The sequence below is a fragment of the Microchirus variegatus genome, assembly GCF_963457635.1.
Source record: "Microchirus variegatus genome assembly, chromosome: 22".
Lineage (NCBI taxonomy): Eukaryota > Metazoa > Chordata > Actinopteri > Pleuronectiformes > Soleidae > Microchirus > Microchirus variegatus.
In genome coordinates this window covers 13,093,096-13,237,274 of record NC_139823.1, presented here as the reverse complement: position 1 = coordinate 13,237,274, position 144,179 = coordinate 13,093,096, and the positions used below count along the sequence as shown (strand labels likewise).

At 40.2% G+C, this 144,179-nt stretch overlaps 5 protein-coding genes across 5 annotated transcripts in view; 3 read left to right on the top strand and 2 right to left on the bottom strand.

Annotated features, from left to right (window-relative positions):
- The window catches only part of pth2ra (parathyroid hormone 2 receptor a), a gene marked incomplete at both ends in the record, with an annotated part of 24,008 nt that extends 13,804 nt beyond the window's left edge, over positions 1–10,204 (bottom strand). Inside the window, 5 exons of the mRNA XM_083908299.1 lie at positions 4,950–5,133; positions 7,470–7,567; positions 8,696–8,817; positions 9,445–9,555; positions 10,099–10,204. Coding sequence (XP_083764425.1) covers positions 4,950–5,133; positions 7,470–7,567; positions 8,696–8,817; positions 9,445–9,555; positions 10,099–10,204 — 621 coding nt within the window. The remainder of the gene's footprint in view (positions 1–4,949; positions 5,134–7,469; positions 7,568–8,695; positions 8,818–9,444; positions 9,556–10,098) is intronic.
- Positions 10,205–28,103: 17,899 nt separating this feature from the next.
- Positions 28,104–43,314, bottom strand: mrasa (muscle RAS oncogene homolog a). Its single transcript, XM_083908294.1, has 6 exons — positions 43,234–43,314; positions 35,877–36,135; positions 35,059–35,212; positions 33,881–33,980; positions 32,602–32,681; positions 28,104–31,067 (listed from the first exon to the last, which is right to left on the bottom strand). The coding sequence occupies exons 2-6, from the start codon at positions 36,067–36,069 to the stop codon at positions 30,968–30,970; spliced, it is 627 nt and encodes a 208-aa protein (XP_083764420.1). The 5' UTR covers positions 36,070–36,135; positions 43,234–43,314; the 3' UTR covers positions 28,104–30,967.
- A 4,140-nt stretch (positions 43,315–47,454) lies between these two features.
- On the top strand, positions 47,455–49,483 carry tmem177 (transmembrane protein 177). The gene is made up of 4 exons (XM_083908810.1): positions 47,455–47,490; positions 47,905–47,952; positions 48,092–48,344; positions 48,664–49,483. Exons 3-4 carry the CDS (start codon positions 48,144–48,146, stop codon positions 49,393–49,395), a joined length of 933 nt encoding a protein of 310 aa, XP_083764936.1. The 5' UTR covers positions 47,455–47,490; positions 47,905–47,952; positions 48,092–48,143; the 3' UTR covers positions 49,396–49,483.
- Positions 49,484–51,764: 2,281 nt separating this feature from the next.
- Positions 51,765–111,053, top strand: ptpn4a (protein tyrosine phosphatase non-receptor type 4a; the record flags this gene model as incomplete). The annotated part of the gene is given in 27 exon segments (XM_083908895.1): positions 51,765–51,890; positions 72,457–72,611; positions 80,937–81,044; positions 82,087–82,129; positions 83,704–83,782; positions 85,082–85,126; positions 86,415–86,467; positions 90,729–90,849; positions 91,661–91,748; positions 92,878–92,966; positions 95,209–95,272; positions 95,948–96,120; positions 97,319–97,388; positions 97,785–97,918; positions 98,620–98,781; positions 100,848–101,007; positions 103,232–103,315; positions 103,469–103,525; positions 103,811–103,967; positions 105,122–105,288; positions 106,100–106,190; positions 106,300–106,361; positions 107,174–107,320; positions 108,065–108,193; positions 109,324–109,472; positions 110,384–110,519; positions 110,637–111,053. Coding segments are annotated over 26 exon segments (3,123 nt in total). The 5' UTR covers positions 51,765–51,890; positions 72,457–72,473.
- A 4,566-nt stretch (positions 111,054–115,619) lies between these two features.
- On the top strand, positions 115,620–141,477 carry epb41l5 (erythrocyte membrane protein band 4.1 like 5). The gene is made up of 26 exons (XM_083908284.1): positions 115,620–115,731; positions 117,085–117,299; positions 121,569–121,673; positions 122,650–122,692; positions 122,886–122,964; positions 123,207–123,251; positions 123,632–123,684; positions 124,934–125,054; positions 125,191–125,278; positions 125,500–125,588; positions 125,711–125,780; positions 127,103–127,272; positions 127,965–128,071; positions 128,222–128,240; positions 128,765–128,810; positions 129,090–129,208; positions 134,633–134,787; positions 135,118–135,215; positions 135,340–135,474; positions 136,443–136,510; positions 137,270–137,362; positions 138,151–138,232; positions 138,500–138,580; positions 139,208–139,270; positions 139,376–139,515; positions 140,576–141,477. Exons 2-26 carry the CDS (start codon positions 117,120–117,122, stop codon positions 140,643–140,645), a joined length of 2,319 nt encoding a protein of 772 aa, XP_083764410.1. The 5' UTR covers positions 115,620–115,731; positions 117,085–117,119; the 3' UTR covers positions 140,646–141,477.
- The last annotated feature ends 2,702 nt before the right edge of the window (positions 141,478–144,179 follow it).

Below are 144,179 nucleotides of genomic sequence, written 5' to 3'. Positions count from 1 at the left end.
ACGTTACCTTTTACAGTCGCTGCCGAGCGCGTAATTCGTTGTCCGGGTGCTGTTAAAGCGAGCTGATTATATGTGTGTAAGTACCTACAGTATCTATAATTTGTCATTAGTCAGTGCTCATTTCAGCACCATGGTGACACTGAACAGCTCCTCTGCTCTGGCTCACGGATTCTGTTTTCAGCACTCTGCCCATGCGCTGTCCGTGGTTCTGATCGCTCCTCTCTAATTCTGCCTCTCTAACACATCTTGAGGCAGAGACTCTCAGGTCAAGATGGCCCCATAACGTTCATCTATCTCCAAGGAGATATAGAGAATTTATGAAAAACACAGTTGCAGAGAGGACCTTAAAGTGGGAGTTTGTAAGTTATAGTTCCTCTATAATGGACGCCAGGTCTGGATATAATGTAGGAATGTTTGAGCAATTCCATTTAAAGTTGCAGAATTTTCTCTTACAAAGAGCAAAATGCAACAATTATGTTGTAATGATGCTCTCACTTACACCAAGACTGAAAGCATAATGATAATAATAACAGAAATGATAATAATAGTCTGTCCTTTCTGTCTCTGCACAGATATACTGGTCTTTTCAAAGATTTCAGCCAGTCCTGATGCTGTATTCCTCAGTACACAAAATCAATAACTGTGTGTACCCTAGCGTGATGCTAACCACCTAATAAACGCTGTGGAGCTGGTGTTTGACTCCAGAGATGAAGGTTAAAAATAGACCTGTCCTCTATATCCTAATCCTACGTTGGCAGGGCAAGTTCGATGTTTGACAGTCTCCAGCAGAGGCTGCACTGTTTTTTAAGAAAGTTCTAAAGACTCTAATCTGGCAGTGATGGAGAGTCTGATAAGTAACCGATAACAGGCATGGTTAAGTAAACTCAGCGCCATGCAATCTGGCCTGACTTGATAAGACTGCGATGGCAATAATAGGAAAGGAAGTGCATTAATGCTTCCGAACCCTTTTATGAGTAGTGTTCTAAGAGGAGAACAGGAAATACTTGATAGTTCATTCCATGTACTCCACTCTTGAGTTTGAGCTTTTGTTCTCTGGCAGGAAATGGGGAGTATCAAAATATAGACTCACTCTATACTGACTCTTTTAGACACAGCTAATTTGTGTCCTCCTCCATGAGCATCCTCTATACCACTCACAGTCATAGGCTGAGTCATGTGCTTTTCATGTGTTCTGTGTGCAATATGTTGTTTTTCTAATCCTGCATACATATATCTGTAGATTTTATCTATTAAATGTATTGTATGTAGTAGCAATGAGCCCAATATTACTATAATTGCCTTGTTTTATTGTTGTTGTTGCTTTCATCATTACTCCTAATTCTTCCTTTATATCTAATATTTCTACATTTCATGGCAGCTCGGGTATTTTCTCACTGGGGACCATCTGAACTTGGATGTTGTTGTGTTCTCTCTGGCTCTGGGGAAGCTGTTGTTGGTGTCATCCTGTCGGCTCATTGGTGAATATGAGATGGTGCCCGTGTCGGCGCGTGTTTGTGTAAGTTTTTCTTTTTTTATCCATATTAATAGAAATGTAGTTGTATTTACTGTCAACAAAGGGCTTAGTGAGAACAGTATTATCCAACAGAGCCCTTACAGGTAGATGACATACCCAGAAGAGGGATGAAGGAACTACAGTGTATTAAATCTGTTTTTAAACAGTTTTAGATGCATTGTTGTTTTAATCAATTAATAGAAATTGGCTTGTTCTTTTGGCAACTCAAATGTGTTGGTGTTTAGCCCACGGAACACAGCTGTGGAACCAGCTGCCTATTTGTCTTAGAAACACTAAATCTATATCTAGACTAACCTGTTAATGCTTTTAACTAAACAATTGGAAGAACCTTGGGGTCTTATTTAACATTTAACATACAACTTTAAAAATCATGTGTTTATTTCAGGCCATGGTCGTCACTGTATTTCTTTAGTCCGTCATCTCCAGATCACGGAATAATGAAATACATTAATTAGTGAGTTATCACGAGATGGCAAGTCTCGTTTTCTCGTGATAATGAAATAATTGTGGCACAGTGTCTCACAATCAGTGTCTCACACTGATTGTGAGACACTGGGTTGACCATGCTCGTAATAAATCATAAAACGAGCCTCATCATCCCGAGATAACACACTAATTTCTCTCATTATCACAGGATACAAAACAAAATCATTATTCCGCGATCTCATAATTTTTAATCATTTTACTTTGAATATTTTTAATCTTCTGAAACTTTCCTTTTCACCCTTTTTACTGATTCTCATTTAACCTTGTAATTAGTCTCCGTGTGCACAGAAAAATGTGCTATAAATAAAACTGCCTTGCCTTGATTTTTCCTTTTGCCTGTTTGCTCCTCCTCTGGCCTACATCACCTGCCTTAAACCACGTAACTCATCTCGTCACAGCTGTCTTTCCAATAATTCGGCTCACCTCGCCCAGCTAATTTACCCTCCGCCTCGCCCTCATCTATTTAAATGCTTAGCAGACTATTGGATTCTTGACTTTGTTCTCCGTGTCTGCTGTTTTGGGTCCAATCTGTGGTGTTAAGATTGACACGGCGTCTCCTTTGAACTCTCTTTCCGGGAAGTGGTGTCTTTCCAAAGCAGATTTAAATATTCATGCTCTTACCATGGAAACAGCTGTTACTGATGATCCTCCAGCCTCAGAGTGTTTTTTTTTTATCATGATGTGAATCTCCAGGCCCACACTTACGTGAGGACCAGACTCCTGCTCGGCCTGGAGAGGAGCTTCATTAGAAGTTAAGTGGTTGCACGAGACTTTTTAGCTGTTTTTTAGCTATCTTAAGAAGTGATAATGACATATATATATATGTCATATATTATAGTCTTTCTACCAATCACAACATAACATGTCCAGGGCAAATATGAATGATGCAAAGATACAGAATTAGACTATCCCAATTAAAAATGTGAGAAAACTATTTACAAGCAATGAAACAGAGCTCCACTGACTTTCTGCCCTGAACGCAAAACCTTCAGGGACTTAAACTTGGATCTCAGCTTCAGCGTAATAATAATGCATAAGAGGAAGAGATAAAGAGAGAGATACTGCTGCAGAGGCAGTTGCCTTTAGGGTCTGCGTCTCACACAGAGGACTTCTCACTGCCTTTTTTTAATGTTGTTCTGAAGACTGAATCCACGCTCTGCTGCCACACTTGAGAGTAGAAACACCAGTCCCACTTTAGCTACAAAGTGGATAGAAATGTGTTTCTATTTACAGTTTATATGTATATTCTATATCACCGAGCAAATGACACTCAAAGACCAGCTATTTGTCTGCAGACTTTTCTCGCAAAATCCACACAGGACTGAGGCAGAAAAGGCTCTGCTGTCGTGTAGGTTTCTGCAGCACTGTCAATCAATCTGTGTCCCCGCCCACTGCCCCACTGACTCCCAGAGAAGCAGAGCTTCTGTGGAAGTGACAATTTAACAAATCTGATCTTAAATTATTTGATTATCTTCATACAAAAAAAATTTAAATTTCATATTGAGTTCAGAGCCTTTATTGTGAAAAAAAAGTGAAGTGATTCAAATAGATTATGTTGCTAGAATTGATGTTTGGTTTGAAAAAGGAAAATAATATATGTCCGTAAAATAACCATTATAATATATTAGTCTCAAAGAAGAAGCAGTAATTCTTAAAAATTTAAATGATGCACAATGAATATCAACAGTACGAGTACATACAGTATCTCACTTGCATTTGTCTTAGTAACGTCCACATTATTGTTAGCAGAAAACATTGGTTATAATTTTAAGGCACTTTTGCCTGATGTTTTGATTCAATTGCCTACAAAAAATTTGCATTTATGTGCTGATACCATTGTGTCACAATTTCAGGTCGTAAATGGAGAAATAAACTCAAAGAGCAGAGAAAACGCCAGGCAGGAAGTACGGAATATCTGGGTGGAACCAATCTGCACTGCTGGGATTGGTGTCAGGGCATGAAAGAGTGACGCACACAGCACCTGGGAGAGCACATGGTGCAAACAAGTCAGGTGAGAGAAGCTGCTTCAAGTTACTCATGAAAAGTGATGAGTTCTGCTGTCAAAACTGTGCAGGAATGATTCTTTCTACAAGCTCTGAGTGACAGCCGGTAAGAAGAGAGTTTTCAAAGTGAGCTGAAACACAATGTTACATGTTTTCTGTTTCTTTTAGCATTAGCTTTAGCCACTGCAGTATAACTCTTTAGTGTTTGTTGTATCTGCTCTATAGGGTTTGTGATTTAACCAGGAACTACTGCACTTTGCACTGTATAAATGATCAATGCACTTTAAATGAAAATACGTATGAAAACACAAAACTTTGATGAAGTATGATAAAGTATGGCGTGAAATGAGAAAAATAGCGTGTTCACACAACAGAGTTGAAGCTTTTTCATTTATTTACAACCGCGTGTATATTTTGTGTTTGGTCAAAGGTGTTTTATAATTTCACCTCTGAAGCAACTGCAAATAAAAGAAGATTTTTTTTTTTTTTTTTAAGAAGGGAAAGAAGCTTTAATCTCAGGCAGAAGACTCAATCTCTTTCAAGTGGAGGGTGGGGGGGAGGGGACTGCACGTTGATTAGGCCGTGAAATTTCAGTGCAATAATTCATCCCATAACTGAAATTGGAGCGAGAGCTTGACAATCAGGGTTTAATGAATATCAGAGCATCGAGGACCAGTTCCGGTCAGGTTTCCAATTACTCGTACAGTACATTCACACCCTCTATCATATTTTTTTATTTTTTTTAAAGTCATATGAACAGAGAAAAACGGCAAATAGACTTCTATCAGCAGAGAGTTGAGAGATGGACAGATTGCCTGGAGTCCAAAAAACAATCCTGCCTATGGTAGCTTTAACTGACAATGTGATTTATGGCATTAGTTTTAGTGACACGGCTGAAGAGAAGAAGGCCGACGGCGACTACTTACATACTGAGATTTGTCCAGCGATGCTATGCTGACTGTTTTCAAGTTGTCCAACAGTGCAGAGTCAAAGTCTTGCAGTCCAGCGCTGGAGTGGACGACCTTGTCCTTCACGAAGATGCTGACCGCTCGTAACATGAAGGACACGAACAGGTGCATGTGGATGTAGTTTCTGGTGCAGCGCAGACGCCTGATAAAATGAAATGCGGAGTACAGTGGAGGATTTAAAGGTTTCTTTTTCATCTGTTTTCAAAGGAAAACTCTACAGTAACAGATTAAATGGTGCTCAACCTTCAATATAAAAGTGGTTCCAAAGAACGTTAGTGAATGACTGTTACGTACAATGGTCCATCAGTTCTGCTCTCCTTCTCCCCGTTTCCACACCATTGTGCGATCTGAAATGCAGCGTGTTGTTCTCAAAAAAACTTGGTTTTTTTTCCCTTTTATTTGCTGGTACAGTGAGCAACCTTTTAAAGATTAATCAGCCGGGTTGATCGATGCGTTGTTAAGGCAAATAAGATTTGATGTTGCCTCTGGGAGACGCGAGTAAGAAAGAAGGCCGCCTCCATTGTCAGCCAACCGCAGCACTTTCTGGCTAATGAGTTTGAGGTGATCCCTTCAGGTCGCCGCTACTCTGCTGCAGATGAATTAATTGCCCTTTGGGGATCAATAAAGTTGTCTTAATCTGAATCAGTAAGCACAGGGGGGGAAACTGTGTGCCCATGTTAGTTTAAATAGCAAGTACGTGACTTGCTGTTGTATTTACTCCAACATAAACACTGTGCTTAATCCTCGTGTTTAACTTTAGTCACATAAAGATGATGAAGTGTTGTCTAAATAATTGCCAGTGAGAGTTGGTGTCACGGTTGGAGTGCTGCTTAAACCTTTTTTTTCGTATCAGATTGTGTGCCCACGTCAATGTTGTGTCTACTATGACTAAAGAGACAGGGAGTAATATGAGCTGTGGGAGGTCGAGGAAGATGTCAGATACAAGATTTAAAAACTGCACAGCACATGAGACCTAATTAAGTCAAAAAAAACATAGTGACAGCTCTCTTTGAACTGATGCAGAACATTTTTCTGTCCTCTGATATTTTCCCCTTATCCCCTTGGGAAAAGTTAGACGCTATTGACTCAACTTTCTGCTTCACTCTCTACTAATGACATCCCACAGCCCACTCTTATTGTGAAATTGATGGTTTTCAAATGTGGAGGCAGGTTCATTCTAAACATCCATCCGCCATCATTTTTGACCGGAGCCGTCGTGTCTGAATTGCTTTTGCGTCGTCGTTTATTTCCTGTCCAAGAAAAATTAATGGGTTTATTGTACTTTCACTTGGGAGCAAAACATATTTTTTTCATTGCTTGACATTTTATCAGGATAATTATTGACAGTGACTGATTTCAAACCTTTTATTGTGATAATATCTTTGGCCATATCGCCCAGATACCCTTCAGGCAGTTTGAGGGTGCTCTCATACCTAGCTCGTTGGTCAGTTCTAATGGACTTGTGTGAACACAGCAATCTCACGCCGTTCAGGTACAAATCAACTGGGCTGAGGACACCTGGAGAGATACGTTTGCAGTGTGAGAAGACAATTTTCCTCCTCTTATGCCTCTGTGGTAATGAGTGTTCTGCTGTACTGTAATAGCACATGGTGCACAAAGTCTGCTCACTGCTGTGAAATCAAAACTGCTTCATGAAATGAAAATCTGCTCATAGATAGTCGACCGACTGAGAAACTTTATCATCCACAACCATGTCCTGAACCATGAATACAAACTGTTACCACCTCCGACCGCAGGTACAGAGAAGACTGAATAATCTTCAGTCTGTCTCTGTGGTTCCTCTGCAATTGAAATGTTTAATGTATTTTTTTTCTGTATGTTGGTGTGATGCAAGGCAAATTTCAGACATGTTCTGACGATAACATAGTATCCTGTGAACCAAACTGTATAAGCGAGCAGCATACGGTACGTGATGCATCTTCACAAAGAAAGGTCATTATATGCCTCCAGAAAATGTCACTTCCTTCCGAAGGTGTCTGGGTGCAGCAGTAGTGCGCCGTCTTCTTATCATCATCAAATATATGGCGCCGTTTTCTCGTCGTAGTCTAGTTTCTTGCTCAAATTGAAAAACTGGTATCTCACCATCTAGAGAGCAGCAATAATTGCTACTGCCCACACTCACTATGGTGCTAATCCATTTTCGAGTATGGGACTCTGAGGGAAGTCCAAGATTCCCACAAAATTCTGACCAAGCACAAAACGGTTAATAAGCGAGTATCATTAAGGGGGGGTGTCGAGTCTCGACTGCAGTGTGAAAAGAAATAGAACTAAGGTTAAGTGCAACTTTATAACCTATTACTCCCTGAATCGGACCAAAATACAGGTACGAAAACACCCTGAGTCTCAGACCCCTGCCCTTAACAATACACTTAATCTATTTGTGCATGTCTGTTAACAGAGAATTATAATAAAGTAAGTGTGCATGTGTCTACAGCCTCAAAAAAGCTCCTCTCTTACCTGAAGTACCCAATGATGAAGATTGCCACGAGCAGCGAGCTGAAGGACACCGCATATCCAACCGTGTACATGACATAGAGCCGCTCAAAGAACTGTTGCTGTGAACACAGAGGAGAAACATTTAGGATTTAAAAAAACATTTCGCTTAAACAAATGGTGCAATAAAAAACAAAAGAGCAGTCACCGTTGAATTTTCCAAAGTCTAATTATCTAGCCCGCACAAGAGGGAATCATTGACTGACAAAAACAGTGTGGATTTATTACTGTACAGTATGTGTGGGCAGTTTTTAAAGACTAAAATCTCTGAAAGATGAAGGTTTTTCAAAAAATCTTAAGAACTGGAGGATATATTAGCAGGTGGTAACAACGCCTGTGTAAGTCTCCCGATCTGTGATAACATCAACTCTTTCAAGCACAAGTCAGACTGAAAGCGACCAGAAGTTTCATCTGATAATGTGAACAAAAGGTGGCCAGAGCTTTATCCCCATCGAGCCTTGTCATTTCAACTAAGAGCAGGTGAATAATCTGATGTGTATAGAGTTTGAAAGGTTATATATACAGTTGTATTATCCTGAATTTATCTGGATGGATCGCAGCCAACGTTTAAGAATTTATACCTCTGTTTACTTTTTGGGTTATGCTGTTTAATGGTAAATTAAATGTCTCTGTCTCAGAGCTACAACTGCCCATCACCCTATACCTGCCCAACACAAAATAACTTTTGTGTATTGTGTCTAGCCTGAACTGACACCTTCCTACAACATCTGCAGGGAGCTGGCTCCCCGATACCTACAGTAGACAAAGAGGTGTGAAAACACAGCCTGGAATGGAAGACTCTTTTGTCTATTTGAGGAATGCAGAAGTTCTCTATTTCATTCTTCACCAGCATTAGAGAATTTCCACAACAGCTGCTCAAAGTCAGACAAACAGATCGACAGAATATTGATCTATCTCCATCTCCAACAACCATCTGTCTTCAGCAGTTTTAATGGAATATGTACATAGATGTATAGAGACTCATTTCCAGCAACCAGCTCTCCAGTGTTCTAATGGTACATTGTGTTTGCTAATCGTGTTAGAAGGCTATTGGATGATTAAAAAACCTTTGTGCAATTATGTAAGGACAGCTGAAAACAGTTTTGCTGTTATTTTGACGAAATCAAAGTTTTAATTGTATCGATGGCCCTAAATTTTTGAACGGCAGTGTATGTCTACGTCATTCTTACTCTCTCTTCTTCATCGTTGGGCTGAAGGAAGCGCAGACACTCCGAGTAGTTGGACCATGTTTTGTTCCAGCGGTCGATAAACACCCAGGAACCATTGACATCACATTTCCTGTAAGCGTGACCTGTAAAACACATGCACAGATGCAAATTCACAGATTTGTGAAATTATTGCTTTGGATGCACACTTTTGTGACACTCTTTTTGGCGAATGACATACTTCTTCTCAAGACTGTATGGGTTCATACACACACACATGTTGTTTGACTCTGAAGCACCTATGTGTTGTGGAGAATAACAAGCTTCTCATCATTATTTATTACAGCCCTTTTTACCACACAGCAGGCATTAGGCAGTGGGAAGAGCACATGTGTAAGTCATTAACCTGCTAAAATATACAAAAAATAACCTGCAGCGCGTCAACAAAGCAGCAAGAGCCCTGATCTGCCTACACTTAAACACCTTCACAAAACTCTGCATGCGCCACATCCTTGTGATTCACAAACATTATAATTATTATTCATTATAGTTGTGTGTTATTGGAATTATTTTTTTTTTCTCATGCTTTGATGCCTGAATATTTTAAATACACTTCTGGAGCTGTCACAAAAAAATTTTTTGTGTGATGTCAAGATTGTTTGTTGATGTTGTTGCTGATTTATCAATTCATTAATGTAATGAAAGAGCAGCAGTATTCTTGTTGTTAGTGTTTTGAGGGCACGGTAAATCTATAAAACAAAGCAAAACTGAACCTTTGTGATTGAAGTCGTAGATGTAAGACGGACAGGGAACCTTGGTAACCAGTGCAGGGGAACCTTGGGGCCAACAGATGAGACCGTCCCAGTCTGGAGGGCACACATCATCTGCAGCGAGAAGGAAAGGTCGTCAACACAGGGATAATAAGACCCTGTCAAACCTGACCATCTTATCTGATGAGATAGATTTCTTTATCTATACCATTAAGCCATCAGTCAAATCTGTGGGCAAACTGTGAAATTCAGGAAATGATCCATTTGTCCTGATGCACTTTGACAGTGAGCTGACTTTCTTCAAAAAAATAAAAAGTATCTCGGAATGACTTGAAATTTACCATCCTAGTAGTCGGGGTCGCCCTGAACAAGGATCTGTTGAAAATATTTGCAAACCTCTTAAAGAATAATATAAATGAAATTTTGAAATTCAGGAAATGATTAATTTGCCCTGATGCACTTTGACAGTGAGCTGACTTTCTTCGAAAAAATAAAAGGCATCTCAGAATGACTTGAAATTTACCATCATAGTAGTCGGCATCGCCCTGAACTAGGATCCGTTGAAAATATTTCCAACCCTTTTAAGGAATAATTTTAATGAATTTTTGGATTCATTAAATTCTATTAATGAATTCAGGAAATAAAACGGCTGTGTACCTGTCGTCCCTGTGTCGATGTTGGAGAGGTTCTGGTGACACTGAAGTTTGATTTGGTAAAGGATGTACATCTGCTCCTGTGCAGACAGTGGACCATCAAATCCCATCTGTGGAGCAGACAAACAAGCACAATCACAGCTTTGACCCACTGCTTGAACTTGGCTCTCAGATGACATTTGGGAAATCTTTGTCTTATGCCAACTCCTGAGGCTCAGGCCAACATTTGACAAAGTAAAGTCGTGACACCAAACTATGAGCGAAATCGGTGAGAAACAAAGTAGCTTGGCTTTTTTCCCCACTTATTTTAATCCATAAACACTGTGACACATGGAACTGAATATACTGGAATTTCCATTTTTCCCTAAAACAGATGGTGCCTCATATATTATTTATGTGTTGATAAACTAATCCTAATTGTAATGCTACATTTTACTGTATGCACAGCAACATTCCTGCTGTGTAATGTGTGGTGTTCCAGTCTTGTGGGCCTGCAAGAGGTTCATCCTGTTTACTCCCCCAATTACTTACTAAGTCGATGTTTGCACTGTGTGGTGATTCCCTGTGCTCCCTTTGCTCGTTATTCATTCCATGCATCTGTTGACTGTTGAAAAGCCACAATTGAACTGTCGTTTGAGACGACATTGGCTTTGGGATATTGAGGTTTTACCATGTTGGAAGTAGTCGATATGAAGGAATGAACATGGTTTGGCACAGTAATGGTGATTTAGTGGTATTAAAGCAAACCCTATTTCTAACTAAAAACATTTAACCACTTCAAAATCATCTTGATGGGTCATTGACTTTCAGTCAGTGTATTACAAACAGGGTGGACTCTTGTTCTTCCTGATGCAAGCTCAGTAAACACTTACCCATGATGGGCGACTGTGATAAAAGAAGTGATTTTTACCTCAGAGAACACAGAAGTAATTTGTCTACTAGACCATTTGGATTCTTGCTTTTTCATGCCAACATCTACCAGCTGCACACCTCAGCAAAAACAAACCCTCCTCTCAGCTTAAAGTAGCCTGGTCGTTGGTCAAAGATTCTGATTGGATTACAGTTACATTCACATTTTGGGACAGATTTCTGTCGTCTACTTGTTTTTTTTAACTATAGAAATCCATGTGGAAAAGGAGACGAGACATTGTCAGTAAATATGGAGTCAGTCTGATTTGGGCTGCAGTACTTTAAATATTAACATTTAAATTGTGATGGGGACGGTGTATGTGATGGCAAAAAAGCAATTTTCAGTTCTGGCAGGGAAGCTGGTGTGTCGTCTGGAGTGTTTGATGATGCTGGAGGCTCAGTGCATGTAACGTCTGTGATGGGTGTCTGGCAGGGATGGCAGCGATGTACCAAATATTTTTCAGCTGTTTTTTTTTTAACAATCTTCTGGAGTTGTTGTTTTCTTTTATCGCCAGTGCTCTTGTACCAGGATGTGATGCAGACTCACTGATGCCTCTAAAGGAGAAGGTGGTGGTCAAGTTGTCAGTCAGTAGCAGGGTTAGGGTTCAAGGAACTTGGCGGTGTGTTTTGCTCGTCGCTACACTTTCTGACTATTATGTGTGTGTGGAATTTAGGTCAAACTTTGTCAAAAGAAGTTGCATTCTTGTTGTCCATACATAAAAGGAAGCACGATTGAATAAGTCTTTTGCCAAAATCGTCACTTTTTCACCTTCTTTTTAAAAAAAGAAATACACAAAATATTCGAAAACTCATTATGGAAATCAACCGGTGTACAACCGAAAAACTCATTGTCAAATTGTCCAAAACATTCAAATAGCAGGGAAGGAGCAAGATGTTCCCTCTGCCAGGAATAAAAGGTCCACAACAATAACAACAACAAACCCAACAAAAGAAAGTGACACATTTATAGAATTTATCTTTCAACATAGCATAACATAACTGCAAACTTTTTTGGTTTGGCAATAGTGGGCATTTCATTTGAGCCGCCTCAGTCTCGAGCCTGTTTTTGATAGATATGAGGAGTTTGGTCTCGTCAGAGCTACCGAAAATCGGCAGACTGCCATCTGGGTGTCTACTAGCACCATTTTGTATGGAGTCCATTGTAATTATGTGAAACGCAAAATGCCTTATTACAGGACAATGCCAGGCGGCATGTGTGATTCCTCTGCACATCTGCATCTACCACTCGTGAAAGAACTGCAAAATTAAAACATCACATATGCTGCAATTTAATCTCTCTATTGTGACGGTTCTGTCCTCCAATCCAGTGGTTCCAAAGCAGTTCATACCAAGTACAACCCAAGAAGATACTGTGCTCTTGAAGTAACGCCAACAATAAATTACAGTGGTGTAAATAGATTGAGTAAATCTAGCAGGAAAAATCACAATTAGATATTTCCCCTTAATCCCCAACCGGCCTCACTGGGACTCTCCAGCCCAGGCTGATCTAAAATGACTGGTACCGCCAAAGCACCAACAAGGCCAGAAACCAAATGTATTGGATTTGGCTGATGCACAGACCTTTTAGTTGAGGTTGACTTCAATTGGTTAAATCTAGAGCTTAAACGATTAATCGATGAATCGATTATTAATCGATTACTAAATTAATCGCCAACTATTTTGATAATGGATTAATCGGTTTGAAGCTTCTTTCATGATTAAAACAAGCTTTCTGATTGTTTCAGCTTCTTAAATGAGAATATTTTCTTAGTCTTTGCTCCACATGACAAAGAAATCATTAAAACCGAATCATTTTGGTTTGTGGACAAAACAAGACATTCAAGAACATCGTCATTTCCAGGTTTGACGAACACTGATCAATGTTTTTCAACATTTTCTGACATTTTCTGGACCAACCGATTCATCGATTCATCGAGAAAATAATCGACAGATTAATCGATTACGAAAATAATCGTTAGTTGCAGCTCTAGTTAAATCAGTTTGATCTCTCAGTCATTAAGGGCGCATGATCTCTTTCATCAGAGTACTAAGGCTACAAAGTCAAATCTGTTGTTCCACAGCACAAAAATGCCTGCTCTAACTTTGTTTATCCACAACCCCGACGTCACATGGGACCCATTAGTGTCACCATGAGTCACTTAGTGTAAACGGCCACAGACATGCGTTGGAAGGAATAATGTGGAAGACCATCTGTGTCCACATCAACACCATCTGTCAAGCAGTGAATGACAGTGACATTTGCACAGTGTCACTGGCAGTTTTTGCTTCTTTTTTTTTAATGAAAAAGAACATTGTGCTCTGTGCTGCTGTGAGTGATTCACTGTGAGCCAAGGATTTCACTGAGGAAACACATTTCAGAGCATATTAAATATGCTCTGAAATGTGTTTTTTTTCATTCTGATATTCAACCTTTCGCGTCATCGTCCTTGATTATTTTGGGATCTATCTATCAGCTAGCATAATATAATTTTAGCTAGAAAGTTCTCTAGCTAGCTAGCAAGCTCTCTATCTATCTAGCTATCTAGCTATATATCTAGCTATCTATCTATCAACTAGCATGCTACCATTCTAGCTAGAACGTTCTCTAGACACCTAGCAAGCTCTATCAGCTAGTATGCTAACATTTTAGCTAGAAAGTTCTCTAGCTAGCTAGAAAGCTCTATCTATCTAAAAACCATGCTCTGAAATGTGTTTTTTGTTCATTCTGATATTGAACCTTTCCTGTCATCGTCCTTGATTACTTTGTGATTTATCTATCAGCTAGCATACTGTACTTTTTGCTGAAAAGTACTCTAGCTAGCTAGCAAGCTCTATCTATCAGCTAGCATGCTACCATTTTAGCTAGGAAGTTCTCTAGCTAGCTAGCAAGCGCTCTCTCTTTCGCTCTATCTATCTGTATATACATACATACATCCATGCATGCCTCTGTCTATGCATAGATCTATCTATACATACAGCTACACATACATCTACCTATCTATTTACATACATTTATCTATGCATACATACATGAGCACTGGTTACATGAAGTTGACTGTGTTAATTTCAGATTCCTTTCATTAAAAAGCTGTGTGTAACTGTATAACATTCAAACAGTTGTGGATTAGACCTACAGTATCTGCTCTGTATCATGTCTGTCTGCTGTGTTGTTGTCTCAGGTCAGACAGACGGATATATCCTCCTACTGAGAAATATTGTGAGTGACAAGTTTGCCTTTGAGGATTGTTAGAGACTTACCACAGAATATCCATGGGTTTCATTAAATCCTTCCTTTGTTTTTCTAATTATTCTTCCATACACTTTCACTTGGATTTGTCTGTCTGTGAACTGCATAGCTCAAAACGTATAAAAAAAATTCACTTTTCTGTAGGTTATTGATCTGAAAATGAAACTGAGCGGCCTTTGGTGGAGCTTTTCCCCTCTCTGAGTGCTTCCTCAGAGTTTTAAAATATTTTACCCACTGTTAATACCTGCTGTTTTGGTCAGTGGACTTTTCCATTCGTACTCGTCTTCTCATCGTATCGTGTCTGGCCTCGGCTGATTGTAGGACATAAATCCTGCGTCACACAGCCGCTCTCACTTTTTCGATGATTTCCTGCCTTGTAGTCATTTACATTTACATTTGCTCCACGTTCACCTTCCTGATCCACTTAGTCGTATATATGTCACATTCAGCCTCGTCTGCCAGCACAGTGTTGAGCGGCAGCCAAATTACACCTTCTCCAAAACACTGTGGCCTCTCAGACACAGCTCTGTTTCTGTCTCTGCTCCACTCAGAGACACGTCTGCCTCTCGAGATTGAATCTTCAGCACAAATCAGTCTTCACTGTCTTCATTTATTGTTACACTTCGCCTGCCTCTGTGCACTTTGCTCCACATTGTGCCAACTCTTTTTTTTGACCATTTTCACTTACGCAGCAGCAACAATCATTAGACCTAAATTGCATTTCTTTATAAAGTCAAATCAAGTTAAATGCGATTTCAAAGACACCATTTTGCCAACTAATCAAACGTATTGATTGCCTTTTCCGATGCGGAGGCTTGTGAGTGGTTGTGCAGCGGGTACAGTGTGGAAGTGCAGTCACAGTGTCTCCAGAGTGCTGAGCAAATTAATGCAAGGCAACAGAAAATGTATTTGCACAGCGCATTTCAAAAGAAAAGCCCAAGTCAATGCGCTTCACAGAAATTATAAAAGGCATAATTACAAAAGTAGCATGAAGACGATACAAAACTACGATATTAAGACCAGAATTCTTCTATGACGGCTCAATTTCCAGATCCAGATCACCACACAAGCATTTCCTTCCTTGGGCCATAAACTACATGCCTGAAAAACTTCTTAAGACAAACACAGGTCAGCAAAAACATCCCCTCCTAGGCAGATGTTAGTCATTATAGCCTCAAACCAACACACCCCACACATTCTAAACACACACACACCCCCAGTCTCTGTCATCTAAGTGCTCAGTAGGCATGGACCGTACTGAACTCTCTGTACCTTTGCTGATGCTGACTGACTCCTGTTGGTGCCGGGGCGAGTACAAATTACAACTTTTGGTAAGGGAAGCCGCGTCTGTGCGAGAGTCGTGTGAACTCCAGAGCAAGAGCATAGCAAAATGACATCATCAGCTGCATGATAAGTTGAGGAAACGCCTGCAAAACACCGAGAATATCTGAATAATACATATTCAAATATCTTGGCCTCGTGTAAGGTCCGCCCGCAGCCAACACAAACTCTGGATGACGATTCGAACACCAACTCTGTATAATGTTAGGACAGTAAGCTAAAGATACCCTCCTGACACATTTTAAGCAAAAATACTCCTGCCTTCAACATATTTTCACCCCCAAAAATGATCAAAAGTTTCAAAAGCATATCCTCACTTGGATCTATTCAGAGGCAAACATAGATATTTCTGCAGGTGAAAGCACATAAAACACATCATTTCAAAGCTAAACAGACAATGGGGTATGCGGAACATTAGTGCAACAAAAGCTCTAAAAGCTTGTGGCAGAAAAGTTGGAGTGACAGCTAATGGTATCAGGATAAAGACTTTTCTCACAGTTGTGGTGTGAGGATTAAAAGCTGCCTTAGCACCAGCCAGGCTTGAAAAATCCCTTCATTAAAGCCTGTTACTTCTGTCTTCTCATCTCCGTACTCTGTAAAGGTGAACGAGTCCGCGTTTTGCGCAATATAGGAGCACTAATTGTCACAAATCTGACTCAAACGTTACAGAGAAACTCAGTCAACCAGGCTTTTTTGTCTTGATCTCATGTGACTGCAGTAACACCTCATCCCGCCTTTGTTCAACAACTCAAAGAGATGTAATTTATCGGTGTATCCACTGTGACTCGGGCTACATCCATTACTTTGCAGGGACAAGTGGCACAAATGAAGATAATGAGGAGCGTTCCGTAGCTGCACTGCATCTACTCTCTGTATACACTGTTAGTATAATCAGCAGGAGGGCTACTCCCTCACTCTCTATTGGATTGTTTAGGCACACCCACGCCCACTGATGTGCACCGCGGTGTTAATATGAAGCAGAGCTGCACAATTAAATGTCACAATGTGCCCAAGCGAATGAATCCTATTGCAAATGATCGCAATATGATTTTAGGTCTTCTATAAAACAGCATATTAACATAAAAATAGCAGGTAGGCAAATCTTAATCAATTGAAAATGTATTTGTACACAGTCTCAACATGTGTACACATAGGGCTCTTATAATAATATATAAAGCATGGATATATCATAAGACAGAAAGAGAGGTAATGTGATTTGGTTAATGTGGCTCTTCCTCTGTGTCCAAAGCTCTTTCTCTTTACATCATTCCCTCCCTTCGTTCTTCTAACCTTCTTTGTGTGTGTGTGTGTGTGTGTGTCTGATGTTATATGTGTGACTTTGTGAGGATGAAAAACGTAGAAACCATACATTTTTGAGTAAGTGAGGACATTTTTTCAGGGTTAACAAACTGGTTTTAGGGTCAGAATTGTGTTTAGTGCATCTGAGGCGCTCTCCATGGTGCTGATGGAGTAGAAACACTTACACCACCTTGCAGATTACACCTCTCGTCCTGACATCACAAGCCTCGGTGACTAATCTCTGACTGACTTAATGCAGTGCCACTGCTGCACTGCAACAGCCAAGGTTATTCACACTCCAACAGGTTAAACAGAAATACAGAGAGAAAACTATTATAAACATATACACTCACTGGTCACTTAGATATACATATTTAACAACTTGTTAAAGCACACAGCTCATCAGCAAATCATGGCAACAGGAGGAGAGGTGATGTGAGAGACTTTAGTGTTTATTTTTTTTTATCCATTGAGCAGCTGTGAACACGCCTGACTGAAGCCAGAAATCAGGAGATAATGACCAAACTGTTTTGTGACAGAATGACAGAAGACTTAGTCACCATAGTTACACACCCAAGGTCTGCAGGAGACCATCGCTGAATGAACAACACAAGCCTCAGAAAGTGTGTCTTTGTCTGTGTGCTTTGAGATAAAGTTAGCAGTTTGCATATCCATGGGAACATTATTATTCTTTTTATTATTATTATTATTATTATTATTATTATTATTATTGTTCTTATCCTGCAAATGTGTGACTTCAGTAGTAAAAAAAAAGAGAAGAAAATAGCATCCTCACCTGTGCTTTAACCGCAGTCAAGCCCAAGAAAAAGTTTATGAGCAGCATCCGCGCGAGCCAGTTCATAGTTCCTGTGCGCGAGACAAACATCCAGAGCTTCACATCATCGCAGCTGTTTTTTTTTTTTTTTTTATCTCGGGTTGTGGTTCGAGCTGAGCCGAGCAGAGCGTGACAGATGAAGGATTTCCCCGTGCAGATAAGATCCTCGCGTGCGCCGCTGGCGATGGAGGCGTCACGCGCACCAAAAGAAAAAAAAAAGAAACGCGTGGGCTTCACGTTCACGAGACGAAAGCATCCATTCCGTCATCAGATCCCTCAGCGTCACTTTTACGAACTTACCCGCGTTTCTGTTCCTATTATTTGCTTTTATTACGAACCTGCGCTTTCAACGTTAACAGCAGCTCTGTATCAGCAGCTGATAGTAATATATATATATATATATATATATATATATATATACACTGGTGTGACATGTGAGGGGGCGGGGACCCACGTGCTAACAATTAACCATTATCACACACCCACCTCATGAATGTGACGTCATCTGTAGCGTAAAACTATTATACTACATATAACTATATAGTCTGTCAAGTTCACCTATTCATCTGTCTAAGACTATTAAAGTATGTATACTGATGTGCACACAGGTTGTGACAGAGTAACCTTAGGGGAACGATCTGGAAACCAAAAGAGAACGTTCTGTCAAGGTTGTATGAAGGTTGTAGAAAAGTAACGTTAGCAGAACCGTTCTGGGAACCAAAAGAGAACATTCTCAAAAGGTTGTATGAAGGTTGTAGAAAAGTAGAGAACGTTCTCAAAAGGTTGTATGAAGGTTGTAGAAAAGTAGAGAACGTTCTATAAAGGTTGTATGAAGGTTGTAGAAAAGTAATGTTCAGGGAACGTTCTGGGAACCAAAAGAGAATGTTCTATAAAGGTTGTATGACGGTTGTAGAAAAGTAGAGTATGTTCTATAAAGGTTGTATGAAGGTTGTAGAAAAGTAATGTTCGGGGAACGTTCTGAAAACCAAAAGAGAATGTTCTATAAAGGTTGTGACAAAGTAATGTTAGGGAAACGTCCTGGAAACCAAAGGAGAACGTACTATAAAAGTTGTAGGAAGGTTGTAGAAAAGTAATGTTCTGGGAACCAAAAGAGAACTTTCTCTAAAGCTTGTATGAAGGTTGTAGAAAAGTAGAGAACGTTCTATAAAGGTTGTATGAAGGTTCTAGAAAAGTAATATTCAGGGAACATTCTGGGAACCAAAAGAGAACGTTCTTCAAAAGTTGTATGAAGGTTGTGAGAGGGTAACGTTCTAGGCACGTTAGGAAAACTTTCCATATCAACCACTATGGGGGGTTCAGGGAACATTCCCAGATCGTTCTGGCAACCAAAAATTGTTGGCTGGGTAATTCTCAGAATGACAGAGAAGACATTAATTAACAAAACAAATGAACTGAAATAAAAAAAATAAAATAAATGTGGAGTAGTGCATGATGGCTCTGGAGAGATGTCCAGGTGTAATCAGGATGGATGGATGGACATTGCAGGCAGGGAATGGATGTGATCGCACAAACAAAGAAACTAAATGAATGCTGGCAGGCAAATAAAGCAATAAAGCACAGGAGTTATAGTGTGTTAACACATGGAGATATGGAACAAACACTGGGGAGTGACGCTCAGGATTCACACCCTTCCAAGTTGGCGTTCTCAGCGCTGCAACACTTCCAACCTTCTCTGCCTCTCGTTCCATTCGTCACCTCATTCCAGCCTCGCTGTCTGTCCTTCAGCTCCACCACCTCGCCAGCATCTACGTATTTGTTTGTTTGTCAAGTTTACTTCAAATCAAACATAATAACAATGAAAATAACCCTACCAAAAAGAGTGAAAAGGAGCAAAAAGAAGAAAAATCTTACTTAGTCGATGTTTGTGAAGTGTTGTCACGTAAGACACTGTCACATTTTGATCCCTGACTCTGCTTCCGAATGTGCCACCGTCGCTGTCAATCCCCCGGAGACACTGGTGACATGTGCGTTTACCGATGGAGGCAGCAGTCCATCATAGACACCCTGTGTGCCTCGATGTGACAATCAGGGATTATTTGTATTCCGACAGAAGTTGCGTTTTTGTTTGTTTTGAATCGAGATATGAGAGGGAATGGTAATCTTCACACCATTATTCTATCTATCTATACATCATCTATACATACACTTTATTCATTCTGTTACAGGCTTCTCAGCATATAATCCTACTCTTTGACTAATACAGTCTTACAGAGTGAGCAGCATCTCGTCTAAAGTAGAAAACACCTTAGTGTCAGTGAAAGTGTGGTGCCTGAGGATTTGCCTCTGCTCCTGTTTTTCGGTGCTGAATCTTTGACGTCTCGTCTGCACATGCCTTTGACGTGTTTTTACGTCCGGAATTTTCCTCGACCTTTATTCTCTTTCTTGCAGAGCAGTTTCCCACCTGTGGCGGTGCAATCGATAGATCAGTATAGGTCGAGACGTACATACAGAGTTCCTTCTCCTCAGACTCTCGTACCTCAACACTGTGCAGTCCATTGATCCCAAGTAAGAGGTCGCTGTGTGAGCTACTTACTCTGATCTGATCCCTTCACTCTTTATAATGTCCACTTCTAGCCACTGATTCAGTTTAAACCTACCTTTTCTTCTCAATGGAACTGCTCATCTCACGTATCTATTTCTATAGAGGCAACAGTAATATTCTCAGCATAAGAACATGATAAACATGGACTAGATCAACTAGAGCTACTCAATTGACCTTCTGAAATCAGCAGCTGCTGATCATCTGCAGGATCAACAGATCCTGATGTTCAAACATCCGCTGTTGTTGTACCAGTGGAGGAGGAGAAGACCTTCACGGTGGTGGAGAAGGTTCACCGACGTCCTTGTCTGTATCTCGGAGCAACAGATGAAAAATCGTGACGCAACACTGTGTAACAGTCACAAAGATTACGTTTCCTTGCCTGTAGCTGGAACAAGAACAGAACACAGGATATATTTGCGTATCAGTATCTGAAATGTCTCTAGAGTCTGACGCTATACTTGTTCAACAACCAAAAGTTAGAAACCTTGGCTTGTTTCACTATGCAACTTATCCATCTATGAATGCAAGGAATTTCTGACTGCTACTCAAAGTGCATAAAAACATAATCAAAGAAAGCAACCGCCCACACAAGAACTGTTTTAGCCGACAAATACACTGGTATTGTGTTAAAAAGAAAAATACAGCAATGTAGAAGTGAGGAAGTGAGGAAATGCTTTCATGGAACTCACAAAGGGAAAACACTGGAGACTCAAATACTATGGGAGGTAAAATAGAAATAAAGAACACAACTGGTAACAGATGAAATGTAAGGAAATGGATAAGTGCGTCAGTAGTTTAAGTAAGTAATTACACACGGTATTCACAGACTGTATAATGTGTAGCTCGTTGGCAGGTGACTTTTTGGTTATTTAATAAATATGCACTGTACTATCTATCTATCTATCTATCTATCTATCTATCTATCTATCTATCTATCTATCTATCTATCTATCTATCTATCTATCATTTTAGCTAGCAATTGTTCTATCTATCTAGCAATCAAGCTACCTATTAGCTAGCAAGCTATCATTTTAGCTAGCATTTTTTCTATCTATCTATCTATCTATCTATCTATCTATCTATCTATCTATTTAGCTACCTACCTATTAGCTAGCAAGCTATCATTTTAGCTAGCAATTGTTTTATCTATCTAGCAAGCTTTCTATTAGCTAGAAAGTGATCATTTTAGCTAGCAATTGTTCTATCTATCTAGCAAGCTAGCTATAATTTTAGCTAGCAATTGCTCTATCTAGCTAGCAAGCTATCATTTTAGCTAGCATTTGTTCTATCTAGCTAGCTAGCAAGCGATCATTTTAGCTAGCAATTGTTCTGTCTATCTATCTATCTGTCTATCTATCTTTAAATCCTTTTACATGATTCCTATTTTTAAAATGGGTATAACTGTGTGCTGGTGCTAACTTGGCAGATGGCACACTAATGGCACACGTGTGTCTGGTTTTTTGTGCCCTTCCCTAGTTTATTTAATAAATATGCACTGAACTACATGAAAAGGGTCTGAAATAGGCCGTGATGAATTAACTATTGACATATAATGCCTTAATGCTCTGTTCTATGTATCCATTATTTTGCCGCTCAATTAGTGGAAAAGGTCAACCTTGTATATGTTCAAGTTCTCTTCAGCCTCCCATGAAGGCATCGACGTGTCCTTCCTTACCAAATATAAGTGGTGAGAAAATTACAGACAGACATTTGTTTTGTGCGACCATGCTGATTAGTTCAGACTATAAACTGTGCAGGTTCCCGTCTCTTTTCACTATGAAATTACATGTTATCATCAGCGTCATTGTAAAAAAAAAAGCACTGTAACATGGCATTCGTACATTTTCCTCTGATTCTGACCACTAAATCCTGGGCTTTTGCACGAGTTGTGTTGAGTGTGTTATCCTTGATTCCATTTGAGTGTATCGTCTTTAGAGCAGAGCCAATCAAGTGTTCTTCATTGCTCTTCACTACACTGATGGTTGATCATTTTTCCCGCCCCGTGCAAACAAAGACACGCTCTGTAGCGGAGTCTTTCGTAATTATAGTATGCTTTACAACACAACACGCCCGAGTCTTCAAGATATTTACCTACATACCACAATCACACACGTACAAAGGATTCATTTGTCCAGAGTTACCATGGCTGCTGCGATTTGGACACATAATTCCTCAACACCCATCATTATTATTATTTTAACCTGGCCCTATTTATTAGAGCCGTATGAATGCCATATACATAAACACAGCCAAAATTATTAATTATTGCGATTTCATCAATTTGGCCCATTCTCCCCACATATGTAAGAATGTGGCCAAAAACGGTTACTACATTCAAATTCAAAATACCGAGGTCTTTTAGGTTTCGTTTTCTGACGTAACTGGCAACCCGCGGTTGCTCGGCAGCTGAGACTCTACTGGCTGCAATGATTGGTAGACGGCGGTAGGAGGCGCCACATGCCAAAACATGATTTCAAAAAATAAAAACATGATTTGCAGACTGCAAAAAACTTTTTTTAATGCAAATACTTTGGCTGTACTGTTGTTGTTGGTGAGTTCAGTTTGTTATATGAACATTATTCATGAGTCTCTGTGACATATTAGGAGGATTTTATGGCCAGTTGCTTTAGATTTATTACATAATGCACCTTTAAATATGCTAAAAATGCACACACATGAGATCATTTGTACAACTTAAAAAATATGTTCACCTTATTATGTGATACAAGTCACTTTTTTTTGCTGTATTTTTGCTTCTATATTTAACTAAATTCACACAACTGTGGGAGGGGGATAGAAAGGTGAAGCCATCACACGCCAAACTCATTATATACCGAGGTGGTGAACAGTAACTGTGAATTACAGTGACAATAAGGTTAATTGGAGCTAGTGTTCTTAGTGATTGACATCTCAGCTTTTTACTGTAGACGCCTCTTAAATTAGACAAGTTTAGCTTCAAATACAACCAAGTGTTGTTGCTTTTTAAATGTGTGCAGCACCATATCTGTCACTTTATAGAATATATTTGTAGGTGTGCAGTATGTACAGTATGTACACATGTATATTATATAATAATACTATAACTATACTCAGTCTGTGGCAAAATGAGTCTCAGATTCATTATTCAACTCTGACGTGCAACAGTGAAAGAGGAGTTTCAAGAGTCACAGAGCAACACAAAGATGAGTAATTATTACTAGATACTCGTATCCCTCTGGCTTTCTGGCTGCCAGGTTCATCCTATACCGATAAAGTCAGAGAATCCTCTTTAATCACGGCTGGATTTTCTACCAGAAGTTAGAGCCCAGTGTTTTAAGTTCTTGACTTTTTCTGCAGAGCAGAGGTGAAACTCGGCAGGTCAGAGGAGCAGAGTGTAATAACTCACACACAGGAGAGACTGTTTCATAAGCGCTAAGAAGTCATTGGAGATGTCACCTCGGTGGTGTAGTGGTTAGTGTTGTTGCCTTGCAGCCAAAAGACCCGTGCATGTTCTCCCCACTGTATGTGTGGGTTTTCCAGTTTCCTCCCACAGTCCAAACACATGCAGAGGTCATTAATGGAACTCTCTGCATAGGTGTGAATGTTTAACAGTTGATCTCTAATGTCAGGATGATTCATCATTCCATCTGTTTTGTTTTTAAAAAGTGTTTCATTTGAAGACTGAAGCAGAGGCGATTCTAGAGTCTGTAGGGGCCCTAAGCAAAAATTCCCAGGGGGCCCTTCCAACCAGTGTTCATCACCATTATGTTATAAATAATCTGACACCCACGAAAAATGTATGTTCACAAAATAATCCTCTTCATTTTCCAACTTGCAGAACGATAACTTCAAACAGGTTAAAGCCCCCGTTGTCCTTAGTGCTTGAAAATGTGAATTTATTGGATCTTTATATACAGTATAGTTCAAGAGAGTTCGAGGTCAAGCTTTAACAAAGTCCGTCCAATCCCACACGCCGACACTTCACCGCCAACGTTGAACTTTCTGAATCAGAGCGTTCCAAAGCTTTGCTCAAGGATATTATACTTTATTCACAATATTAGATGTTCAAAATGTGCCGTGTAGAAGAAGAATCCATTTCCCAGGTGCATCAGGGAACGACACTGTCCTTCACATACCAGGGGGGTTGTTTTTCTCTCTTTGTTTGTGTTGTGTTGTTATGTTGTTGTTTTGGTACCATTTTCAATTCCCACCATTAAGTTCCTTTTCTGTGATGATTTCAAGCGAGCACATGTGCTAACTGTGCTTCAGTAAAACTCCACGTGTGCACAGAGGCTTCTTTCACTCACTGAAATGTCTCTAACAGACTGAGCTGTAGCTCAAAGTGCATTAACGATCAGCTTGTTGTCAGGTTCTGCTCCTGTGAGCGAAGTGAAGAGAGTGAGTGTGGCGGCTTGTGGTGTTAATGATGTGTATGACGACAGGTATGAAACAAGTGTGATCAATGTGCAGGCTGTTACCTCTCGCTGTACAATTAGAGCTGAGAACAGGAAGAGTGTGCGTGATCAACAGTTGCTTAATTTAGTCATTGGTGTGTGTGTGCACAAAATCCCAAATTCAGGAAAACTGGGAATTGTGGGAAAATGTATGTGCATTTCCTCAAGATGTCACTCCTTTGTGTGATTTTTGTCCAAACTCTTACCTTTTTTTTTGGTTTTATATTCAGTTCCTTGCCTGTAATAACTGCCCCCATACAGACTTTTTTCTTTTTATTTATTTATTTACTTATTTATTTATCTGTAACTGTAAAAGGAAGAAAACATAATATTACGACTTTTTTTCATAATGTTCCGACTTTATTCTCATAATATTAAGACTTTATTCTCATTATACCACAACTTTATTCTCATAATACCGTGACTTTATTCTGATAATACCACAACTTTATTCTCATAATACCACAACTTTATTCTCATAATACCGTGACTTTATTCTGATAATACCACAACTTTATTCTCATAATACCACAACTTTATTCTCGAAAGATTAAATAAATGTTTTTCTTTTCAGTTTGGCCCTAATACTCAGTGACATTGAAGTATTTTGATACAAAATCATTTGAAATATTATTCTAAGTAAAAAGCTATCATAAATGCTGCCCATTCCTGTGTGTGATCATGAGCGATTTTGATCAAAATAAATGTTGAAAATAGATAAATGGTGTTATTTTAATGATCAGGACTGATTGGTTGGTTAAAAAAACTAATTTAAGTTGCTTGACAGTTGCTTTAATTGCTGTTTGCACGGCTGGGACATTTGTGGCACTTGAGGTGCTGAGAATGAGTCGAGTGACACTACAGCGAGATGAATTCAGTGAAACGCTCAGATTTCCCAGGGCGTTTCAGTCCTGTGAAGTAACTCTTATCACATGTTTCTGTTAGAAACTGTGTTTGAAAAAAAAACGAGCCCCGAGGATTAAAATGCTATAAAGATAAATGTACCTTTGCGCCTTGTGAGCTTACCTGGCAAGTTTTAGAAGTTTCTCTTGAAATCTTTATTTGCTTTTTCACATAATATTTGACATTCAAATAAATATAAAGAAGTGTGTTTCTTTAAGTATGTTTTATCTCTTTTTTTTGTCACTTTTGGATTTGATCTCATCTAAAGTACAAATGTTTGTATTTGACAAAGCTTTTATTGCTCGTGTGCAGACGGAGAATAACTTATCAGTAAAGTGCTGACCCCAAGTGGTAAGAGCCTGAAATGACACTACAATATATAGCACATAAACGGAAGTGTCCTTTTTATTTCCAACACTACGATAAAAAAAAATGAAACAAGATGTTAGAGACACAAACTGCCTTTGTAATCTTTCTAATCATAAAGTGCAATATAGTGCAATATACCAATATAATTTCCCATGTTCAATCTTTGTTTATACTGTAAATATCAAGCCCTTACTCTATATATTCTGGGAACTGTCTATAATGTACATTCTACATTCTATTTTAATGTTTTTATATAGTCTAACATCATGTTAACATCTTTATATATTGTACTTTTTTTTGGTAATGCATGTTTATTATTTATTATCTTTAGATTTATCTTTATCTAACTGTCTTTGCTGCTGTAAAAATTTACATTTACCCACCGCAGGACTGATCAAAGGACTTCCGCATCATATCACATCGTATCTTATCAAAACGTTTTGGATTCTATCTCTAATCTTCAAGCTAACTGACTAGACTTAGTTAGCTAAATCTTAGCTAATCTTCAAGCTAACTGACTAATCTTAGTTAGCTAAATCTTAGCTAATCTTCAAGCTAACTAACTAATCTTAGTTAGCTAAATCTTAGCTAATCTTCAAGCTAACTGACTAAACTTAGTTAGCTAAATCTTAGCTAATCTTCAAGCTAACTGACTAATCTTAGTTAGCTAAATCAGCTAATCTTCAAGCTAATTGACCAAACTTAGTTAGCTAAATCTTAACTAATCATCAAGCGAACTGACAAATCTTAGTTAGCAGTGTTGTGATGTAACAAATACTAATACTTTGTTGCTGTACCCAAGTACAACATTCACATATTTCACTTTGTTATTTATACTTCGAGCAACTTTTACTTTACTCCACTTACATTTCCTCTAACTCTCTTTGTTACTCGTTACTACCAAGTAAAATCAGAAGAAGAAGAGTTAGTAACGGTCTTTATTTTTATAGCGCATTTCTAGTCTCGATGAGTGGCTTTACGCTATAGTTTTGCCATTCACCTTTTGATATTTTGATACTTAAATACAGTAAGTGTCATGTGACATTTACTTATAAAATATAGTATTATAAAAAATAAAAACAGAGACTTCATCTTCTACCAATGTCATTTTCTGGTAAGATACTCAAATATTCCTTATAGGTACTTTCTATAAGACAGAAAGTCAGTAACGCACTTTCTCTTTGATTCACGACTGGATCATAGAACTCATGCACATCTCCACAGCAGCCCTGGCCTCACGCTGAGCACCACTCGGGACAAATTCCGCTGCATGTGTGAGGAGCATGGATATAAATCAGCAGCAGTGGTTGTTGTACTTGTTCCGTGTGCTGGGCCTTGCCTTACTTTCCCCTGAGGGGCTGAAATCAATGAGGCAAAATGAGGCTTTCAGCATTCTGGCTGTGTTGAACTCGATCGGCCTTGACAGCTCTCAGGATTAATGAGGAGGGGGCTGAGCTTCTGCTGAACAAGCAGATAGACTCTGAGAACACGTATGGCCATGTTGAACACGGCTTCAATAATACAAAAAAAAAAGACTCTTTATAGTGATTTAGGGTGTAGCTCTGCATTTTAATGCAAACTCCCAACATCCACACTGCAAATATATGAGAAATAAATGCTAGATTTGACAAAATATAGATGATAAACAAGTGAAATTATCTGCCAGTGCGGTAAGATTATGACAAGATTTCTTGAAATAGGTGTTAGACAAGTGAGTAAATTCTTTAAATAGAGTTTAAAGTCAAATAAACTCAAAATTAGCGTGCCATTATAATTTCACTGTTCGTTTCTTTATCACTTTAAGACAGTGCTTCTCAATTATTTTCTGTTATGCCCCCCTTAGGATGAAGAAAACATTTTGCACATTTTGGCTAGATATAAGATCATATGTCTTGGTTAAATAAAAAAATCAAACATGTTAAGTCACAATAGCTGTTTTATTTTATTTTTTTTATTGAAATAAAGTCGAACCCTGAGGCTAGATTTAGAAGGCCACAGTTTTGTTTGTGCCTCGTCTAGCTCCTCAGTCTGACACAGCCAGTTAGAACACAACAGACCTGTCCAAAAACACACAAAATGTTGTTTTAAAATGTTTGTTTACACGGCCCTTTAAGTTTGAAGGTATACACAACTCAAATCAGCAATACCTGGGTGAGCTATTTGGATTTAAGAAAAAAACAAAAAAAACAACACTGCCTCTCCAATCACTGAAAACAAAAGTGCTCAATTATAAGCTCACATATAATCCAGGGTGGAATAATTGATCGTATATAAAACATCCAATCAGCAGGTTTAACTTGTACCAACCATGATGACACCTTTTGGACAAAGGTATATTATTATGCTTATCTGCTAAAACATTATTTTTTTTAACATTGAACAATGAAACATAGTTAAAAGTCAGATTTTCTTTTTCCCTTTTGGTCATTGGAGTTTCATCCTCATGCTGAAAACGTCCACATGAGCTGCGATAAAAGACATTTGTTTTTGGTCAACAACATAATACCAGTCTCTTACTGTGTGTAGGGGACTCTTTCACACTTTAAGACTCCCACAGAGAAACAAAGAAGGATAATACAAGGGAGTTTATGTTGTTTTTCTTTCTTTCTTTTTTTTGTCCAGGTCTGGGACACGCTGAGGTAACATAGACAGTAATAAATTATTCAGTTGTTTTTTGAAAAAAAAAACAAAAAAAACACTTTGCAAGAATCATATCAATAATACAAAAAGGTATCAAACATACATGATGCAACATTTTCATCAAACACTTTTTTGTTAACTTCATTATTTCCTTCCCCATGATCCAGAGTGTGTTGCGTCACTGTTCTATGCTCAGTACATCAATGTTGTTTTTAGTCCTTCTCTTTTGCAAGGTCCCTTTAAACAGTAGGTTACCGTTCTCCCGTCTTTTTGCTATGGTTGTTTTTCCACGTTCATGCTGAGGTGAAGTTGTATACCGTACAATATTATCTGAGCTTTTTTTCGCACGACCGTCGCTGCGATTTCATTCCGACTGATTCTGTCTCCGTTACAATCGTCGCCAAAGCAACAGGCATATGCAGGCACACGGCGACTGATTTGCTTCTTCTATTCTTTTCTTTTTCTTGATATACATTCAAATCATTTTGAACGTGCCTCTCATAGATTTGAACAGAAAACAACATGCCAATAGGAAAAGTCAGAAATTGTATTAAAAGTGCAAAAATGTAATCCTTCAAGAGACAGTTTTCACCCAGACAAAAAAGTAGTCCACTGAAACTTTAGTGCGTTAACAGTACAAGCCATTTCAAAGGTTATTTATCTGTACATTCCTATCCTCGCCACGACTACAGACATGAATGTTTTTGTCGCTTCACATGTGTGTGTGTGTGTGTGTGTGTGTGTGTGTGGTTTTTCCTGCAACTAAACACAGACTCTATAGCTCAGTTAACATGGCTTTTAAAGCCCTCGGAGCATCACACACCCATCACTCTGATGTGTTTCCTAGGGCTACTGCGTTATATACCGTGAGAACAGCATATCCCCAATCTGATAGAGTGTTGTCCTTTACTGGGCCTGTGACAGCACATGGTCCTGACTTCAGTGGTGCCGTCTGAAAAAGCCCCTAGATTTGAAATAAAGTGACATCACATTATTTTGGTTAGCGGCCAGTGCAAATCAGCTTCTCCAGCCTGTTTCACCTCGGAAACACGAAGCTCTCATTATGTCCTCGTCTATTCTACTTCATGAGGATTTTTTCCTTTTGTAAAACAGCATTGAATTAGTTCACATTGCCACCGATAATTCGATTTTTTTTATATATATCACAAATATAGTTATACAATTATGTCTATCTTTGATACACAAAAAAAAACTAAACATGGAAAGTATACATATAAACAACTTTCCCATTCTCCCAGTCACTTTGAATGAGAAAGACTTTTGGACCCCTGTACTGTGTACTTTCCAAGGCTATTGTTCATACAGTAGTGATGAAGACTGCACACATCATGCCACTGGAAATGACTGAGGAGGAAACCTAAACCCTTAAGTTAAGCTCCGGTGAACTACTGTCTGTATTTGTGGGAAAATAATCCTTTATATACGAGTTTCTGTAAACATGGCTGCGATACAAACCCTGTTGTGTTAAAGGAGAACCACCGACACTGACCAATCTTACTCTCTTTTTACAATTATTATATTTAAACACATATGGCCATAGCGATCACCTGTCGAGTCTCTGCGAGCCACTTTGCTCCGCCTCACGTCTCTCATCGCGCGTTTCTTTCGCTTGCTACGACACGTCCTCTCACCCTTCTCTGAACCGACATCTCCATGACCACGAGGTACACGCTATACTCACAGAACTGGCAGTTTCACTCGTCGACAACACCGCACAACATCTATTTTAGTCACCACGAAAAACAAGTCACCGTCACCGCTCCCGTACCCACAGAGAGCTACTCGGAGATCGCACAGGTGCTTTTTCTCCAAGAGACTGTAGAAGTGTGAGGACAGGAAGGTGATGACCAGCAGTTTTGTTGAAGGTCCATAAAATATAAGATGCCAACGTGTGAGCCAGTTCCTCCCTTTGACTTCCCTTTTAAGTCCACGTATCGAGGTGAATCTACTGTTAGAGTCTGACGTCTTGTGCAATATTTGATAATGAATTGAGAATAAATTCAAAAATTACACTTGATTGAGAAACAGTTCAGTGACACTCATCTTCTCTGCTGATGGAAGGGATCCGTAGATCTTCAGAGGTGGACCGTGAATTGAGGAGAAGAGGACACACACGTGTCCCTCGTTCCAAGGCATTGTGAGGCGCTGAGGGGACATCAGTCATCTGGTCCCTCTGAATCCATCAGCCGTTCAACGGTAACCCCTCCCCTTTGTGCTCCAGTTGCTAACCACTGCTGGGGAGTTCCCTGACATCCAAAGGTGTGTGGGTGTGTGTGCACTGTATGTTGAGAACGATAAAGAGGACGAGCAAGGTCACAATATGGCACAGTGGAACCTGTGGGATCCTGTGGAACGTTCCGCTCTCCACTTCATCTTCTTTTTCTTCTTCTGGTTCCGCTCGGGGATCTGCTGTCTGTGGGCGCAGAGAACAGAGGGGGAAACTCAACAGTATTCACTTTAGGGCTTTTTCAGCTTTTCCAACTATTTATAATTAGTGCTGGGCACGTTAATGCAAATTAACACATGACGCGTTTCCATGACGACTGACCGGAAAAAACGTGCGTGATGTCATGTTTACGTGACGTCATGTTTACGTGACTCCCGATTGTTTAAAATTAGTCTCTAAAGTAAAGCTAAACTTTAAAAACACAGTACACAAGTACGTTGGTTATTTGTAGCGCTGATCTTTTCGTTTAATAAACTGACCGCTCCAGTTCGACTGTAGGCGCGCTAACGGCGCTTAAGGAGCTAGCGGAGCTAACTGGTAAACGGTGCCTGGACTCCGGTGCCGTGGCACGTAAATATGACGTCACACGCAACTTTTTCCGGTCAGTGCCAGCACTCTTTATAATATGATGATTCAACTATAGTTATCACTTTTGTGCATAATGTTGATTTTTATAATGAATCCACTTGTTGAATTAATCCGTACATTTAGATCTACGACAATTAGCTTTGCACAATAGCTGGAAAAAGAGGGAAAGGCTCTGTACAAAATGACTGTCCATTACTGTCTTTGTGTAACTAGTACTAATATTCTTAAAGTATTTTCTCAAATTACATTATGGCTCCTGTTTTTTTATAATTTTTAGTGTCTGCAGTCTGTGTCTGCAGCCCATGGCCAAGAGGAAAGGAATTGGCCTCATAAGCAGAAGGTCTCCGGTTTAAATCCTGGGAAGGAAAGGAAATCCACCATTGCTCCCCGGGCGCAGATAAGTGCTGCCCACTGCTCCTGTGCCCAGGCTTGTGTGTGTTCACTACTGCTATGTAATAAATATGGGTTAAATGCTCAGGTCAAATTCACTGTCACTGTGCATGTAAACATAACTGGTGACACAGTTGTCACACACTCTATTGTCTGACCACAAGAGGGCAATGTTGATACATAGATCCACTTCTCAGTTTTTGGTCAATCGTGACAGAAAATAATCTGTTTTCACGAGACAGTGCTGGGCACACGTTCAAGACAGACTCTCTACTACTCTGTGGCTGACTTTCTTTTCTACAAATATAAATGTGCACACAGCAGTCCTCGTCTACTGCGTTTGAGTTCTTAACTCCTAGGATAAGACTACTTGTTGCTTCTTGGTCCTTGAGAAAAGAGAAAGCCTGAACAGAATGGACAAAAAGAGCATGGTTATAAACCAAATTCTTCTAAAATTACATGTGTGTTAAGACAGGAAATAGCTCAGGGATTTTTCTTTCCTTTTCCACTCTCTCCAAAAACTATTTGACTACACCAACACACCAGTATAACCCTTTTCATTGCTTATAACCTGCATTAAAAAAAATACATAATCTTCCTGGAAATGTGTACCTCGGGGGTAAAGAATGAGCTGTCCTGGACGTTCATTGTTATAACTATAACTGCAAGGGGATCTGTCTGTGATCCCAAGATATTTATCTCCGGGAAATAAATGAAAGCGCACAAGAGAGCTTGACGTTACCTTATAACGCGGACCAGCTCATGAAAGGCTTTGTCCACATTCATCGGAGGATCCTTAGCACTGGTTTCGATATAAGTTATCTGCAGGAGTGAGGAGAGACAAGTATGAATGCTACTCTGAAAGCTGATATTGTCAAAAGATTAAATATAACATAAAACACAAAAACACAAAGTAGTGAGTGAAACAACACAGTTGGCCATTTAACATTGAAATCCATAAATGAAATAAAACAGAATATGTATCAGCAAGGGGAAAAAATAATAATTTCACTCTCACCCCAGAGAAATACTGAGCCTCGTGTCACAATACCAGGCCGTTTATATACTAGACATTTTATAAGGGGAGCAATTGAAACACAATGACAGTAGAAAGTCCTGCAAAGTCACATCCCATAAACTGGAAAAGAGCAGCATGTGTGTTTGATAAAGTGACCGCAGAGACAAAACAAACTCAGCAACTCTGAGCCATCTCACTCGGGCCTGAGGCCTGAGGTTACATGACAGCACAGTACTGAATGCAACGCAGGCACAATGATCATCACAACCACGACAAACATCACATATTATCTGCAGAGTAACCCTGCAGGTGTTTACAGCCCCTTTGCTGTGTGCAGACAGATGATGCACTTAACTGACCATGCAGCCTTAATGCTTTTTCTTCTTCTTCACTTGTGGCTCATTTAAAGCCACAAGTGCAGTGATCTCTGTGAAGCAGCCCCACTTCCTTTTTACCGTGTGATTGATTTCTAAAGCAGGCATTATGTGAAGAACAATTCTCAGTTCTTTCACATCAGAGTAATTAGTCCACGGCTGTAAAGAAGGGATGTTTTCTGCAGATTACTGTGAGCGCAGCCTGTGTCTGTTCCACTCAGATGTTTTCTACTTTCTTAATTGTTAAAGCTGCAGTGCCTAACTTGTGTCTATTGTTCTTATTTTTTTGAATCTGCCTGTTTTAGTCTTTGTGAACAAAAATGATTAGTATGCTACTACCGTCATCTGAAAATCTTATCATCAAATTGCTGAATGGCCGAGTCTGTTGCCTCCGTCTGTCTTGACATAAATCAAACGGCTTCCTGTGTGCGGCAACACTGCTATACTTAGACAAGCAGAGTCGTGTGAAACCTTAATCAGCAATTCACAATGGTTTGAATCTAACAGACATTTGTTTACATCTAAAAGTGATGCACTACTGTTTTAACAGAACTTGTACTGTTGAAAGAGCCTTGGCTCGAGAGTTGAAATCAAAAAAGCGTAGAATGGGGCAAGTGCTTAATACTCACATTATGTTTTGCAGCCATCTCCTGGCCCTGGTCAGTGGTGACCTTTCTCAGATGCACCAGGTCAACCTTGTTTGCCACCAACACCATGGGGAAGGCCTCCCTGGGAGGAAAAAAGAGAACACATGAGTCAAAACAAAGCAAAGGGACACCACAAAAAAAACTGAATTTCCCTGCGTGGTGTCTGATTCCTGCAACACTTCAACAGAGCTACAGTTGAGCACCACCAAATATGGACAGACGGCTATTTGGTAAGTTTCAGCTTTCTATTTTTGCTCCATCTCAAGCTGACTTTTATAGGCTTCTGTCAGAGCCTCTCAGAGAACAGACACTTCTTCTCTTATAAGTGTCTTTCACAGAAAAGAGATTTGGAACACGGCTTCAGGAAGAAGGTAGCAAGACCACTTCTGCTGAGTCAACTAACTGTGCAGACTGAGGCGTTGCAAAGTTTGGCATCAAGTGTAGTTATGTATATATATATATATATACATATATTATATGTGAATGATTCTTTATTCAACTTCAGTGTGGGATGGCACATCCACGTTTTTTTCCACATTGTAAATGTCTAATACATACGAGAGAGCTACTTCCTCTTTTGGTAATTCTGGCTTCCTGTCATGATCATGTTCATTTATTAGACGAGTATTACCACATCCAAGCATCAGTTACCATAGTTGCACACCCACAATTGTACAGTGCAATGGTTGAATGACTGGGCATTTTAAATTGCACTCACTTCTGTTTTCGTTTTTTAATAAACTGGTTATAATAACTCAGGCTAAAATTCAGGTTCATAATACAGAATACAAAAGATCCTAGATCACAGCATTTATTTTACTGGAAAACTGACAAAACAGATGTAACTAAAGGAATACGTTAACAAATCATAAGTTTAAAAAAAAAAAACATGTTCCTTAAACAGAAAAGAGGAAGCCAAGCAGATGTCATAGCATAACTCGCATCTGTAAAGGACTTGTAAGAATTTAAAGCTTAAAATGTGATCTCAGCTTTACAGGCTGGACTGATTTATCACATCTCCTACGTTAAAATTTAAATTAAAAATGTATTTATTTTATTTTCTAACAATGTGTAATCCACAGTTTCAGCATCACTGATTTGTTTTGTATACACAGAGTAATAATGCCCAAAGCGGTCCTTGAGCTTAAACACAGACTAACCTGTCTTTGACCCGTAGTATGAGTTGATGGAATCGGTCAACGTGTTCAAAGCTGGCCTTGTCCGTCACAGAGAAGACAATGAGGAAGCCGTCTCCTGTCCTCATATACTGCTCCCTCATAGCACTGAACTCTTCCTGGCCCGCTGTGTCCAGCACTGGGTAAATAGAGTGACACACACAAGTACTACTTCATCAGATTTTATTCTACTTCATGAACCACATACGTAAACATCCAAGTCAACAATTAAGCAGCTGCACGTAATGGGAATGAGACTTTGTGCACATATAAACATCAGTTTAATAATTGACTCTGGGTGTGCCAGAGTCTTGGTGCTAAATTGTGCTATTGAAGGTTAGCAGAACAGTGTTTGTCGTTGCTGAATTTGTGACAAAGAGTTGCTAAAAGGATTGCAACACAGTGCCGCAAATTGGGTACAATTTAGATGACAAAAAACACACCAGCAATGGGGAACGCGGCCTTGCCTAGAGCTCAATTTTGCACAGTGTCCTGGTTTGTTTACTGTGATTGTACTGGCTAAGAATCTGAGCTGGAATATTGACATAATACGCTTTGATTAGCTGGCGCTCTTGCTGCCACTTTTGCTGGAAAGTTACACATTTCCACATTTGCCACATGCAGCGCAAGCAAAGCAAATTCTTCATGTGCATTGTTTGTGTCACTCTGCATCATCGCAATCACACAGACAAGGAACATTAACAAAATAAAGCAGAAGCAGATAAAAAGCAGATGAGCGCTGACAGATGGGATCACTCTCAGCTGCTTCACACACACACACGCACACACACTCCTCGACTCACCGTCCAGTATCGCCCACTGCCCGTCTATCTCCGTGTGTTTCAGATATGAGTCTTCTATCGTGGGATCATAATCTGGCACAAAGATCTTCTGGAAGAACTGGATGGTGAGGGCACTCTTCCCAACACCACCATCCCCCACCACCACCAGCTTGTACGTTGGCAGGTTGTCACTTGGCACGGCGCTGGTTGCCATGGCTACCTCGACAGCGGCGGTTAAGGTGGGAAGTAGGCTAGTAGGTGGCTGATGAGACACACCTGGCTGAAATGGATGACAGAGAGAAGAGGGAGTGAGAGGGGTTCAGGTTCTTTGTGCACCTTTCAAGTCTATATAAACGCACATGTCCATAGGTTGGAATCAGACATTTAAATTAGTTTAATTTCCAAGACAACAAATCCTTTTTTAATGTCATTTTTAGTCTTTGGATTATGGTAAGCAAAAGTTCAGAATTTAAACCAGCAAAACACTGAGATAATATAAAAATAGCAAAATTAAGGTCATCTGACATTTGATTACATAACTTGTTTTGCTCAAATTACCATATATGATCATATGCATGTTAGAAAGAAAAAGCATGTATTGGTACTTGTACAACAGTTGTACTTGGAACTGATGGTGTCCTCAATTAAATAAAACTGTATTGCCATTATTATTTAAAGCCAAGCTGAATTAAAAAAGCACAAACCAGATGTTTATAACAACAGAATGAATAACATTTTAAAACAGACACTAGGAAAACAAGGCAGTCCTCATCAATAAATAAAATTAAATATGGTTGAAGAAAATAATTAAGAACATGGAAGTATTCACAAGAGCCAAGGAGCTGCTGCTTCTGTGTCTCACCATCTGGCCTGTGACTGAGCTCTATCGTTGCACTAAACTTATTAGAGTCCAGGCATCTAGAGAGCAAGCATCACTTTAAAAGGTCTGCTATGTTCAACTTTGAGCACTTAAGTTGATTCAGTGTAATGTGAGAATTTTGGATTGTTTTGAACCACTGCTTTTTCAAACAGACAGACGTCCCACAATCATCTGGACTGTTTGCGCTGCTGCCCCAAGACACTGCTAATGCAAAAAAAAGAAAAGAACATTTCTTTTCGTTTCTGTTTCACATTAAAATCTTCCCACAGAGAGAGAACCACAAAAGGATTTTCATTGCGAAACAGTGCAGCTACAAAACGCACAGCATCTCATGCCTGAATGCTATTGTGAGGACTAAATACACCCAATAACATATGGATTGTTTTAGGCAAGGATGGTAAATGCCATAATAAACTTGGCTAGGAGACGACCTTACTATAATGTTGTATAAGAAACAACGCACTTTGCACCGTTACTCAATGCATGTTGCAGCTGGTGAGTCTGTTATGGCCGACAACAGAGCCAGGCTCATAGTGTCTCCTCTCCCCGGCTCACTATAACCACAGAACCAGCAGAGAAATATGTCACCACTATTGTACAAATGGATGAATTAAGTTACAAAAGTAACATCTGTCTTGTTGGAAAGTATTCAATGTATGCAACTTAAGTAGCGGCTTGACATAAAAAAAAATGCTTGCAACTCAAGAGAACAGTAAGTTTATTCATTCTCGTTTCTGCGGCTCCATGATTTTACAAGTTGTAAATATCCACTATAAAAAAAAGGATCAGATTACAAAAGACTTGGTCAAAGAGCCAGATATGACATATGTGTAATAGGGGTGGGAATCACAGGCTGCCACTCGATAGAAATAATATCACGATGCAACGATTCTGTGATAAAAAATACATTGCGAGACAATCGCAGAGCGATACGTCCTCGATATCTGTCGAACTGAAGGAAACAAAGTGTCTGTGAAAAGTTAAAAGCGCCGGATTTCTATATTTATTCACAACATAGAGAACAAAGTGAATACAATCTCTTCACGTAGCTTTATTCCGCCTTAATCCCGCTGTAAACTCCCTCTTCTTCCGCCCCGTTTCCTTCAGTTGAGCACACCCCTAATATATTAGCTTTGATTTTATATGTAATTTGTAGTGGTTGATCACCAACACAATTAATTTAGACCTGTCATTGTTTTAATACAAATCTGAAATAAGAAATGTGTTGTTTGTTTGTTTTTGGTTGTTTGGTTGTTTTTTTTTGCACACAAGCAATGGTCAAAAATGATATTACAAAAAAACATAACTTCACTCATTACTGGCATAACAACTCCAACACCCACCCACACAGCCATTCCTCCTTCATCCACCAGGAAACAGCTGTCAGCTGGCTAAAGTCCATCCTTTCCTGCCCAGCACAATGGAGGGAAGGAAGATGGTTCCTTCCTTTTCAAAGGCAGCCAGCAAATCAATCAGTCTGCAACCTGGCAAAAAAATTCCGAAGCCAAATTCTTGATGGTAAAAAGTCAATTAATTGGCTGACGGTCATTTAAGTCCCAAACATGATAAACTTGAACTCAGACGCAGCATTCACATTTGAATACTGTGCAGAAAAACAATCTTACATCAGCTCGAGAAGCCCCAAGAAATCACACAACCTACCAATTTGTGGTTTTCACACCAGCCTCGCCGAGGCCAAGACGGGTCACAACCTTGTAGGGTGTGTCTGCATTTCTCCCTGTGAGTCGATTTTGGTGGGGTACAACATTCTCTGAAACACCACTGGTCTCATTCTGTGAGTCAAAAATAATCCCCAGACACCGGTTTAAACCAGATTCCTTTGGGAGTGGAAACCTGCTAATGGAAATGTACTATGTGTCCAACCAGAGTTAGTCATCTAACCAGTGTGGCAGTGATATAGCTTTACAAACCATGGAAATGCAGCACAGCAACCAAGGCTACAGAAGACATATTTTTAACACCATGCATAAAACTTAGGATGCATCTACTAGTGTTTGTGAATGAGATTTTTTTTCTCTCGACACTTTCACCTTCAAACCTCATTTTCACAACTGAAGACTGAAAAAACTGAAGGTTCAGATAGAGGACAGGAGACATGAACCCTGCACAACACAGGTGTATGATTGTCAACCCTCAGTGGAAAGTTCCTTTAGAAATATTAACATCTGCAACTCTGTGTGTCAATAAATGTCATGATGTAATATTGGGTGTTATAATTCCACACTGGTGTCTATAGGGTGAAATAGGGGAGGGGATCATAGGTTAATCTCACGTTACAACGATCCTATAGCGTAAAAAGTCAACAAAAAAGGTAAAAGAGTGCAGGATTTCTGTGAATAAAGTCTATGTATTGAATGTGGATGAGGCCTCTCTTAACATAGCTGTAGACTGTTTACTTTAGAGCTCCTTTGTTGTTACTTAAAATATTGATATTTGCCCTTAGCGAATCGATATATATATCGTATTGCATGCGGAAGGACGGCGATAAATCACCCAATCGACATTATGACCCACCCCTAGAGTGAAAAGGCAAGGTCCATAGTGATTCTATACGTACTACCTATACTTATTTATAACTATAATTTTAAATGTGCTGTAGAAACAAAGGTTAAATATGACTAACCCTTTTGTCTTGTTATGTTTTACTAGGTTTGTCAGCTGTGAGAAGACGCCATTAAAGCATCAACCACTGATGTTTGTCTGTCATTTTGGCGCAAACCCTCGTCTCCACTGACATACGACTCTCTGGTGTGAGTATTTACATATGAAATAGCTGCAGCTGGTATGCTTTGAACCGTCTATTTGTCTTCACGGTGACATAAAAAGCTCTGCGGGCTCTTGAGAAGTGGCTATAGTTGCTGCCTTGGGAAAGGATAAAGGTACTTCCCTCTTCGCATGGGAACAAAGCAGCAACAGGACTCACAGAGCAGGAATAAGGAGGGACATGGTACTCGCTGTACTGTGGCACTGATATCAACAGTCATCGATTATTCAAAGGAGGTTCGCAGAGGTCACAAATGATGTTAAATCATCGAGCTGCTGTCCTGTGACAAACTACTACTGAACTTCTCTTTCACGAATTTTAAAAAGCTAATTTAGGAAACACGTGTTATGAGTTAATGACCTGCTCCTCTGAACAAAAATGTACTGACGTGACTTTATATAATTGTTGAAACCCTGACTATTTGGAGTAGAAGCGGGGATCTGGGTTTTGTCACCGAGACAACTGCAGTAAAAGTTCACAAAAGGACAAAAGGACATGAACTGAGCCTAATGTCCCTGTACATTTCAATAGCAGCTAAAAGTTCTTATATTTTAATGCAGCAAAACTCTTATATACGTCAATAATTCTAATATATTGTGTCTTATTGTACACGCTTTTTCCTTTGTTTTCTAACTGATTATGACGTGATCAGCAGAGGACTTCACTTATGATGCTGTGTATCTGAGGTATTTTGATCTCTGCAATCTGAAACAAGACCCCACAACTAGAAAATCATGTGCTTTTTATTGTGGTACTTTCTGTTTACTCTTGAAATAAATTTCCTTCTGAACACGACAGACTTCCCACCCAGATCTTTAGACCCTTGTGCAACATTTGGCTGAGAGGACAGAGTGAAAATAGCTGTAGTACAACACAACAGAAAAGGCTCTCCAACAGATCACAGATCACATGACTGTGGCTCATCATCATCACTAAGACTGCCGCTAATTTACAGTCTCCAGTGTCGCCGTGCTGCTTGAAGACCCATTTAGCCATAAACTGCACCCAAGTCTTTGTCATGATATCACATTGTTTTAAGAACGTCTCTGTGGACGATGCTGTCACAGACACAATTCCCAGACCAAACATGTCACTAATGCACTGTGACTTGCTGAGTGCTTTTCGTCCCCTGAGCCTTCAAACACAGGACATCATCACTGAGGCGTCAATGACATTGGATGAACGATTAACTTCTTGTTTTTATGTATTTTTCCAGATCCACTTGGGAAAAGGAAGTAATCCAATGAGGTAAAATAACACACACACACACACACATATTGTGTGTATATGTATATATATATATATATATATATATGTATAGTTATGTGTATATATATATGTTGTTTTCTGTCCATAATGAAGTTTAAAACCACAGCCACATTGGTTTCTTCCAACTTCTACTCAGGAGCAAATCTCAATCTTCAGTTATCTGATATTTTTTGCCTGTGTTTTTGATCATATTACCCAGCCTTAGCCATGGTTAATAATATACTTTATCTACATAGTTTTACGATATGTATATAGTATACTCATCAAAATAGTGATTTTGCACCTACATAGAAATAGATAGTAGAGCACTATTTTGGCCAAGGTCTCCACCTCCACCAATTGATAGGTGGCCTGCACCTTCATCATCATCATGGACAGTTAGGTTCTTCTTAATAACAGTTGTTCAGATTCATTCTCCTGTACACTGTAGTTACATTTATCCACCAATGAATGCTGGAATGTATTTTCCTTTTGCTCTTGAGGAGTTCTGGGGATATTTGCTTTGCTAAGGCATTCCATGCTTTATCTCTTTATTTATTTTGATGGCCACTTTTGTCAGGGTTTCAAAATAACTTTGCCCTGTCCCTCACCCTTTCTGGTCACAAGTCTTGTTTCTTTTTTTTAACTAAAGAACATCTTTGTCACACTTTCAAATGTCAGGAGCATTGCCTAGGTGAGACTCCGCATTATACAAGAAGCATACAAGGAACATCACCAGGCAACTTAATCGGGCAGCAGATTAATCATACTGATGTACATAGATGTTAGATGTTACTTTTATTCCTAAAAAATGTTTTACTTTCAATATTTTAGCCAGTTGTGTATAGAGATGGGACAATTTATGTTGTTGTTATTATTATCACTTATCTGGATTAAGAGCACTTAGAATAAAGGTTAATCGTGGTGAATTTCTATTCACATCAACATCATTATTTCACGCAAGTGACTTGAAAATCGTCTCTAACTCACCCGCATACAGTGCTAGTCATTATATTTCATAATATGCCTATGGGGAGCTGCATATTTTCTCATGACGTATTATTCATTCATTCATTCATTCATTCAATCATCAACGACGAATAAATGATGTACCGTTAGTTCAATCATCGCAATAATTTCAAATCATCCCATGCCTATTTGTGCATCATTTGTTATTAATGAATTGTAATATTTTATCAGCTGGAGGAAGAAAAAAAGGAAGCAAGAGCCAAAAATAAATTGGCATCATGTCTGGTGTTTGTTTGGTATTGTGAATCTTTGGTTGTTGTTGTTTTGCCTTAGTGTTGCTGATTCTTGGGTATATAGCCCATGAAATGTATCCTTGCTATAAGTATGCAAACTACATGAGGTGTATGGAACAAATCCAACATTATTTTGTTGTTTTTAAAAGGCTAATGCCCATGTAGTAGATGATACAATATGTGCAGCAACAAGAAATGGCAATTTCCCACTAGTATAAGGTCACGTTTAATTCTCAGGCAAATCGTAGAAGTAAAAATCATCTACCTAGATCTCACAATCAACGTCATCATCATCATTATTATTATTATTGCAGCAGGAGCAGGAGCAGATCATGGTTTGGCATTTTCCCTGAAGTTATCGCGGATGGATAAAGGTGGATCTGTGCACAGACAGCCAAATTATCTAGTGATTTCACTTGGCTATTAATAGTGGTGTGTGTGTGTGTGTGTGTGTGTGTGTGTGTGTGTGGGGACAGACTGGTGCTTCTGAATGATCTCATCCTATGATCTGATACATAAAGAATCTCTCTGTTCTCTCTCTCTCTCCAGCTGTTTCATCAGCACACACCATTTCGCTCCTTCACAGCTGGACACTACCGTGTGTGTGTGTGTGTGTGTGTGTGTGTACAGCTGGTAAACACAATCACACGGTGGTTTAAAAAAACACACATATATGTGAATAAGCTTGTGGACGGAACGGTCTATCTTTATATGTTACACGTAAGAAAAACACAGACACACGGTGTTTTTGCCTCGTCCCAGCGGGTAAATGTTTGACACACAGAGGCAAGGCCCGTCTTCTCTGAAAAAAGCGACAGTATCCGCCCCTAAATAACGGTTTTTCGCCTCTTCCTTCATCTCTCCCTGACCCTCTCTCTTGAAGTTGGAAAAAAAAGAAAAGAAAATGGAGAAAAGGGATTTTCCTGAAATGGTTCACAGCCGTTCCGTGTTTCATTTTAAACGAGCTAACCCTCACTGACAGTTAACCACGTTGTAAATAACGTAAAAACACACGATAGTTAGCCCGAGTACAGTAAGTTGTTTTGAGTCCAGCTTCATAACTGACATAAACCATAGGTGTTGCCTTCACTGTCCGCGAATACACACACACACACACACACACACACACATTGACGGAGAGAACCCCGGCTCTCAGCAGGAACATAATATACTGTATATATAAATATATTTTTTTCCACTTACCCACTCGAGCTCCGCTGCCGTGGACACAAAGACGCGGCACTCACGCCGACATGACTCTCCTCATCCCCGTTTCTCTCGGCGTCCAAGCACCGCCGCCCTTTCGCAGCAGATGGGGGTGTACTCCCAACATCTGCGAGACAATACGTCGAAAAGCAAATCTTTGTATTGCAACAGCTGATGCTATAAATAGAAAAGCCCCAAAGGGGTGGTCGCCATTTCTGTTCAGACGCGAAAACGTTCACGTTTGCGTTTTTTTACACCATGTTTTTGTCCAAATTTAAAAGCAAACACAGACAAACGTGTATTTTTACTTGTACGTCGTATTATCACGTTAAAATTCTCTCTCTCGCGCACTGTACTTCAACATACCTCCCCCCTTTTTTAATGAAATGGACTGTCCCCTTATGTAGCGGACTTCTTTAAAGGGATAGTCCTGTCAAATTAGCCGTTACTAATTTAGAGGAGTTAACTGGAACCAATTTGGGAGTCTGTGTATGTGTGGGGTGTATTTCTCTTTTGTTTTAATGTGAACTTGACCTCAAAATGGTTAATGAATGTGATTTTCAGTTGTCTTTATAGTCTTTGTGTGTCACTATGGCTTTTAACGTATGTTCACAAACGTTACACAACAGTAATAATAACAGTTTAATTTATAGTACCTTTAAAAACACACATTTACAAAGTCCTCTGACATCACAAAGTTAAAGCCACAAAACACCTAGTGTCAAGATAAATAAATGCAATAATAATAATACTACAGTAAAAATAGAAATATAAAGAAAAAGTAATGGGATTTTAAGACATCCAAATTATATATAAAAAATAAGATGCTAAAAGTGAAATCTTACAAATACATAATTTTTCAATACAATGGGAAACTCAGCAACAGGTGACACCTATGAAAGACAGAGAGAAAGTGGGCTCTTCAATTCATGTTATCTTTGGTTATAAAATGCAACACTTCTAATTTAAAGAATGCTCAACAAGACTAACGATGGCTGCGTTCCTCTCATTATTAAGTAATCCGTGCACGGCAGAGTGACGATGAGCCACAAACCCTGAAGCTAAAGCAAGCAGCTATGGAATTCAACCATCAATCACCATTAGCCTGTATTATTTATACATGTGGGTTTCCTACACTGTGACATGTCAGAATGCCCATTGCATTTATCCAGTGCAATACATTATATAACATGTTTGTAATGTAGAGAACAGCTCAGTTTAATTACAGTCCTTATTTTATAACATCAAGTCAATCATTTGAAGCTGCCTCCAGAAGGATCTTATTAATATATTATTTAAGCGATATTACACACAAACACCAGTGACTGGCTGTGTATATGTACAAAAGAAAGGAAGACAGGACAATGTTGAATGTGTTGTTGGTTCAGCAATGACACAAAAATCCCTGTTTTTCCCCGAAATGCTCATTGGAAAGTCCGATGCTCACCCTGTTTGGCGTAAGCTGCTATTGATTTAGGCTTTGGAAGACTTGTAGGAAGCAATCAAGAGGTGGTGAACTGATTGACTGGATTACTGATTTATTCATTCACAGAGAGGTCACTTGACTGGATTGGACAGCAAGTTGATGGGATCTTAATTTCAGAATCGATCCCTCTGTGTCTCCTGAATACTCCTCTCTTCTTTTTTTTTTGATAATGCAGGGTTCAAACCGAGTGCAGCTTCTGTCTTTCTGATGAAAGCCATACACCTATCTCACGAAGGACAGACACTCATTTGTACTAAACCAGATGATGTGTTCAGTGTTGTTTAATGACGCACTTGTAGAACTTCTAATGTCGATTTGTCTCGGCATTCATAATAATGTCCACATTGTGAACTGCAAATGCCGTTCTGTGTCATGGATCTTTAAGTGCCAGTGACGTCTGTGTGCACTGACACGTGAAATACATGAGCCCATTCATCCATGTGTAGGGAAACACACACACACACACACACACATTGAGTCCAATACACATCAAGGTCCAGGCAGTGCAGCCTTGGCACAGTGGTGACCTGGAAACCACTGGACTCTGAATAACCCATTTTGTTTTTCTACATAGAGCAGGTGTCTCTCTGTTGAGGTCAACGCAGTCCCCTTTACACTGGTCTGAAATGCCAAGGCCTTCAGTGAACCTGTGCGAGAAGTCACCAATTCCCTTTTCAAATACAAGATCTTGCACTTTGACACAGTCAGACTATTTCTGCCGCCACAGGTATTAGGTTTCTTCCTGTTTGTATCGCGCTGAAGAAAGAAACACACCATAAAATGCTTCCAGACGACTGCAGCGCTGACACGGCTCTGTGTGGTGTTAATTGTGGTATAATTGCACATGCAGGAATATCTTGAACACAGAAAAGAGACGATTCACAACTGATAATAGAATTGAATTAAATGGACTAGAATTGAACTGAATATTGGATTCTCCGTCTTGCTCTTCACACACACACACACACACACGCGCGTGTTACTCGCGAACACACAAAGACACACCTCCTTTGCCTCTTGCTTGTTTCCATGGAGACGGCAGAGAGCTGTTTCCACCAGGATCAAACCGTCTGACTTGATCACAATACATACTGTATGCACACTCACACACAAATACTCACAGTAAAGTACATTTTTTTCAGTTCTACCACATCAGTGGCTGTTATGGCCTCTTTCGTTCATACAACATGTATCAGTCTATTCATGTTTATCTCCCATTTGCTGATTTCTGCAAGTTTTTCTCTGAAGTGCATATCAGAAATGTTTGCATTTTAAGGATAGAGCATACGAGTACAATCACATCAGAGGGTGATGAGGGTTGAGGCTTCTGACGTGATGACCCATGCACACACATTCATACAGCACATTTTGCAGTTAAATGTCTCGTCCAGGATACAGTAGCATGTAGAATGACAGAACCAGGGATCAAACCTGTGACCTTTCCATTTTGTGCACATAGAAATGATGTCATTTTATTTCATAGCAACTTTTCTAATACTCTTAATATGGAACCTTTTATTGTTTCAGTGGCATCACGTTGTCAGTGAATCATCTAGTCACTGGTATTAGAGGTCATTACACTGTGATCTAGCAAGTTTGCACTGAGATAGATACTGACAGTTTTCTCACTGGTGTCTTAAGCAACTGCATAACTTTCACTTCCTCCTCAAGCCGGTGGGTCGTGTGCAGCCAGTCACTGATTCAGTCAAGGTTCAAAGAGGATCAGGTTTTTATGCCTGTGGGGATATGTCTGCTCTGCATGATCTGCCTCTCTTCAACGTATGGCACAGTCAATACAAAAAAAAAAAATAGTGACCTCTATTTGTTTTCCTATAGTTACTGTTGAACAGTCTGGGTGGTTTGGTTCCTTGAGACAAACAAATAAATAATCACAGACACTGTTGGCAAATACATAGCAAGGCTATATGACTAATAACAGTAATCAGGGTTAGAGTTAGGGTTCTATTCAGAAGTATTTTATAACTGTACTACAGATACTTATTTATTTTGTACTTGTTGCTTCACTTCTGTATTGCAATAAACCTGCTCGATATGGAAATTTACTACATTCTGCATTATTTATTTATTTACTTTATTGTATTGTTTAGAGGAATATCGTTGGCTGCTTTCACAGTGACTCAAAAAAATTCACACATCGTGCAGAAAGATCTGTAAATGAGAAGCTACAGCGCCTCTGGGTGTTGGGAATCTATCCCTACAACCCATTTCTTCTGAGTTACCCTGTGATTCCCAACCCTAGACATGCAAATGGATAACATCGGTTTACCATCACATTATATGAGTTAATACTGTACACTTGACAAATTCAGAACTTCTCAACTTAACCAACATATTGAAATATGACCTTTAGCATTTGGCATGAAAGGCTGTGCAATGAGATAATACAAAAATAATGTATAAAAACACAATAATGCCGAAAGAATGCAAGGCCAAAAATATTTTATATAATGTTCCTAATTTCATTGATATCCCTGTCTTGCCTGTATTTTCAAAATAAAGTTTTGAAAATACTATTTTACTTTTTCACAGCATGCTGTCATTATATTTAATCTATGTGTTTGATGGCTATAGAAAAAAACACCTCACATTGTAACATTCCATTTATATATTGTACTTATACAGTATTGTGTAAAATAAAGTTAGTTATAAAAATGTTTTACTTCCGCTGTCACCGGAAGTGGACGGCTGCCATGTTTGTTTCGGTGTTGCTAGCCTGCTGCTGTCCTTGTAGAGATTGTCCACAACATGTGAGTGATTTCAATGAGTTCTCTCGCTGCGAAAACAGCCAAATTCAGTTAAATTATCAGTTATAGTCATATTTAGTCATTGAGATAATGCGGTTTTCATCGGCATCATTTTTTGTTTATCGTTAGCTGAAGTTTCGGTTGTGAGTGTTCGTGTTAGTGTGCGTATGTAACAACTCAACAACGTAAACTTTTCTGACGTTATATTCCTTTGTTAAGTGTCACGCAAACTTCAATGTGATGAGAATATATTTTTCTGTAGTACTGTTTGTCAGTGTCTGTCAGTGTGAAAGGCTGTCTGACAGGCAAAATACACTCATTTGCATAATATGTAAACCATTAACCATAGAAATTAGTATAAATAAACATCAGTGATGATGGTGATGTTATGACGTTTACCAAATGTTTCTTCAACAGGACAACCGGGGTTGAAATTCCTGCGTGAGGTGACCCTCAGAAACTCAGGTGTGAACACACTAATGGGTCTGATAACGTCTGACCACCTCTCTCTCACTCGGATCAGTGTCTTCTTTAGACTACATACTCTCAGTGACATTTAAAAGAGCACTGACACTTATGAATCTGCTGTGTCCATCATTCACAGATGCTACCAGCTGACGTTTGCTGCACAAAATCAAGGACAAATAGAAGGCGACATGGCGGCTCGTCTCTTCAAGTTCTCCAGACTTCTTCAGAAGTATCGCACCCCTTTGGTCGTTGCAAGCTGTGGGGGGGTGTTTGCAGTCAACATGGTCTACCATGTGGTCCCTGATGTGTCCTACCGACAGCTGTATCAGGCCTGGTACAAAGGAGAGCCAGCCACACTGTCTGAGAAGTTACAGGAGCTTTTCCAGCAGGTAGTGTGTGTGTGATTTGTATGTATGTGTGTTTGCAGAAGACGTATTTGTGTACAGTTATTTGCAGAAATTCCAAACTCAAAAGGACATTTCACTAAGAAATCTATATAATATCCATAATATATAATAATAATAATATGTTAATTCATAGCAAGAGTTTTACAGTAGCTCACATGGGAAGAATTCCTAGGAAAGTATTGTTTTTAATTCAGTTATGTACAGCACATATTTAATTAGCTATATTCCTATTTCATGGTGCAGCGATATGAATAAAGTAAGGGATTTAACTGCATTCCAATGCTATTGCTGTCATCCGTAGGTGCTGAAGGATTATGGCATCAGCTCAACCAATAATTTCTCTGCCTTTGCCTCCTTTGGGTTCCATCCGGTCGGTGCTGGTGTCCCTTGGCTCCCTGCTGGGGCCCAAATTGGCATCCCAGCAAACTTTAACAGCACAGCTGATGACTCAGGTGGAATCACCAACCGCAGCATTTTCATCAATGGCGAAACGGTGGACTGGAGCAGCGAAGCTGGCTCAGCACTAAAGGAGGCACTGGTGTTTTCCCCCGGGGCACAGAAGTTCGCTATAGCGCGGGAGGTTGCCCGTTTGCAGAATGGAGGACCTGTTGTCAGTGCTGCTGTGGCCCCATTCTGTCTGGGTGGAGTGTGGGTGTACAGTGTGTTGTTGAAGCAGGTGCTTGGGCTCCATGGTGGACCTTTACTGCTTCGCGGCGCAGCGAACGCTTTGGCACTGTGCCTCGGTGCCGTATCTTACGTGCTCACCTCAGACGCTGTCGCTCATTGGATTGACTCTAGCTCAGACAGACGTGCAGCTGGAGTGTCGCGTGATTACGCCAAAGGAGGGGTGGAATTTTATGATAAGATCCTGTCCAGAAATAAGACTTTGCGCTCTTTGATGGGCCAGAAGGGGGAGAAGATGTATGCTGCCAGTGGAAACTTGTTTCCTGCTAACCTGCTTCAGCTGAAACACACACCGTACACATCCAGGAGAGAAGGGATCGTTGCTCTGCTCAAAGAGGAGAAAGTTTGACAACAAACAAATAGATTATAGTGATATGTGAGAAGATTTCTTAATACAACACTTGTATGGATGCAGAACAATTCTCATGACAAGAACTGGTGTGCCATACATTTAGTGTCCAAAATGACTAACCTATTTATGTGACCCAATGTTCAAATAAACAAAACATGTGTTCGATAAGATATTCTGTCATTTGGTGTTTTGGTGATGTGGCAAACGGTGCTTTCAGAACCATTTTTTCCATACTTTCGCTAATATGTGTAAAGGCCGACACAGGTCAGATTAAAAAAAAAACAGAATTGCTAAACTATAATTGCATTTAAACTTATAAGAGAGGGAAGCAACATTACACGATAACAAACGTACAACACTGGAGGTTTGCAGTTGCACATCTTTATCACAGCAGGCATTAGAGAACAACACGTGTACAGTGCAGCGTCTTTTCACAAAGCTGCTTTATGTAATGGTTAAGAGACTTTAGATGAAGCTGGTAAATCCAGCTCCATCTCTCTGTCTTCCATGTACTTCATATATATATAATGAACAGCAATGTTATTTGATCCTTCTCAGCTCAGACCTGAGCACCCACATGTCATTTACATGACCCTAACTAATGTGTTTAGTGATAGTTATCTTAATATTATGCAGCTTATTGTGACTCAGATACATCATCATATACAATATGTAGCACCCTACAAGTTCCCTGAGGTTGTCTGACCGCATATTAACAAGACTCAGATATGGTATTTTAATTACATTTCTTATCTTCTACTCGGTGGATTGAACTAAATATAGAAGCCTGTAATTAATAGCGTAACAGACAGACATGCATTGACACTTCTTACATCCTCGGCTGAGATCATTCCATAGAAACAGCTACAAATTGGATTTTTTTTCCTGTTTGAAGAATAGGAATTAAACCAGAAGGTGCATGTTCTGATACAATCTGGACATAAAAAGCATGTGAGATGTAAGAACACTAAACAATCCTCAACATTTGTGTAGACTGTCAATTAGAACGTTCTGCAATCTTTCATTGAGAAATATTTGACCAAAAATATGTGTTTGGGTGTAAAGAAAAGAGAATGTTTCTATCAAGGACAGGGACAAAAAAAGAAAGCTTTCACTGAATTTTGAGGTCCACTCCATCGTTTCTCTGACAACAAAGTGGCTTCTGAGTAAAGCACATTAACAACACTGGACTCATTGTCTTGCTCTAGTTGCTCCGCTTCATCGGCTTACTTCATTGTTTGCACCACAGATATTTGTACAGTGGACCATTGTTTGCTGAATGGTGGGTTGTTTCTCTTGTGAGCCACCGGAGGTCAGTACAGGCTACATTGCCATTCTCACAATTCGTATTCATTTACTGTGTCTGTGAATGACAGGGCTACATGACAGGGTCCATTCAATACGAATGGGCAGGGTTGTACTTAAAGTGACAGAAATAATATTCATTTAAAAAAACAAAAGAATGAATCTAATGATCATCAATTAGTAATTCTGAAATTCTGCATTCTACAGAGGTGGAACTCAATTTGTTTAATCATGTAATTATGCATATTTTGTTTGTATTATGGAGAATTTCATAATAAATGTGAGTTTTGTCATATTTTATACACACAGTGGTATATAGTAAATAACAAACATGTCAGCATGTGTGTCCACGTGGTGAAAATGTTTTGAATGACACAATTTGATTTTGCACATTGATATTTAAAAAAAAGTATATTGTAATAGTTGAAGCCACCATCGAAATATAAAACGTCACTAACTGCACATAAAACGTTACTCTCGTGTCCCTCATTAATGACAAATATTGCATTGAGACAATTTTTCATTGAAACACATTCTGATTCTCATTTTGCAGCAGGGTGCGCTCAAAAACAAACAGCGCGCCTCCCGCTTTGTGGCCCCGCCCCTGTGCGCTCGGGCTGCGCCATTACGTCGCTGCACGGATCAGTGCTGTGGTGCAGGCAGGCAGGCAGGGACAGGCAGGCGAAGCAGCTGCAGAGACTCCGAGAAACGCTGACAACAACGGACAGGCTCATGCGGAGAAACTCGCACGCAACATTTGCAAATCCGCCGATTTAAGGTCCAAAAAAACCCTACAGCTGTGACCGCTTTGCTCGTTGCATTCGCATTGTTTTTGACGCACGCGTGGGATTATATTTCGCATTCTGCCGACCCGAAATGACTGCTGGTCCTCGCGTTTAGCCAATGGTTACTGCGGGGGCTACTGCTTTGTGGATTATCCGTCGTTGCCGAGCCAGTCGCATGGTCGAGCCCGGAGGAGGCCCCGCTCTGCTGGATGGATGTGTGTGAAGCAGCGTCGGACTACGAGTACTGGTGAAGACGGTGATTGTGATGATGCTCGGGTTCCATCGGCAGTGGGTGAACTGATCTTGGATGTTCGGGCTACATCGCCCCGACACAAACCATTTCCTCATACGGCAAAAATTATATTGCTTAAAAACTGGACGCCCCTGGAGCAGTTTATGACGGTAAGAGAGACGTTCGTCAACCGCAGGCCACCAGCTTTTACAGCCATCTGACGTTAGCTAGCGAGCTAGCTTAGCGCTGTCACTTTTATCCAAGTTGCTGCCCGCACAGCTAAACTGGCTAATATTGCGAAACAACGCTGGGATAACGTCGCGCTAAAACCCTGCATTGTGACTGCACTTGTGTCCGTTTGAGTTAACTCTCCGTACAAAGAGAGTGACGGTAAACATTTTACTCCAAAACCTTAATAACCAGGGCTTTTTTTGTAGCTTGCTTGTTAGCTCGCTGTTTCTTAGCCCATTCAATATTTCGCAGCTGCCAAACAGTTGCCAATACACGGTGCGCAGTATCGGTATGCATTTAACAAGTTTTATTAAATCAGTAAAAATGTGCCTTATTTGGTTAAATACGCCGTCAAAGACTCACTCATTCACTGTACACTGCACAATAAGCCCTTTAATGACATGTTGGCGTTCATTGGAACCAGTGCGGCGTCATTTGTGTGTTACGACTGTGGCTTTAAATGTGACGTAACTTTTATTATAATGCAACGCTATTAATGTAGTGATTACTGAGAAGTAACGTAGTTAACGTACCTTTTTACTTGAAGACCTCATTAGGGACCCACATGGAGGTCTGCACGAAAGAAACAGTCAATATGTAAATAACATATTATAACAAGTTTAAACATTCAATATAGTATATATACAGTAAACCACCTTCACTTGTATACAGACAGGAGCACCACATTCTGTTTTCTGAACTATCAACATGCATATTAATCGATAGATGATATTCCTTATTATGGTATAACAGGTAGGTACGACACCATCTTGGCATTTTAAGAAGCAGTCCCATGCTATCATGTCTCTGCATGTTGCTGTTTCTACAAGAACGCCTGAAATGCACAGTGTATATCAGATGCTGCAGATGGACGTTCTAACATGCACAGTGTATGAACATGAGCTCCTCTGTTCCTATTCTAAATCATTGACAGAGAATATGGTGGCCAGAAGACTTCATTATCTCATTACTATAAATATTGAATTCAACTGGTTCATATATTTGTGGGCTTTTGTTGTCATTCGTTACCAAATATTTGATAGGAATGCTCTCATGTAGTAGTGTCACATTCTGGAAATGTCACAGGGAGAGGTCCTGTGAGAATAAGCTGCTTATTCCCCCTGGCACCAATAATAAATAGTTCATTGTTTTTGTGAGGCAAATGACAGAAACAAGGAGTCATGTTCAGTGGACGAGCAGCTGTTAACTGTGCAGTGTCAAGTAATCATGGATGTCAGCGTCCTCCTTTTCTCTCTCCCTCTCTTTCTCCCTGGATGACGTAATCCTCCACCATCCATGCCACATCTTTTGGGTCGCAGTCGGTTCCTCTGCTACCCCGCTGCTCGCCAGTCTGCTGCCGCTGCTGAGATCATATGGACGCTGCTCTTGTCCTGTTTGTTTTAGCCCGGAGCTCTCGTCTCTCCCTTCTCTGGCACGCTCTCGTACTGTTTAGCGGTCTAAAAAACACAATGAAGCACAATGAAATGAAAGAAGTGTCCACACCAGTAGCTCATGAATGGCACCCCAGTGAGGGGCAGCTAATGAAGGAGCTGTTGATAAAATCCGTGTAGCAGTGTTCATCCCTCGGCATATCCTCCGTCCTCCGTTTTACTTTGACTTTTTTATCTGTAAGAAAAGATGCTGGGTATTGTTTTGACAACAGCGTCTCTGCAGTTTCCATTTCTCAAGGATTCCATATAAACATAACGCTTTCATGTGACCGCGCGGAGCTTAACTGGCAACCGCTCCTTTTCCCAAATGATTTTAACCTAATATTTGTGGCTTTTTTTTTTTGACCTGAACACATATGGGATTCCCTGTGTGGAACCTGATGGTTGCTGAAGCTGAACTATTTATCTTAGGAATTAGGCCTGCCATGTTGTACATTTTTCTATTTGGGGCACCATTATTACAGGCTTGGATTGCTATTAAAGCAGCGATGGCGGTTAAGATTATATTTGCATTAATCTCCCCGAGACTGCTGTTACTATTATGACAGGCTCGGTGGATGCATAGCAAGCGACTTTAAAGGTCACTGAAGCCGATTATGTAATCAAATGTAGGTGGCATCCAAACGTCATACTTAATATTGAATCATATCTAATTAAGCGCTCATTTAGTGAGAGACACCCTTCAGATGTTGGTTTTATTAACTTACCATTGTTGCCAAATGCCAGCTGTTAATTATATGTTTTCACCAATACATTTTTATCTGACCCACTTTTTTGTTTGTTCCCATACAATTGCTCTCTAATGGCTGTTGTTTAATGGTTCTACATAAAATTCTACAGCCAGATTATAGAAGGGTGTTTCTTTTATGCAACATTCCTGGATGATAAAAAGAAAATCTCATCCCTGACATCTTAAACATAGAGTAGAGTTGGAGGCTGAGCAGTGGTGCTGGTACCAAAACACAAATTAAAATGGCAGAGCAAAGTTTGCTATCATGAAACCGAAAATAAGTCTGACCATTTCAATAATCCGAAGTCATGCTACAAATCCATACATGCTGTGCTGGACAGATTACGGAAGAGAACTATATTTCTTTCTGTCCAGTCAGTGAAGAAGTGGACAGACTCATCTGGTGAAGATTAAATTGCTTGTGGCACTGGCCTCGCTTTACTTAAGCGGTGCACCTGAACCGGCTTTCCCCACGTTTTACAACATGAGTGTTTGTGTGAGACGGAGAGAGTGAAGGTAGTAAGAAATGAATGCAGGAGGAGAAGGCATGGATGGGAATGGAGGGAGGAAGACTGAAAGGGGCACAGGTGTGGCAAAAGTAATTGGGATCAACTACACCTGCTATCATGGGGCTGAGCGGCGTCCCATGGGAGCAAGCTGGGAGTTTCATCAGATCCCAAGGCAAATTGGGACTCAACTCTAGTTGTGGAGTATGATTCAGAGGAGGAAACTGTAATTCACCCTGACATTGTTTCCAACTTTTCAATCTCAGAATTCTATTGTGTTGGTTATTAACTATAATGATCACATTAGTCTCAGCCTTGGGGCATACCCTGCAAGGCTGCATGATGTATTTAGTATGAGCAGATTTGTTGGACAGTGTTACCTGTAGCAAAGGTCTGCATTGAGAGAGCAAGGCGAATGAAATTGTCCATTGTCAGTTCTTTTTTTTTTTTTTCCCATGAAGTGACTGAAAGCTTTACTTGTAAAATAAACGTGTATTAAGCAGCACTCTGTCTTCCTGACTTTGGTTGAAGGATGTAGGAATTTGACTGTTTCATTGTCCTTTCAATAAGTTGAAAAATGCCACATATTCATGTCCACGTTGCAGCCAATAGACCTGTCACTACATGTGCATTGTCATATCATCTCTGCAGGGGTATCTCCCTGTGTTTGACTGATATAAGTAGACGAGATGCATAAAAATGACAAGCATCTGCTTAAACATCATAAATGGCCCCTCAGAGCAATACGGTCAAAGGTCAACCATTGTTTTTGTCAGTCTGAGAGGTTGAGAGATGTGTACACACTGTGGGACGGGCTGGGAGTACAGAGTGTAAGGAAATGTGAGGAGCATTGTATGTTTAAGATTGCGTTCCCCAGTGCTGGTGCAAAATCATCAGATCCGGCCAATGGAATAATGTATATATCGGAGGTTGTCTTTTACATTCACTCTGACATTTAGCTGCCGTCTGACCTTTTGTCTCTCAAGTCATTTCATCCGTTTTTGGCAGCCGCTCACCTCACCGTCTCTAACCATTATATCAACCTTTGTTGTCGTGCTATCAAGGAAAATGATTGCAAACATTATTATTAGTGAACTGTAACGCAGTCATAGTCTCACAGCTTATTTCTCTGTGTTATAAAGACACACACTGTTTCACTTTGCATGGCGCTGAGTCGTGCTGACAGCCGAGTGTTGGTTTGAACTGATGGAGAGGACTGCTGCTCGGGTGCTGCAGGCAGGATACATTTTCAGTATTTTAAGACGGTCGCATTTGCATATCTTGTGTGAGTAGGCTTTGAATTGTTGCCAGAAGTACTATGAAAAAAGCCAAGTTGCATTGAGAACTTTCTGTCACCAGTTGTAATATCAATAGGGCTGTCAGTACACAGTGGTGTGTTTGATCACCAGTTCAGTTCTATTTACCTTAAAGATCCCTCACAAGATTTTCCCCTTTATTTGAGTGACATCAGGCTCCTTGTTATCTATGTAGACAGCTGGGTGGGGAGGGGCGATATAAGCGTAAAATTATTTCATGATATTTCTGGGAAATTGTAATGACATTTCTCAGGTTTAAAGTATTAAAACACTATGAAACTGAACATTGTTTTATTGATGATTGCAGTTAGCAGTATTTAGTAGTACATAGTGGAAAAAAGTTACTGTATTTCCATTCCATTCCAGTGAACTGATGGCCATTTAATTGGTGCATGTCCAGCGAGATCAGTCGTCTTTCAGCCACACTTGTGTTGACGTACTGAAGTGAACCAGCCAAACAACAATCCCTTCAAATACATATCAAGCAAGATATCAATACAAAGGTAGCTAATTGGTGGAGAAAAAGCTCTGGGCCTCACATCACTCGGTTTCTTTACGCCGCCATTTTGGCAGGAAACGCTGATGCAAGAATGAATGGAGCCAGTGACGGTTTCAAGCGAATATAGGTGACCCATTTCTTGGTTTCTTTTCACTACTATGGAAATATCCAAAGTAGACATTGCAGAACCTGCACTATTCTGACATCTTTCCCAAGCTTTGCCTCATCCTACTCCAGAAAATAGTTAGAAATTACACTAAACGCTCAACATAAACAAGCGCTAGGAAGCATTGGATTATTTACCCCTGATATGACGTGATCACTACACAAGCAGAATCCGTTGCCTGTGGGTTTCCTTCGCTCAGTCTTCTCTGCTCGCTTTAAGTACATTTTATGGCAGTGATCCACCTTTGCTGTCTTTCAGGATCTTTTGGAATCTGGTAACATTTTCTTGCATTTTCATGTCTCTGACTGGTAATGCATCCCGGGGCACGACAGCGATCCATCACCTTCACTTTTTTTTTTTAAATGAATACAGCTAGCGTTTCCTGGCAGATTAGTACAGCACGGCTGCCTGCCAAAATGGCGTTGTTTTGTTTCCCGCTGTTGTATGCTGGGATTGCATGACATCAGCTTTTGGCGCTCTGTGGTGCAACTAGTCAGCAGAAATCAACTCCCAAGCCCCAAACACAGCTGTGTTAACCTCACGTTAAAGTCACAACGCTATAGACTGAATGCTTGGGTCGAAGCTGCCTTGACACATTTAGACCAAAATAGAAGGCTAGCAGGCCCATTTTAGTAGTGACACATTTTGACTGCTCTCACAGAATAGCTTTATCAAATATAGATGCATTTGTCGGGCTTGTAGCGTGGTAATTTCATTATTTATTTCAGAATAAACAATGTTTATTCATAATTGGACAGTTATTAAGTGGTTGGTCAGATCTGGATCTTGCCCTGTCTTTGTCGGTCTGTCTCTCTGGTGTTTTGGCATTATCGCCTGCATATTGTGGTAAAAGACCCCTATATGCATCCATACTATACATTATTTCAGTGTAACACATTGCACTGATAGTTGTAGTGGTAATACTCTTACCACCATTCAGGCTCAGTGCCATTTCTGGGAAAAAAAAAGATTATACAAACAAATCCAGGCGATTAAGCCCAGCTCGACCTTGCTATCAGTGCAGGGGTTCGATTAAGAGAGACATTAACGCATTACAAGATCATTGATGATCATTAGGTAGGAGATGGATACGTTCTCCAAATTTGGTCATGTGATAAATGGGGTGGAACGGAAGGAAACAAACGTTATATCGAAGCTAACTGACTAGCATCAATGTGTATAACAGAATTAAATAACAGAATAAATGAAGCTATATTAGATATTTGGTTGCATGGATGAAACATCGAAGGTTTAAATAAACAAGCTGTTTTATTCAGTACATACAGGGAACACCCAGTTGTATTGGTATGTTTATTTTTGAAGGAACATCAGTTTTCCCAGTGAAAAGTTTTCATTCAGCTTGATGGTGTAGTTTTTATTCAGTGTAGTGCTGATGCAAATAATAATGAATGTAAATACATACTAAAATGTTTAATTGTAACACATTGGGAGATTAGCCTACTGCTATTGTGAATACCTTCCACAATGTTTTTTACTGTCTCACCTTGTGTCAATTCCTCTAATTCCCTTTCTTTTACTCGACACGTACATTCCCCTCTGTCCGACTTTGTCCTAGGCTTACTCACCTGGACCCCTCGAGGCTGCTGTGCTGTAATCAGAACCTACACACACTGATGAGCTCCCCAGGCGATCTAGTCTGCTATTAGTCACAGATTTAACCATGGGCATGTTTGGTTTGCTCACAGTTTAAGACCTTTCCTCGTCCGTAATCTCCATGGATGAATAAATCAAACTTTTGAGCCTTTTTTGAGTCAGTGTTGGAACATAAAGTAGTGCTACATAGTTATGCAATTCATCTCTAAATGCTTTCTACAAATGCAGTCAGAACATGGCCTCGGTATGTTAAGAGAGGTTTTCCCTGAATGGTAGGAAATAGTGGATCAGTCAGTAACGAGCCTGTCTTTCATATTCAAATTGCCGTCAGACTGAGGCCGGACACACAATGGCATTAAAACGGGGAAGTCGGCCCTTTCACACCACTCCATGTCATCGTATTATTAAACATTTTTCACCTGAAAAAGACTCCTTCCCTCTATAGCCCCACCCCCACCTTTATACTCCACAGGTATGTGAGTACAGCTGGCTCCTGCCTCTTTACTCAAGAGTTATGCCGAGTGCGTGTTTTAGCTTGTCCTTTACGTCACCACCACCCATCCCATTTTCATCGAAAATCACGCATGCACTCCTATGCACATTTAGACGTACACCCTTTCCTAAAGGTGCTATGAGCCCATTTTAAATCTGATGCTTGTGCAACGTGAGCTTCGCGAGCGCACACGCCTGCGTGTGCTTATGTGTGTGTGTGTGTGTCAGCTTCAGATCCACAGGTCTGCCTTTTGAAACAGCTGCTCAAAGAGCCTTGAATACCTCAGAAGGTCAAAGGACACAGTTGTTTAAGAACAGTGGGTCAGAGCCAAAAAAAGGACACTGCTTTATTCTGCTGTGTCTCCATGAGAAAAACCAAAGATCATTGTGTTTTTGCTCATAAAAGCATCTGAAAAGAGGTCATTATGACAGACTAGAATAGAACATAATCTTTATTGTTATTGCACATTTAGACTGTACAATGAAGTTGCAATGCAATACTGCTAGTTCAGAATCTATATAAATGAACACATGCACACACTGCAGGCTGAAAACAAGCACTTAGTGCATTGAAGGATCTCAGATAAAAGCTCTTTTTCAGCAGGTTTACAGCTTCAGGTAATTTACAGTCTTACAAAATGAGCAGAATGAATGACACTAAGATTCAACATTTTGGTTTCATCACTTATTCAGAAAGCCAGAAAAAGAAATGTGTGATTTCTCAAAGTTAAGACATGTACAGTGTTTTGGGTGACATTTGACAGGGTTATTTCAGGAAAATCAACAGTTTGAACGGCTAAAAGACTAGTTTCATCCACTTGTTCTGCATGGAGATTTGTGGAGGAAGTGCAAAGTGATTCTATATCCAGTCGAAAAAGCACACTTGTTTTTATCCCGTACTGCTTTCAGTTCCTGCGCTGTCGTGCTTGTTTTCTGTCCACCCCTCCTTCATTCTCTGCTTTATTTTTGTCCTTACTGTTTTTGAATCCTATATTCCGTCTCCCCATAATTACCTTTAGTCAACAGATGGGTGCTGAAAGTAGAAGTGTGAACATGTCATCACTTTACATGCGAGATGGTGTGGTGAAGCGAGGGAAAGGATCGACAACATATATAGAGATATCGTGTTACAAAGGCCGATGGGCATGTTTTTTAGGCGGGTGTGTCCACGCCCCACGTGAGCTTTGATTTCTCTGAACACCCAAAGCACAAAAGTGCATGCTCTTCTGTTGACCCGTTCCTTTCTTGCACCTTTATGTTGCATGGAATATTTAAAGGAACCTTTTTAAGTACTTGGCTAAAGCCACACAGGCTTAAACAGGCCTTCAATTGGTGGAGACTTAAGAGCAGTGGTAGATATAGATGTTTATATTGACACCTGACATGTCATATACTTATAATGATATAGTAGTTTGTCAACTCCCTATCATGTGAGCTTGTAAAACCAATCTGTTCACCGGTCATTCAGTCTATTGATCTAGTTTCCTGTCTGCTGACAAGGTATGTTCAAAAGTTATAGCTCACTTTGCATTTTAAATCAAATCATGTGACCGCCCTTTGCCTTCAAACCAGCATACATTCTTATAGGTATACTTGCTCAAAGTCAGGGATTTGTGGGGATTATAATCAGGTGTATGATTAACCGGCTATACCAAGCAGATGCTGGTGATTATCATTTTCATATGTAGGTTAAAACACAGTCATTGACTGTAACAGAAACAGCTGTGTGGGAGGCTTAAAACTGGGTGAGAATCTGCTGCCAAGGTGAGCTTGTGGAAGATGGTTTCATGTCACTGGTCATACACCATGGCAAGACTGAGTTATATAGTTATACTACTATCAGCAAGGTCTCTCCCAGGCAAAGATTAAAAAAAAAAAAAAACAGGCTGGGGGTTTCAAGATGAGCTGGTCAAGGTTTCCTGAAGAAGTACAAAGAAACAGGCAATGCTGAGGATTATAGACGCCGTGGTTCGCCAGGGAAACTTAGTGTGAGATGAAAGACATCATGCACACTTTCCCTGTGCCATCTGCTCAGAACTGGCAGAAACCGTTATGTTTGGAACAATCTTCTTGTCGAGTTCCTTCAAAACTTGCGTGCCAGTGAGTGTAGAAGGACTGATGCTGCTTTTAAGGCAAAGGGTGTTCACACCAAATAGGCCCCCTTTACATCAGGCATTAGATGCGTTTTCTGTGATCAGATTGCAATCAGATAGGGCCTTACCACTTGTAAGTACAGGTGAAAATGCACATGAGGTGCAATGATGAGGGGATGGATTGTTGTCCGATCTGTCAAACCACTTCGGGAGACGGCGACAAAACTTTGCACTCTCCTCACTTTCGTATCTTGATGTGGACACTGAAGAGGCTTGTACAGTAAACACCAGGTGTAAATGCATCGAGTGAAGAGCTTTCTGATCGCTGTCACAGATGCAAATGCATTCTAATGCCAGGTGTAAAGAGATTTAGGTTTTCTTTAGTTGGCTAAAGCTGCATTTTGGAACTTGATAAAAATAAACAATTAGAACTCGATATTGCTGCTTGCAGCTTTATTTAGAATTCACACTGTGAAGGCACTCTAACTTCAAATTGTTTTTCAAAACTATTGCACAGTACTGTGTGTATTATACACACAAACACTATAATGTGTAGCAAAAAAAGAGCAAAATGGACAGTGGTATCTGTAGAGAATCTATTTGTGTGTGTCATGATGAGCACAAGATTGTGTGCGTGTATGTTTGTTGTAGAGAACCAGGCAGCTTTGCTGCTATTTTCTGGGGCAGGCTATCAGGCGGTGAGGCAGCAGGGAGGGATAATAACAGAAGCTGTTACATTCTTGTGGTTTCTCTGATTTCAGCATGAGGCAGGGGGTTGGCTCTGGCTGACTCACGGCTGCTCTGCTCTGCTTTGTCTCCTTCAGCCTCTGAGCCAGCATTGACACCGGGGCGAGGAAGAGGACAATACATGACATTTCTTGGACACTTTAATCTAAGACGCATTAATTAGCAGACCGTGAATGTCTGCACATTTCAGCACCTCTTGCTCAAGCGTCAACCTGGCAACTGATTAACACTGGTTAAGCCTCTCACTATGAGCAGGAGCAGTATTTCAACTTTATAGGCCCTGTTCACTCTGTTCAGCAATGTTCCTCAGGCTATTGGACAGTTACAGATGCTACCTTTTGAGACTTTATCTGAATAGCAAATGTCTTGCTGTGTCTGCAAAAAATCAGTTGTAGAGAAGCTAATGCATTGCCATAGATACATCAATGAAAAAATTATTCCATAGAGCTCACGTGGGACAACAGCAGGTGTTCATCTGGGTAAAGTAAAGTATATAAACAGGCCATATTTTCCCAATGACTTGTGCACATCAAGCCCAAAAAGACTCACACCCTTAAAACATCTGCTCTGAACTCTGTATATCCTTAAACTCACAGTATGTAATTTCTGCTGCCAGGGGTTTCTCAGAACAATAACATAAGATTTAGTTTAGGTTGATGTTGGGAAGCAGCATGAGATGAGATCATGGTAATTGTTGTCCTTCCCAACATTGCCGATGAAAATCTGTCAACGCGGCTCGAGGGCGTTTGCTTGCTTTTATAGCAGGGATGGGTAGAGCGAATTATGTCATTAAAAGGTTCATTATGTTGAATAGAAATATGAGATGGGTCTCTATGGGTTAGAGAGTGTTGGAAATGTTTTGGTCAGTAAATAATATAAATCTTTCAATTTTTTGTTAGATTTATCCGATATGTTAGATTTAAACATACCTCAACCAGTGTGCATCAATATTTTGACTCTGCATAATCACAGGACTAGTCTGAAATTATCTTTTGAAATTATCTTTTTAAAATGAGGTTTATGTTGAGCCAAGTCTACCCGTGTTCGTCAAAACTTGGTTTGTGGTTGTTCTACATCAGGCCAGCGCTGCAGAGGAAATGCCATCTGCTGAGTGATGTTACCAGAAATGCATAACCTGCACTGGCCTACATATGTATGCAAGCGTAAAAAAAAAGTTAATTAGAAAGAAAATGCCATTGAACATGCATGTGTAATTAAATACAGTGGTTTGCATTATTGTGTGTGCAAACTCCTCACACAGCCTGATGCTGGTAGATTTTGCACCAGATGTTTGCGTTATAAACATGTACTGTAGGTATGTTGTACTTGCACATTGTGGCCTCTTAAGCATGTTAATCCAATCATAAATGTCTGCCTTCTTGCCCCAGGACATGCAAAAAAAAAGAAAGAAAAAAAACAGGACAAATTGCTGCCTCAGTATTTTGCGCCAGTAGCAAACGTTATTTTCTACATTGCGCAAAAAAGTATGAGGTGACTGTCAGGTGAGCCCACGCTTTCCTGCTTTGGCTTTGTTTACCAACCGCAATGTGTTCCACACACACACACACACACACCTCCATCTCCTCATTCTCATCTCTTCATACCGAGACATCCCCCAAACACCTCTCCCACACGCATGCTTTTTTGTTCGACGAGCGATGTAACGCATTCAAACAAGCAGTTAAATCATCCGCTCTTGTTGAAATGCCTCTGCCTCTTGAATCGCCTGCGTTGCAGCACTGGGTCTTCAGTGGTGTTGTTAAATAGTTTAAATAGTAGTTTCTGAATGTATGCAGTGTATTTGATCGGTCTTCTGATTTGAGCATTCTTCTCTCTTATTCATCACTGTTTCTCACAGCAAAATGCAAAACTTCCCCCTTTACCAGCAGTGAACGATAGCTAAGCTGATGCTACATGGACTTGGTATTTCACTGAGCAAAAATAAGCATTTACTTTATTTAATGATTTATTTTCAGTCAGTTTCACGCTACCTTTGTACCTTGTCATGACATCATTTACATTTCCCCTACACTGCTGTGGTCCTGAAGATTGTTTCACACTAAAATTTTAGTGGGATATTTAAACCTGGGTGAAGCTATTATAAAGGTGATTAATGCCATTACCATCCCCTCCCCCATCATGTGCATCACCAGCGCGTGAAATGTGATGTCAAGGATGTGCTGAAAATGAAACGACAACATCATAGCCCTCAGTAAAACCATTATGGTGGATGCTGTTTTGCATCTTTTTACTTTGCCCTGTCTTTAAATCAATCACTTAGAAGATAGATTTAGAAGATAGATAGACGACTAAATTATATTTAGTGCTGTCCCAAGTCCCAAAGACAGAAGAAATGACTGCATTCACCCAGGTCTTACGCTCGCACTGATCCCGATTCGAGCCAACGTAGTTAAAAACATGCACGTTTTGCAGTCGTTTGACCTGGCTGCAAGTGAATGCTGATTAGACACATTCCCACTAGTAAAAACCCTGTTTAAAACCTGGGATTCATTGGGTTTATTTGATCAGTGGGAATGGGGGTTTTATATGTATAACATTTTTAACGGTGCAATTTAAAGTTTTAGTTATAGCACATGTATTTTTGCACATATAGCCAAAACAAACAAATATCTAAATCCCAATTCCTTCTGAGGAGACCCGGAGAGAACTCTGTTAAATGTGAAACATTAATCAGACATTGCAGACAATCTTTTGTCAGTACCCTGGCACTTAGTGACAGAAACGGAATGATATTAAATAGACATTTTAGGTGCAGCATTTCTAGTAAAATGACTGAGCTTATGATGGAAGTGTTTTCCTACAACACTTAACCTTAACTTACTCATTGCTTCTTGGAAAAAGTTGTGTAAAGGGGAAAAGAATATAAAATACCAAGGTTGGATAAAATGGAGAAGAGATGACTTGTAATTGGTTTAGCCATCTTGCGTGTTATCTGCATCGGTATCAACTGCATTTGCATCTAAGAATAGGACTGCAAGGTCATCCTGCGTGTGCGGGGGGATTAAGTAAATCATGCAGTCATCATGACATTGTCACATGCCATCATGGCTGTGCGTTTTTGAAGAGCATGACCGTTTTTTTTTTTTAATTTCCCCAGTGTCGCAAAAAGCAAGCCTTTATTTGAATGTCTTCATAACAGTGTCAGTGTCTTGATCGGCGTGGTTACCTGTGGCAAAGTGCACAGCGATATAAATTGCATTTTCTGTGGATACTAACATGAATTTAATTTGCATTTTTTGAGCCTGGTACATTGTTATTCTATCAATTTTTATGTGGCTATTAATCTGTTGGGATTGTGGTGATGCCCAGCTCAAAATGTGTGGCGTTGCATATGCACGTTATATACATGTTGTATATATATATATATGTAGTTATATGTATATGTGTATGTATATATGTGTGTATGTATATGCGTGTATATATGTATATGTATACATATATATGTATATGTATATATTTGTATGTATGTGTATGTATATATATATATATATATACATTCACATAGACATGGAATATGTAATCGTTTTACTATGTGCAGGCGATGCCCTTGTTGTTCAGTGTGGTCGACATTATCAAGGGAGCTTTTATGTTCTACTGAAGAGAGGCTGATTAACTCGCTGCTTATTGATCGCACATGCTATTAAACGCACATTCACACTTAGTTGAAGTGGTGGCGGATCGTTTATCAAAAGTGCGGTAGATCTACTTTAAGAGTCTGGAGCACGTCGGCACGTCGGCGTGGTTTTCCACAAACACGGAGGCAGATGATCCACCGAGGCAACCTCTAAAGGCAGAAGAAGCCAAAAGAAGTTCCCACATTCAGCTCCTAGAAAACAACCCTTCCGAATTTCTGAATTAAAAGACACAAAAGCGCTTCATTAGACGTAGTTATATTATTTTTCACATGTTAATGCTTGTGTTGTCTCCATGTAGTTGAGCTGCTATGCCCTATAACCTATCTTCACAGCAGCAGCAGCAGCAGCAGATGGGCTGGTGTGTGCGCTTGGTACTGAACACCTTGCCTCCCTGCTGGTGGGGCAGGAATGTGCAGGACTGAGGTGGATGCGGGAGGAAATGTGCAGTGTTCTCAGAACATGACCCCTGGTAACATTTAAAGGTGCCAGTGTCGGCATAAAAAAGGAAAGGGGGAAAAAAAATCAGGCGAATGTGCTGCTTTAATCAAACCAGCATCTCTGTTTCCCTGTGTTCTCTTTGTTCTGTATGTGTGTGCACTGTGTTGTGTGTTATATGTGTGCACAAAATTGTAAAGTAGAAGGTTTCTTGTTATGTATATATATATTTATATAATGTTCTCCACTCGCTCTCTTTTGCTAAGCTGTGTTTTCATTTGATACCTGTGGTGGTGGTAGATAATGAAGGTATGTTTATGGAAACACTGTCCACTAGGATAAGATCTACTGATCCTTTATTCCAGGGAAGGTTGCCGTTCAGTCAAGGCAAGAACCTCCATTCAACCTCCTATGAGCCCTTTTGTGTAATGTTTGTCAGGGATGTTGGATTGTTGGGATGGATTATTACTAGAGCTTTTGTTACACAGTACCATCCATGAATATTTGCAAGTGGAAAAGTTGGAGTTTAATGTATTCCAGATTACCAGCAAACAGTTACTTGCAATGTTATTGGAAAGCAAGAGAACTCAAACTTCGCTGTTCATTCACCTCTGTGACCTTTGCACTTTATGCAAATTCAAACCAACTCGAGTCAGAAGAAACAAAGCACTTGTGTCAACTGCAGTCGATCATGGTGCTTTCGAAGCGTTCGTAAGCAGGAAACGGCGCTTAGGCGCGTATGAAGGAAGCGGCGCTCGCTGCCCACAGCTCTATCTACAAACGGCAAAGTGCTACGGAAGTGATGCTCATATTATTAGAAGTGAACCAAAGTGTTTTTTTGGGGGTTTGTGGTGAAACTAGTCAAATTAGAATATGCTGGGATGCCACAGTCGACATAATTAACGGGAACGTCTGCTGAAGGATTTACCTGCCGCATTTCTACTTAATTTAACGCGCTTAATGATCTGCAACCTCAAGGTTATTATCCACGTTGAGTTAATTAAACTATAGCTGAACTATTCTGCAGGTGTGATCACTCACACATCACTGGACCACAAACAACCTGTGACACATGCAGATAAATAATAAAGTAGCCCTCATGTGGACCATTATTGGACTAATATTGGCCCTTTAAATTAGCGATGAGCCGATATGATAGTAGGTCAGTTACTGGCCAAAGTCTTTTACAATCGGCTGGTTACAGAAATGAAATGGATGTTATTTTTTCAAGGGTTATGCCGTGTAACTGTACCAGCACTATTTCCAGAAATTGGAAATGCCACGGTGTTTGTTTTCTCCAAAGGCTGCGACGGTGAAAACAGAAACACCCCGCCAATGGTAAATGGTTCTCAGTGATTTCAGAATGTCTCTGTTAGTTGACTGTTGACTTAAATGAAAAGCAATAAATTACAGACCTCCATCATGAGCGACTGTAAAGACCAATGCTGTCTGTGAGAGACGTATGCGTTAGCACTGTTGCCTCACAGTAAGAAGGAAATCCGACTGGCTGGAGGTCTTTCTGTAAGGAATTAGCATATGAATTCTACCCATGTGTCTGTGTGGATTTCTGGGTACTGGCCGTATGTCCTCTCACAGTTGAAACACATGTAACTTAGATTACTTGACTGTAGATAAGTGTGAATGGTTGTTTTTCTGTGTTATAGATACTGAATGCATAGACATCGTAGCACATAAATTCCCTTTCACCTCAAGTGCTAACATAACTGTTTATATCCTCTTCATGCACAGTAGCAAAAACATTAAAACACTCTGAAGTGACTCTATAGAAGTAAAAAATAATGTTACTAAGAGCAAGAGTGGACCATGTGTTTCCCTCTGCAGCTGGAGAAAACACATTATCAAGGTCAAGAGGGAAAGAGAGTGCAAAGAACAAGGGAATACAAGAAGAACAGTGATGAAAGAACACGGAAAACAGTCCAGGTTGTTGTGGACGGTGGGTAAGGTAGTTTTAAAGTGTAGCTGTGGAGGAGAAGATGGATTGATGAACCATGGAGGAGATCAGGGAAAAGGGGGAAGGAAGGAGAGGAGTTTATGGAGTGGATGCTATTATAATGAGGATATTACTATGGTCCGTGAGAGGCAACTGGATTACATGAGTGCAGTGCAAACATTGTCCAGAATGATCCACTTACACAGATGCCTGTTCAGTCTCCATCACAGGCGGCAGAGTCAAAGGAAAGCTGTTTATGTGAAGTCCGTCGTGATGAAAACTCGTCATTTTTATGTCCTGAAAACAAGCTTATGTTCGACAGGAGGTCTCCGTTTATACGGAGGCAGTTGTTGTGTTGTGTTGACTTTTATTTTACAGGCAGATGTATTGCCTTGTCAAACACAGGTGTCACTTAATTAATTGCCGCATTGCTCTGCAGCCCGTTGTTTGGAACGGAGCCAGAGTCAATGTTGTTGGCTTCTCCGATGCTTTCTCCAATCTATGTGGAGAAGAGGATCGTGTAATGATAATTACCAGGATTGGTGAAGAGTTATATGTACCTTTATGTCCACAGACTGTAATATGATAAGATTGGTATACCTAATACTAACTAATGCTAAACCTTCCGCTCACTGATGGACTCATCAAATTTGACCTTTTGACCCACCTTCAACACTTTTCCTCACCCCCGTGTCGGGACAGGACGTGTTCTAGTGATATTTAGCGTCTTTTCAGGCTGGCTTTCGTCACTTTTCATTAACAGTAGTTGGCAACACTGCCAAACAATCTCTAAAGTGCAATGACAACGAGAAGCGCAAGAGACGGGTGTGACTACACTACCGTTCAAAAGTTTGGGGTCACTTAGAAATGTCCTTATTTTTGAAGGAAAAGCAATGAATATAACATTAAATGAATCAGAAACACACTCTATACATTGTTAATGTGGTAAAGGACTATTCTAGCTGCAAACATCTGGTTTTTAATGGAATATGTACATAGGTGTATAGAGGCCCATTTCCCGCAACCATCTCTCCAATGTTCTAATGGTAATTTGCTAATCGCGTTAGAAGGCTATGATGAATAAATGTGTATGGGTGACCCCAAACTTTTGAACGGTAGTGCATATTGTCATCGTTTTCCCAAAGAAGCATATTCGTTATCAACACAAAAATGCAAAGGCAGCATTTTGAGATTTTCTCTCTCTGGAGCCATTGGCTCTTTCTGGGCTAATGGAAAAAAAACATTCATTCATAATAATTTGACGTACATTTTCTAACACTTAACTTGTATTTCCCTGTTTGTAACAGACCTATACGACTTTGTCACTAGCCAGGGACACGTATGGCTACCCCCAATGCATGTCAGAGGTCAGTCACTGCCCACATTCCTAGAGGTACAACTTCCCTGGCACCCCACCTCCCCCCACATAGACACATGTTAAATGCTTTGTTAAAATCCGTCAGTTCAACGCACACACTCTCACTAAACAGCACGATGTCTACTGTTGTTGCCCTACATAAAATAATGAGAGTCATGGGGGTTTAGGGAGGTGGGGAGGGGAGGGTGAGACCTAAATATTGAGAGGGAGGAGTTGGTTGGATCTGGGAGAATAGGAATGGGCGATAACAAAGGCCTACAATAGTTAGAAATAGGATGGGTGCATTTGTTGTGAATGCACAGTTAAAACAAAGACCTTTCTTTGCTTCCAGGCTTCCAGCAGATCTAGGACCTGTTGGCTTAATACCAAGACATAACTCTTTTCTTTATGTACTTAAGATACAGCTCTGGCTAAGGCCATGTTTGAAAGTGTTTCATGCAGACCTCCATTCTGTGAATGGAACTCGGTGTCCTCACTGTAAAAGCTCCAGAAAAATGAATGGCACTATTGCAGGTTTCAAGCCGTAAGTGTTTATTTACTGTGCACTTTAAATCCATGGAGATAGAGCAAAAATATCACTGATCATGACCGACTCAATACATATGATCCCTACAACATGCCAATTGTATAAGTCTATGGATGCAAAGGTTGCACGATGTCAAGCTACCAGAGCTCTGTAACGCACGTTTTCAGTTCAGTTCTTGAACGTCTGCGTTTGCGATAAAGCGGAGCAGCGCATAACCCGATGTTGATGTTGGATAACTTGCGTGCTTCTGTGTGTGTGCACATGTGCATGTTTGTGTGGCATTAGGTGTGTTTATATGGAGGGTGTGCGTATTCCTGTGCGCAGACGGAAGGGCTGCAGGAGCATCTGTGTTTGCAATAAGCCAAGGGAGCCAGAGGAGCCCACCAGTGAGGGAAGCTTAAGGGTCAAGAGTCTGCACACACACACACACGCACGCAAGCACACACACACTCTCCTGCCTGTTTGTAAGCTCTGCTGACTGCAGGAAGCAATAATGGTAGCGTGTTTCCGGAGTTCCGGAGGCTTCTCTCAGGGGAGTGTGACTGTCCTGTCCAGCTCAGCAGAGCACAACTAAAAAGAGCACAGCAGAGCAGGAAGATATGGAGCATTGAGACAACAATACGGCAGATAGAAAATGGTACAGAAGAGCAGTGGTGTGCCGAGGGGATACTTACAATAAGTTAATGGTTAAATATCACTGAAATTAAATTAGTGGTTTGTCAACATTACAGTGTTTTCTGCTGGATTGTGGAAAATGTTAGGACAGGAAGAGAAAGCTGGTGTGGCAATGCAGCCTGTGGAGAGTGTATGTGTGTCATCAGTGTATCCCACAGTCCTTCTTCCAGTGATAGGAGCGCTAAGTCCTCCCCTCCTTCTGCATGACTTCACTTCTTTGCCTTCTTTCTGCTCATCTCGCTAGTCCATCTTGCATCCATTCATGGCTTTGTATCTGTGTGTGTGTGAGGTTTTTCTGTTGACAGAGTGTATTGATCCCATCATCTTATCACAGAACGACCAGCTTCACGCCTGGTTGGTTGGATAGTACCTGCCAAGCATCAAGCAAAGCATCCTACATTTCCTGTAATGCGCCTCAATAGCGTTTGCTTTTAAGATGCCCTCTGTCCAATAAACACCTCCGTTCCAGAGTGTTACACACACACACACACACACACACACACAACATTGTGTGTGGAGGCGGTAAACGGTGACACATTCTGAGCTAAATCGGACAAAATGCATAACATTAAGTCACTGAGCTGCTGTTGGGGAAAGAAAAAAATTGAGCGTTGCATATGTTTTGCTGACAGCATGGCTGTTAGTAGTGGTCTCACATATAGATTTGTGTACATACACACAGTGTGCGTGCCCTCTGTCTGCCCGTGGTTATTGGGTTTGCGCTCATGCACGGTGACACTCCTTAGATACCATCTACACACACACACACACGGGCTCACACTGAGCCATTGGTACACATACAGCAGCTCTTGATGACAGGGCCATAACCCTTGTGGAGTTATTATGTTTCCTGTCATGGTAGATCACCTAAGAATAAAAAGCAGCAGGCGGAAAAGCAGGGGCACATATACCACTGCAGCGGCATGTGTCAGCCGGCAATGTGTAGCGGAAACTGAAAAGACTGTCACTGCTGCACGGAATCGGAGAGAGTACAGGGAAGTCGAGGCCAGAGTTTTGTCTGTTGGCTTCTTTTATGAAGAGTCCACATTTGTGATACAGTTATTTTACATTGAGAATTGAAAAATACTATATATATATATACATTATGTATATATATATATATATATATATATTTTTTTTTTTCTTTTTTTAAATAAGAAATATAAGAAAAACATTACACAGGAATGACACCACTTTTTAGCCTCTATGCAAACTGATATAGGTCGGTGTGTGGTATGCTAAAGCTCAACATAAAGACTGTATGCACTCTTAGAAATAAAAGTAGAACCACATAAGGTTCTTCAGCTTGTCGTCATAGAAGAATCCTTTTTGGCTCCAGGTAGAACCTTTTTATAAACTTATCAAGGTTCTACCAGGAACCCTTTTAAAACCCTTTATTCAAGAAAGGGGTTTTAAAGGGTTCTCTGGATCAAAATGGATTCTTAATGGAACCATTAGTGTCACCAAGAACACCTGTAAAAACCCTTTCTCTGGGAAAAGGTAGAACGTCAGCCCTTGTAGAAGGACCTTTTTGGAACCCTTTTCTAAGAGTGTCCATGGGGGAAATAAAATAAAAAGATGATAATAATGATTGCATTATAATGTTCTTTAAGAGCATTACAGTAAAAGTTATTGTTATGTATTCCCAATAATGAGCCTACATGGTAAATTTAATTTAAAAAGATCAAGGAAATGTGTCCAGAACGGATTGGAATCCTTCTTTGCAGAAAGGATCCTGTATGCTGATCTGAATCTTGTATTGTACGTTGTTTTCACTCGTCTTGTGTACACCATTCCCCACAAGTGAAATCCAAAGTGAATCGAATGATGAAATAATGAAAGATTGATGTCTGACATCCTTGGAAGCTCCTCTTTTCCTCGTGTCTTGCGAGTCTTTTTGTTTTCTAGCTACCGTACAGTTTCCACATCCCCTGGTAGCCGAGCTCGTCTACTCATTGACATTCTTTTCTAATGAAGCACTCACTCTTTGCTGTTCCACTGTGCTTGTACTGACTTGCTCTGTTGTGTGACCGCCTTCACTAAGGCAATTGAGTGAAAAGGAAATCAGCATGTCATACCATACTGTGGCGTATTGTGTTCCATGTAAACAGAAGGGGATTGTGTTACCTGAAGTACGTCCCTGCCATATAATACACATCATAGAATGTTTGCCAGATTTCACGGATGCCCAATTTCTTTTCTTCTCTCTCACTCATAGTCAATACTCAATACTGTGTGTTTGTGTGTGTGTGTGTGTGTGCTTGTTTCAGACCCTGGTAGGAGCGTGATGAGCGCGCGCTTCCGCTTGCCTGCTGGCAGATCCTACAATGTCCGGGCGACGGAGCTGGAGCGAGACAGGCCGCACACACAGGTTGTGTGCAACGTACTGCTGCTGGACAACACCGTCCAGGCGTTCAAAGTCAGCGTGAGTACCACTCCTCGATCGAAGTATCCGTCTGCTGCAAAGCCTGTCGGAAACAGAGTTTATTATGATGTCCAAAAATATACTTTTAGATAACTTTTAGGTAAAACACACCTGGCTGGCTACACACACTAGTTTTGATTCTCTTTCTCACTTAAATAACATTTGTTGTTCGTTAAGCTCTGACTCTCTAACTGCCAATATCAATTGAATCATCCTTTTTGGAAAATAAGGCTAAAGGCCACATTATACTTCTACTGCGTAATGCGTTATCCAACTACGTAACCACGTAACATTGAAACAATGGCTGTTTCTCACCGGAAATAAATATTTTTCTGTCCCGGAACGCAGTTTTAAGATAATTTGAGGGCAAGAAGTTAGCCATTTAGAGTCTAAACATGCGGTGTGTGTATTAAGATATGACGTATTTATAGTTTGGCGGCGACGTTGTCGGCGGCGATCAGCTCCGCCTCAGAGTGGCCGGCACAGAGCAGCGTTGTCTCGGCCTGTCCTGAGGACCAATCGCAGCCCATGCCGCCTCCGTTGTCCCTTAACAGAGTGTCGCACACTTAAAAAATATTTAGTGCAGCCGGAGACGACGGAGAGGCTCTCCGGCGGCGTAGAGGGGTCTCCAACCTACGTAGAGCACTTTACGCAGGAGTATACTGTGGCCTTAAGAGTCCACACCATGACATTTTGCGCTTATATTCCTATAATTGTCATTCAAACTAAGTAAAACCTGTAGAATAAAAACAGGGAAGGATCACCATTGTTGCACCTCTTCTTCTACTTCTTTCCCCCCACTGATTTCCATTATTGTGAATTTCCCCTCAGGTCCACCTCTAATTAAATTTAAACTTGATGTGGACTCAGCCTGAGTATATATTTAAAAGGCAACAACACACACTGTATTTATTTTCTGATGATAGAGAGGGAGGGTTCGCCCCTTGCCCCTTCAGCTCAGCCCTACCCCTGTATTTTGTGCATTCAGGTGCAGGCCTGCACAGTGTGTCCTCATTCTTACTGAGGTAGAGGTGGTGAGGTGAAATGTTAAAGGCTAACTAGCCCTCAAAGCTAACAATCCAGGTGACTGCAGGTCATTCATCCCGTCATATTACTACTACCTCCATTCTAGCCCTCATTCATTGTATATAATATCCATTCCTTCTTTTAATCCCTTGCTTGTTTTGTGTTTTGTTTTGCTGTCTGCACATGTTTGTCTTAAAGGTTTTTGCTGCTGCAATGAGTGAATTTCCCCCCTTTTTGAAAGATATATAAAGTTTATCTTATCTTTTTACGAGATATGTTCCCCTGATTAACTCAATCCAAAGAAACATCTAAGTGCCACATAGCTGATGTTTGTTTAGACGTTGTATTGTGTGGAGTTGGTAAACGGTGACACATTCTGAGCTAAATCGGACAAATATTGATGCATATCATTCAGTCACTTTTTTGAAGAGTCAACTTTGAATGAATATTGCGTGACATGCTATCCCTTTCAGAGAAAGAGTACATTTTATGCCTCACACTGGCTCCAGTATTCGCTCACACAGGTCATTTTACATGCAGTCAGACCTCGAGGGGACCGGAAAGAGTGTGTGTGTGTGTGTGTGTGTGTGCATGTGTCACAAGTTGGATGTCAATTCATGTGATAAGACATTTCCTTTGGTCTCTCCGATTCTCTCTCTCTTTCTCTTTGTGCCTGTCTTCATGTCTCCCCCCTCTGTCTCGGCGTGTTTGATCAGTTATGGCAGTGCAAGAATGGGGAAATTCCCTTTGTGACTCAGAAGAAACAAATCCTCTCCTAACATCCTCTGACAGATCGCATCCTGTTGACACTGAACCGTTTGTTGTGTGTGTTTGTATAGTGAAACATTAAGACGTGAAGTAAAGCTGAAACCACACCAAATAAGCATTTCGGAGGACAATGGATTGAGAGAAATTATTCAAGTGGCGTCGGGGGAAACACATTTTTAAATTACACTGTACCCTTGAGAGGAAAGGGCAAGATGGAGGTAGATGATTCGCTGTGGCGCCCCCTAAAGGGAGAAGCTGGAAGAAGATGATAGGGGTGTGCCGAAATAATAGATTCACATATTTATCATTTACTGCCATTCAGAATCAATATGAAATGTCCCATAATCAATTTTCTTTTTCTTACTTATGCAATGTGTCATATTGCTTTTATGCAACAGTTAAAACTTAATAAATCTGAAAAAGACACTTTAATGTCTCCATTTGTCCATTTGAGTAGAGCATCATTTGCACACCGATAGATTGAAGCAGAAATCATCATGAATCAAAACGATTTGAATCGAAAATCGATATTGAATCGAACCGTAACCCCCAAAATCGGAATCGAATTGCGAGATAGAAAAAGATTCCCACCCCTAGAAGACGATGACCTTCTGTCTTCTTTCATTTTCTCGCACTTTTCTTACCTCCAAAAGTACAGGGTACAATATTTTAAAGTGATAAAATGGCCAGTTCTATTTGCATCGTGCAATACCTACAATATCTCCTGAAAAGTGAACTGCATTTTCTTTTTGTTGGTTCTACTTTTTCTGAGCACAGGCACAAAACAATTAGTTTGAAAATGTATCTTTACATACACATCACAGTCTTTTCTATAGTCTCTCCTTTGCATTTCCCTTCTTTACTTTACATTCCTCCCTGTGGATTTCCCCCCCTCACCGTCTCTGCTTCCTGCCTCTCACTACTGTGTGGTGGTGGTGGGTGAGGTGGTGGGAGTGTAGTGAGGGGCCACTCTCCTTTTGCTGAATGAATGACTTGGTCTCTGTCAGTCTCTGTGACAGTGTCATTGATCAGACCGCTGCAGCAGCACTAACTTCCCGGAAAGACAACCCGTGCTAAGAGCAACAATACTTCTATTGATCCTCTGCCTGGCTTAAACGGCCTTGGTTTTGGCGGAGAGGGAAAAAATCTAGATATCCCCAGTGGGGACCTGGAGCACGCTCGTGGTGTGTCCGGGCCACACAAGGGCTTTGCCTTGCACTGGATGATCATATTGTAGATGGTCTTTGACAATTAAAAATGATACCAGCGTAAAGTGGAAAGCTGGTAGATTGATGACAAATAATTAGACCAACCCACTCCTGACCCACCTCTCCCACCGCTACAAAAGCAGGGGTCAGATGCAGCAGGTAACCATAGCAACCGCTGCAGACCACATAAACATTCAGCTGTAAGCATGAGCTTTTTTCTAATCAAGTAGCTCATGTGCAAGTTAAGAGCAGTGAAGGATAAACAGGTTTTAGTTCACTGTTGAATGAGATATGCAAGGATATACACATTGAAGTTGCATAGAAGAAATTATATATATAAAAAAAAGCATTTTTTCCTGCTGTTCTCTTTACATATGGAAATGTTGTCATTTGCTGTATCATTCTGACATTTCGTTCCCACTCTACCGCGGCTAAAAAAGGTTCTGAGGATGCGAGTGGTTGCCGCGGACAAAACACTTTGTGTGAGACTTTGTGGGTTTGGAGAACTTTTCTGCACGTGGCATGGAGCAGGAATTGGAAATGTGTACTGTGAAGGTTGAATTCTATTAAGATGCTATGATGATGGTTGGTTGTGTAGTGGTTATAGCACTCTATGCCTCTCTTGCCTTTGCAGCAAGAAGGCCTGGGGTTCGCGACCCTGTCGTGTTCTCCCTGTGTATGCGTAGGTTTTCTAAATATGCAGATTCGGGGCCAATTGGACACTCTAACTTGTCTGTAGGTGTAAATGTGAGAGTGGAAGGTTGTTTGTCCTGTAATGGACTGGCGACCGGTCCAGTGTCTACCCCACCTTACACCCTAGGTCAACTGGGTGATGGATGGATGAAGGAGTGTGAAGAAAGGGGTGATACAACTGCTAGTTATTGGAAAATATTGCCATTGCCATTGTCTTACGTTACCATAAGGAATATTCCCCAACAACTGTTTAAATTAAGTTCTTAAACGTTAAAAGCTTTGGCATTACATTGGGTGTATGTAACAGTCTGATTTAAAGCAGAAAACATGCTTTATGTACAATGTGTCGTTCCATTGTTACTTTAAAGTTGCCATATGTGAGAATGTGGCCAAAAACGGTTACTACATTCAAATTCAAAATACTTTTCTTTTAGAAAAAGTTTTGTTTTCTGACGCAAAACTGGCAACCCGTTTGCATCGTCAATCTTACACTGTGTCGCTGCTACATTTCCCTCTAGTTTGAAGACGGCTGATCGTCCCAAGTCATTATAGCAGTCGCTCCCGACAGTTGGCGGGCCATCGCTGCTAAAATGAAGTTAAAATCATTTAGTTTTAATTATGTGTTGAGGATGAGACTTTGAATTTGTGTGAAAACTGTGGAGAATGGTGAAGCATACTTGTGTCTGTGTGGTGGGAGGGGTGTGGCCGCGGCTGTAGCTATTTGCGTCTTTTGCTGCTTCTCCATCCAGAAATAAAGTGGAGTGAGGACATCTTCTTAAGTTATTAAGTTATTAAAATGTGTTTATATATATATATATCTATATATATATAGATATATATATATATTTGATTTATTTCTTTTTCTTTTTGCTTCCATGTACATTTTCTCCTGAAAAGTGGATCCAATAATGGGTAAAATGCAGACCCTGACCTGTAACAGGTGGACCATTTCATGCTGCATTGATGTTTCCCAGTATTTTAGTTTGAAAAACATTTACAAAGCACCCAAAACAGGAAGTGGTTCTATGGTTTATAAATAAGAATGTAGCCCGTGTGACACAAAGTGTATCGATGTGCACTAAATTAGAACCTTATTAATAATTCCAAATGGTTTGAGTTTGGTGTTGTGAACACACGGTGAGTGAGCAGCTGAGGCAGATGCGAGTGTCTCCTCCTTTTGTGTCGTTCTCTTCCTGTCTGGACAAGCTTCCTCGTGCATTCCTGAATTTCCATCATTCTTTTTTTGCGCAGACGCCGTACGTACATGCGCCCGAGTTTAGGATCTGCGTTTCCTGTGGAAGGAGGGGAAAAATAAACGTGACACAGTTTTATACTTCCATAAAACCCCGGGGGTTTTTCCCCTGAAGTACTAATTTAGATTGCAGATCTGTCCAATGTTATTGATGTTTGGACATCTCCCCCCCCCCCCCTCATACCCTGTAGATGCATTCTTAGACTGGGTGTAGGGGGGGAATTATCAGAGCATCTCCCTCTCACACCCTCTCAGCCAGTCTCTTGTGCTGTGATTGCTCTCTGTCACCGAGTCTCCCTCTTCTGTCCTCTCTCTCTCTCTCTCTCAGGAACACAGACAGCGTTTCAGTCAGCGGTGCTGCTGGAGTGCACAAAGAGCGTTTGTTTCGCCCAGTGCATCGTCAATCAGCCCTTTTCTCCTCTTCCCTCTGCCTTTCTCGTACTTTTTCTTTCTCTTTTATGTTCCCTATCTTTACTTTTTATGACTTCACTTACTATTTAGTCCTTGGGCTGTGCACAATATGGCATTGTCGCGCCGCTGTAGTCTGTGCGGTGTAAAAGTGAAGCGTGCTTTCATTTCATCAATGAAACTAGTAAATTCATAATGATGCACCATGTTAGAGAGATAGATCCAAACTGTGTGTTATTTGTAGCATCAGTTATGTGAAAATCTCTTACACAACCGAGCAAAATTGGCATGGAAACTGAATTATCTCGGAATGATTTGATATTGGATTGGAAATCTTAATTGAATCGAGATCTTGCGACTTGAGGGAATCGGTCGTGATACCCAGCGCTGGATGACGTGTATTCTAAAAGCTAAACTGTTGTGTTACACACGCAGCAAAGCGCCGATGGGTTTCCTGGGAGCACACAGTACAGACAAAGTGCACACAAGGCGCTCGCATACAGCATGAAAAGCAGCTTCATACAAAGGGGATGCAGTGAATACACACACAAACTCGTACATGTTCTCTCAGTCATGTCTGTGAGGAGTAAACCATGTATATATTTTATTTTCCTCCACACGTTTAATCGGTCTAACCCCACTCGGTCAGTTAAAGGTACAGCATTATTGATAATTGATCAATAATTTCTCAAGAACCACCACAAATAAGTGATCTGAGAGTGAATTCTGCACCTCCTCCAGGCTTTGCTTGCCTGTGACAGGAGACTCTGAATAAAATAAAGCATTCTTTATTGACACGTCCGATGACCGGTTTGTGTGTTTTGCTGCGGTGACTCTGTGGACTCGGCGCCCGCTGACGGCGGCAGCAGCTTTGACAGTCAGATTAAGCATCGTATGAATCACACTCATAATGTTTTTAAAGCTGTCGTGGGAAAACATTCAAATAAAACGAATGTCTGCGACGTTCGCTGTCAAATGCGTTCGCACAACGGTGATTTTAGCTTATCGGCTCCACGCGTCGCAGTTGAACAGTGGTTTGTTTTCGTTTTACAACTAGTGGAGACGAGGTGGAAGTGGGATGGCTCATTGGACTCTGGCTGAAAATGCGAAGAAGTGGCATCGATAAGATTCAGAAGAATGGATTCTATGACTAAAAATAAACCTGAGTGTTCAGTAAGACTCCACAGTAGGGATGGAGCAATACCACTTTTTTAATGTCCGATATCTAACCACACCGATATTAGTGCGATTGCAGTCCTTTTAGGCCATTTATGAACTAATATGAAGCTGGGTCATTTCCAAAAAAGAATAAATAAACAGCCCAAACATCGACTCAGGTTGTATTTACATATTTATAGTCTGTGCATAGTGAAGCATGTGACATTTATCACTCGATCGTTTGATCAGTATCGGTCCGATATAGATAGCGACCAATACTGTGATCATGTAATATTGAAAATCCATGGTCCAGTAATAGAACGCTAGAACTGCCTCACTCCGTGTCTGCTTGTACCACATCTCTCTTATGAGCTATGCCAAAGTAAATGACAGATACATAGAGTAAGTACCATAGAAATAAAAAATATAATGCTTGCACAGAAAATTATAGATTCAAGAAAAAACAAATGACGGCTACGACCAGACGGTGGGTTATTGTGACAAATATGAGCTGTTCCTCGCGACCACAACACATGGACGTGTGCAGATTGAGCCATGTGAGTCGCGTCCAGCTTAGTGTTGATTCAGATCTAACACTGAAAAGGACGCACTGTGTGTGTTTTAACATTTTTCTAATTAAGATTTAAACCATCTTGGTTTCATCAACCACACATGATAGAATGGTTGTAAGGGAAGAGAGAGGAAGGACGGAGGGAAGGAGCATAGAGTGTGTCAGAGAGTCACGTGACAAGGATTTGACAGTAATAGATAACACACACACACACACACACACACAGCACAAAAAGACTGCCAGTGATCTAGAGGGCTGTCATGTCAACTGTCAACTACAGGAAAAGATAACACACACACACACAAACACACACTCGTACTTTTAAGATTGACTGAAAAAGTGTGTCACCAAGGGATTGGAACTGTGTGTGCGTGTGTGTGTGTGTTACTCATGTGTATTCTTCCATGAGAGCTCCCCATCTGAAAGTCTCAGTGGGATCAGGTGTGAGTTTCTGCTCTACTTGTGGTCCCACAGTTTATCCTCTTGCCCTCACTACTCTCTCTCACGAGACGATGCTATATTAATTATCTATGTAATAAATGATTTTCATTCCTTCATTTTCTGTAGCCTTTTTCTTGCTGTTGAAGGCAAATTCTTTTTCTTGCTACGTTTATTCACTGTTCCTGCCGTTGTTCTGACATTTTTTCTCCCCGTTTATATAATCTTCACATGCAAATAGACAACAGCCTCTTGTTCATATTGTGAGTGAAAATAAAATGCAGATATAATGTGATACATCTTGACGTCTGTAAACAACACACAGCAGAGCTGCTCAGCACTTCCCGCTTTGCAGGGAAATTCTCAAATACAAGTTCAGCCATGTCACAGCTAATGGTCATTGATTAACCCAAAATAAATGACTGTCTCAGCCTCTCACGTCTGACACTTCCTCTTTCCACTGCTCTCCGTCTTGCGGCTTGAACACAGACATGGTTGTGGTTTCACAGTAAAACTTTGTCACTTCTCTTTTTATTTCCTTTGCCAGACTGCCGATTATTTTTTTTAATTAAAACAATGCAATTCCTCAGCTGCAGTTTTTCATTTAACACCCCGAAAATTAAATATTGTTTATTTGTTTTAAGGCTAAGACTAAAATACAGCACATGACATAAGCTCACAGTTGTGCGTCAACTAAATTCCTTATGTATTTTCAAGGCATTATTTGCAGCTCAACATCAGCAGCAAATTGAATAATACATTTTGAATTCATTCTCTGTTTTCTCTCCTTTGACTCACTGCAGAAGTCGGATCATGGCCAGATGTTGCTGGACGCTGTCTTTAAGCACCTGGAGCTGACTGAGAGAGACTACTTTGGGCTGCACTTGGCTGATGAATCCTCAGATGCACCGGTCAGTGGCATATTTTCACTCAAAGGCCTTCTGTACACCTGGCATTAGAATGCGTTTTTTCTGTAACTCCAAGTCCCCCTCTTTGTTTGCAAATATTTCCAGCAGCAGACAACAGCGTCACATCCTGTGTGCGTGAAATCGCGGCCCTTGCATGGACTCCTCTTTGCTTTTTAAAGCAGCCGAAGACGCTGTTTTCCTCAAAAGCAGAAAACCAAAGAAAGCAGAGGAAACTGTGTAGTTTTGTCGCCACTTCTGGCCGATCACAGAACATGTATTTTAATGCCAGGTGTAAAGGGGGTGAAGTGAACTTGTAGTGTGTGTGTGTGTGTGTCTGATATTCAATGTGTTGACCTGTAGGAGGACTCTATAGCAGCGAATCTCCTGGGGTCGTGACCCCAACAATGGTCCCAAGGATATTTGGTTGCCAGATTGTTATGGAGGACAACACAAATTAACATAGAATACAATTCAAATAAGACTGGGGAGTGATTTTCCACATAACCAGTGATGAGCTCTGCCTTAGAGATAGAGGTTGTTATTGCGTGATTGTAAGAGTCAGAGTCGTGTTACCTTGAGTTAATCAAAAGACTTTTGTGCTGGGATGAGCATCCAGCCTGTTTGTTATGGCAAAAATAATATTCCAGCTCAAGACCAACAAGAAGCAACCACAGTCTTAACCTGGATCTGCTCCTGACAGCTGCTCCATCAGTTAAAACAAAGAGTGCCAGCACCAACAGAGCAGAGAGCTCACAATATACAGCAGCATTTGCAAATTGACTCTTGTAATATGTCACAAGGTTACTGAAGATTTAAAAAAAATGTCATTGACTGATAAAAAGGGCTGGTTTTAAGTTAAGGGTTAGAATTGGGTTTAGCTTAGGGGCTAGAGAAGGCATTATGTCTATGAATGTCCTCTCTATGAGTGTGTGTGTGTGTGTGTGTATGTGTGTGTGGTTACTGGCTGGTGAATAATTTAGCTTGTGTAGTCGTGCTGTGGAAGTGTTACTGTGTCTCTAAGTGTCTCTTAATCAATTTTTTACAGCGCTGGCTCGATCCCAACAAGCCCATCAGGAAACAGTTAAAAAGTAGGTGAAATCCACCACACTGACTCCACCTCAACCTCAACCAACCAACCCAGCAGGGCATACTCTATTAAGCAAACATCACAAAATCCCCGATGCCAAGCATGCTCACTGCAGACACACATAGTATACATTTACTTCACTTACTCGGCTAGTTGAAGTACTAGACTGCACAGTTTAGCATCAGCCTATCCGAGAAGCAAGGGTCAGAGACTGGGGGCTGGAGCCAATCCCAGTTATCATGGGGTGATGTCCTTTCCACAAAGATATAAACAGCTAACTCTTACCGTTGTGCACCAAGCTTGAGACGTAAATGTTTCCACAGCTGGGGCAGTTGCAGGAGGTGTTTGCTGTTTTGCTCCACCAACAGTAGTCAGACTAACAGTAGGGATGCAGTGTGTGTACGGGTCCAACTGGACTCATCCCGACTCCCTCCTTCCCTGCAGCTGTCATGAGTTTAGAGCCTCAGTGATTATTAAAAAATAAGCAAATTTTTACTTCCAGCTAGTCCAGTGCTCACAGTGTCATCTTAAATTCTGAACCAGCCTTAAGCAGCGATTAAACTTCATTTCAACCCAACTCCTATTTTTTTTTTAATGAGTAATAGAACTTGTCACTTGAAGAATTAAGCAGTGGCCTTCATAGGATGTGCAGGGCTCCTCCAGCGATGATTGAACTGAGCTTCAACTCTGTTTGTCTGCAGAATGACTGAGCAGTAACCACAGGACTCGGCATTTCACACAGTCAAAGAAATGAAGCTGGTGCATTTGTGTAAATTTCGGGGTTATTTAAAAAAAAAAAACCCAAAGAGATCTGTGTCTGGGTGGTTCACACGCAGCGTCTCGCAAATATATTTCATGTCAGAAGCGCGCAGGAATGAGCGCGACGTGCCTCTTTTTCTGATGAAGATGAAAATATCTAAACAGTTTTTAATGTAGCGAGCACTTCCAGCTCTTCCAGGGCCAAAGAACTAGGTCAAACTTGTCTTGATTCTGAACGCCACAATTTCTACCGACACACGCATATCGAGCAGGAAAGCTGCTGTGAGGGAAATCCATTCTCTTTGTTTTGGTTATTTTTCTTAGTTAGTTGATCTGGTTTGCTTAGTAAAGACGGACGCTACGGGAGCCTCGGTTAAAAACACATACGGCTTATTACACACATTTTTTATGCCTTTTTGGGTGCTGCATGTGAACGGCCCATCATCTACAGACATAATACAAGAGGCGTGTTTCCAGATTTAGAGATTAGGGTCAGTGATATGGCCAAAAATGCTATCAATATAAAGGTTCAAATCAGTTAGATTGAGTTTAATGGAAATGGAAGTGCTTTTAAACGTCTAAATTGAACAAAAGTATGTTTGCACAATGCGTAAATATGATGATTATTGAGGATATAGAGATGCATCTTCAACTGCTTCAACTGATGAGTTTGTACTAGTGACAATAGCTGAATGAATATGCAGTCAGCCTGTAGAGTATGTCATCCATTAACATGCCGTTTCAGTTTCTTTCCACTGACTGAGCTGTCAAGTGTTTCTTCATCCCTCCAACTGTTAATTGTGGTTTTTTTTCCAGGAGGCTCTCCCCATAACTTGAGCTTCAGAGTCAAATTCTGTGTGACAGACCCCGGTAAACTTCAGGAAGAATACACACGGTAAGAGAATAAAACATACAGAGACGAGAAAAAGGGACATTAGTATGATGACATTACATTATCCACTGATATAATAATCATTGCAAACATCATTTATTCTGTCTCTCTTAATGCAGACTTAATTAAAGACGATAATGTGCTGGTCTATTTTGTATTGTGGCTACAGTTCAAGTCACTGTTCTGCAAACATAAGGTCCGCAATGCTGCGCTCTACATAAACAACATGCAGAGGAGGTGTCGTGGCACCGTATCACTTTTTTTTTTTTTATTGCAGCCTCTAATTCATGGTCTCACTCCCTGAGCCTTATCAACACTTTAGAAGTGAGTAGCGAGCCCTGGATCTGTTATGTTGTACATCTCCCGATTGATTCAAGGAACACATGTCTGTACTTCTGTCCATCTGTTAATGGCATAACTGTCTAGTAGATAGCTTGACAGGCTTTAAACTTAGACGTCGACTTACCAAGGACACCAGTGTTTGTAGTGCTGACTTTGATATTGTTTGGATGAAGAGAACGGGGGTACGTGTCCTGATCAAAACACACTGTTTTCATTGATATAGCTCAATAAAAACGTCTTTGATGTCTTCCATGGAAAGACTCCATACATAGACGTGTAGAATAATAATTCCCAAGTGTCTGTTAAGTTAAACATGTTTATTGTGCCAACAATTGAATTTAAAGGGTTGTTGATTAAATTGACATACCAGCCTTTGTATTTAGAGGTGTCACTATTACTTAATGGGACAATATTAATGCTCATCGTAATAAAAAGCACTTGGAGTAAGTTAATTGTGGTGATTTTTGTGATAAACATTAATATTTCACATGAACCACATCTTTCCTCTCGGCTTATTAGGATGTTATTAAATTAGTGCTGCATTAACGCAACGTTTAAATGAGTCTCTAAAGTAACGCTTAACTTTAAAAACAGATGCACATATACGCAGTACACAGGTACGCTGTACGTTATTTGTATCGCTGCTCTTTTCGTTTAATAAACAACAACCGCTCCAGTTCGACTGTAGGCGCACTAACCGGCGCTAAAAGGAGCTAACGGAGCTAACTGGTAAACGTTGCCTGGACTCCGGTGTCGTGGCACGTAAACATGACGTCATGCACGTCATGGAAACGCATCATGCGTTCATCCCAGTCCTGATGTTTGACAGAAAGCTATGTCTGTTTAAGTACATTTCTGGAATAGCTGTGCTCTTTTTGTTGCTTTTCTATGCCTGATATTATAATCACTTTAAAAAAGAGATGTTGCCTCATCCTAATGCTGTGTGTTTTCTCCCCTCAGGTACCTATATTTTCTTCAGATCAAACAGGATATATTGACTGGAAGGTGAGTATATGCAGTTCCTGTGTGCATTTGATGTTTGCTGTTTGAATGTTGGCTTTTATAATACCCGCATATATATATATATATCTATGATCTGCGTATTAATATTGGTTTTAGTGGAGAGCGTTAAATACCGAGAAGCCAAGAAACATTTCACTGAACGAGTTTTTCTACAAACGCACGCATTACATGCACACAATGCTGTCAAGGTCATTTGAGTAAAAGCACTCACACACGCAACATGTCTGTGATTGTATTTGTCAGCGGAAAACACACATTACTGTTCTTTTGCTCTTGGTTTCTATAGATAATTGAGAAAAATGTAATTTGTTGGTGATGTTTTCACATTTCTGTGTCACAAAGATGTTTACATAGTTTGTGCTTTCTAAAAAGAACTGTGCTTTATGGGCGGAGTCATGTCTCCTAGGCCTGGGTGATATTGCTTATGAAGAATATCTTAATATTTTTTGGGCTATGTCATGATATACTCGATTTATCTCGATATAAATCTGGACACGGGCTGTTTCTCTGAGCTCATGAAAAGATTTCCTTTTAGAGGTTTGTGTTTCTCACAGGACAGCATTGTAAATATATATTTATATAATATATAATATACCCTAAAAATGCAATAATTTCTGGTTTTTTTAGCTGTATATGATCTGTGTTACATACTTAAAATACACTTATTACCTCTCATTTAAGAAATCAGGTGTATCTCTTGAGGTTTTTGCGAGAGACGCAATGAAATTGCTTATAAATAGTCAAAAAACCAAATGTGAAATTTACTTCGATAATATTATTCAATACATTTTTAATGTAGTATCATAGTATTTGACTAAATGCCTCAATATAAGAACTGAAGTCTTTAAAACCAGTAAACCACTTTACAGATACCACATAAACTCTTAGAAATAAAAGTGCTAAGTAGAACCATATAAGGTTCTTCAGCGTGTCCTCATAGTGGAACCCTTTTGTCAGGAAAGGGGTTTTAAAGGGTTCTCTGGATCAAAATGGTTCTTACGGAAACCCTTAGTGTCACCAAGAACCCTTGAAAACCCCTTTCTTCAGGAAAGGGTTTTTCGGAAGCAGATGGTTCCAGGTAGAACCTCAGCCTTTGTAGAAGAACACTTTTGGAACCCCTATTTCTAAGAGTGTAGTGTTTAAAATGTAAGCTGATATCTTGTCTATTGTCAGGATATTAATATAAAATATTGATAAATTGCCCAGCCCTAATCTTTCTCTCTCTCTGTGTTTGTTTGTGTGTGTGTGTTTGTTCTCCTGGGGCTTCCAGATTGCCCTGTCCACACAACACAGCTGCACTGCTGGCGTCCTACGCTGTTCAATGTAAGTAGTGCTCCCTGGATACACCCAGTCCACACAACAATGGAAAGACAATTCATTAGGCTTCTCTTAAGCTACACACGCCGTTAAAACGTAATGGCTGCGGTTGCCACAGTGCATTTATAGCGGCTGCTCTGAAGCCATTATGATTCAATTTCGCCGCGTTTGTGATGCACGATATTAACTTAGGTGGTATAAATATTCCATGAGGTTGTGGCTTGTGTCTTTGCAGTTAGAATTCAGTGGTAACAAAATTAAAGGTAACAGTTCTGCATTAAAACAACGTCTTTAAATCCATAGCATTTTGTTGCCTTTTTAACGTCATGCTTCTGCAGTGTTTTAGATTGGGTTTACCTTTAAATATTGCCAAGAGTAATAAAGTTTTAAATGCTCAAAATGCTCCTACGTACTCAGTAAAATGCCAGGACTCTTCAGTATAAAATAAATGTTTACGGCGTTTTTAATTTGAAGTGGGTACAGGACGTGTACATGACAGACAAAGATTGGCGAGTGTCACACTTTTCAAAAACAGCATTACTTACACAAAAACGCTGGAAATCAAAGCGACTTTGGGTCAAAGACCGAGAGGATCGGTCACTTCATAAGTCGAGTGAGCTGAAGGTCTAATCCAATCCAACTTTATTTATAAAGCACTTTGAAAACAACAACAGCTCAAACAAAGTGCTTTACATTGGAGATAAACAAAGAAAACATGCCAACGTGTGGCCTAATAGACCTAAAAACAAACAATAAAACAATAAAAAATACTGTAGAAAAAATAAGAAACAACACAAATAAACACATATATGTATAAAAAGATGAAAAAAAACATCTTTTATTATTGACCCCTAGTGTCAGAAATTAGGACTACATATAATATATAACATAATTAATGAGTATTTTTTGGGATAATTGCTGTTGTCATTATTGGTACTTGCTGCAGAAAGATAAATTGATCTTTTAGATGCGCTTAGTTTATTAGTTCCAGATGAAATTGCCATAAACAATATCAACATTTTAATTAGGGGAACTCAAAAATAGACCCAGCTCACAGTTTGGCAATCAACAGAAACGTTGCACGTTTAGTTAGCAGCAGCACTGTTCTAACACCTCTCGTTTTCCAAACCCGCTGGTTAAAAATACCTCCGCAGACCAGACCGTGCCAGTGGATGTTCAGCTTCAGCGATAATCTCATGTACTGTTGCGATCGAGCATTTTGGGTCTAAATGCTGACTGGGCCCCTCTGTCATCACAATAATGACTCCTGACACACTGTGTTTCACTCGTGCTTTCTCTTTTATGGCCGCTCATTGTTTTCCGTGCTCTGCTCTCTCTCTCTCTCTTTTATCTATGTTTAGTCTTTCTCGTCCTTTTCTGCTGATCCCCCTCTTTTCTTACATCCATAAACCCTCTCCCCGCCTCCGTCTGTCCTCCATCTCTCAGGCGTATTTCGTAGGGATTTTGCACTGCTGCAGTATATAGGTCAGAGAAGAGATTTGGCCTAGACTACCAGCATCATGACATGACTGCATTTATACACACACACACACACACACAGACACACAAACACACAAACACACTTTACATGCACAGTCTGCAGCTACGGCCATGTTGTCACTTCATTTAGTGCCAGCCCAGATTATGAAGATAAATGTTTGCCTTTGGATGGGGGGAAAAAAAAAAGAAAAAGAAAAACAGCTTGAAGCAGCTGCTATGCTGCTAATTCAGTTCACTCAGCCCAAGTGCCAGCACTGATCAGTCTAAATCCCAAACTAAAGCTGTGCTTTCTCTACACAACAAATCCCATCCAGTAGACCTAAATTCTTGTTTAAATTGAGCAAATACTGCCTGGGAACCATAGCAACCCATTTTGCTCTGTGAAATGAAGGTATTTTATCACAAATGTTGCACCACCAGCAAACATGTTTTTTTTTCCACTACACCTGGATAGTGTTGCATTTGTATTCATGTTGACAGTGGGGGGATGTATGTGGTGAATAGTATAGTCTGGTTTTCTCTCCAGTGTTAAATGGTAACTAATCCATTAATGGGTTTGAAGCGATTTCTGATTGTTTTAGCTGCTTAAATGTGAGTATCTTCTTTGTTTCTTTGCTCCACATTACAAAGAAATCATTAAAACTGAATCATTTTGGTTTGTGGACAAAACAAAGACATTGGAGAACATCCTCATTTCCAGGTTCATTTCCAACACTGATCATGGTTTTTTTAAGATTTTCTGACATTTTATGGACCAAACGATTAATTCAAGAAAATAATCGACAGATTAATCGTTATCTACAGCTCTAATGGCAGCACAAAAATCCACAAACGCTCGCACACTCGGACCAAATTACCCACAGTGACTGTAAGTTCTTCATCACAAACTGAGAAATGAGTTGGTCAACAGCATCATTATAAGCAGCTAATCCTGCCAGTCTGCAGCCACACTATAGATTTCACATAAACACATGAATATAAAGAAGACAGCCGTTTGTCAGCTTGTCTTTGCGGTTCATTGGCCTTAACGTTAACCATTGTTAAAGTAATAACCGCGGCACAAAATAAAACCAACATTACCGAGACATGAGCTATTGACTGTACATATATTTCCCTTTGGAGCTGTGCGCACATCAATAAGTCGGTGAGCTGGGATTGACTTGTTGGTCAATATGCTTAGGCTACCTCCGCTCGTAGGTTTGTCCAGGGACTACTTGAGGGGAGCTGCTTTCAAGTGAGCTAATGGCTTTGGGGATTCGCCGTGCGCTCTGAGGGCTCTGAATGCTATCATTTCATTCAACGTCCCATTTTTCGTGGCTCTTCTTTGTTATTTGCAAAACTTGAAGCACTAAAGTCTAAGTCACAGAAAATATACTTGCAATTATGATATTGTAGATATACAGTCAATCATATATGTGTGTTTATATAATGACACAGGGGTTGCACTGTGTGCATGAGTTCTGCTGCTCTAAGGACGTACAGTAAGACATGCAGACACACCACTAGGGCTGCAACTAATAAGTGTTTTCATCATCGATTAATCTGTCAATTATTTAGTGCTTGTTTGGTCTGTAAAATATCAGAAAAATTTTGAAAAATGTTGATGTTCAAATCAAAATTATCCAGATTTTAATGATTTCTTCGTGACATAGAGCAAAGAAACAAGAACATATTCACGTTTAAGAAGCTGAGAAATCAGAGCACTGTTTAAAAACCACTCGGTAAAGCTGACGGTCAATTTAGTAATCGATTAATAATTGAACAATCGTTTTCTGCCCCACCCACCACCACCACCCACTTATATGCAGCCTGGTTTTACTGCATCGATCTCCTGATGTGATCAGTATGTTTCAGTACAAGGTTTATGTCGGTGTGCTTCCATGTTGTTTGTTGTTCTCCTTTACAAGATGATTGTGAGAAATGTTGCAGCTAAGGTGTGAAGAATCTTTTTTTTCCCCTCACCTCTAAGTGATATTTTTTCTTTTTTTTTTTTGTTGAATGCTCAGCACAAAGTGAACTAGACTGTAGAGGGGTGAGATCATGAAGTCATTCGGTGCCGTTTTGGGTTCATCATAACGAGCTGAAACGTATGAATCACCGAACGAGACGGTTTTCAATGTCACTGGGTTGATTTTGCAGCGAAAACATAGTGTTTTTATTGTCAGGATCTCCACAAATCCTCGGTACCTGCAGAGAGAGAGCGCGTGTAATAGAAATAGTTTACAAGACAAGTGCTTACCTGTCTGTCATTAACTGACCTGTTTACATGAAGAAGACACAAAGGCGTAGTTAGTTAGGCTAGTTAACCTATACCTAACTGCTGAAGATGACTGTGGTCGGTGTCTTCCATCTTCCGTTTTTAGGGCTTAACTTTGTTGAGAGTGTTTATAGGAAGGTTGTGTTGATTGTGTTTAAACAAAGTGTAGATTTCTGTTGCTTTTTTAAAAATGATCTGATCTCACCTGTGGTTTTCTCAGTTTCTCCGGTTTACCATCCATCGTGTAGAAGATGAATGAGTGAATGAATGAAACCGGTTACCTAGTATTTGGTAAACTCACTCCGATATATTATACACTTACTCATTATTTATTTGTTTGTGAAGGATTAAATGACAGCAATGTGTTAAAGCCTCTCTCTCTTCCCTCATGTTGCCTCATTATGTGTCTTTACTTCTTTACTCTGTGTATATTCAAGTGAATGCAGTGATATGACAGCAAATCTCCCTCTTTGTTTCTCTGTGTGTGTGTGTGTGTGTGTGTGTGTGTAGCCGAGTTAGGCGACTACAGTGAAACGGAGCACAGTCCTGGCTACCTGTCGGAATACTGCTTCATCCCCAACCCTCCGCAAGACTTCCACAAAGAGGTCGCCAAACATCACCAGCAGCACAGGTACCACCAAGATGCACACTAACCCCCAGTATGGAAAAATGTAGGTGTTGTTTCCAGACTATTATCTCACTGTCTGAAATAAAATATATTAGTATATACAAATCAAAACAAGTTACTAACGAACATAGCCTACCTGTAGATGATATGAGACTAATCGAGCTGGCTGTAGAATGATGTCGAGTTACCATGGTTACCGTTACTGACTGCGATTCTCATTTATTTATTATTTTCCATATGTGTCCTCAGCTGCGACAGTGTCATGGGTCGATGCAAGTTTTCCGAGGTCTGGCTTCATGAAAAATGAGCGAAGGATTTTAAAACCATTTATTTACATAATAAGCATCTAACAATTAGCATTCAGATGTATAATATTGACTGAAAAATCCTCCGAGAAGTCTGGGAATTTGAGTCTGGAATTTTGAAAATGGAAAATGTGTAGGAACTCTGCCTTAAACTAAACCTAAAGGGTTTGACCCTTAAGCCAGGCCTTAAATGCCAAAAAGCCCTCACTTTCCTTCACTCCCTAATGGTGTGTTATTTATTTTGGTCGTCACAAAGATACACATACAAGATCACATGCATACACACACACACACACACGCTCACAAAGAAAAATGTCTGAATTTGTTCTCCATTTTATTTCTGATCAGATATTTTCTCCCTTGTCCATATGTCTCGGTAACACACTCTCTCTTCTTGTGTCTACCTTGTCATTGTAACTCTCTCTGCTCCCACACACGACCTCCCTTTCCCTGTCTGTCTTTGTACTCTACCTCCTCTCACGCTCTCCCTCTCTCCCTCTCTCTCGCAGCGGTCTATCTCCTGCTCAGTCAGAGTTTAATTATCTGAACACAGCACGCACGCTGGAGCTCTACGGGGTAGAGCTGCACTATGCAAGGGTAAGTCAGGTTTTTTTTATTTTATGCATGCTGGTGTGGGGGGGTGTTGCCATTTATGTAATGTGTAATATTATTTCTCCAAAAGCGACACATCCAGTGACAAATAATATAATAAGGGAATCTTTTGATCCCACTCCACCCATTTCCTCTCCCAGAAAAACCCTGAGAAGTGCAATATAATCCAAGTTTATGTCCACTGTCAACAATTGTGACCAAAATTGAAACTGTGGTATGGTTCTCCCTCCCCTAACTGTCACATCAACTTTGATATACTCAAATCTAGCACACATTCCAGTATCTTGGTTTTGAAACACCAAGATTCTCAGAAATGTCCTTATTTTTTAAGGAAAAGCACCTTTTTTACTGAATACAACATTAAATGAATCAGAAATACACTCTATACATTGTTAATGTGGTAAACGACTATTCTAACTGCAGATGTCTGGTTTTTAATGGAATATGTACATAGGTGTATAGAGGCCCATATCCAGTGTTCTAATGGTACATTGTGTTTTCTAATCGTGTTAGAAGACTATTGGATGATTAGAAAACCCTTGAAAACCCGTGTGCAGTTATGTTAGCACAGCTGAAAACAGTTTTGCCGGTTCTTTGACGATTATTTCTAATCTTGTCAATGTCTTGACTATATATTCTATTAATTTTGCAACTCTTTTGGTGAATAAAAGTGTGACTTTTAATGGAAAACACCAACAAAATTGTACAGGTGACCCCCAAAACCTTTGAACAGTAGTGTATCTGAATTCAAAAATCAGTTTAATCGTGGTGGACAACGTCAACGTTTGCTGTCGATGATACTTGGACCTTTGCCCGCGCCCATTCTCACATGTTCTATTCTTGTTCCCCACAGATTGTTATTTACGTCTGTGTGGGTTTCACAGAGCATCTCCTTAACCTCTGTTTCTCGGTTTTGAGGCAGATCTGTTTTCCAGCGAGATCAACATGTTTTGTTAGCAGTGAGGAGGAAGCATTTCCAAACATTTCTTGGCTCGTTTGTTTTTTTGTGAACTGTTGGGATTCTCCGCCTCTCTCTTTGTCCTTGTTTGGCTGTCGACACCTTCACTGAACACACACAAACACACACTGTCCCTCTCTGTGTCTCTCTCTGCAGGACCAGAGCAACACAGAGATTCTGCTTGGGGTGATGTCCGCTGGCATTGTGATTTACAAGAACAGGGTACGGATCAACTATTTTCCATGGTGAGTGACACAAACATCCACATCACACAGACTCTGACTTTCTGACTTTGTGATTTACATGGTGTTCACGCAGAGATTTACTTCAACGTTTTACTGATGTGTGATGAGGGTGTGTGAAGCTGCTCAAAGTGATAGAGCATCGGCGGGGGTTGTTTTGATGAGAGCTTTCAGGACCAGTAATGATAATATCACGTTCGCCACAGTCGAGGTTAAAGGAGCTGGCATGTAACCATGATTTAATTTCAGTGCAGCACTTGGTCAGGGTGGAGCGAGTCATTTGCACGGCAATGGATTTAATGATTGTGTAATCACAGCCATAGAATCAGAGACCATAATGATATTACTGCGAGAAGAAGACAAACAATGAGGGACCGGCGACGGAACCCTGCGGGACACCTTTTAGGATGGGATTTGACACGGAGGTTTCAGCTAAAAAGGAAGTTTGTCAGCGTGTGATGTACTACAACAACACACACACACACACACAGAGAGGCTACAACTGATGTGTATTTTTGCTTGAATTTGCGAGAGACTTGGTGTGAAATCTGTCCCGAAACAAACGTGTGATCAGAGGTTCAGTCGTTTCAGTTACACCTGCCAACTGACTTGATGCGTCTTCTCCTCATCCTTTGTTTTTAAAACGAAAAAAACAGTTTGAGCAGCTCCACTGCTAAAAGCAAACCTTCGCCACCGTATGTTCTGCGGTGCTGAGTCAGTCAACCTGCGTCCAACTCCACTTGAACGGCCTCCAAGAATTTTGATTCGTTAACCTCCCACATGGTGATTATCGACATGATATTCTGATGTTTAAGCCTCATTAGAGCTTTTCAAGAATTATTGATTTGATTCCACTGATTTTTGAACCAGGTTTCCTAGAAACCATCTGCACTTTGTCCTCTCTTTTTTTCTTTTTCTTTCTCTCTCTCTGCCTAGTTCTGCCTGTCTCTCATTACTCTTTTTCTTTTGCTTTGATTGTCTTTCTCGTGCCCACATTCTCTCTCAGAAGCATCAATTCTTTGAAATCACCCATACTCTGTGGGAGGCTAAATGGAATTCCTAACTACTAAAGCTTGTGGATAAATAAATTCAGTCGTGTAGGCTTAATACACGCTCACTCACGCTGGCCAAACGCTCATAGCAGCTGGTGTGGCCAGTGTGTGGACATCAGTGTGTGGACATCAGTGTGTATATCTCACGCGTCTGTTAAAATTCACTTTGTGATGAAGGGTCAGGAGACGTGTGCGCGGCATAAGTTTGTGCAAAGTGTTCCTAAGTGTGCATAATAGAGTCAGTGGAGCTAAATTTAGACGCCAACAGCGGTGTCCCCCCAACAGCTGTCCACGACCATGTGGTGAAAAAGAGAGACATGACTGTACCGTGACTGTCGATCGTACACAGTGATCGTCTGTTTTCTTTTTCCCCTTCACGACTGTTTGTCTTCTTCTTTTCTTTTGAATCACTTGACCCATAAGAGAAGGACAGGTCAAAAGAGAGAGAGAGAGACAGGAAAAAAAAAATGAGACTTTTAGATTTGTGCCTCTTCCCTATTCCTGTTCACAGCAGCCTGACAAATGAGCCACACTTAGATGCGCTATGACTCACGCCCTGCCTAAGCATGTGTGTGAATGTGTGTGTTTGTCATGCAAGTGTGTGTGTGTGTGTGTGAGTAAGTATGTAAAATATATTTAGCAGAGAGTGATGAGTCACAGCAGTAGAAGCAGCAGCAGTGGAGCTCTAGGAAAGGATTATGTTTTTATTCTCTGCTGCTCATCAACAGACTCCTGATTTAAATTGTATTTAATGCCCGTTCCCTGCATCTTCACACAAATGACTGCACGGTGTATAGATTGCAGAGAAAGTATAGATGTCTCGGACTCCATACCTCAAGGGTTTGAGGGATTAACTTTAGCTAACAGTTGGGAAGTGGCACGTGGGTCAGCGTACGTGAAGAGGTCACGTTTCATTGAGATGTGTGTTTTAGTGTCGAGTGGAGAAACCGGTGTTTTGGACTTGATAATCGGTAAACCAGTTGGTTTTTTAAATCATTAACACAAGCAACCTGATTTTTCAGCTGCTTAAATTGCAATATTTTCTGGTTTCTTTGGTCCGTTTTCTGTGGAAAATACAGTTATTCCGTGTTTATATTTGCTTCTGAAAAGCTTGTCCTGCATATTTTTGGATGGTCATCTGCTATTGTGTTAATGTGCAAAATTAAACTTTTTTGGTTTTTCTTTTCCTGCAGGTTGAAAATAGTGAAAATCTCCTTCAAGTGCAAACAGTTTTTCATCCAGCTGAGAAGAGAGGCGGTAGGTGTCTATTCACACACATACATACACACCTTTGCTCTGTCTGTTGTGTGAACAAATGGATTCCAGTGAGAGTTTGTGTCACACTAAAGTGTACTGGTTATGTAAATGTGTGCATACAGTTTGTGTCCTGGTTACTCTTTACACTTTCATCCCACACTTTGGATTCCCAATAAACAATTATACAGACACTTGACGAGTCAATGTCATCATAATTATTATTTCCTTCCCAAATATTTACATATATAATATTTAGATTTGCAAGGTCTAAAAGACTAATAACTACTTTAGTTATTCATTATTTGTAATGGTTAAATGATGGCTAATTAAGTAATTAGTTGTTTGTATTTATAACCAAAAGTAATGGAGGAATAAACAGTTAAAGCTGCCGTCTACAATGTTGTCTTACAGCTGAACTTGTCAGAGAGATCTTGCTCCCCATTGGATAAAGTGATAGCTGAAGGAATATAGAGCTATTTAATGTATTTCACTGACGGCATATTTAACCAAATGTGACACATCAAGACAAGAAACTAATAATAATTGTCGTTAACATGTAGGAACGGCTTCAAGTAATTGTTAATTGGTCAAATAAATTGCTGAAAGATGTGTTTAAACAGTGAAAAGAGCTCATGAATAAATGATTACACTGGTTGTTTTTTTTTACTGTTGCAGACGGAGACCCGGGACACACTGCTCGGTTTCAACATGGTCAACTACCGGGCCTGTAAGAACCTGTGGAAGGCCTGCGTTGAGCACCACACCTTCTTCCGGCTGGAGCGGCCCATCCCGCCGCAGAAGAACTTCTTCGCTCACTACTTCACCCTGGGCTCAAAGTTCAGATACTGGTAAGGACAAAAGGATGTGTGTGTGTGTGTGTGTGTGTGTGTGTTAACATATAAGATAATTGACGAAGCCCACAGAGAAGCTCTGTAAACATACATATATTTGGACCAGACTTTGTCTTTCTTCCTGTCTGACTTCCACTCAGTTAGTTCCACTGCAAGTAAACACCAACACGAGTGCATGTTTGTCGCCACTATAGAAGTTAATGCACGTGTTTCAGTGAGGCTGAGAGCCTGAAACATTAGCAGGGCAGTAGGCTTCCTTCATGCTTCCAGGCCTCAGAGAATTATTCATGATTTACCTCGAAAAAGGAAACGGTGTTTTGTTTGTTTTTGGCTTTGCATGCAGTTTTTTTTTTTGTGTGCAAGAACTAGCATCCTTTGCAAATTATTTACAGACCCACACTGCTGCCTCTCCTTTCTCAAACAACACACATCTTTAGATTGGTGAGAGACATATCCGGTGTTTTTGAGTTTGGGAAGAAGGCTTTGAGAGTGTTAAACCTCGTCTTGTCACAACTTTGTTTCACTTTAATGTCATTTACAGAAACTAAGACTCTGGTGTCCTCTTGTGATGTGCTTCATGAATGAGCCATGCTCTTGTGCTTGTGTGTGTGTGTGCATTTTAAGACTTTTCACCATGGGAGCAGGTTATTTGCTGTCACACATCTTTCATACACATTCACTCGCTGCCGGCACAGCCTTCATGTACAACGTGGGTTCAAGTGTCTTGCCTGAGGACACATCGGCATGTTGACTAACGGAACCGGAAAGTGAATGCACAACCTTCAAGTTGAAAGACAAGTTGCTCTAACACTTGAGCGACCATAAAAAGTTTTAAAAAAAATCTCAAAAATATGTATGTAAAATTTGTATGTCAAATTATGCTCAAAACTTGACAAAAAAAGTCATACCGTGGTATGTTGTCCAAAATCTGACAGAAAAGTCCCAAAAAGACATTTCCCCAAAATTTTACAAAAAAGTCATACCACGGTATGTCGTTCGAAATTTGACAAAAAAAAAGTCCCAAAAATTTTTTGTCCAAAATTTCACCAAAAAAGTTTAAAAGAAATTAAAATTGTCCTAAATTTGACAAAAAAGTTTCACAAATTCAGTATTTTCACGTGTAAGTTTTGTATTTGAATTCATTTGAAGTTAAATACTTTTTATTAAGTGTTCCTTTTGTCCCTCGTGTCTGCAGTGGACGGACAGAGGTGCAGTCTGTGCAGTATGGAAAGGAGAAAGGCATCAAGGACAGAGTCTTTGCCAGGTAGTGAACATGTTTTTTCTTGGTCATTTTCATCTCAGCATAGATTTGAATCCACATAAATATAAATATACTCACTGAAAACCCAGTCCTTATGCCCAACAGCCCAGTGGCAAAAGTCAGTTTAATGTGGCATTAGATTACACATAGCATTTTTTCAAAGTCTCTATACACACTATACTTCTTCTCTGTTATACATATGTAAATAGAATTAAATTGAGCTTTTTGATTAGGAAGGCTTTATGGACTGATCAGCAGAAGTTTGGAAGTAACACTTGGAGTAACTTGGCGTTCAGTAGATGTGATGTAAACCATAATCTCTTACACGCTTGTGCCTGAAATACGTGATTAGATTACACTTGTTATTCATCACGGCCCCGACTCTCTCGGTCCAAGCAGATCTCCCAGCAAGCCACTGGCCCGGAAGTTGATGGGCGGAAGTGACTGGGAGTCGGTCAGCAGGAACAGCCTCTCAGACGAGCGACTGGAAACCCAGAGCCTGCCCACTCGATCGCCGCCTGGGACGCCCAATCAGTGAGTCCAAGTTACACAGGGTTTATATCAAATACATTTGCACACACAAAAACAATGGAAATGTAAAGTAACTATAGTTTAAGATGTGAAAAAGACTGTTAGAAAATGTCTTCTGAGAGCCATACCTACCTACTGAGTAGCTGTACATTAAGGTTGCTGAAATACTCCTATAAAATTGATAAAACTGATTTAAATCAGTGGTTTTTATTATGATTTTCAGGTCCATACAAACAGTAATAATAACTATCTTACTACACATTACACTTACTTCCCATTTAGCCAACTGACAATGTACAATTGTAGCTCACGGTAAAGTATCACAGACACAATAAGCAGTGTAAAATTGTGCAAGGACCCATTAGGCATTCACCCATCCAATAATATACACAAATACATTTTTTTTTGTAAATATAGTAACATAAGAACAAGATTTGGAGCTAAACCTCAATATTTTGTAGAACCCTCTACCGAGGGAATGTAAGGAATAACAACAAAGACACAGAAATCCTTTTAAACAAATAATGGCTGTAATATAGATTATATATCTGGGAGAGATATATCCGTCTCTCCCATTTTTTTCAAAAAACTTCTAAATCAGTGATTTTATACCCGCCGACAAATATCTACCTAACCTTAGAAAGTCTGATGTTTTAATCCCCCGTTTGCCTTCTAACATTATCCGTTTTGTGTGTTTTTGTTAGAAATTCAATGTTTGTACAAGAGGGCACTCGATTACGCCCGTCATCCGTCGGACACCTGGTCGATCACGTGATCCACTCCTCGCCCAGCCTGCCCGTCTTCTCCTCCAATCACAAGTCTGCGTCGTCCACGCAGGCCAACAGCATCAGCCTGGACTCTACGCCGTGAGTCTCGCAGCAAATTCACCATCTTCTTTCCGTCTTGTTTTCTTTTCCCTCACACAATCTGTCCACTTTCCCCTAAAGCTCATCCTCTTTGGCTCTAACTTTGGTTGCGGAGCAGGAGATTTCATCACCTCATAAATAAAGCGCCCCACCAAAAACAGCTGCCCTTTAATTTCAAAGTAAAATTTTGCTCACCAGTGTCAGTGCCACTCTGTCTGAGCGTATCGCTGAGTTGACTGGTTTTTAAACGTCTGTCTGTGTCTGTGGCTTCTCCCGACAGTTTACACCCTCTCCCAGTGTCACTTAGTCGGCCTCTTTGGAAAGATGAACCATTTGGAAAAAACAGCCTGTTAAAATGTGTTTATAGCGCGTAGCAGGGCGGAGAGGGTGCACTGTTGTACGGCGGGGCTCCACCAGGAATGTTTATGTCAGTGTGTGTTTTCCGGCGTGTGCTAATTGTGCTCACACACTTCACGACATCTGGTGAATAATAAAAGTTCTGCTTGTGTTTTGAACCCTGAAAGTAAAAAAACAAAAACATAGTAGTAGTAAAGAATAGAAGGGATAGAGTTTAGATAAGGAAAAACCTGAGCTCTGAAGTGAGATATGGATCTAAAATGCACCCGTGGTTTGAGCCCAGACTGGTCTGTACTTGTGAATGGCACGCTCTCTCTGTTTACACAGTGTGTGTCAGGTTTTTTTTTTAACCCCTTTTTCCGTTATAAACATTAACTTTGTCAGGACCTGAAGTCAGAATGGAGACCAAAACTTGGTCCTAGTGAAGCAGAAGTGCCTTTATCAGGAACTGGTTAAGTTTAGGACTAAGATATATGTTGTGGTCAGGTTAGGGTTAGGTGTGAAAAGGTGAAAGGGAAAGGGATAAGAAATAATTATTTGTTTAGGCTGTCCAAATGAATAGAGTTCAACGCAGTGTCCTCAGAAATATAGCTGTGCAAACGTATGTGTATGGTATTAGATGGACTTTTTTGCTGTTCATATTAAATGTCATTCTTTAAAATTCCCTCAAATCAAAGCAAGACGTACAGGATTTGGGCTTCATGTTTGTTTCGCTTCATGATAATAATACTACGTTTATAGAGCACTTATCGATGTATGAATGTCCAAAACAAAGTCCTTGATGGATATCAGATCAAAGGAAAACAAATTAACAAAGTACAACTAATATGATTTAAATCAAACTGTTACAAGAAGCGATAAAATCAGATAAAATCACAAAAAGCTCTCTCAAAAATGTCTAAAATATAGACTGGAGCCAGGTCAGGGAACGCTTTAAAAACACTTATTTAAATGTATATTTTAAAAACGTACTTATCCCAGGTCCCTTGACTAAGTTGTGGTAAAGTATGATGATTCTTATACAACTGATTCCTTTGACTGTGTCACAGTGAGGAAGCTGAGGATGTGACCTGCTGTGCACTTTCTCTCCCACTGAAGGTCTGCCCTGGTTTTGACCCATAACAAATGTTAGTTTACATGTAAGGGGCTGTGTTTAAGACACAGAGTGGCCAAAATGGCAGCAGCCAAAACAAAGTCAGTGCTCTTTGACTGGTGATCACAACCCCCCCAAACCCCCCACCACCACCACCACCACCTTAGGACAGAGTGCAGCGTGTGCACGCAAACACTCAGCGAGATGCAAACAGGGAATGAAGTGACTGGCTTTTACCCCCCAGAGAGTGAGCCACGGTGCTGCTGAAAGCTTTACCTGACTGACCGTGCTATTTCAACATCCACACCGACTGCCTCTTTTATTGTCTGCTTGATGTAGGGGGGATGTTTTCTTTCCTTTGCAGAACCTTTTATTGAGGTTAATGCATTGTGACTAACACAGTGCTATTAAGCCTCTCTGTCTCTTTCAATCTCTTACTTCCCTTTATCTGTTTCTCTTTATGCGCCTCTGTCTTTTTTCCCCCCACACCTTTAACAAACAGTATGGCCTTCAGAGAGTTAGAGTTGTGTCTTTTTGTTCGTACCTGTGTGTTTGTGGCATCAGTTTTCCAACCTTCCTTCCACTGACTATTTGTCTCTTTCTCCACCTCGCTCAGCTCTCCTGACGGGGTTGATGGCCAGCCTCCAGCTCTGCCTCCTAAGCAGTTGAGCAGGAAGACCTTGAGTCAGATCATCCAGGCTCATTCTCAACAGAGCCTCCTGGACAACCACGTCAACGAGATGTACGACGTTCCCGTCAATGCCGACAAGACCACGGTCAGTGTCGCTGCAAACGCAAGACATGAATACTTATTTCGTCATTAAATGAATGTCTGTTACAATAAAGTACATTATACACTACCGTTCAAAAGTTTGGGGTCACCTATACAATTTTTCCATTAAAAGTCACACTTTTATTCATGAAAAGAGTTGCAAAATGAATAGAAAATATAGTCAAGACATTGTCAAGAGTAGAAATAATGATTTTTATTCAAACGTTTGCAGCTAGAATAGTCGTTTACCACTTTAACAATGCATAGAGTGTATTTCTGATTCATTTAATGTTATATTCATTGAAAAAAAAGTGCTTTTTCTTAAAAAAAATAAGGACATTTGTGACCCCAAACTTTTGAACAGCAGTGTATATGACAAATTATGTCAGAAAATAGTGGCTGAAAATATGTGAAAAGTAAATGGCAGCTTGAAACATGAAATTCCTTGTTTGAAATTCCTAAAGATGAGGAGAGGATGAACGGAGAGAAGAGCAGACTTGTTATGTAGAGAAAATAGAGAAAAAGAGCTGGACTGTAGCTAAACCAACTCTGCATTTCACATCCACTTTATTATTTCATATAACATAAATCAACAGCCACCATTTGGTTTAATAAAGCTCTCATTAAGAGTTTTGCTTAGATGAAATATTGACCTGAGGGCTCATTTAATGCTGAATTCACACAGGGCTTTAAGAGCAGTTTGGTTTCTTTTCGCTCATTTTTTTAAACCCACACATTAGCTGTCATTTCATCCCTCTCACAGCGAACCATCCCCATTACATTATACCTATTTAAATAAAATATAGCAATCGCTCATAGATAGATAGCTTTATTGTGTATACTGCTGACCCTTCTGTTCCATCTCGCACTCCTCTCACCGCATTATCTGTAGAGACGCTAACACGTTAATTCCTCTCCGGGACAAACCTTGAGATCAGATTTTTCATGTCCTCCCAACTCCTGAGTGTCCGTGGAGCCACATAAATATTATATCACAACCCATTTTCTCAACCCTGAGTCGCTAACATAAGATTTGAACAACCAGGTCAGGGCCAGGGCCCTTGATTTCCCATTCTTCAGTGAGTGAGAGTGGATTATACAGTTAGCAGGTCTGACCTCCTCTGAGGAAAAAGCACCACCACAGGACTTGAAATGCCAAAGCCAGACCTTCAGATACTGGATCAGTCCACTTTTGGCTAAAAACCAGAATGGGACCGAAGACAAGTGACCAGACAGATCCAATTACCCTGTTCACGTCCAACGCTTCGTGCAAAGCTGCCTTATGTGAACAGGGAAATTACATTTTTTTGTTGTTGTGTCCTCAAAACTTCCACCAATCTTCCAATGAGTAAGCCCAGACAGAACTCTAGCTCCAATTTGCTTCTTCTGATTTTTAGAGAGGGGGATTAAACCACGACAGACGTCGTTGGAAAAGCCCCACGACAGATTCTTAGGGACTCAGCCTGCAACCCTGTCCGGTTTGCAAAGAATGGATTCGGTACCTCTCCATCATCTAAAATGGACCGTACCATTCTGAAATCATAAGCACAAGTGTTCCTCTGTGCGGCTTCAAAAATGTTATTTACTTTCTAACATTTATCAATGAATTTATCATTGATAAACGTTGAACAGAGATGTTCTTTTACTGACCAAAAAAAATCTTAAATCCACATTTAGCAGCCCACTGAACCACTTGGTTCAAGGCTCATTGAGTTTTTCGAAATAAATGTTCAGTTATTCTCTTTATCCAGTAGAATATTCTCTCTTGAATGCCGGCGTCATTAAATAAAACTCATTCCCTCTACATAGTCATACTCTTTTTCAGTGTCTAAAGACAGCTTTCTTATTGATGATTGCTCTTCTTCTTACATTTATGGCCTAAAATGGCAGAGTCCATTGTATTTTTATTTTAACCAGTTCTAATCTTTTCTAGATCTTTGTCAGGGGGGAGTTAGTGCTCCGTGCTTAGATCCTTTGATGTCTGTGTACTTCACTAATTCCACAGTCTAACATATACAGAGGCACAAAGAGTATTCTCCCCAATCTATTATTGTCTGTCCTCTCTTTGCTGCACTTCCACCACTATGTTTAAAGTAGCTCCCGTCATGAGACTAAAAACTCAGGTGATATTTACATAACATCATAAACAAAGGAGTTACAGACTGAATTATTGAAGCTGATCTGAACATTGTAACTTAAAGTTTGACTGTTTATCTTTGTTCTTTCAGCTGAACGGCGTCGTCCCTCATGACAATTTGGTCCTGATCAAGATGAGACCTGATGAACACGGACGATTTGGCTTCAACGTGAAGGCGAGTCTGTTTACAGGCTTCCTGTTTGCTTTGTTCTTTGAAGCACCGTCCTTCATCCATCTTTTTTTTTAATTTGTTCTTTTGTTTGTGTAAAGTTATACCACAGTGGCCTTTTGCCTTTAATAACACGCGTGTCTCTCTCTGCGTCTGCAGGGCGGTGCTGACCAGAAGATGCCCATCATCGTGTCTCGAGTAGCTCCGGGAACATCGGTAAGTCGACGACCGCCTCACGAGTCAGTGAATGAGAAAATAAAATGTCTTTCTCCTGCTTTATTTTTTTATTTTAAGGAGCACGTTTCGTAATAGCACAAGAATAGCAAATGCACCTTCACATATAACCTCAATTTCAGCTTGTTTTGTACATTTTCCTCATTCAACGGAAGCAATTTATTGAGCTAAAAAACTCCATGCACCACATGAAAGGAAGCATATATTTATCTCTTTTCTTCTTCACTCTCACTTTTTGACCGTTTGCTTCGTCTCTTTCCTCTTCAGGCTGACCTCTGTGTGCCTCGCCTCAACGAGGGCGACCAAGTGGTCTTGATTAATGGGCGGGACATCTCTGATCACACCCACGACCAGGTGGTCAAGTTCATTAAGGCCAGCTGTGAGAGCCACTCCGGGGAGCTCATCCTATTGGTCCGACCAAACGGTGAGTCATTTCCGTTGGTTGGTTCCAACGTGCTGTTTTAATGCCAGCCGCCGATTGGGTAACGTAGATTGTTTTTCTTCATAGCTTTGTAATTCATCTAAGGGAGGTTATTTCCCTCTATATTGTATTATTTTAGTATATTATAGTAAATTTTTCTCTGTGTGATTTTCATATAAGCCTCTACAGATCTCCACTGCACCTTTTCTTGTTATTTTTATTCATATTTATGTGTGCAGGGGGAAAAAAACAAACTCTTAAATAAAAAAAACACCAAGTGCACCATGAATGCAACTTCCCACAGGTTCCATTTGAAAGAAGCTTTACATAAACATATACAAGGGATAAAAACTGTATTTTTTACGTCCGCAGAAATTCAGTCAAGTATCAGGTGAGCTATATCAACCATTATGTACCTTTCATGATTATCATATGACGCTAAATGGGTCATACATTGGTTGTACTGTATGTTACAGTGGAGTTGGTTTTGTTACTGCCAGCTTCTTAATCGTTACACCTGGCAGCTATGTTGCTGCAGCTCATTTTCCATTTAGCTATGCAAGAATCTTCTTCTTTTTTTTTAAACACTTATGTGATACAAGGCTGAAGCAAAACATATTGACAGCTGGTGCAGCCCACTCCTGAAAAATTACACAAGCCACACATCTGCTCACAGGCTTTGATTCTGCCTCTGATTTCTCTCGGGGAGCTGTGGTCTCACGTTTTTTATATCTGCAAATGAGATTCATAAAATTGTACCTTGCTTTCTGTACGCATCATACATACAGTACGCACCGTGTAGGAAGATGGCAAAGCTTTTCCTCTAGCCAGCATTAACAACACGGGGAGGGGGAGTATTTAAAGATGATTAAATCATGGAAATTTTGACTATTGAAACTGGGTCAAAGAGGGATTTGTGATTTTTGGATTCTCTCCTGAATTACATCTAAGCACAGCATTGCATCAATGTACCAAATGACTGAAATTCACATTATTGGCAAGAGAGCATTGTGCAAGTGAGGCTCGTAGGTCATATTGTCATTTTTTTTTACCGTCATCACTTTAATGCCCTAATGACAAGTTTAAGCCAAAGTCTATTTCATGTAACCTGTGACATAATCTTCCCGTTCTTTTTTTTTTTTTTTGCCCCCTTTCAGCCATCTACGATGTGGTTGAGGAGAAGGTGGACTCGGAGCCAGATTTTCAGTACATCCCAGAGAAATCCCCTCAGGATCCCGCCCAGCTAGACCAACATGCACTGAGAGACTCTATGGTCACACTGAAGGAAGGCCTGATCAGTGGAGCCATACTGGCACAGTTTGACGTGAGGAGAAAGACACATGAAGCAGCTCACATAGACATGCACACATACCTGGGAAATCACGTGAAGCAGTAGTTTTTGATTATTATTACTGTTTGATCATTGTTTTTAAAACCTGTAGTTGTTGGTTATGGCGCTTTTCCAGCATACAGTTCTAGAACTACTTTGCTCTACTCTACTTGGTAAGGTATCAGACATGTCGTTTTCCATTACTGTAGCATAGCACGGCTGCACGAAACTGCTGTGACGTTGTTTTATACGCAACACAAACACACAATCTAATGACAGAATTAGTTAATTAAAGAGATTAGTTCAGTATTTCCTGCATGACCGGAGCGCAGACGGCGTCTGACAGTCGCTCAACTGAAATACGGCTGAACAGGTAGGGATTCGGCTCGTGATCGCTGACTTTCGGGAGTGTTGTTGTTAAATATTTAGATTTAAGGCGTTTCCTTGCTAAATGGTGGAGATTAACGCATATTTTCAGGATTTTTTAAGTCTTTTTATTAACTGATCTACATTTTGGCATTGTTCGATTTGATTTTTGTGTCGGACGTCGCACTCCCGACTCTCTGCCAGTCAGTGGCCGGCAGTCTGTTAACATCACATTTAATATTGTCTCAGCTCGTTTGGAAGGTACTAAAAAAAGCAGTACCAGGTACTATACGTGATCAAAATCATGCTAGGGTAGTGCTGTATAGTGTAAAAGCACCATAAATTAACACGCAAGAACATGCACAAAATAAATCGTTAATGTTCATTGATCTTCCTTTGCGATAAAGGCTAAATTAAAACGTGTGTTCTTTTCTTACAGCAACTGTACAGGAAGAGGCCGGGGATGACCATGCTGTGTGCCAAATTACCTCAGAACGTTTCCAAAAACCGATACAGAGACATCTCTCCTTGTACGTGGCCGCACACACTTGTCTGTTTCTGTAAACCTATCCTAAGTAACCTTGTTGTTTCCTCTTGAACCTCATTTCTCTTCTTCTTCTTCTCTCTCGCCCTCTGCAGACGATGCCACCCGGGTCATTCTGAAAAGCACAGATGACTACATCAATGCAAATTACATCAATGTGAGTTTTGACCTCCTTCCTTTTCGCTTTGTTTTTGTCATCGATATCTGTGCATTTTGATCGTTTGAGACATGGCGGGTGGATGATGAAGTGAAAAACACCACGAGACCAGAGACAGTGCAAGTGGATGATGTCATTAAAAAGTGACCAAAGTGAAACGGTTCATTACCTTGCAGATTTCTATACATTTAAATAGTGTAAAAAAAACAAGTTTTAGGTCATGTAAATAAATAACATCAGTCTTGCAGAAATGTTACATATGTCTACATATGATCAGTGTCATCATTTATTAGGTAGAATTCATTCTTCCATCCATTCACCAGGGTATAGTTGAAAGATGTTCGCTCACAACTCATCTATGTGAAGTCTTTTAAGATTTTGTTCTGTAAGCTGGTGAAGTTGATTAAAGTTGAAACCTGGATGTTATATCACAAGTTGCCTCTCTTGCACACCACCATGAGGTGAAAAGTCAAAACTGTCTGATCAGGCTTGAGAGGAATCTTTGACAAGCCTAACATTAATGTTTTATATCAACAAACATTGTAAAGTCAAGATATTATACATGAATATTTCAATTACTGCTTATAAGAAGTACAAATATATTGTTTCTCTTTCTGTTGCTGTGACCTCTGACTGATTTAATGGCATTATATTAAGTTTTGAACGTTATAATGTTTTGATGTCTGTCTCCAGTAAGTGCTTTAGAGGCCTATTCAAACGGGAGACGAGGACTCTTTTGAATAGAATTAGAAAAGCTTTAAAGTGAGATCCACTTGTGTATCATCATCATCTCTTTGTCTCTCCTTTGCTAGATGGAGATTCCAGCCTCCAGTCTGATAAACCGCTACATAGCGTGCCAGGGCCCTCTGCCCAACACCTGCCCGGATTTCTGGCAAATGACCTGGGAACAAGGCTCGTCCATGGTCGTCATGCTGACTACGCAGGTCGAGAGGGGCCGGGTATGTAGACTTTTCTCACAGTTTATATTGACATCTTTCAAGCTAGACACTGTGTTAAGTTGTACTTTACTGTACGTTTGGCTGGTGCTTTGAGTGCAGCTGAGTGGATAATGACTCATTTTGGTGTTTTAATACAGCCTAAGCTTATGTAGGCTGTAGCTGGACTGAATAAAACACATAGAAACACTTTCAAGACGTGTTGGAAGCTGTTACTGCTGCAAAATGGGGGCCAACTCCATATTAAAGTACTCTATATGTATTTGAATACGTAATTACAGTTGGTTTGTGATGGTCAGGCGTCTGAATGCTTTTGTCCATATAGTGTAGATCATAGATAGATAATGTCTCAGACTTATTTGATCATTATTATTCATTAAAGACACAAAGTGAGGAAAAGGTTGTCACAGTGAAAACACCACATCTGTCAGCCTTGGTGTGAATTTTTAATTGGAAATACTTGCTTCATTTTTTCTTTTCTTTCCCGGAGTTAATCAGAAGTGTCTTTAACAGCCTTAGCTATAGTGTGAATGAATACAACTGGGAGATGTGGCCCAAAATAACAATATCACAATACGAAAAATGTTGTAATTATTTGATCAGTAATTGTTGTGATAAGATGTCAGGTAGTTAAAGACGTGAGGTTTGTTGAAATGAAACGACACACTTTTTAGAGCTTTTGTTCAATTGATCTTGGAAGAAAACGATATTGCCCAAACGCTGATCTTTTTTATCTTGTGTTCAAAGGTAAAATGTCACCAGTACTGGCCCAATCCAGACAGCACCACCACCTATGGAAACTTTACAGTCACGTGCCACAACGAAGAGGGCAACTCTGCCTTCCTGGTCCGAGAGATGACCCTGGTGCACACGCAGGTAACCGCACTCGACAATAACAAAACAAAAGAAAAGGATAAATCCTGAAAGTGATGCAAGAATGAGAGGAGGAGGAGAAAGAGGGCGTGTGCTGGTAACCAGAGCAGGTTAGAGCAGGAAGGTGAAGGACTTTGTCCTGCCATCAAAAAACAACCTCCAAAGTCTCTCTGGGAGGATACGCTGCCGAGGACCCCAGGAGGAGGTTGTGTTGCCATAGTGACCAGAGTGTGGGCTGTTCTTTTTCTGGCTCCCGCTGCTGCATGCGGGCCACGTAGGGAGGAAGAGAGAGGGGGGGGGGGTATCTGGTTGCCATGACAACCACCCGCCCTAATCAGTCACACTGATGAAATAGAAAGCGGGTGGAAGCGAAAAAGCTCGGCGAGGAAACAGAGAGCGGGACAATGAGAGTTTGAAACACAGACGTGTGAGAGTGTGAGGGTGTTTTATTGTCACGTTGAACTTTTATTTTGTCTTCTTCCTTCAGTTAAAATGTATCTTTGTATCTGTGATATATCAGTATGTAACACGTCATGTACAGAGTCAGTTTCCGGGGACAAAAGCTAATTAGAAATGATCCTTTAATGGAGTCTAAATGTTCTCGCTGTTACCTCATCATTTCCCGCTGTCTTGTGTTTTCCTGATTGTTTCTCTGCTTGTTGCCCTTGTATCATGACCTTTACAGTATAAGGATGTAGGAGGGAGGCAATTAGAATTCTCCTCTGCCTGTGATCGTTGCTATGGAGATAGATGTGTTGCCATGGTGATGTGGCGAGGCAGTATATTAAAGAGGAACACATAGGTTCAGAGGAGCACGAGAAATAGAAGTCTGTAGTTTTCTTGCTGTAGGGTGTGTTTGTGCGTGTGTTTAATATCACTTACCCTTTTATATTTTTGCTATTTACTGCATTTTGCCATGAGGTTCAGAAAGTAACATCAGTGTCAGGTGTTTTTAATGAAATAGGAAGCAGCAGTGTGAAGTATAAAAGCACTGTCTGTTTTCCTCAAGTCCTGTTTAATGTAGTCATTAAAGGCCATAAATATACAAACAAGATGCCTTTCAGACTGAGAATAAACAATAATTCTTTGTGTCAATCATTCATCAATCTGTCTGTCTCTCTGTGTGTGTTCAGAGTGAGCAGCAGAGGGAGCTCACTCAGATCCAGTACCTGGCGTGGCCCGACCATGGCGTTCCCGATGACTCCACCGACTTCCTGGACTTTGTGGCTTTGGTACGGACCAAACGGGCGGGACAGGACCAGCCGATGGTCGTACACTGCAGGTAAAAGTGCCAGCGTCATTGTGGGAATTGTGTGACTCTTTTCTTCCTTCAGGCTCAATCAGTCAATCAGACTTGATTTAGGGGGAAAAAAGTCCCAACTCTAACACTAAGAACAGAAAATGAAATAAACTAGAAAAGCACTCAAGGCAGCTCAGTGCCTCATCCAAATCCGTCCATGACTTTTTTCGACGGAGAAACAAACCCCGGCGAAAACATATACCTCAGGCAGAGGTCAATAACTAAGTGAATAATAGTACAGTAAATTTCAAATAAAAGTAATAAGGTGATTTATACCAACCAATGAGGTTAAATAAATGAAAATATAGGATATATATAAAGAGTCGGATTAAAGTATGTTCTAAAAATGTTAAAACTTATGAATAGGGCTGAAACAATTACTCTATTATTCAATAATGGATTACTAAATTAACTGTCAACTATTTTGACAATCGATTAATCGGTTTTCAGCTTCTGAAATGTGAATATTTTCTGGGGTTTTTTGCTCCATATAATAAAGAAATCATTAAAACGGCAACAGCTCAAAAAACACGTATTGCAGTTTGACATGTTAACACTTCTTGTCCCCGCTCGTCCCTGCACTCCCCGTGTATAGACACAAACACTCCCTCAGGTCAGGTCTGATAGTATTGCTTGACTGAGCATCGCATACAAGTCATAGCATCAACAGGAAAATGTCACCAAATGTTTCAGACTTCAGCTTTAATATAACAGACAAAAATGTAGATCAAATATCGGTAAGACTAAAATTACAAAGTAAAAAGTTCAAATAAATATATACGAGTAAATGAAGTGCAGTTAAAACGATCGTATCTCTCTAGCTTCACAGTGTCGTTGCGCTTGTTTCGTGACTAAAAACGTCCTTTGTTGTTGTCCTCGCTGCTTTCTTCCAGTGCGGGCATTGGACGGACAGGAGTTCTCATCACCATGGAGACGGCGTTGTGTCTAATGGAGGCCGGTCAGCCTGTGTATCCTCTAGATATCGTCAGGACCATGAGAGACCAGCGGGCCATGATGATACAAACCCCTGTATGTAGTCACATATCTGTGTGTGTGTGTGTGTGTGTGTGTGTGTGTGTGTGTGTGTGTGTTTGCATCAATCGACTGAAATCTCTCTCGCTGACATTGTGTTTGTTTTGTTTCCAGAGTCAGTATCGTTTTGTATGCGAGGCCATCTTGAAGGTCTACGAGGAAGGACTGGTCAAACCACTCACGACCGCCGCCATGTACCAGCAAAGAGAAAAGGTGAACGACGAGAGGGAGGAGGGGGAGAAAAGCGAGCAGCAGAAGGCGGGCGAAGAGCTGGACGAGACGGCGACGACGGAGGAAGGCGAATCGTTGGTGGATCGGCTTGAAGGAGAGCTGGACGAGGAGGAGGACGACGACGAGGAGGTGGAGGTGCTGGACGTGGGAGAGGTGACCGAAGAAGAGGAGGAAGAAGAAGAAGAGGAGGAGGAGGAGGAGGAAGAGGAAATGGAGGAGCCGAGCGTTGCAAGCATCACCAGCTTGACAAGCGAGACCAGCGTGAACCCTGACCCCGATCCCGATCCCTCGAACCTGTGACTTCTGACCACCGGGGGTCGTCACGAGTTAGAGTTCAGGTGGTCGGAGAACAAAAGCACTGTTGCACTTTATGCTGATAAAAATGGATTAAAAAAAAAAAAGAGACAAACAAACAAACATGAAAATCATGGACAAGATAGAATTTAAAAAAAGAAATCCAGCTGTGTTGACTAGGTACCTTTTTAGGGAACATTGTATGTTCAGGGTAAAGGAGGAAAAAAAAACTATACAAGGAATGAGAAGATAAAAGTATGAGAGAATAAAATGTGGATGGGGAATTGCTGTAGTGCCATAAGTATGAAGGGGAAGGGTCGCCCTCGTGGATGGAAAGCCCCGCCCTTTTCTTTTTTTTTTTCTCCTAATGGGTCGCCCTGTCCCCTTCTGAGCGAGTCTGCCAGACGGACCTGCCTTTTTTTAGTGTCCTTTTAGCTGATAAAGAGATATACCTTATCCTTTGTTCCTCAGAAAGAGTATTTATTGTGTTTTAGTTTGTGTCGAACCCTGTCCACTGAACAAAAAAAAAAAAGTTGTATGTTTTGTTTGTACGAGTCTAGAGCTTCACGCTTTCCTGATTAAATCTTAGGTAGTAAAAGTTAGTGTGATTCCTCCTCTTCTAACTACTTCTTTATTTCTTGTTTTTGTTTTTTTTTGTAGAGAAAAGAAAAAGTGATTTAATTTATTGTAACTTTTTTTTTTTTTTTTTTTTTTTATAAATCTTTCTGCACTTTCTCGTCCGAGTTTCTGACAGCTGGGACGCGGCCGAAAGCACCTCTTGTCTCACCTCTTGTGGCCAGTCGGATTCTCCATCCTGCTTTGTGCTGTGTTTTTGAGCTTATACGGACATGCGAACTCTGAAGTGGCTGTCCTCTGGCGTGGTGAGGAGCAGAACCAGTTTACAGTGCTCAGGGCGTGTGTTTACTGGCCGCCTCCCTATCTTTTCCATCCCTGTACGAGTCCCAGCAGCCACTGTTGACCTAAGACTGAAAGACGTGCTGATAGAAAAGTTAAACTTTGATTATTTATCAATTATTTTAAATGAATTCTCCTCCTCACACTGTGTAACATTGATTCAGCACACAGTTCCACACCTGAGGCTAAGAAACAAAGGCTAAGGTCAGTTCATGTCTCTCTGCAGAGTCTTATTCATTTTTGGCCCCATAGATCAACATTTGCTTTGTTGAGTTGACACAGATCTTCTTTATTGTCTTTATTTTTGACTTGGAAGTGTCCCAGAGGTCACTGGAGCAAAATGTCAAACCAACCACGATTGACCAATTTAATTTAGGACAGTCGACGATTCATAGAAGCAGCACAAAATGGAACGGTCCAACAGTACTTTCCTCTTCTTTCCCACTGGTACTTGTTTTTAAGCCAACGCGATGTGTTATGATTGAAAGGAAATGATGACTTGTATTTTTTATTCACAAAGCCCAGCATCGAGTTGCTTGTTGAATTTTTTTTTTTTTTCTGTGAGTACAGGTTACGCTGTCGGTGTGTTTTTGACTGAAGCCTGTTAATAATTTGATTTATTTTCAATATTGACTGCTTCGATAGTTGCTGTCAGGACGACAATGGACAAAAACCTACTGCTGTGTGCGTGCGTGTGCGTGCGTGTGTGCGTGTGTGTGTGTGTGTGTGCGTGCGTGTGTCAGTGTCATCTCCCTCTCCTCCGATGTCATTTCATTTACCATATAGTTTAGTAGCTGTCTGGTCTAAGCCTGCTTGTTCGTGAACTGGAATGAAAGGTTGTGCCATGAACCTCATCTAACCTGAACTCAAATTATTATTGTTGAAAAGTTTCAGAAAGAGCCACCTGTTTTGTAGTTTCTGTCTGCGAAACGGCAAATTCATAACACGCCGCACACCTGTCTTTTGAAAGCAGCTGAGAAATACATACTTCTGCCACAGAAATTGGAGCCTGGAAAGTGCTTTTTCGCTCTGCCTTTTTTTTTTTTTTTTAATCTTTGCAAACCCTCTCTCAAAAACAAAAAAAACTCAGTCAACACCAGTCATTTTCTGCACAGCCCACACAAAACACTCCCTGTTTCCCCCTCAGATGCTTTTCTTTTGCATCATTATGCAAGGATCCCACTCTCTCAGCATGGCCTCAAGGTGAATGACACATCTGAGCAGATTACATGGGTACAGTAGCACACCGCTACACCAGTGCAAACCAATGTCAGGGAACGATTGAATAATAATTGTTTTTTTTTTTTGTTTTTTTCATCAAATGCATCCAAGACCCCACATGCATGAGCTTAGAATTAGGATTAGAGTAGGCACTATGAGAGTGCTAGAATTGTATAAAAAAAATCCTGAATTTGGATCGCCACCAAAAATCGATATAATTTTGTCCTCGGGGCATAACCTGCATCCCCAGTAAATTTGATCAAAATCACTTTTTTTGAATTATGCTGCTCACAAACAAACAAATGCAGAAGAACACTGTTTAGCTTCTTTCATGGTGTTTTATATCAAGACAAAGCTAAAACACGGGTGCTGCAGTGTAACGTTGGTCACAGCTGCCAGAGTTTTCATCTGCACAAAACGTCCAACGACGAGCCGTGTGTGTGTGTTCAAAGTGTTTTGATGTCGACACATAATTGGTACTGTGTGTGTGTGTGCGTGTGTGTGTGTGTTTGGGGTACTGATCAAATGTAGTGTGGAGGCTGAGGCGACACCCACCAGTCGTGGGGGGGGGGACCCTGGGTTAGTGGTATTTTTGTAAAGATGAAAACAGTTCTAGTCGGGTAGGGAAAGGACAGCACTTTGTAGTAGGTGTAGTGGCAGGTAGTGCTACTGACGACAAGTTAAAAAAAAAAAAAAAAAGAGTTGGAGACAAAGCATTGTTAAAATGAGTTGTTTTTGTTCTGTTTTTAATTTATCATTTTTATTTGAAAATAAGACACCTGTAGGGAACAAGAAAAAGAAACTCCTCTAACTACACAGTGCCACTTGTTAATTTTGTGTAAATAATACTAGACAGTGTAAATACAATGTTGTATATGAAAAAGATCTTTAAAATAAAAGGGAAAATCATTTGTGAGCAGAAAGATTTTTTATTTTATATTTGATTTTTTTTTTTTTCCCTTCCTTTGAATGATTCAGATGTGACACATGATGGTGTGTATTTCAAGACTGCTATTTTGAACATTTCTGTTTGATTGAAACAATTCTCGATGACGGCAAGTGTAAATATTTATGGAACACGGAATAATGAGAAATGTTTTATCGTATTATACCCTTGGTTAACTCCTACCTGTGTCATAAAAAACAAACCTTTTGTCCTCAGTTACTTGTTTTTTTCCTGGTATGATGGTTTTACGGTGCTTTGGACATGTCTTTAAGCTCGATTGTGAACAATTAAAGCTTGTCTGTCAAAGCATGGATACGTGGCGTCGGATCACCTTGCTTTTCCACACTGTAAAAGTGAGGTTGGGCAACTTTGGAGAGGAGACCCACCACAACCACCACCACTAGAGACCTCTTTAAGTATCACTGGACTTGTATATTTAAAGTAAACAAAAACAGGGATGTTACTGAGAAAACAACTAAATACACCGTTTGCCCTGTGTTAATATGTATTATAATGGCAGATTGTCAAGAGACAAAGGGATTTAAATCCTACATTTTAAGCGTATATTAGACTGTCATCTTACTTTGTGAGGTACACAGTATCAGTGTAACGCAACAGAAGCCCAGATGTTAGATACAGCCGGCTTCTGTATCAGCGTGTGGTTATCTTACTGCATTAGGATGACATTTCTGCATATTTAAGGCAGTAAAAAAATAAAATGTCAATCATTCTGTGCATGCATCTATGCTGTCTGCATATATTTCAGTTATCAGTTTGTTTTTGTTGCATGCAAATGTTTTCCTAAAATCATACTTTGTTTATATGGAGCTGAGAACCAGGAATAGATTTGCTGGTTTATTGCTTGCAACCTGTTCACTATGAAAAGATTATATGTAGGGTGAAAAGATATATATTTTTGATTATGTAACTACCTCCATTTGCGCATGGTCTTCTTCAAAATGCTTCAATAACTTAAAACCACAGATATCTTTTGCAACACTTGTTAATCGTTATTTCCAAAGCTACCAGAGGGGGGTGCTGTTGTCAAATACGATTTGGCTGCACCGCTTAAAATCAGACTGTCAACCATGCATGAAAAGGAATTATTACTGTACATATAACTGTTTGAGCCTTGGAAGTTTTGGATAGAGTCAATGGCATATTTATTTAAACAAATAAATAGATCAATATTACATATATATATCATATATACATATTTAGTTTGTATCAGTTTATTCGTTTTTTTTTTCAGGCATTAATGGGGAAAGACAACGTCACTGACAACATATACATAAATGCGTGGCAATAAAGAATGACGAAATGCACCATTAACTTCGCCGACTAAAAATGAAGGTCTGTCTCTTTAAAAATGCAAATCAAGTGTTGTCAGGGATTTGTCCTGACGTCACTTCCGGAGTACAGCTTTGCCTTCTACTTTTTTGTTGGGACCAGGGGAGGAAATTATCCCGCAGTGGTAACGAGGTGGAATTCAGAAGAAAAAGGAATAACAACGCATTTACGGACCATGGAAGCGAACGAGGCTGCTGTTTAGTCGCCTGCAATGCACGTGTTTTCGCCGTGAAGTCAAGCGAGCGGGTCTTTGTGAGTATCTTTGTCCAGGCGTCCTCCTTCTCCTGATCCACTAGTGGCTGCGGAGCAAGTGTCTGTCCCTATCCAGCTCTCGGTGCTACAGGCGGTGTTTGTTTTGTTGCACGGCGCGCGCTCGCGCGGTCGGAGTCCTACTGATTCTGTGCGGCTGTTGCCACAGTGGTCAGCTCGTTCAGTAAAACAAACGCACACCTGTTGCTTTTCCTTATACCAGGTACCTCCGGCCTCACTTGAGTATAGAGAAGCGCATGGATTTATTTATGGATTTATATTGTGTTGTTATCTGTTTTTTTGTTGTAATATACTTTGTAGTGTTTCATGTGGTAACTCAAATCAATCACAGCGGTTTCGTTGTATGACCTACAATTAATTTTACGCAAAATCGCAAGTCGATTACCGTTAGCGGACTGCGTCAGTTTGCTTGTGTGTAAATTCCCTCTAAACTACACAAACTGAAAGTATAACTTTTATTTACGCCAGATGTTTCCACTAATAAAAATGTCTTTTCAATCCGTGAAGCATTTTATCCCCGTTAGTTTGACGTAAACTGCAGCTAGACTATGCTAAGTGACTCTAGTATTTACGTTAAGAGACACAGGTGAATTGATTACCTGGATGAGTTTTCTGTTTTATTTTTCACCTCGTCCCTAACCTAAGGTGTATAATAATCATATTAAACACTTTATTTATATATAACCTTTCTTAACAAATGTATTTAACAGTCCAGTCAGGCCTTTTCAAACATTTCAAGATGTTTTGCCTGGTTAAGGCAAGAAAAGGCAACAAAAATCTGTCAGAACCAGATTTAAAGATGTGCAGTCATCTGCCTCAGTCGGTTGCGGTGAAAGGAAAATAGGGGACGGAGGAGAGAAAACGAGAGAAAGAGGAAACAAATCAAGACCAGTGCACAAACACACAGGAATGACGCAGCATAAGAACAACATACCAAAACAATACAACCATAAAATACAATCAACAAGAACAAAACAATGCAATAATAAAAAAAGAACATTGGCTGCATTTGCTTCTGCTGCCTTACTCTGCAGTTTTTGCATGATTAACTAGATAAAGTTATCAGAGACTGTAAATCTCTGTTTCCCACTGTGTTAATACACTCCCCTATTGTGCAAGGTTCACAACTGTTTTAAGAATCTCCTGAATGTGGAACCAGACTACCACCTACATTTAATCAGTTCTTCCTTCGCACATAACCTACTTCTCTAAAAAATGTCCTTATGATCCTTTACTTTTTGAGTTCTGCTCCTCACAGACAGACAAACATGGCAGAAAACAAAAACCTCCTCGGTGCAGTGTGTTGACTCGATTTCTTGCATTCTTCCCCAACAGGTGTGGCACTGTAACCCCCTCCCTCTCTTTCCACGATGCTGAGTTTCCTGCGCAGGACGCTGGGGCGACGCTCCATCCGGAAACATGCGGAAAAAACCCGGTTAAGGGAGGCCCAACGAGCCACAACACACATCCCTGCTGCTGGGGATGCAAAGTCCATCATCACCTGCCGTGTCTCCTTACTGGATGGGGCGGATGTCAGTGTAGACCTGCCGGTAAGAGCAGCTGTGATTTGAGTTTATGTGTACGTCTCTCTCTGAAAGATCGGACTAAATTTAACAGTTGTGGAAGGGGAGTGTCATACCCTGGAGAAGATTTTCCTCTCTCTTGTACATGTGTAGTACACTTGCATAGTTTTCTGCTCTACTGAAGCAGAGAGTTATGGACATTCTGCCCAACCAGCCATTTTTATTTGAAAGATTAAAAGTGAAAGAACAAGTGGTGAATGAACTGGTGACCAGTGTATGCCTGTGTCTGAGAGAGAGAGAGAGAGAGAGAGAGAGAGAGAGTTGTTTTAAGCCGGTGTGGGTGGGTGTGGGTGGGTGCATATAGCATTGTGCTGATCACCTGTAATTCCATGATCCTCTTTTGAGAACACACTTGATCACATGATTGTGTCATGTGACCTGTTGTCTCATCACCAAGTGGACACACACTCGGCAGAAGGTCACTCTTCCCACCTCTGAATGTCTCTGACCGGTCTGTCCTCTGCCTCTTTCCCTGTACTTCTGTTAGAGCCCTTAACTAATGTAACATTTATGAACTAATCTCTTGAACCAGAATACTTTTTTTTTTTTTTTATTATTCCCCTGGTTTTTATTTTCTTTTGGCACACACATATTAATAAGTTTCCATCTGTCTAATCCACTGAATTCCAGTAAGGTCAGTCTGATATCTAACTCCTTTAGGACATTTTTTGTATTTCTAGACATTTCTGGAAGATCTCCTCATGTCCTTTTAATGTTTATTCTAACTGTCTATTACTGAGAATGTAGGGAGATCATTTTCCACAACCAGAATCCCATCCCCAAAGAATGAATACATTTATTGTATTCAGTACCTTTTATATGTGATGTACATGCAGGTACTATATGACCCCATCCTCCCCTGTCAGCTCCCTATTATTTTCATAGAAAGGTCAGCTTTTACAGAACTCCTTTTCAGTCATCCGATTGTGTTGTTCCTCCTGCTCTTATGCATTTGTTTTGATTTGAGCAGAAATTACAGGGGTGTTTATTTTTCTGTGGGTGATCACATTTTATAATAGAGCCTCAGTGTGCTTTAATACCTTAAAATTGCCTAGGCCTGAAGAAGAGATTGAAATTCAGATGGATTTCCAGGAAAAACTCCTGGCCTTTGCTTAAAGTTGAAATTGCGCTTTCTTTGTAATTCCCCTCCCCCAGATATAGGTAGCGTCTGCAATCTCCTGTGTGTTATCATCCAAGTCTCTTTAGGTGATAAGGCAATGAGAAACACACCAGTTGGGATAGGAAGCTGGGAGTGCTGCTTCGTTTTAGGGTTTGCTTATTACTCTATACATCCATCACCTACAGTATTTCATCACAATATGGGAAGGTGGTGGAAGATGAAAGATGAGATGTCCCGGCGATAACGAAAATATTCAATAAAATGAACAGTCAAACTGATGCAATGCAACATGCTTATGTCAGCGTAGCTCTTTATGTGTAATCTGAAAAAGTACAGATGGTCCTGTTTGGATATTTCACATGTGCTGTATGTTACATCAGGGAAACGGAACTTGTGAACTGTGATAGTGCAGAGCTAAGTTGTGGTGGTTTGCAGAGAAACACTGCACCTCCTCACTATCAGTGATTCTGCCTCACTTGTCCTTTTAGTTAAACAGAGTTAATCTTAACACATTGCTGCCTTTTGCTCATCTACTCTTTAAGTTTGTTCTATGGCCCCATCGTTGTCTATTCAACTTGTTATGCCCCCCGCCCCCCCGTGCTAAATGGTGCAGTTAGTTTTCCTTTTTATTTGTTCGAGTGGTTGTAAATACACAGACGGCGTCATCTTCAAGTGAATAGGACTCATTCACTTACTTTAGCTTTCCTGCTGTCTGTGAGACCCGCGTATATAAGGCCACCCAAAGTTGTCTCCTAGGGATACCACTGTTGAGCAGCATCTATGTCCACACGTACTTCCCCACAGTGTTATGATCCACATTCTTTACTCTTTAACGTATTTACTTGTTTGTCCTGTCTCTTTTGCCCCCACTCCACTCACACGCTGTCGTCGTCTTAAGTGGTTTCGTAATATGGCCCAAATATTTGTTAAATCTGATGTTATTATCTTGAAAAAGTGAGATAATTACTAAAGGGGGTATATGTGTGTATACAGCAGCAGTGCAGGGACGGGTGAGGACAAGAACCATTAATCTCTCGCTTTACAACTCACTTCTGAAACTTGTTGTGGGCACTTTTTTGTGTGTTTTCAGTCATGGCGCAACCTGTTTGCTGTCGACTGGCTAACTACCACAATGTTGCCGTTGCCTTGCCTCCATCTGTATTGACACAAAATCACTTCCTGTGTGTTTTTATTTGTCGGCAGCCAGATGAAACATAATAGTCGATTCAATTGACAGTCAGTATAATTTTGATTACATTTGAAAATAGCTTTTGATTTCAGTAAATATGACCTCCTTATGCTGCAAATTCAACAAATGACCTTTTTCAGTTCGTTACCACGTAATTGTTGTGCGTAATAATTTGGAACAGTGCATTTCAAGTTTTTTATTTTTTGAAAAAAAATACTGTTATCATTGTGAGGTTTGTTCAATAACATCCAAATTATACTCTAGCGGTTGATGACATAATCAACAAAATATGCTAATTTGCGTCAACTATTTAGGAAAATCAGAGAAAAATATGTTTTGCATAATAATTTGGAATGCAATGTATGAACAGCAAACACTTTACAAATCTTATTTACAAAAATGTAGTACTGCATCCTGATTTAAACACATTCATGTTCTGAAATTATAATAAAGAGATGTAGAATTTCACCTGACAAATTATCTGTGGTTACTGTGGCTGACAGAATTGTATGCTTTAAGATAGGTGTGAAGACAACAAACAGCCAAACAATACTGTACTGCAAGCACTAAAATAAAAAGGTTTGCAACACACACACACAGACACAATGAGCCCTTTGTGCTCTCTCCTCTCCCTGTGTACTGTAGGGGTGAGATATGCCTTCTCAGCTATGCCAGTTAGCATGGGGACGACCTCCCTGAGCTCCCTGGATGCTCTCTTGGGGTATGAGTGTGTGTGAGTGTGTGAGAGAAGGTAATCCAGGAAATCCTCAAGTGCGCCTGTGGTTTGCACATTTACTCATCCATAACTGTTTAAAAGGATTTTAATGTGTGTTTCTCTTCTACGCCAATGATCCCCAACATTTTAAAGGATGTCAGTCTGTGAATGACTGCTCTATAAAGCCAATCAATCACAAGAGGCAATTGTTTGCGAAATATATATATAAATGTAGCTCCACATTTGATGACAGGTCATTTAAAGAATATACATTTTTCAAAAAGAACAAAAAAAAAGACAAGATTGAGAGATTCAAACAACCTGTTGGCTGATCTTGGACAGCACCTTTTTCATTGAGCCAGATGATCACATGATGTGCACAGCCGCCCGACTTCCCCCAGTTTCTGGGCATCTGGGGTGCTTCAACCCCAGTTGCCGTGGCAACCCTGTCGCTGTGCCTCATCGTGGGGTTTGAGAGTTGTGTGTGTGTGTGTGTGTGTGTGTGTTGCTGGGCCTTTGTATGTGTGTGTGTGTGTGTTAGAGTGAGAGAGAGAGACCGTGCACATGTGAGAGTGAGTGAGCTCCCCCAGTTCCAGGCAGAGACACAGGCAGTAACTGGTACGGCTTTTCTGAAGGAGCAACACCTTCAAACTCTTAATACGTCCCATATTTCTTTTATTAATGTCCATAAATCACAAAACAGTCATTTGGAGTGGTAAAAAAATAAAATATTCAAGTTTGAAATGATCTGAAGTCTGTGTTGTTAATCATGCATGCATTCAAGTGCAATGATTCAGTGATTAAGCAATCGACAGAAAAATAACAGTTGTTATTATTATCAGATCATTTTAATAATTGTGTACACAAAACTTCATTGCAATTACTTTTTGGATCTAAACTAAATGTCTTTAAGTTTGTTTGATAGCATTGCACAGGTCTGTTGGAAATCATTTTTGAGACAAATTATCTTTTAAAAGACTGAGCATCCTAATTTGCAAACATGATGTATTCTTATTGTGTTGTAATGTTAAAACGAAAAGTTGTTGATATAATAACATCACCTTTACTGCTTTACTAAGTTACTTCCTTGGCATGGGCACGACATTTCCATTTAACATCTCAAGTTGTTAATTTGGTGTTTCCTGCATGGCCTAGTTTGTTCTTCAGATATTTTAATGTAAGTCCTCTGTTTGTTTGTGTTTCCCTGCTTAGAAAAAAGCCAAAGGTGAGGAGCTCTTTGACCAGATCATGTACCATTTGGACATCGTAGAGAAAGATTACTTTGGACTGCGCTTCATGGACTCAGCACAAGTGCCGGTAAGATTAAAGATGCACTTTGTATCACCGTCTGTTTATATATTTTTACTCATTTAAGTTTTGTTGAACAATTCAGTTCAGTCAGTGTGGAGCTGAATATCTTTTTTGGCAAATTTTATTCCATGCCTTACCAAGAGTTTCAGGCAGTCTACTTTCTTCTTTTTTTGGAAGACTTTTATTTCACTTTAAGCACTATTCACCCATTTGGTGACAGGCCTGTGACAGGGACTTTCCCTCTCTGTGAATGGCCTAAAGGGATTGGTTATGGGACTGTTGTCAGCCGTGGGAGTCAGGCTTGCACTCGGAGACGAAGTGTTTTAAGTCACTGGTCTGACACTGACCCTGTTCCTTCACACTGATTCTCTGTGAAGGCCATGGAAGGAAAAGGAGCCATAGGGGAGTAAAAGATGAAGCAGCAGGGAGGGACTGGAAGGAGAGCGGTTGGAGGTAGAGAGTTAAAGGAGTGGGAGCGTGAACTGAAGTAGAGAGAGCGAGAGAGAAAGTAGAAGAGGGAGGGCTTTTAAAAGGAATGCGGGGGAGAGTATTCTAGTGTGTGTCTTTGCCTGTTATCTCTCTCCAACTTACACATGCACATACACCGCCAGGGCAACCGCCTCTCCTTTAAATTGTTCATGCCTCATAGAGCCACAACTTCCTAGAATAATCACAGCACCAAAACAATGACTTAAATGAGTCTCTGTGTGTTGTAAACTGAACACGGGCAGGTTAAATAGCTCTGGAGGAAAAGGCATAAGGTCAAATGTGAAAGCATTGTTGGCTAATAAATAGATGTATTTATACTAACCTGAACCCTGCTGGAGATGTTGTTGTCTTCGGTGGCACATTCACAGATATATAATTATTACCTACATTCATTCCAATTATCCATCTTAGCATAATAATTATATGTTGTGTTAAACCTGAGTTAACCTCTCTAAATATCCTGTGCTTGCTTTTCCCTTCCATGTTGTTACAGCATTGGCTCGATGTTACAAAAAGTATCAAAAAACAAGTGAAAAGTAAGTATTCATAGGCCTCGTTTCTACCTTTTAATTTACCTTCTCAAATCATGCATTGATACTTGCTAGAAAATGCCCCATTTATACGCCTATAATTATGAAAACATGCTGTTAATTCAGTTTTTATCATTGCAATACTTGTGTATGTTCATTGCATTGGTAAAAGTGTTCACGGTATTGATATGTTCCTCAGTCGGTCCACCATACTGCCTTCACTTGAGAGTGAAGTTCTACTCTTCAGAACCCAACAATCTACATGAGGAGCTCACCAGGTGAGTTAAGACTTTATGCTGTAGCGAAGGACTCGAGTACATTTCTTGATGTAGATCATTTTATTTTTGTTTATAGACAAACATTACTTGGTCACATACTGTAATGCAGGACAGTTTTGTTGCCTTCAGTGGTCTCAGCATGGCATAGGTAGTTGTTTTTGTGTCTTACTATAGGAAAAACTGCCCCATTTCATCACAATTTCTCACCATATTCACCTTTTATTGTTGTGTTTTACTTTCAGATACCTATTTGTTTTACAGTTAAAGCAAGACATCCTCAGTGGCAAGTAAGTGATTATCCTGTATTTGAATCATTATCTTTGAAGAAAGTGTGGTGGTGTTATGATATGCTAAATAAATGTAAGTACAGATAATATCAGAAAATAATCATTTTATTCCTGACACATTTTGACATCTGACTTGCTATCGTAGACCTGATTGTAGTAGTTCCCTAGTATTACATGTTGGTATACGTAATACAATGCCTAACAATAGTCTGTAAGACTGGGAATATACAGGAAGTGGAAGTATTTATTACAAATAAATTACCTTTTCAGAATTTGAGAACAGTGGGCTTTGGCGAAGGTCAACGGCAAATGTTGGTGACGTACGCCAGTGCGTGCTAACAGTGACTGCGACTGACCAGCGTGTGTCTTCATATTTTCAGGCTAGAATGTCCGTTTGACACGGTGGTGGAGTTGGCTGCCTTCTCGCTACAGGGTAAGCACAGCTGGTATCCAGGATCCTCTCCAACTCTGTTTTGGTAATTGGAATCACATCTTCAACAGCTGACGTTTTAGGTGTAATGTTGTGTTGCGGTGCAGTCTGCCTTCGCTGTACTGAGCCCCGACATACCTGTGTAAAATATAGCTACCGTTAGTAAGGTGTGAGGTAAATAAACGTCTATACCTGTAAGCCTATTGGTTTGTCCATCTGCACTGAATTCGTCCCCTTTCCTAAAAAAAGTTCTGTCTGCATACCTTAAATCTCTTCCAACACTCCCACATGCCCAGCAGACATTGCCTCTAAATCCCACACTTACTTTTCTAGCTGTGAGACGAAGAAATAGGTTACCACATCTCATTTAGAGCGTGCATGTATTAGACCTTCTCTATAACCACACACATTGCGTGTTTTTCCATTATTGTTGCTAAATGGAGTGTTTACCTGCAGGAGTGCTGCCTCCAGAGGAACAAAGATTCAGTCAGTTGAGATTTTATGAAATGGGATTGTGTGTGCACAATCAGCAGAGAGAGTCACACACATCACACACACCACACGCACACAGTCACTGTGGGGTAAATGCCAGCTCATTAGTGCTCCATCCTTTTCAGAGGCCCCTTAATCCAGTACCCTTTCTGTCTTTCTTTCCCCCTTTCTTTGAGCTTTCTCCCTTTTGTTTTCCTTTTTTTTTTTCCAGATTTATGTTGTTGGTCCTGCTACACTGACATTTACTGACATCGTAAAAATATATCTATATATTATTCTTTATGCTGAAGCTTTGTTTACAACTGGATTAGCTCTACAGTGGAGAGCTACCAGCAAATCCCAGTTTCTCCTATCTGCTCAAACCTGGCGAAATGCGATCCGAACTAAGACTTCTCAGTCTCTGTTCAATTTTCTTTACACCATGGTATCAGAGATAAGGTGTTTCACTCTGTCTTGTTTTCAACACACTATTCTCCTTGTTATCACCGGAGGATTTATGTTTTTCCCATCCCCAGCTTCCTTTTTGTCTCCCTTTTCATTTGATAAAATCTATGACCTCTCGTTCAGAGAGAGACACCAGTCCCTGACCTGAAGATTGTGTGCTGCAACATGAGGGGAGCGATTGCTGGTTATTTTGTCCATTGAGATTTTCCAGTACCTTCCACTTTAGTATTAATAAGTATTTGGTCTCGGTGAATACTATAGAATAATTGAATAACTCAAATGTTAACTGATGAACTGATTGTCTGTGTGGCTTCAGCTGAACTCGGAGACTGCGACCCATTGGACCATAATCTGGATCTGGTGTCAGAATTCCGCTTCATCCCCAACCAAACAGAAGATATGGAGCAGGCTGTATACAACACATGGAAGGGCTGCAGGTTAGCATGTCTCATGATCTAATACTGACTGCACCTCTGTGTGTGTGTGTATGGTAAATTGGTAAAATGTCCTGGGTGTGGTTTTTTTTGTCATCTTTTCACCTCACATTTTTGTGTTTTTCCTCCTCTCCGTCAGAGGTCAGACGCCGGCTCAAGCTGAGATTAACTTCCTGAACAAAGCCAAGTGGCTAGAAATGTATGGCGTGGACATGCATATGGTCAAGGTGAGCCTTTTGGTGAATGTGTACTTACTATAACTCATAACCTCATTGATTAAACGTTGTTGTGCAGCTGTTAACCAGTTTTATACATGTTATTGTAAAATAAAGCCACTATTGTTTCTGCTAACAAGTGAGGGAGTCAAGCAGGCAGCATTTAGTGGTATTATCATAATGCTTTTTTTTTCTTCTCAATCCCTGCCTTTCTGTCGACATCTGCCCTGCAGGCCAGAGATGGTAATGAGTACAGTCTGGGTTTGACACCCACTGGGGTTCTGGTATTTGAAGGACAAACCAAGATTGGGCTCTTCTTCTGGTATGACCTCATTTATGAACTATTCTGCTTTAATATTCAATAGTCAGTGCTTTTTTGTGTCATGTTTTTAATCATCCCCCTTTGTGCGTGTGTGTGTGTTTTATTTGTTTCTTTGTTTGTAGGCCCAAAATCACTCGTCTCGATTTCAAAAAGAGCAAACTGACTCTTGTGGTAGTGGAGGATGATGACCAGGTGAGAAATGGAATGTTGAAAATGTCCCCTATTTACTGTACTGTTTCAACACATTCCTGTTGCTGATAGGGCTTCAAAAATAGTTTGTTTTTATTTTATTTTAAGAACCTTTAAGCATTGTGTGTTCATGTGTGTGTGTGACTCAGGAAGGGCAAACATTCACTTGAGGATTAATGATGCACTAAGTTTGGTTTTGAATAACAATGGAATGCAACGGTGACACAGTTCCTTGGCAGAAGCACGAGACAAACAGATCGTTTTGTACTTGGGAGATAAAGCTCACCAGTTTCACCACATGACATAAACATGTCAGCTATTGAAAGTCACTTGAAAGGAAATGTAAAACATGCAGAGTTTGCTTTATTCGCAATAAAGGGCAACATCTTGTATGAAGTAGAGCCCGAGCCTTAAGAGAACTTACTTCAGGAAAATGAAACAAGACTTCATATTGTTGTACCCAGAGGCTAGTGTATATGAAAGAGAAGGAGAGAGACTGATTATATGCCCATCCTGGAGGTCTCTGAGCAAGGTTAATAAAGAAGCTTGCCCCCTCTGGTATTTCTGGTATGCACCATTCTCCGACACACACACACACACACACACACACACACACACACACACACACACACTAGCATTGTTCTCAGCAGTTGTGTATTTTTCTGGTAGTCTTGTCACCTGAGGAATTTACTGTATTATTATAATATACATGTCTTTTCATATTCTATCAAGTTTCTCGTCTGCAGACACACACACACAGATTTGGACATCTCTCCTTTTAAGGACACTGCGAGGGTGTCTGACCTTAAGCAGTAACTCTAAACATAACCAGTTAATTACTAACCCTAAATTTACCCTAATCCTAATTCATATCATAGTCCTAAATTTGAGCTTCTACCTCATTAGGACCAGGTGTTGGTCTCCACGAGGACGACTGGTCCTGTCAGTGTTTTAACAAACATAACGATAAAAGTTTAATACATTGTGGAGGAGATGAAAGAGTTGCATCTCGTAGTCAAAAGGAATTTCTGAGCACAGTCTCAACACGGCATGCTAGAGCAAGTCTTGCTTTTTTGGTCATCATGGTGGTCAGTTCATTATATTGCAACAGCACACGGGTTTCTAAAAGACACATGACCCACAATTATGGCTCTCTCAAGTGAGATTTAGCATACGAGTTTCATTTTATGGAAAACATTTCACCTTGAGTCGAAAGTGTTTCATATATTTTTAATTTAACCTGCAATAGCTCAACAAGTTAAGGTCTCTACAACAAGGTACTTTCATCATGTCACTCTACTGAGACCTTCTTCTTCTTCTATTAGGGAAAAGAGCAGGAGCACACCTTTGTCTTCAGGATGGACCATCCCAAAGCCTGTAAGCATCTGTGGAAGTGTGCTGTAGAGCACCACGCTTTCTTTAGGCTGCGAGGGCCTGTACAGAAGAACTCTGCAAGCTCTGGGTTCATTCGCATGGGATCACGCTTCAGATACAGGTAATAGATTGGATTCTTTTGATGTGATGGCTTTATTTTCACCTGAGGGTGGCTCACAGACACAACTGCAATGTATTTTTGTATCAAATAAGCAGAGCCTAACATATTGTGGTTGTCTAAAATAGTTGGAAATAAGCTTACTCTTTATCTACAGTTTGTAAAGATGTATAAGCAAACAGTTACATGCACATTTATCCCTTTTTCATATGGCAGATATCTCATTTCTGCTCTCTCCTGATTCAAAATGTCTTATTTGAAAAGAAGTTGGGAAATTGCTAATGAAGTAGGTCACACAATTTTAAAGATCTCTGTACAGAGATAATCAAAGTGTGATAAACATTATCATTCCTCTGTACATGTGTACGCACACATACTTGAAGAGGTTTCAACCAGGCGCTCGGTGTCAACACACCACAGTCGCCAACTAGTTCCCTTCTCTGTGTGTTTAAACATTTCCCATTTGGATAAGCACTGGCACTAATGTTGGTTTAACACAGCGGTAACCGGGTTTGTTGTTAATGGAAGGCCGTTGCTCAGATGGGTCCAGAGTTCAGCAGGGGTCGTCACCAGGCCTGTTGTTTTTGAGACAATAGGGTTTATTTGTCCTTTTGTTTTTATGATTTGGCCCATAACACCCACGGTTAGAATCATTTACATTTTAGGAATAAATTGATTTTTTTTTTTGGTACCAGTGGAAAGACAGAGTATCAGACAACCAAGGCCAATAAAGCAAGGCGCTCTGCCACCTTTGAGAGAAGGCCCAGTCGACGTTACTCAAGAAGAACCATGCAGAACAGAGGTGAGGACAACACTCGCTCAGTCACATGCCGGCACACAGGAATTTGCCCACTATCTGCATAATCATTTACAGAACTAGAAGAGAAATAGATTGTGTAACTATTATGACATTTATCCATTCAAACACGGTCTGTTCTTTGTGTTTTTACAGGACCGTTCATTCCACAGGAGTGAGTACACTTTTATTTATTTTTTATTCTTATTAAAAGTTATTGTCCCACAGCTGCTTTGTATTTATATTTTCATATTATTTGAGGTAAATAACAACAATTAAAAGTTTTTTGGTTGTATTACAAATGTATATTTCCGTTTAACCTTAAGTCTTATGGCTATAATCATGTTTCAGGGGGTCAGCCTTTTGTTCAATGGATATGAATGAGGATTATAGACATGATGTCATTTGTAATCAGCTGTCATGTGACCAGCTCACTCAAAGCATTGTTGCGATAAACATTCCTGGGACTTTTCCTCACACATATTTGAATATCTGACTCTCCATTTTCTCTCCCAGATTAGAGAATTCAGCAATTTTAAATACTGATCGGGAAATGCTAATTGGCTCATGTGAATCCTCTTAAACTAAATAAAAGAATCATAAATGTTTCTGCATTGTCCCTGTACACTGTAAACTAATATTGTTTAGATGTTGTGCTATTTACTTTTGGATTAAAACCTTTTTACTTTCTTTGTTCAGAGTTCTTTCCTCAGGCAATGGAGTCAGCTCCAGCAAAGATAACAAGGTGAAGAACAAAACAGTGCTTTTATTCTCTCTTCTGTTGTCTATTAGGAACCAGAACAAAACACAGTGACTTTGGTAGTTGGCACTTGAGAAATAGATTAATTTTGTATGAGATACAGTTTGCTAACATGTAACAGCTGAGGACACTTTGTTCACTTGTTTTCCTCCTTTTGTTTGTCTTTTCAATAATTTTGCATTCATGTTCTTGTTTGTGCCCTTCTGTAATTACGTATTTATACGTTATTTTACTCCTGTCTTTTTCCTCTCCTCTCCTCTGCAGGTTTCTTCCAGTAGAGGTGCCTGGTCCAGTGTGCCTGTGGTCACCCCAGCAGTGGCCTCTGTCTGTAAACCAGTGGAAATTGAGGCGCTACCCAGGAGTCCTGGAGGAGAAAAAAGGAGGTTGGTTCATTTAGAATTTTATGTTTTTTCTTGTTTGTTGAAATGTACTCTGTGGAAGAGATAGCTGTCAATGGCCATATTGTAGTATCCAGACCTCCTTTATTCACATTTTTGCTATTTTTAACAAAAAACAACAACTGAAGAGACATTTTCAACAACAACAATACAAGAAATTAAGCCATTTTTGGATGCATCCTAACAAAATTTGAAACTTTTAAAGGGGTCTGACTACTGAATACTTTTTTCATTGACCAACACTGAGAGTAGCTGAACATAGATGAATTATTGAATGATCCTGTCATACTGTGACCAGGGATAACAAGGAAAATGATGCACATGGAGAGATATTGTCACAACATGTTGTTTTCCCAAATGTTCCTGCTCAGTTTGGTGATTGTTGGGTACTTGCACCGAGTATAAGAATGTGTTTATGGAAACACAAAGTCCTTGTGTGTCCTCCTTTACTGTGTAGTATTCTGATAAAGAATTGCCCTAGTACTTGGCTCACTTCCTCCCTGGACCACCCTTATAACTTCTTTCTATTGTTTTTTTTTGGGTCATTTTAGTATTCTCTCATAGCTCAGTGTTTGCTTTGTTCTGTCATACTTTTGACTCACTTTCCTTAGTACACTTTTTTTTTTATCAAAGTTATTTTTTGTGTACATGTACATACAGTCTATTGGGGTCTGTCAGTGGTAAACCTGCTTTGTTCCATGTGTGTTCCAGTATTAACATATACTGATGACATTGGTCTTGTCTGGAGGCAGGTCAGGTAGGTAACGGTCAAACATTAAAACTTGCCATCGCTCTGGCCTTAACCAATCAAACGCTGTGCAGTGATGGGCTTTATGATTTTCGGCTTGGGAAAAGGGCGCTCTCGCAGTGCAATTGTCTGCTGCAATTCTGTCTTTTGTCCACTATGTTTGATCAGCATGAAATATCAACCTAATCTCTGCCCGGAAGTAATGTGATGATTTTTTTTGCGGGGATGTTGTGTCTGGCATTATGAATCTGTGGTGTGGCTTGGTTTCAGCTTTGGATCTGCTCTTCAAATATTAGGTGTTTTGCAGTGTCTCTCCTTTCAGTCATCCAATGTCATGCTGTGCATTCTTTGAACCTGCTTATTAAACTTCTACCCTGAAGAAGATTTTAGCAGATATTAGAACAATATTTGAGCATTACCGTCACCTTATTGCTAACATATTAGTGATGTGATAAAGTAACAAAACAGTGCTCACCATCAACGTGTCGGCAACTAGGTCTTCACATAATAACAGCTCATCCAAATTTACTGCTTAGGCTTATCTGATCTCAGGTCAGATTTATTAAGAGGATTTCTGTCATTTGTTTATAGAGATTCAAAAAGAAAAAAAAAACTTGATTAAAGCTTAAAAAATCTGAGCTGTGCTCAGGCTATTATCTATGGTATGTTTAATGAGCAAGATACAGTTTGCCATTGAAGCTACTGTGCTGAGTAGACTTAAAGCTCCTGTAAAGTTATAAAAATATCTCTTATGACATAAAAATGTGGTTTTATATCATGTAAAATTCATATTCATTTTCTCCTGTGAGACGTTGGGATGACACACACACACATTAGTCCACGAACATTGTAGATCGTCAGTGTTTTTACAGAACGTTTGTACAAGATGTCAGGCTTGAAATGACCTCTGATTTCATACCATCCAACGCCGTGGACTCAGCTGACATGAGGAGGGTGCTTTGAAAGAGAGACTGTAGTATCTTTAACTCTTCAGAATAATTCCTGGTTCTTTTTCCTGTCTCCTGCCATATCGACATTGCTCGCTTGTAGTGTAATTTCACTGTTTTATTGAAATTTTAGCTGTTCTCTTTAACAGCATGGCCGCTCAGTCTCTATATGTGGATCTGTTGTCACTTGGATTTTATTTGATTTGAAAATGGGAATTCAGCAGCGATTATTTGCAAATCAAAATAACATCCTTATTTAATAATTATAAAACATTATGGTTTTTGATATTCACTACCCAAGTATCATGTTTTGCCTTATTTATGCTGATGTGTGTCACATCTCTCCCTCTACAAACTGTCATTTGTACCTCATTACAAAGTAATCATCAGTGAGAGTAAATATTATATATTATATATATTATTGTTTGTATATTAATATATGTATATTGTAATAGTTATACTGTGGAAATGGGGAACCGTGTGCTTCCACCACTCTCAGGCCTGGATCACACTGATTTGTGGCTGTGTTCATCGCAGCAGCTTTTTCATTAGAACAAATTGGAGTGTTCACACTGGACGCAAGTCTGTTTTTGAGCTCAGGTGACTCGCCTGTTCATCACGCGTGACTCATGCAGTTCCTAGTAAAAAATAGACAAGAGAGACAGAAGATCTCAGTGATTATATAAAACTGACATCTCTCACTGTAGTTTTAATGTCCAGGCTGAATCGCAATCCATAATATTATATTTTTAAAACTATTTTAGGAGCTGTGCAGATTTCCTCTCTTTCTTTCTTTCTCAGTCCAAACAAAAGAGTAAGCAAAGATCATGTGACGTCTGTCAGAGATGAATCAGAAAACGAAGTCAAAACTATATTAGTGGTGTGGACTGTTCTCCACAGACATCCTGTCCACTTCACTTAGCTGAAGTGTTTATGTCACAACACTATCTTACTAATCGATGTTCTTTCATGTGCCCCAAAAGACAGATAGATAGATAGAGCCATAGAGTTTGACTTGGCATGTAAAAAAAACTAAAAACCTGTTTTTCAAACTTGCAAGGTTAGTCCTCCACGTGCGTTGAATTTTTCTCCAAACAATGAATGTCCTTGTCTTTTAGCTACCTGCTCCTTCTAATTCACCTCTGCTGCCTTCTGCTCCTCCCTCCTTTCCTATTATACATTTCATTCCTGTGTAAAATAAGTCCCTTATCTTCCTCCCCCTCGTTCATTTGCATACAATCTCACTCTCCACTCCCCAGTCTGCCTCGTCGCTGACTTAAACACTTGCTCACACTTCATTTCCTTAACTCCCTGGTCTTGTTTGTCCTCTTCCCCTCATACACAACTTGTCGTTCCTCCACCCTGTTCTCCTCAGGTCTCCTCTTCCCTCCATCCTCCCTGCTCATATCCCACCAAATCTCCCCAAAAGGAGTTGGACAGACGCGAAACCGGGTGACCGCAGTCTCTGCATCTGTACTGACACGAATTGGACAGCACGCTTATAAATGGGAATGGCTCAGCAGTGACTCGCCCCTTGATAAAGCTGGTGCTTTTGTTCCATGATTGTACCAAAGGAAAGAGCATGTGCGGTGTGAATGTTCTGTGTTCCTTGGTAACTGAACGGAAAACCTCAAAGAAAAAAACACTGCGTTACACTTGACATTGCCCTCTGTCTGAGTCCATCTCTGAAAAGTCTTACGTTTGCTTCACCTTCAAAGTCTTGATAATTCTTCCTCTCTTCCTTACCCTGCTTCACCTATCGTCATGGTGAAACGTTGTGCAGTGAGATGGTATCGATGTGAGGGCTAAGAAATCAGCTCTGCTCTTGACTCTGCGAGAAAACAATAGGTCACGTAGTTCTTTGAGGGTTTGAGTACGTTCTCTCCTCTTCTTATGTTTTCCTCTCTCAAAAATAACATGATGTTTTTGTAATACCCAAAACACTGTTGCTCTATTAAGTTCAAATGATGAATGAATGATTTTTATATATATATATAATAGATGATTATGTGATTTTTGCTTTTATTTAATTTGTTCTGCACATTTCATGGATCTGCTGCTCTGTCTAAAAAAAAAAAAAAAAAAAAGTAGGATTGGAAATGAAGGTTGAAGAAAAAGGTTGTTACCTTGGTTAAGCACAAAAGGATTGAAGCAGGTTGCAAAGAGTCACCTTCACTCTTTAAAGGTGGATTACACAGAACTGAGCACAGTGCAAAACATATTTCGGAAATTAAATTGACATGACCTTCTTGGTAAGAGTTTTCAAAAGTGAATCAAGCTTTTTCTGAAAATATTTATCAATTTTTTTTAACTGAGGTGCTGAGCATTAAATGCTGGGTTTTTGACGGTCTACATGAAGAGCAGTGTGCGTCGAGGTCGATACACTGAACGCTTAACTACACCTCCGCTACACCACTGAACTGCGCTTTCTTGCACATCCCACACTGTTTCCATATGATTTCATGATATTCTGTGCTTAGTTAAATGTTTACAGCGACTGTGACCAAAGGAAACGTTCACCTTCTGTATGTTTAAAAATAATTTCAGAGAATAAAGACATGATTACTCTCGTCACAGACAACAGTGTGTAGCTTTAAGTTACATTCTTGACATGCATTTTATCCCATTTGTTATTACCTGCAGTCATTAAGGTTGTACCTTGTAGATTATAGAGATTTTAAAATGGTTGGTGGCTGGTTTGTCTATTCAGGCTTCTGTAGAAACATGGTTAAATAAGATGACAGTCTTCCTCAAAAGTTTTTTTTTTGTTATTTTTAAGCAATAGCACACATTATTATACATGCACTACACAACTATAGTTATATATAGCCAATAAACCCTCTTACGTGTTACACCCAGGACCGTGTCCAAAACAGCTGCTGACCGAACTGTGCACTTTGATGTAATTCGTGAGGGATTTATACATCATCATGTTTCCTTCATAGATGACTTAACATCAGCTTATTTACTTAAACTTGGTTTTGAGTCCCTGTGGTAAAGCATTGTACTTTTCTTTCCCATATTTTATAAGTGTGGCACTCACTCTCTCTCTCTAAGCATGCATGGTATGTACACCTACTGCCCATGTTTCACCGTGTCCTCAGGCTACAGAGAAATGAGGTAATTACGAGGCCGCTCGAAGAGCTTCTACCAAAACCCGTGTATAAAGCGTTTCGCTTCAGGATGTTTCAAGTTCTGAGAATATTGCACCGCGTTATTTTCCACAGAAGTTATTTCTTGCTTTGAAGACTTATTACCTTTGGCAGAAGCGCGCTTCTGTGAAAACTGTTGCTTTACCTCTTGAAAAGACATTTGGTTTTAGGCAGCGTGGTTTATTTTAGTGCTGCAGCTGCTGTGTCTTTGTGTTTCAAAGAACATTTATTGCTTTTGTGCTTTTTGTGTTTATGTTATTTATACTCACCTAACAGTGACTTTTGATGGTTATCTTTCCAGTTGAAGCATTTGCATTATTTGACCGATTTGATTTGAGTTTTTTTTTTTTTGGTATCATTGTAAAATCTCTTGTGACATCGTTGTTTGCCAGTTTTGCTGATCTCTGCAGAGTTCAGTCATATCTTAAGGATGCTGCAGGTAAGTTGTGCTGTTGTATAATCCTGAAGTCTTCCGTTACTTGCATTATCCCTTCCATCATATCTACTGCATGTGTTCCTACTCAATATTTTACAACTTCCTCCATTTTTTTATTGTGTCTAGTGTGTCCACTGTCGTTGACCTGATGGAGACCTGCATCGATGATGTCCTCAATGCTCCTGTTACTCCAACTCTGACCACCGCTGCAGAGGAGCCTGGACCGAGCAGTGCTTACAGTGCTACTGGTGTCACTGTGGAGGATCCACTCTGCCTCTCTGGTGAGGCATTTGATTACCTAACATTAAATAGAATCAATATGAAAGTGAATATGTTGCTAAGGAAGTGCAAAATATACAAAATCTTCTTTTAATTTGTTCATGTATTTGGCAGGAAACAGATATAAGTGTCATAATATTGAGAGAACTTACTGGCTGACACTCAGACACACGGTTTGCCTCGGTTATTAATAAACCACTCAGAGCTGATTAGAATTAAATATTTTTGGCCGCACACCAATTAGTGATAGTGAATTTGACCTCTGCATTTAATACACATATACTACAGTAGTATCACGTTGTTAATTTTTTTACTTTTATCCGTGTTTTCAGAAGCAGCGGCTCGTCTGAAGCAGCTGGAGCTGGAGCTCACTCCGGTCCTTTCTACTCCAAGGAACAACGTCAATGTCAACATGGCCATGAACAATCAGGTGTGTGTCTGTCGCCGGTCGACGGACAGTTTCAGCGACAACTATCGGATGCCGTCTTTCTTGGTGTCGTCGGGTTTAAAACTCTCTTTAAAAAATGCTTATTTGTGTGACCCTGTTCCAACAGGAGGATTTGTTGAAAATTACGGAGAAGTGTGCTCTGAGCAGCACAGGCAGCAGTCCTGTTGTGACTCCACTGCGCACCCCGGAGGACCTGAAGAGTAACATTCTAAAAGCACAAGCTGAGGCTGCTGCCCTCAAGGTGAGGAACAAAGCTCAACACAGACACTAGAATAAAAAATAAGGGAGGACTGAATCTTTTTTTGTCATTTAAGATTCAGTGCTGCATTGTGTTGTAAGTCTTAAATGAAAAATGTGCATGGATACTAACCCCGTGTACAGATGGAAACCGATTTATTTTCCTCTAGAAGATGAACTTCAGTAGCATTTTAACGATCTGGTCATTAATGAAATCAGACATAATGTGTGTGCATCAAATTACTCGAGGTTCCAGGAGGAGGGTTAGCTCTGCATCATTCAAGAGTCCCTCCACGAATCGCTGAAATGCCAGACCCATATAAACCCTGGTCTTACCTCTCTCTTACCTTTTTTTTTAAGCTTTCTTTGAAAGTAAATCTACAGAGTTGCCCTCATCTGGATGCTTTATCCCACATTCTACCGTTCCTCTACTTTCTGCAATGAATTAAATTTGGGCAGCGTGTGAATTATTTCTCTCAACTCATGAACTTGACATACACGACGTATACAGGACATCCTGAAAGGTAGAGGTACTGTGTTACCAATTGAACACAGCATACTTGCGTATACCTTTTAAAATGGAGTAATAACGCACAGAGAAGGAATGTGATTCTACTCTCTGTTTCCTGGCATATTGTGTGGCACAGTGTTGCACATACTTTTGGCAATTTAACTCACTATTATACGTGGAGGCTTATGTTCCTCATAACACAAGCGACATCCAAATACTTTGAACAAGTAGACTCTTTGTGCAAGTCTAATTCCTTCCCGCCGGAGTATGACGGTGTGTCACAGAAGAATTTAATCATCACAGCTATAGCGTGTCAGGCATCTGATAAATGTGAAATGTATTCTTAATGGCGCTGTTGCTATTAAGCTGCACGTCTGTATCAGTCCCTCACTCCCAACTCTTCTCTCCATCTGTCTGATTATCCACTTCTTCGTCTTCTCCTCTTTTTTACGTCCGTGCAGGGACCATTGGAGGAGCATGTCATGAAAGCAGGAGATAAGAACTGTAACTTGCAGGAAGCCTCTGCCAGGTATGATTAACACTACTTATGTTTAATTACTTATACATAAGCTCAGTATTCTATAGCTGCAGAATTAGAATTCAAAATAATTAAGTAAATAAACCTAAAATAAACTAGAAAAAGCATGATGTTGCATTGCTTTTGTTGTTGTTTTCTCTTTTAATGTTAATCAAGCACAGCAAACATGGCCATTGTTGCTTGTGCTTCATTGTCTTGTAACTGGGCCTTTTACCTTCCTCCTCCTCCTCCTCCTCGTCCTCCTTCGTCTTCCTGAGTCATACCAGCTGTCACTGCATTGTCTCAGCCAATCACAAACCACAAAGGGCTGATTACAGCTCTTGAATATTCATGAGGATTATTAGCATTGCTCACAACATTACATCACCTGCAGGGAGCTCATCCCTATTAGCAAAGCCGTAAGCAAGTCACTGTCTCTCTATAGCAGAAACAGTGGATGGGTCAGACTGCAGAATACTACACATTATATTCAGTGTTGTAGCTCACAGTTTTAGACAAAGGGGTTTAACTTATAAAGGATAAAAGATAATAATAAAACATACATGATTTACTGTTATAGTTTGAAGCAAGATATTAGGTTTATAATTTTAAATTATGCACATATTTTACAGTCAACTCAACTGTGTCATGTTTGTTCACTGTCGTTTTTCATTCATGTTCATTGCGTCGATATTCTCTGACACAAACGTCTTTTGTCAGGTTGAAAGTGCTCCACAATAACTCTTCTCTCTCTCGCTCTCTCACCGTTAGCAGTCGTCCTGACGTCCAGGACTCGTGGGACCTGCTGAAGCCAGCGTCGCTGGTCTCATCATCATCAGCAGCAGCAGCAGCAGCAGGAGCCAGGTCAGTGTGTTCTTCTCATGCTCCACGCTTCCGTGTGCACCTTTTTGCTTTGCACATGACTGTTCGTCAGCTGGGCAAATTCTGGATGTCGTCATTATTTTCCAGTGTGTGAGCGAGCGTACGTGTATCATGTGACAGATAAAAGGGGAACACAGATTAAAGGGAAGGTCTTTGATACTAACTGCAGATTCCTAAAAACTCTTAGAGCATGAAGACCACAATTTAAGTTATTTTTTGCAATGAAATGTTTACATTTACATATACAAATATTGACCTCATCCTGTGCAATGATCATATTCTTTTTCAGCGACTATTTAAATTGATAGTACTCTAACATTTAGATCTTGATAGAGCTAGAAAGTTTCAGGGTTATTGTCAATGTAATGTTTTTAATGACCAAACAAAAATGATTCATGTTGTCTGTGTGGTCTTTGCTGACATCTGTTGGTATGTTTGAGTGATACGCGCGCGAGTGCCTGCATCTGCATGTGAGTCTGTGTGTGTGTTTGGGTCACATGACTTAAGTTCTGCCTGGATACTGCTGTTGTCGCTGCAGTATAATTGTTTACACAAATACGGGCGCACGTTCATAAGCTTGAGCAGAAAAATCAGGAATGAAGGATGAATGTCTGCAGGCTTATTACATGCATCTACAATTCAGTATTATCCTCTGCTGCTGTTTAGAGGCTCATGTTCTGAGTTAAATGTGTGGTTGAGAATGCGAAACTTGAAATTAAAACATTGTCTGTGAGGAATTCTTCATTAATTATCCTTGTTTCATTTTTCAGTGTGGAGAAGTTAACTGAAGATCTAAACTCCTCTGATCCCAAGATGCCTTCAGAGTCTGCCAGTGACGGCATGGCTCCAAAGGTAACGTGATATTAACAGTTAAATAAGTGAATGATCTAAATGTGTTTATTTAATATATTTGTGATATGGTAGAGCCAGTGTTGTTTGGTTTTAACATTATCACACATTGGGATGAAAAGACGACATAAAATGCAATAACTCTATTGTGGAGAATTTTATTTTGAATTTCCACAAGGGGAAGCTTACATTTTTTTATAATCTTAAACAAAGACTAAGTTCAATTGTGTGCTTGTTTGTTGTGATTAAGGGTTTTTTGTCATCCCGCAGATTAAATCAGAAGAAGTTGACCTGCCGCTCACGGCCCCTTTATCTGACAACCTGATCGACTTCACTGATCCAACTCCTGTTGTAAGTTCAAGCCTCTGTACTGTACGTGTGCAATGGTTTCAAATTTGCTCCTGCAAGGATCTTTAAACAAGATTTCATGAACAGGAAAATGCTCTATTTACTTTATTTCACATGGCACAACATGAAGGACACATTAACCATTGCTTAGAGTAAAGCTCTGTCTAACCACACGACTGAACTGCAAAAATACATCACTTATTCACACTTACTCAGACATGTTCAACCTTTTTTTTCCTGCTGACCAAGAAGTGTGTGTGGTTTTATATTTGTGGCTTTGTGAGGACCAAAAAAATGTATAAACCATACAGAGTGAGGACATTTTTGGCTGGTCCTCTCATCTTTAAAGGGCCTTTTCAGTGTTAAGACCTGGTTTAAGGGTTAGGGTTAAACTTGGGTAGTGTATATGTATGTAGACGTGAATGGTAATGGTAAAATTAATGGGAGTAAACTCTTTCTTTGTTTTAATTTAGTTTGTTAAGATCCTTGTTACTCATCAAACTCAGAAACAGCTGCTCCTCCTCGTGTCAATGATCTGGTGATACTCCAGGTTTGAATGAACCCTGGTCTACGTCTGTGCTATTCATCCAATTATAATTTATCATCTTTTTTGTTTTTCTTTTGTTCCAGCTCCCTCCAGTGCCACAGCCCAAATCTCTAATCACACCTCGCTGGATCATTCCAACAGCTTCTGTGAGTGCCAGCCTCTTTTCACCTGTCGTTGTCTTCTCTAAGGCTGATGTAGAGGCTCCATAGAAACTGACCGCCTTCCTTCTCCCTCTCCCTATTCTAATGCAGCATCCTGGCATCTTTACTAATGGCCTGCTCGACCCTGACCCCCCTGCTAAGGTCACCCCTCTTCTCCCTGCAGACGGGGGAGCCGCTCTCACCCCAGCTCTCCCCCAACTCCTGCACACACATAACACCGTCACTGCAAGGTAAAATGATTGCCATTTTTTTTACCTAAAGCAATAAAAGGTTGTGTTATAGCTCTGCTGACCCCTGCTGGTCAAGCAGTAAAATACTCAGATAGTTAAAGATATAATATGTTATAATAACCTAAATCCATATACATCTGTACTATAAAAACGGAACTTTTAAATGCTCTAAATCCTCCTTTATACTATATAAAATGCCAGGAATCTTCAGTGTGAAGCCTCAGATTCGCTGGTGCTGCAAATGATCACTTTTCTCTGTAAAAAGGGTACAGGATGAGCTGTTAAGCAGAGCTTAGAGCTGTTGCGGTGCAGCTAATGTGGCAAAGAGAGAGAGAGGAGCAGTTGTTATCGGTGTCACACTTTTTCAAAATGGCTGGTGGCGTCTGTAACTTAAAATAAAGCTGTAATACAAAGCAGTTTCAGGGAAAAGGAAAAAACTCTTTGAGTTCTTTTCTTATGATTTTGGTTGTGTGTGAGAGAGAGAGACCCCTAGTGGCAGAAAGTACACATTTATGCTTTTTAACTTCACCCCGTCTTACTAGATTGGTACTTTTGAGAATTTAGGAAGTCATTATTTATTTATATTATATTTTTTTGCAAGACACTGGACTTTTTTTTGTAAAGTCACATATTAACTTCAGAATTGTGTTGAAATGCAAATTCTTGTTGTGAACACATTGTCAAAGGAACTCTCATGGACACATGAATATATGTGTAGATTTCAGAATGATATTTTTGATGTGTCACGGCTGGATAATTGGGCCGATTTTTTTTTACCAAGTATTATTTATACAGTATATTCATGCAAGTTTATACGTTGTTTTGTTGTTATTGTAAAACTTACACATGTGCATTTATTATTACACTAGAGAGACACTAAATGACACAAAATGCAGACATGGAGGTTTTCTCAGCTGATTTTCTTGATCATTGTGTTTTATGAACGCACAAAAAGAAGGAACTCTTTTTAAAGCAGTCTTTCAACATGAAAGTGTGTATTTAATATTTTTTACTGTCACCTTCGTCTCTCTTGCTGATGTGTTTTTCCTGTCCTTCACAGCTCTTTGGCTCAGCCGCCAGCCTCGAACGATGGAGCCAAACCCAGAGGTCTGCTGACCACTGAGCTCTGATGAAGACCAGGGGGAGCTTCCCCACCTCAAGTCCATCACCACACATTCACCACACCACAGCTGAAGAGGATGAAGACGTGAACACTGTGGGCTTAGGGGAGGGCAGAGAGGAAGAGGCAGCTTACAAGCAACACAATTTCAACTGCACAAAAAACACACTTATCAAGCTTAGTTTATGAAACACACACACACACATTTAGCTCCAGTATTAATATTTAAGATCGTTTAACTCTCAGTGATCGACCATTTATATTTAAACCATCCACTAATCCTGACCTCAACTAGTGAAAGTCTTTGAATGGGTTTAACACTCACATACTATAATGTACACTGCACAAAATTGCAAAGAAAAGCACTGATTTCCTTCAAAGATGGTAGGTTGTCTCTTATTAGTGCTACTTTCCTCCCCCTGCCCCGCTCTCTTGTGTTTTTAGACACTGGATTGCTCACATGTATTCACATGCTGTATGTACATAATGAAGAGCAGAGATGCTGCTCAAGTACACTGGATACAGGACTGAAAAGGTCAGGTCTGTTCAAACAAAGACACTTGATTCTAAGAGATAAACAGCAACTGGATTCTGACGCTGAAACACTGTCCCTGTAGCACACTGCCACCCTGTCTTTGAACTGGATTATCCTCGACACTGGACCTCGAAAGAATGATTTGTAACCGACGGTAGAGACGACAACTTTTTAAATTTTTTTATTTTACTGATTTTATTTGTCCTCTATTTTATAAATCTGCACATTTTATTAAGAAGGATTTGAGCCCCACTATAAATGAAGGTTAGCTCCGTGTCTCTGGAGCCTGTTAGTCCTGTCCTTTGGTAAACCCTTATCATGGTTTTTAACAAAAAAAAAAAAAGTGTTAAAATGTGATTTAGTTTTTACTCAAAACTGCTGCTTTTTTATTTTATTTTACCCACATACATTTTAAATAATTCAATTTAAATGCCACATATGTGTTGCTGTTCAGTTACAGTTGATAAATCTTAATTAATCGTTAACTATCTTATATCTAATGTGATTGAAGTCATTTTAGAACCTAATTTGACCCTGCTATAGACAGTGACTGCAAGTGTAGTTGTTACTCTGCCTTATGTAAATGAATGTATTTGAAAATATCTTGTGTAAGAATGCTGGAGATGCCACGCTGTAACGACGTCACTCAAGCGGATGCCTAATTCTACATCCAAGTTTATCACTCAGACTCTTAAATGCTAGTGTTAGAGATCTTTAAAGAAAAAAGAAAAGAAAGACACTACCCTGGCGTACATGTTAATCACTAAGTCTGTTGTGTTTTCAGTGATGTGTTTATCTGTCTCGAACAAGGGAAGCTGACTGTTTTTACGACGTCTTTGGCAGTTGAGAGCAGCTCTTTGCGCTTCCGCTCTGTTGTAATTGTTCAAATATGTCCAGAAGTGTTGTAGCACACGGTTACAATGTATCCATATCATGGCATCACGTGGCTGTAGATATGAAGTAGATGTATACAGTATATATTTTTTTGAAAATTATTTTGCCAGTATTGTTACTACTTTATGAAGGAGAATCTTCTGCAATGTTTTCTAACGACATAAGAAGTAGGATTTGCGTTTTACTGATCAAACAAACAGGATTTTGGCGTCTCAAATGCATTTTTATATCAACTCACTTCTTTTTTTTGTTTTTGTTTGTTTCTCTCTGGAATATCTTGATCATGATCCAGTAAAGCTTTGCTACAGTAGAAGTCACTTGTTTTTTGTTTACTTCATGTATTGTTTGAATGGTTATTACAGTTGGATTTGTGCTCTAAATAATTCCACTCTTGCTTTGTTTTCGACATTCTATTGCATGTAAATATCTGAACACACGGGTGAAGAATGTTTAATTGTTTGTGTCTAATGAAGTGTGTAGAAATGTCCTTTTTTTGCCCATTGTACACCTGGTGAGCACTAAGATCCAGGTTCATGACCTGTTTGGAATTTGGGCTTTTCTGCATGTGAGTTTGCATGTTCTCCCTGTGTGTGCGCATGGATGTTCTCTGGTTTCTCCCACAGTCCAAAAACATGCCGATTTGGACACTCTAAATTGTGAGAGTGGGTGGTTTGTTTGTCTCTATGTGGCCCTGTGATGGACTGGAGACCTGTCCTGGATGTGAACCCCCCCCCCCCCCCCCCCGCGCCTATCGCCCTCTGTCAGCTGGGATTGGCATCAGCGATAAAGCGGTAGAAGATGGATGTATCGGGCTTGTGCTGGTGACTCTGGATTTATCCCACTGCTCAGGTGAGCCTGCAGAGCACTGTGAGAAGACGACTTCATTCATTACGGTATCTCATGACCTCACTCGTGTTTCAGAGAACTTAACCTAAAGTTGTAACCACTGCTTTCTTGAGAAACACTCATGTGGAGCTAATCAGCACTGTATCTGACAATGGTTTACATGTAACAGACGTTTGTTTATATTCAGAAGTTACACATTACAGCTTTTATATTGTGAGTTGGAACATTTCGAAGTGAAATTCATCAACTTTTGCAGTCTTCTTAATGATGCACTGACTTGTAACTCTGTGCTTTGAATGTCTGTTCTCGTACTAACTTTGTTTTTGCATTTAGGAACACCGAGTGATGGCAGACTTCATGTTTGGGAAGCCGTGCATCAAGATGGATTTACAGTATTTGAAGTGAAACACAGAAAATAGAGAGCATTGCTCGATGACATGATATGGTTTACTTTCTGTACACAATAACCACCTAACTAATTCACCACTTGTGCCTGCAGAGGGTGCTGTTGCTCAAACATTGAAACACTATATAGTGTTTTAAACTGATTCTCCAGATGATCCAGTGACAAGGAAGGATGTGCCGACAGGTGACCCAGGTACAGTTCAGCAATCTGCAGGTAAGAACTATTCAAAATGTGATGTAATATTTTAGTTTATTTTGAATTTTATAATCAGCTGAACCAAGTTCTTAAAGTCAAACTGTTCCATAATTTTGTGATGTACACAATCGTCCACAATAATGACTATATATTTGAAATATATGCCGCTTTTAGTCAAACCATGGTTCATCAGTATGAGTTGGCGGTCATACTCCCAATTTACCACATGATGGCAGCACACGACCAGTTTTACCTGTACAGTGGCATTAGAGGAAATCGGGTGATTTTTTTGTCTTCACCATTTGCATCTTAGTTATAAAATACATGTTCCTGTCTGTTCTGAATGCAGTTAGACTAAAACTGTAAGTCATTACAGGAATTCTATTTAATTCTATTCTTATATCTCTAGGTCAAAGATGAGTCTCATTAGCTCAGGAGAGTTTGTTAATCACATTTGACATAAGTGATGTCTGGATTTGTATTAGAGACATGTGGAACTGATAAACAGTGGCCACTTTTTTTTTTTTTTTTTTACAAACTGACATTTCCATCATCATCATCTCTACAGTTTTCAGTCTCAGCAACAAAACATGTTCTCCCTCAAAGCAACTGCAACTTAAAAGCTGAATATGGTGCAAGCAGAGAGCACTTTCCTGTTTCCCTGTAGA

Excerpts from the sequence above, each read along its gene's own strand:
- mrasa (XM_083908294.1), bottom strand. The coding sequence starts at position 36,069 with ATGGCAACCAGCGCCGTGCCAAGTGACAACCTGCCAACGTACAAGCTG. Across the intron at positions 33,981-35,058 it reads ATACTACGGGTCAAAGACAG|GGAGGCCTTCCCCATGGTGT; the intron begins GTTAGTCTGTGT and ends TTTTCCTCCCAG. Across the intron at positions 31,068-32,601 it reads GAGCTGGTCCGCGTTATAAG|ACAGCAGATCCCCGAGCGGA; the intron begins GTAACGTCAAGC and ends CTGCGCCCACAG.
- tmem177 (XM_083908810.1), top strand. The coding sequence starts at position 48,144 with ATGGCGGCTCGTCTCTTCAAGTTCTCCAGACTTCTTCAGAAGTATCGC. Across the intron at positions 48,345-48,663 it reads TACAGGAGCTTTTCCAGCAG|GTGCTGAAGGATTATGGCAT; the intron begins GTAGTGTGTGTG and ends TGTCATCCGTAG.
- epb41l5 (XM_083908284.1), top strand. The coding sequence starts at position 117,120 with ATGCTGAGTTTCCTGCGCAGGACGCTGGGGCGACGCTCCATCCGGAAA. Across the intron at positions 127,273-127,964 it reads GGATCACGCTTCAGATACAG|TGGAAAGACAGAGTATCAGA; the intron begins GTAATAGATTGG and ends TTTTGGTACCAG. Across the intron at positions 135,216-135,339 it reads ACATGGCCATGAACAATCAG|GAGGATTTGTTGAAAATTAC; the intron begins GTGTGTGTCTGT and ends CTGTTCCAACAG.